The sequence below is a fragment of the Mytilus trossulus genome, chromosome 1 (genome assembly GCF_036588685.1).
Source record: "Mytilus trossulus isolate FHL-02 chromosome 1, PNRI_Mtr1.1.1.hap1, whole genome shotgun sequence".
Lineage (NCBI taxonomy): Eukaryota > Metazoa > Mollusca > Bivalvia > Mytilida > Mytilidae > Mytilus > Mytilus trossulus.
The window spans coordinates 3,192-147,370 of NC_086373.1; the positions used below are offsets into that span (position 1 = coordinate 3,192).

At 33.6% G+C, this 144,179-nt stretch overlaps 2 protein-coding genes and 1 long non-coding RNA gene across 3 annotated transcripts; 1 reads left to right on the forward strand and 2 right to left on the reverse strand.

Annotated features, from left to right (window-relative positions):
- Nucleotides 1-6,810: 6,810 nt before the first annotated feature.
- LOC134698647 (protein FAM135A-like) lies at nucleotides 6,811-61,812 on the reverse strand. Its single transcript, XM_063560507.1, has 20 exons — nucleotides 61,683-61,812; nucleotides 52,833-52,914; nucleotides 50,948-51,027; nucleotides 49,399-49,538; nucleotides 47,901-47,971; nucleotides 47,322-47,498; nucleotides 38,716-38,809; nucleotides 38,105-38,252; nucleotides 37,550-37,599; nucleotides 37,031-37,186; nucleotides 35,490-35,563; nucleotides 34,285-34,445; nucleotides 27,373-28,732; nucleotides 24,908-24,967; nucleotides 23,196-23,302; nucleotides 22,731-22,822; nucleotides 21,913-22,007; nucleotides 20,512-20,663; nucleotides 10,839-10,949; nucleotides 6,811-9,410 (listed from the first exon to the last, which is right to left on the reverse strand). The coding sequence occupies exons 2-20, from the start codon at nucleotides 52,907-52,909 to the stop codon at nucleotides 6,811-6,813; spliced, it is 5,805 nt and encodes a 1,934-aa protein (XP_063416577.1). The 5' UTR covers nucleotides 52,910-52,914; nucleotides 61,683-61,812.
- A 3,095-nt stretch (nucleotides 61,813-64,907) lies between these two features.
- LOC134706153 (uncharacterized) lies at nucleotides 64,908-80,153 on the reverse strand. Its single transcript, XM_063564865.1, has 12 exons — nucleotides 79,776-80,153; nucleotides 79,352-79,501; nucleotides 78,470-78,682; nucleotides 76,718-76,929; nucleotides 75,391-75,778; nucleotides 74,005-74,154; nucleotides 73,203-73,389; nucleotides 70,966-71,150; nucleotides 69,585-69,836; nucleotides 68,836-68,875; nucleotides 66,407-66,515; nucleotides 64,908-65,546 (listed from the first exon to the last, which is right to left on the reverse strand). The coding sequence occupies exons 1-12, from the start codon at nucleotides 79,875-79,877 to the stop codon at nucleotides 65,348-65,350; spliced, it is 2,187 nt and encodes a 728-aa protein (XP_063420935.1). The 5' UTR covers nucleotides 79,878-80,153; the 3' UTR covers nucleotides 64,908-65,347.
- A 47,846-nt stretch (nucleotides 80,154-127,999) lies between these two features.
- On the forward strand, nucleotides 128,000-133,896 carry LOC134711849 (uncharacterized). The gene is made up of 3 exons (XR_010106243.1): nucleotides 128,000-128,157; nucleotides 129,521-129,597; nucleotides 131,762-133,896. It is a non-coding gene; the product is annotated as an uncharacterized LOC134711849 (long non-coding RNA).
- Nucleotides 133,897-144,179: the final 10,283 nt, after the last annotated feature.

Here is a 144,179-nt window from a genome sequence, read left to right on the forward strand (position 1 = left end):
CCAGAACTCTCTCTTTGAGCAGCTTTACACATCTCTATCCTAGAGGAATGATAAGGAACATATCTATCTTGTGACGACTTACCCATTCCAGAACTCTCTCTTTGAGCAGCTTTACACATCTCAATCCTGGAGGAATGATAAGGAACATATATATCTTGTGATGACTTACCCATTCCAGAACTCTCTCTTTGAGCAGCTTTACACATCTCTATCCTAGAGGAATGATAAGGAACATATCTATCTTGTGACGACTTACCCATTCCAGAACTCTCTCTTTGAGCAGCTTTACACATCTCTATCCTGGAGGAATGATAAGGAACATATCTATCTTGTGACGACTTACCCATTCCAGAACTCTCTCTTTGAGCAGCTTTACACATCTCTATCCTAGAGGAATGATAAGGAACATATCTATCTTGTGACGACTTACCCATTCCAGAACTCTCTCTTTGAGCAGCTTTACACATCTCAATCCTAGAGGAATGATAAGGAACATATCTATCTTGTGACGACTTACCCATTCCAGAACTCTCTCTTTGAGCAGCTTTACACATCTCTATCCTAGAGGAATGATAAGGAACATATCTATCTTGTGATGACTTACCCATTCCAGAACTTTCTCTTTGAGCAGCTTTACACATCTCAATCCTAGAGGAATGATACGGAACATATCTATCTTGTGATGACTTACCCATTCCAGAACTCTCCCTTTGAGCAGCTTTACACATCTCTATCCTGAGGAATGATAAGGAACATATCTATCTTGTGATGACTTACCCATTCCAGAACTTTCTCTTTGAGCAGCTTTACACATCTCTATCCTAGAGGAATGATAAGGAACATATCTATCTTGTGATGACTTACCCATTCCAGAACTCTCCCTTTGAGCAGCTTTACACATCTCTATCCTGGAGGAATGATAAGGAACATATCTATCTTGTGATGACTTACCCATTCCAGAACTCTCTCTTTGAGCAGCTTTACACATCTCAATCCTGGAGGAATGATAAGGAACATATCTATCTTGTGATGACTTACCCATTCCAGAACTCTCTCTTTGAGCAGCTTTACACATCTCTATCCTAGAGGAATGATAAGGAACATATCTATCTTGTGATGACTTACCCATTCCAGAACTCTCTCTTTGAGCAGCTTTACACATCTCAATCCTGGAGGAATGATAAGGAACATATCTATCTTGTGATGACTTACCCATTCCAGAACTCTCTCTTTGAGCAGCTTTACACATCTCTATCCTGGAGGAATGATAAGGAACATATCTATCTTGTGACGACTTACCCATTCCAGAACTCTCTCTTTGAGCAGCTTTACACATCTCTATCCTAGAGGAATGATAAGGAACATATCTATCTTGTGATGACTTACCCATTCCAGAACTCTCTCTTTGAGCAGCTTTACACATCTCAATCCTAGAGGAATGATAAGGAACATATCTATCTTGTGATGACTTACCCATTCCAGAACTCTCTCTTTGAGCAGCTTTACACATCTCTATCCTAGAGGAATGATAAGGAACATATCTATCTTGTGATGACTTACCCATTCCAGAACTCTCTCTTTGAGCAGCTTTACACATCTCAATCCTAGAGGAATGATAAGGAACATATCTATCTTGTGATGACTTACCCATTCCAGAACTCTCTCTTTGAGCAGCTTTACACATCTCTATCCTAGAGGAATGATACGGAACATATCTATCTTGTGATGACTTACCCATTCCAGAACTCTCCCTTTGAGCAGCTTTACACATCTCTATCCTAGAGGAATGATACGGAACATATCTATCTTGTGATGACTTACCCATTCCAGAACTCTCTCTTTGAGCAGCTTTACACATCTCTATCCTAGAGAATGATACGGAACATATCTATCTTGTGATGACTTACCCATTCCAGAACTTCTCTTTGAGCAGCTTTACACATCTCTATCCTAGAGGAATGATAAGGAACATATCTATCTTGTGATGACTTACCCATTCCAGAACTCTCCTTTGAGCAGCTTTACACATCTCTATCCTAGAGGAATGATACGGAACATATCTATCTTGTGATGACTTACCCATTCCAGAACTTTCTCTTTGAGCAGCTTTACACATCTCTATCCTAGAGGAATGATACGGAACATATCTATCTTGTGATGACTTACCCATTCCAGAACTCTCCCTTTGAGCAGCTTTACACATCTCTATCCTAGAGGAATGATAAGGAACATATCTATCTTGTGATGACTTACCCATTCCAGAACTCTCTCTTTGAGCAGCTTTACACATCTCTATCCTAGAGGAATGATACGGAACATATCTATCTTGTGATGACTTACCCATTCCAGAACTCTCTCTTTGAGCAGCTTTACACATCTCTATCCTAGAGGAATGATAAGGAACATATCTATCTTGTGATGACTTACCCATTCCAGAACTCTCTCTTTGAGCAGCTTTACACATCTCTATCCTAGAGGAATGATACGGAACATATCTATCTTGTGATGACTTACCCATTCCAGAACTCTCTCTTTGAGCAGCTTTACACATCTCTATCCTAGAGGAATGATAAGGAACATATCTATCTTGTGATGACTTACCCATTCCAGAACTCTCTCTTTGAGCAGCTTTACACATCTCTATCCTAGAGGAATGATAAGGAACATATCTATCTTGTGATGACTTACCCATTCCAGAACTCTCTCTTTGAGCAGCTTTACACATCTCTATCCTAGAGGAATGATACGGAACATATCTATCTTGTGATGACTTACCCATTCCAGAACTCTCTCTTGAGCAGCTTTACACATCTCTATCCTAGAGGAATGATAAGGAACATATCTATCTTGTGATGACTTACCCATTCCAGAACTCTCTCTTTGAGCAGCTTTACACATCTCTATCCTAGAGGAATGATAAGGAACATATCTATCTTGTGATGACTTACCCATTCCAGAACTCTCTCTTGAGCAGCTTTACACATCTCTATCCTAGAGGAATGATAAGGAACATATCTATCTTGTGATGACTTACCCATTCCAGAACTCTCTCTTTGAGCAGCTTTACACATCTCTATCCTAGAGGAATGATAAGGAACATATCTATCTTGTGATGACTTACCCATTCCAGAACTCTCCCTTTGAGCAGCTTTACACATCTCTATCCTAGAGGAATGATAAGGAACATATCTATCTTGTGATGACTTACCCATTCCAGAACTCTCCCTTTGAGCAGCTTTACACATCTCTATCCTAGAGGAATGATAAGGAACATATCTATCTTGTGATGACTTACCCATTCCAGAACTCTCCCTTTGAGCAGCTTTACACATCTCTATCCTAGAGGAATGATAAGGAACATATCTATCTTGTGATGACTTACCCATTCCAGAACTCTCCCTTTGAGCAGCTTTACACATCTCTATCCTAGAGGAATGATAAGGAACATATCTATCTTGTGATGACTTACCCATTCCAGAACTCTCTCTTTGAGCAGCTTTACACATCTCTATCCTAGAGGAATGATAAGGAACATATCTATCTTGTGATGACTTACCCATTCCAGAACTCTCCCTTTGAGCAGCTTTACACATCTCTATCCTAGAAGGAATGATAAGGAACATATCTATCTTGTGATGACTTACCCATTCCAGAACTCTCCTTTGAGCAGCTTTACACATCTCTATCCTAGAGGAATGATAAGGAACATATCTATCTTGTGACGACTTACCCATTCCAGAACTCTCTCTTTGAGCAGCTTTACACATCTCAATCCTAGAGGAATGATACGGAACATATCTATCTTGTGATGACTTACCCATTCCAGAACTTCTCTTTGAGCAGCTTTACACATCTCTATCCTAGAGGAATGATAAGGTACATATCTATCTTGTGATGACTTACCCATTCCAGAACTCTCTCTTTGAGCAGCTTTACACATCTCTATCCTAGAGGAATGATAAGGAACATATCTATCTTGTGACGACTTACCCATTCCAGAACTCTCTCTTTGAGCAGCTTTACACATCTCTATCCTAGAGGAATGATAAGGAACATATCTATCTTGTGATGACTTACCCATTCCAGAACTTCTCTTTGAGCAGCTTTACACATCTCTATCCTAGAGGAATGATAAGGAACATATCTATCTTGTGACGACTTACCCATTCCAGAACTCTCTCTTTGAGCAGCTTTACACATCTCTATCCTAGAGGAATGATAAGGAACATATCTATCTTGTGATGACTTACCCATTCCAGAACTCTCTCTTTGAGCAGCTTTACACATCTCTATCCTAGAGGAATGATAAGGAACATATCTATCTTGTGATGACTTACCCATTCCAGAACTTTCTCTTTGAGCAGCTTTACACATCTCTATCCTGGAGGAATGATAAGGAACATATCTATCTTGTGATGACTTACCCATTCCAGAACTCTCTCTTTGAGCAGCTTTACACATCTCAATCCTAGAGGAATGATACAGGAACATATCTATCTTGTGATGACTTACCCATTCCAGAACTCTCCTTTGAGCAGCTTTACACATCTCTATCCTAGAGGAATGATAAGGAACATATCTATCTTGTGATGACTTACCCATTCAGAACTCTCTCTTTGAGCAGCTTTACACATCTCTATCCTAGAGGAATGATAAGGAACATATCTATCTTGTGATGACTTACCCATTCCAGAACTTTCTCTTTGAGCAGCTTTACACATCTCAATCCTAGAGGAATGATACGGAACATATCTATCTTGTGATGACTTACCCATTCCAGAACTCTCTCTTTGAGCAGCTTTACACATCTCAATCCTAGAGGAATGATAAGGAACATATCTATCTTGTGATGACTTACCCATTCCAGAACTCTCTCTTTGAGCAGCTTTACACATCTCTATCCTAGAGGAATGATAAGGAACATATCTATCTTGTGATGACTTACCCATTCCAGAACTTTCTCTTTGAGCAGCTTTACACATCTCTATCCTAGAGGAATGATAAGGAACATATCTATCTTGTGATGACTTACCCATTCCAGAACTCTCTCTTTGAGCAGCTTTACACATCTCTATCCTAGAGGAATGATAAGGAACATATCTATCTTGTGATGACTTACCCATTCCAGAACTCTCTCTTTGAGCAGCTTTACACATCTCAATCCTAGAGGAATGATAAGGAACATATCTATCTTGTGATGACTTACCCATTCCAGAACTCTCCCTTTGAGCAGCTTTACACATCTCTATCCTAGAGGAATGATAAGGAACATATCTATCTTGAGATGACTTACCCATTCCAGAACTCTCCCTTTGAGCAGCTTTACACATCTCTATCCTAGAGGAATGATAAGGAACATATCTATCTTGTGATGACTTACCCATTCCAGAACTTTCTCTTTGAGCAGCTTTACACATCTCAATCTAGAGGAATGATACGGAACATATCTATCTTGTGATGACTTACCCATTCCAGAACTCTCTCTTTGAGCAGCTTTACACATCTCAATCCTAGAGGAATGATAAGGAACATATCTATCTTGTGATGACTTACCCATTCCAGAACTTTCTCTTTGAGCAGCTTTACACATCTCAATCCTAGAGGAATGATACGGAACATATCTATCTTGTGATGACTTACCCATTCCAGAACTCTCTCTTTGAGCAGCTTTACACATCTCAATCCTAGAGGAATGATAAGGAACATATCTATCTTGTGATGACTTACCCATTCCAGAACTCTCTCTTTGAGCAGCTTTACACATCTCTATCCTAGAGGAATGATAAGGAACATATCTATCTTGTGATGACTTACCCATTCCAGAACTCTCCCTTTGAGCAGCTTTACACATCTCAATCCTAGAGGAATGATAAGGAACATATCTATCTTGTGATGACTTACCCATTCCAGAACTCTCTCTTTGAGCAGCTTTACACATCTCTATCCTAGAGGAATGATAAGGAACATATCTATCTTGTGATGACTTACCCATTCCAGAACTCTCCCTTTGAGCAGCTTTACACATCTCTATCCTAGAGGAATGATAAGGAACATATCTATCTTGTGATGACTTACCCATTCCAGAACTTTCTCTTTGAGCAGCTTTACACATCTCTATCCTAGAGGAATGATACGGAACATATCTATCTTGTGATGACTTACCCATTCCAGAACTCTCTCTTTGAGCAGCTTTACACATCTCTATCCTAGAGGAATGATACGGAACATATCTATCTTGTGATGACTTACCCATTCCAGAACTTTCTCTTTGAGCAGCTTTACACATCTCTATCCTAGAGGAATGATACGGAACATATCTATCTTGTGATGACTTACCCATTCCAGAACTCTCCCTTTGAGCAGCTTTACACATCTCAATCCTAGAGGAATGATACGGAACATATCTATCTTGTGATGACTTACCCATTCCAGAACTCTCTCTTTGAGCAGCTTTACACATCTCTATCCTAGAGGAATGATAAGGAACATATCTATCTTGTGATGACTTACCCATTCCAGAACTCTCTCTTTGAGCAGCTTTACACATCTCTATCCTAGAGGAATGATAAGGAACATATCTATCTTGTGATGACTTACCCATTCCAGAACTCTCTCTTTGAGCAGCTTTACACATCTCTATCCTAGAGGAATGATACGGAACATATCTATCTTGTGATGACTTACCCATTCCAGAACTCTCTCTTTGAGCAGCTTTACACATCTCTATCCTAGAGGAATGATACGGAACATATCTATCTTGTGATGACTTACCCATTCCAGAACTCTCTCTTTGAGCAGCTTTACACATCTCTATCCTAGAGGAATGATAAGGAACATATCTATCTTGTGACGACTTACCCATTCCAGAACTCTCTCTTGAGCAGCTTTACACATCTCTATCCTAGAGGAATGATAAGGAACATATCTATCTTGTGATGACTTACCCATTCCAGAACTCTCTCTTTGAGCAGCTTTACACATCTCTATCCTAGAGGAATGATACGGAACATATCTATCTTGTGATGACTTACCCATTCCAGAACTCTCTCTTTGAGCAGCTTTACACATCTCTATCCTGGAGGAATGATAAGGAACATATCTATCTTGTGATGACTTACCCATTCCAGAACTCTCCCTTTGAGCAGCTTTACACATCTCTATCCTAGAGGAATGATAAGGAACATATCTATCTTGTGATGACTTACCCATTCCAGAACTCTCTCTTTGAGCAGCTTTACACATCTCTATCCTAGAAGAATGATAAGGAACATATCTATCTTGTGATGACTTACCCATTCCAGAACTCTCTCTTTGAGCAGCTTTACACATCTCTATCCTAGAGGAATGATAAGGAACATATCTATCTTGTGACGACTTACCCATTCCAGAACTCTCTCTTTGAGCAGCTTTACACATCTCTATCCTAGAGGAATGATAAGGAACATATCTATCTTGTGACGACTTACCCATTCCAGAACTCTCTCTTTGAGCAGCTTTACACATCTCTATCCTAGAAGAATGATAAGGAACATATCTATCTTGTGATGACTTACCCATTCCAGAACTCTCTCTTTGAGCAGCTTTACACATCTCTATCCTAGAGGAATGATAAGGAACATATCTATCTTGTGACGACTTACCCATTCCAGAACTCTCTCTTTGAGCAGCTTTACACATCTCTATCCTAGAGGAATGATAAGGAACATATCTATCTTGTGACGACTTACCCATTCCAGAACTCTCTCTTTGAGCAGCTTTACACATCTCAATCCTAGAGGAATGATAAGGAACATATCTATCTTGTGATGACTTACCCATTCCAGAACTCTCTCTTTGAGCAGCTTTACACATCTCTATCCTAGAGGAATGATAAGGAACATATCTATCTTGTGATGACTTACCCATTCCAGAACTCTCTCTTTGAGCAGCTTTACACATCTCAATCCTGGAGGAATGATAAGGAACATATCTATCTTGTGATGACTTACCCATTCCAGAACTCTCTCTTTGAGCAGCTTTACACATCTCTATCCTAGAGGAATGATAAGGAACATATCTATCTTGTGACGACTTACCCATTCCAGAACTCTCTCTTTGAGCAGCTTTACACATCTCTATCCTAGAGGAATGATACGGAACATATCTATCTTGTGATGACTTACCCATTCCAGAACTCTCCCTTTGAGCAGCTTTACACATCTCAATCCTAGAGGAATGATAAGGAACATATCTATCTTGTGACGACTTACCCATTCCAGAACTCTCTCTTTGAGCAGCTTTACACATCTCTATCCTAGAGGAATGATAAGGAACATATCTATCTTGTGACGACTTACCCATTCCAGAACTCTCTCTTTGAGCAGCTTTACACATCTCTATCCTAGAGGAATGATAAGGAACATATATATCTTGTGATGACTTACCCATTCCAGAACTCTCTCTTTGAGCAGCTTTACACATCTCTATCCTGGAGGAATGATACGGAACATATCTATCTTGTGATGACTTACCCATTCCAGAACTTTCTCTTTGAGCAGCTTTACACATCTCTATCCTAGAGGAATGATAAGGAACATATCTATCTTGTGATGACTTACCCATTCCAGAACTCTCTCTTTGAGCAGCTTTACACATCTCTATCCTAGAGGAATGATAAGGAACATATCTATCTTGTGACGACTTACCCATTCCAGAACTCTCTCTTTGAGCAGCTTTACACATCTCTATCCTAGAGGAATGATAAGGAACATATCTATCTTGTGATGACTTACCCATTCCAGAACTCTCTCTTTGAGCAGCTTTACACATCTCAATCCTAGAGGAATGATAAGGAACATATCTATCTTGTGATGACTTACCCATTCCAGAACTCTCTCTTTGAGCAGCTTTACACATCTCTATCCTAGAGGAATGATAAGGAACATATCTATCTTGTGACGACTTACCCATTCCAGAACTCTCTCTTTGAGCAGCTTTACACATCTCTATCCTAGAGGAATGATAAGGAACATATCTATCTTGAGATGACTTACCCATTCCAGAACTCTCTCTTTGAGCAGCTTTACACATCTCTATCCTAGAGGAATGATACGGAACATATCTATCTTGTGATGACTTACCCATTCCAGAACTCTCCCTTTGAGCAGCTTTACACATCTCTATCCTAGAGGAATGATAAGGAACATATCTATCTTGAGATGACTTACCCATTCCAGAACTCTCTCTTTGAGCAGCTTTACACATCTCAATCCTAGAGGAATGATAAGGAACATATCTATCTTGTGATGACTTACCCATTCCAGAACTCTCTCTTTGAGCAGCTTTACACATCTCTATCCTAGAGGAATGATAAGGAACATATCTATCTTGTGATGATCCCACCAGTAACACATGTCTAAACAATTCCAAACCTGAAATCATAATGTCAAAATAAATCTCTGAATATTTGGAAATCCACTGCATTTCACCGTAGAGACCTTTTAACATACTTAAGGGAAGGTATATAATGAGAAAATTGCCTCAGTAATTTTATTTTATGCATAAAACATTGAGGAGAAACAGCACATTGATTTCCATGTACTTTTAGTGGGATTTTAATGCTATGTTTATGCTTTTTAAAAATCTTACTTGGAATGCAGATCTACACAACTACTTTGATGTTACACTATATTGTTTTACGTGAGGGTGCAGGTTAGTAAATATTAATACATTGCATTTATTTGCAACTGTCCAAGTCAGGAACTTGATGTGGTTTATAAGTATACTCGTTTTTATATAGATTTAGACCATTGAATGGTTTTACACTAGTCACTTTTGGAGGCCCTTTATAGCCAGCTGTTTGGTTGGGCCAAGGCTCCTTGTTGAAGACTGTACTTTAAATAAACTATAATGGCTTACTTTTACAAATTGTGACTTTGATGGAGAATTGTCACATTGGCACTCATTCCACATCCTCTTACGTCTATCTACAGTCCAAATTTATCCTTTAATTTCAGTATTTGATTTTACAGATTACCTGGGGGATTGTTAATGTATATCCTATATATTTCCCAGACATGATTTGATTTGCCAGCTATGAATTTTTCCACAGCTTTGGATTAAAATCTCAAAAGGGAGATAATTTTTTGTGTGCAAAATACGAATATGATCTGTGTTTTATATAAATAAGCTTTGGATATAAATTCATAATATTAGGTGGAGGCCAAAATAAGTTAGAGAATGCAACTTTAAAAGTTTCCATTTGCAAAGGGGCACAACTTTAAACAAGTAAAAAGTGACGCCATCCAAATTCCATCTTGATCTGTCTTTGTGGTAATTAGCATTGTGTCTCATAACATTTGGTTGAGCCAAACTTGTTTTCAGGAAGTACAGACAAGGGTTATTAAAATCCCTCACAGGGGAAATAAAAACACATTATTTAGCTTACATTTTATAAATATTAGAACTGGGATCAGATTTCTTAGTGTACCTGGTTTCTATCTATTTTTGATTGTCTCTGAACAATAGTGTGATTTAGCGCTAACTCTAACGGGGAATTACATTTCTACTCTTACCTGGTTTTTGACTTAATTTGTACATAAATGATTGTCTGGGATCTACATTGTCCTTCAGGGATAACTGTAACAGGGAACCAGATTTCTACTCTTACCTGGTTTTTGACTTAATTTGTACAGAAATGATTGTCTGGGATCTACATTGTCCTTCAGGGATAACTGTAACAGGGAACCAGATTTCTACTCTTACCTGGTTTTTGACTTAATTTGTACAGAAACGATTGTCTGGGATCTACATTGTCCTTCAGGGATAACTGTAACAGGGAACCAGATTTCTACTCTTACCTGGTTTTTGACTTAATTTGTACAGAAACGATTGTCTGGGATCTACATTGTCCTTCAGGGATAACTGTAACAGGGAACCAGATTTCTTCCACTTCTGCATAAACCACATCCCTGAAAACCAAACCAAACTGAATTATAAATATAACATCAAAATGTTGATATTTAAAAAAAAATCTGTTGTATGAAAGAAGTATAAAATATCTAGCAGTGATGTAATTGGGTAAGTTATATTTATTATGAAAAACAAGATTTAACACAATAAAAGGTATTCTCTGCAGTTTTATAAATATCTTACAGGCATTAAAATGTAAAAATTTGTAAGGGTTCCGCGGAACCCAGTGTCTTGCCTATTATTGCAGTAAATCGCAGGCTCAACAACAATGAGGAAAAAAATCAATAAAAATATTCCCCTTGTTACTATTTTATGATTGTAAGAAAATTTAAGTCCATTTAAAAGTAAATTACAGAAAAAACAGAGTAATCTTTTTACAAACTCTACTTCTGGATACAATCTTATGATCATAGATAATCTTCTGTCCAAGTTTGGTACAAACCCAGGATAGTTTAAGAAAGTTATTAAAATTCTAAAAAACTTTAACCACAGAGTGAATGTAATGGTTCCCCGCAGAAAAACTAAGTCCATTTTTTAAGTAAAATACGGAAAAAATGGAATTTCATTTTTACATATTTTACTTCTGGATATTATCTTATGATCATAAACAAGCTTCTGTGCAAGTTTGGTACAAACCCAGGATAGTTTGAGAAAGTTATTAAAATTCTAAAAACTTTAACCACAGAGTGAATGTAATGGTTCCCCGCAGAAAAAACTAAGTCCATTTATAGTAAAATATGGAAAAAATGGAATTTTATTTTTACAATATTTACTTCTGGATACTATCTTAAGATCATAAACAAGCTTCTGTCAAAGTTTGATAGAAATCCAGTATAGTTTAAGAAAGTTATTAAAATTTCAAAAACTTTAACTACAGAGTGAATATTTGTTGACGCCGCCGCCGACGACGGAATGTAGGATCGCTTAGTCTCGCTTTTTCGACTAAAGTCGAAGGCTCGACAAAAATGTAAAAATAAGATTACAGTCAACTGAAATTTTAATAGACAAAACCAGATGCTCCGCAGGGCGTAGCTTTATACGACCTCAGAGGTTGAACCCTGAACGGTTGGGGCAAGTATGGACACAACATTCAAGCTGGATTCAGCTCTAAATTTGGATTGTGATTAAATTGTTGACACAGCATAGGTTTCTGACACAGAATGAATGTGTTCTAATGAACTTAAAATTTTTGTTTCCTCTTAGAGCAATTCACTATGCTGTTGAATATTAATCCTCTCAAAAAAATGTTTGAAGAAATTTTCTTTTTATTTATGAAATTTCAAATGAGAAAAATTGAACCCAATTTTTTAATCACATCCCCCTTTCCCTTATTCCAAAACTAATCTCAATTAAAATATCCTAATGGAGTTTGCAACAATAACTACTCATTTAAATACATCATAAAATATTAAGATGTAAAAAAAAACTGCTTGTTATCACTGAATGGTAAAGATTATTTAAATTGATCAGTTGGTAGTAAAAAGTGAATATACATTGTATATAGTATATAACAAAGATTTAAGTTGATTCTGGACAAAGAAAGATAACTCCAATTAAAAAAAAACCTGGAAAAAAGATATTTCTTGCTTACTATTCTGGACAAAGAAAGATAACTCTAATTAAAAAAAAAATTTGCTATTTCACAATATTGTGAAATTAGATATTTCTTGCCATTGCACAATACTGTGCAATTGAAAAGACTTGCTATTGCACAATACTTAATATAATAATTTTAGATCCTGATTTGGACCAACTTGAAAACTGGGCCTATAATCAAAAATCTAAGTACATGTTTAGATTCAGCATATCAAAGAGGCCCAATAATTAAATTTTTGTTAAAATCAAACTTAGTTTCATTTTGGACCCTTTGGACCTTAATGTAGGCCAATTTGAAAACGGGACCAAAAATGAAGAATCTACATACACAGTTTGATTTGGCATATCAAAGAACCCCATTTATTCAATTTTTGATGAAATCAAATAAAGTTTAACTTTGGACCCAGATTTTGACCAACTTGAAAACTGGGCCAATAATCAAGAATCTAAGTACATTTTTAGATTCAACATATCAAAGAACCCAACCGATTCATTTTTTGTCAAAATCAAACTAAGTTTAATTTTGGACCCTTTGGACCTTAATGTAGACCAATTTGAAAACATGACCAAAAGTTAAGAATCTACATACACAGTTAGATTCGGCATATCAAAGAACCCCAATTATTCAATTTTGATGAAATCAAACAAAGTTTAATTTTGGACCCTTTGGGCCCCTTTTTCCTAAACTGTTGGGACCAAAACTCCCAAAAATCAATACCAACCTTCCTTTTATGGTCATAAACCTTGTGTTTAAATTTCATAGATTTCTATTTACTTATACTAACGTTATGGTGCGAAAACCAAGAAAAATGCTTATTTGGATCCCTTTTTGGCCCCTGATTCCTAAACTGTTGGGACCTAAACTCCCAAAATCAATACCAATCTTCCTTTTGTGGTCATAAACATTGTGTTTAAATTTCATTGATTTCTATTTACTTAAACTAAAGTTATTGTGCGAAAACCAAGAATAATGCTTATTTGGGCCCTTTTTTGGCCCCTTTTTCCTAAACTGTTGAAACCAAAACTCCCAAAATCAATCCCAACCTTTCTTTTGTGGTCATAAACCTTGTGTCAAAATTTCATAGATTTCTATTAACTTAAACTAAAGTTACAGTGCGCAAACCAAGAGAATGCTTATTTGGGCCCTTTTTGGCCTCTAATTCCTAAAATGTTGGGACCAAAACTCCATAAATCAATACCAACCTTCCTTTTATGGTCATAAACCTTGTGTTAAAATTTCATAGATTTCTATTCACTTTTACTTAAGTTAGAGTGCGAAAACTAAAAGTATTCGGACGACGACGACGACGACGACGACGACGACGACGACGACGACGCCAACGTGATAGCAATATACGACGAAAATTTTGAAAAAATTTGCAGTCGTATAAAAATCAATAAGACCTTCACAGATAACAATGGTTTACCACCAAAATGATCTTTTGATATAATGAAGTCCATGAAAAATTCTTTGTCCAAAAATGTATGCCAAAAATCAAGAAACTGTGATTTGTAGTTGCTGACAAAATAATCATAAGATGAAAATTTAATATACATTCAAGACATTTTATTGATGTGAAGACCACAAGTGTGGACTGGGTATAGATATATGGTCACCTAGACGTCTCCTATTCCTACAATGAATTCCATACTAAAGTGAGGCATCTGTTCAGCTGTGCAGGATTAAAAAATATATAGTAACATGGAGTTCAAAATTGGGAAACTCAACTGATGTCTCTTGTAAAGAGAGTGTTACGGCCAGAAATCGCCTTTAAATTGTAGCCAACAAAAGACACAAATCAATAGTAAAATTTAACAATATTTAATATACAAAAGTTTACAAAAGGTATTACACAAATATTACTGTTAACTTAACTGTCAAAATATGAGTCCAATCTGTTATCTTTATCTGTATCCGGAAATCTTTCGGAATCCAATTTGAATATTACGTTCACTACTAATGTCACAATCCAGTATGATGTTGTTTGTAGAATAAAAGTGTCAATCCAAATGCTGTGAATACTAATGTCTATCAATGTCTATGTCCAAGTTTAATTATGAGAGTTTAACTTTAGTGTCTGTATATATATAGTTGTGACGGATTATTCTAGAACACGCTAGAACGGAACATTGTGGAAAATCCTGGAAAGTTACAACGGAAGTTTCTGGAATAACGTAGAAGTTTAAATTATGCATCTTTTATAAGGATCATTCTAGAAAGTTCTAATCATTCTGTGATTGTTCCAGTGATTCCTAAACTGCACAGTTATATAATTATTTGGTAAACAACTATCAGGCCATACAACACAAATTAGGCCAACATAAATAAATACAATAATTACAATATCATAACACCTCCCCCCTTAAAAGAAGTTTTAGTGTAACAAAAACTTATCATGAATAATATGAACAAAAATACATAATATATACAAAGTGATTTAATAAGCTCTAGATAAAGCATCAGCTATTACATTATCTTTACCCTTAATATGTTTTACAATTACATCATATTCCTGTAACAATAAACTCCACCTAGTCAACCTCTGATTCTTGTTTCTCATTTTATGCATGAAGGTGAGAGGATTATGATCAGTATAAACAAGAATAGGATATACAGTGGGATTCAAATATACATCAAAATGTTGAAGTGCTGACAACATTGCAAAACACTCTTTTTCAATAGTTGAATAATTTTTCTGATGTTTATCTAATTTCTTAGAAAAATATGATATAGGTTTTTCAACATTATCATCTGTCTCTTGATATAAAACAGCTCCTATTCCTACATCGCTTGCATCAACGGCAAGTTTAAATTGTTTTTCAAAGTCTGGAGTAATCAGAACTGGACTATTAATTAAAAGTGATTTGCTATTTTCAAAAGCTTTTTGACAATTTTCGCTCCAGATAAATTTAGAATCTTTCTGTAAAAGATGAGTCAATGGTTGAACAACAGTAGCAAAATTTTAACAAAATTTTCTGTAAAATCCAATCATGCCTAAATATCTCATAAGTTGTTTTCTATTTGTAGGAGGTGGAAATTTGGAAATAGCTTCCACTTTAGCCATAATAGGTTTTACTTGACCTTGGCCAACTGTATGCCCTAAATAATCAACAGTGGCCTGACAAAATTCACTTTTACCAAGATTAACAGTCAAATTTGATTTTGACAATCTATCAAATGTATCATACAAATGTGTTAAATGCTGTTCCCAGCTATCACTACATACAATAAGATCATCAATATAAGCATAACAACAGTCTAAATCTTTTATAACATTATTGATCATTCTTTGAAATGTAGCTGGAGCACTTTTCATGCCAAACGGCATTACAGTATATTGAAATAAGCCATCTGGTGTAACAAAAGCTGATATTTCACGAGCTCTCTGTGTCAATGGAACTTGCCAATAACCTTTCAATAAATCAAATTTACTCACAAATTTTGCTTGACCAATATTGTCAATACAATCGTCTATCCTTGGAATCGGATATGAATCAGATTTTGAGACTGAATTTACTTTTCTGAAATCAGTCACGAAACGAAAGGTTTTATCTGGTTTTGGCACAAGGAGACAAGGAGAGCTCCATTCACTGTTACTCGGCTCAATAATATCATTGTCAAGCATATATTTAATTTCTTTTCTCATAACTTCAAGTTTGAGTGGATTGAGCCTGTAAGGATGTTGCTTAATTGGAGATGCATCTCCGACATCAACATCATGACAAACAGCAGTGGTTTTGTTTGGCACATCTGGAAAAAGATTTTTAAAAGAAAATACCAAAGTTTTTATTTCTTCTCTACGATCAAAAGACAGATGTGCAAGTTTTGAATCTAAATTTGACAAAATTTCTGAATTTTTCAATCTAACTGTCTCTTCCATAGTTTTACAACTAAAAGTTGGTTCAATTACATCTGGTTTGTCATGATTGTTCTCAAATTTAACCATGCCTAAAGTGGCAACTGGTTTACTATCACATAGTACATTAGTACGCTCAAAATATGGTTTTAACATATTAATATGACACACTCTATTTTGTTTGCGCCGACCTGGAGTTTTTACAATATAATTCAAATCATTAATTTTACTCTCTATTGTATAAGGACCACAGTATTTAGCCTGTAAAGGATGTCCAGGGACAGGCAGAAATACAAGTACCTTATCACCAGGCTCAAAAACTCTGTCCCTGGCATCTTTATCATACCATATTTTCATCTTGTTCTGTACATTTTTTAAGTTTTTCTGAGCAATTTGACAAGCAGTATACATTTTTTCTTTAAATCTAGATACATAGTCTAAAAGATTCAAGTCAGTATGTTCAGTAAGCCACTTTTCCTTAATCAATTTTAACGGTCCCCTTACAGTATGACCAAATACCAACTCAAAGGGACTAAATCCAAGGGATTCTTGAACAGCCTCTCGAACCGCAAAAAGTAGAAAGTGAACTCCATCATCCCAGTCTCTGTCAAATTGAAGACAAAAAGTTCTAATCATGTTCTTCAATGTTTGATGAAAACGTTCTAAGGCACCTTGAGATTCTGGATGATAAGCACTTGATCTGTACTGAGCAATCCCTAACTGGTATACGACTTGCTGAAATAAACCTGACATGAAATTGGATCCCTGGTCGGACTGTATAGATTTAGGAAGTCCTACTAATGTGAAAAATTTGATCAAAGCTTTGACGATAGTAGGTGTCTTGATATTTCTGAGCGGAATAGCTTCAGGAAAGCGGGTAGATGTACACATGATTGTCAATAAATATGCATTTCCAGTCTTGGTCTTTGGTAAAGGTCCAACACAGTCTATTAGAACTCTGCTGAAAGGTTCGTCAAAGGCTGGAATAGGCAGAAGTGGTGCTGGTGGTATTTTCTGGTTAGGTTTACCAACAACCTGGCATATATGACATGATTTGCAGTATTCTGCAACATTATTTCTAAGTTTAGGCCAGTAGAAATGCTGCAAGATCTTAAGGCTAGTCTTCCTGATACCTAAGTGTCCAGCCAAGGGGGTGTCATGGGCAAGACCAATAATTTCTTGCCTATAAACTTTAGGCACCACCACTTGGTACACCACTCTCCATTCCTCCTCTGGGGTAGCATCAGGAGGCCTCCACTTCCTCATTAAAATGCCGTCCTGATGGTAATAGCATTCGGCCACTTTGTCTGCTTCCTCCTGTGGTTGAGCTCTCTGACTGAGCTGAAGAACCTCAGGGTCTTTATGTTGTTCTTCAAATAAATTCTTTCGGTCTAATGAATGGCTGTTAACGTCTGGCCATGGCATAATAACATTCTTGTTAACACTAGGTGGTTTTGTAATGGCCTTTTCTGAGCTACCAGGACCTTCACTGTCAGCTATAAAAGTGTCAGAAAGGTCCATGTAATCAAACTTGTCTTCTTGCAAATTCTCATTTTGTTGTTTTCTAGCCATCGCCCTAGTAACAACACAAGCTGGATACAATTCAGCATCATCTTCAGGTGATTTAACATCCACCACCGGTTCACTGGTAACAATTGGTTCAGCAACCACTTTGTTCCTAGCTAGATCATTTCCTAGCAATAATGTAACACCCTCAACAGGGAGATTAGGACGAACACCCACAATAACTGGTCCAGTTATCAAATCTGACTTCAGATAAATACGATGGAGAGGAACATCTATACAACCTAACTCTACACCTTGTAACAAAACGGAGGCACCAACAGAAGTCTTCTCGGACAAAGGCAACACACCTTCTAACAATAAAGACTGAGAAGCTCCAGTGTCTCGTAAAATCTTAATAGGCTGAAGAGTGGTATCATCAACAATAGCAACAAACCCATCAGACATAAAGGGTTTATATTCCTCCATATAATCACAAAAACTGGACTTAAAAGCCTGACTCGCAGGACATTCCAACGCACTGGAAATGTAAGGTGTCGTACATGCACTGGTCTTCGGCTTATTATCTCGTTCATTCTTCTTTTGGAGTCTAAAACAATCAGCCATCAGGTGACCAGTCTTCTTACAATAAGCACAAATCAGTGACTTCTTCTCAAAAGTATCAAATTTTGGACTAGACATATTATAACTGGAATGACTCTTATTCTGTGCAACAGGCTTACTATCAGTATGCTCAGTGCTTTGATATTTGTAATTTCCACTGGAAGTATTAACATTTTGACCCTTGAAACTTCTTTTATGTGAAAGAGTATAATTATCTGAAATGACAGCCGCATCATGTATTGACTCAACAGTTTTGTCGTCTAAATGTGTTTTTAAGTCTAAATGAACACATTGTTTGAACTCTTCTAATAACATCAATTGTCTAAGGCTATCGAAATTGTTATCTGTTTGCTTTAACATAATTTTCTTTGACGTAAGCCATTTATCAAATAGATCTTCTTTTTCCCGAGCAAATTCCACATAGGTTTGTGAATCAAACTTTTTATATGATCTAAATTTCTGCCTATATGCTTCTGGTACTAGCTCATAAGCTTTCAAAACTTCCTGTTTTACCGTATCGTAATCAGAACTTTTTTCTGATGGAAGTGCGGAGTATATTTCAGCGGCCTTTCCCTCAAAAACGCTTTGCAGCATCGTAGTCCAATACGGCTTTGGCCATTTCAAATTGTTAGCAATTTTCTCAAACTGTGGAAAATATTTATCAACTGTTTTTTCACAAAATTTGGGAACCAAACGTATATTTTTTGCTGCATCAAAATAATCTGATTTTGACTGGACGTTAGTGTTGCTTTCTTCTTTGACCATTTCAATTTTCAGTTTTTCCATCTCTAGCCTTTCTCTCATTTCAAGTTCTTTTAATTTAAATTCATCTTCCTTTTCTTTTTTATCCATTTCCAATCTTTCCTTCATTTCAAGTTCTTTTATTTTCTCAGTCTCCTTCATTTCCAGTTCTTTTAATTTAAGTTTATGTTCTAATTCAAGCTGTTTTAATTTAAACGCGTCAACATTTTCGACCTTAAGATCAAGAGCCTCTTCACCTAAAATTTCTGATTCAACTAATTTGTCAATAACCAAATTTTTTATAATTTGTTTTCTCATAGATACTTTAAAAACTAATTTCAATTGTTTAGCAAGCAACACTAATTCCTCTTTCTTTAAATTATCAAAACTCTCCAGGTCTGGCGTTTTCAAAAATTTACCAGCATCAAATGCCATTTTGTAGAATTTTGTTGGCTAGTTATAATAAAAATATTAAACAAATTTTGAATAAAATATATTCAGTATCCCGGACGAGCCCCCAATTTCTGTTACGGCCAGAAATCGCCTTTAAATTGTAGCCAACAAAAGACACAAATCAATAGTAAAATTTAACAATATTTAATATACAAAAGTTTACAAAAGGTATTACACAAATATTACTGTTAACTTAACTGTCAAAATATGAGTCCAATCTGTTATCTTTATCTGTATCCGGAAATCTTTCGGAATCCAATTTGAATATTACGTTCACTACTAATGTCACAATCCAGTATGATGTTGTTTGTAGAATAAAAGTGTCAATCCAAATGCTGTGAATACTAATGTCTATCAATGTCTATGTCCAAGTTTAATTATGAGAGTTTAACTTTAGTGTCTGTATATATATAGTTGTGACGGATTATTCTAGAACACGCTAGAACGGAACATTGTGGAAAATCCTGGAAAGTTACAACGGAAGTTTCTGGAATAACGTAGAAGTTTAAATTATGCATCTTTTATAAGGATCATTCTAGAAAGTTCTAATCATTCTGTGATTGTTCCAGTGATTCCTAAACTGCACAGTTATATAATTATTTGGTAAACAACTATCAGGCCATACAACACAAATTAGGCCAACATAAATAAATACAATAATTACAATATCATAACAAGAGTGACACAGCAGAAGAGCAGAAGTAACAACTCTGATGGGTCCATAAAATAATGAGTCTGTAAATTTAAGGCTTATGACTTATCTATATACATGTCAAACCATACATACCCATATTAACTAGTCCACTACTGTTGTACAATGTTCCTAGATGAGGTCCAGATAGAGATAAGAATGTGTATAACTTTGGGACTAGATGTTTCAGTTTAGACCTGGACACTACAGATCTGATGATGAGATTACCCAGGGAATGACCAATAAAACTGTAAATACAAAATGTCATTGTAGAATCTTATATAAAATTAAGAGACATTCATATTGCAAAGAAAATAAAAACCTTTTCCTAGAAAGAATAAGTGTTTACCTGGCTAGTTGAATTCTAGTGTGCAGTTGAACTGTCCAAAACAGTAGATACAATAGTTATTGCTCTCTGTCAAGTTTACTTAATGGGAACTTTAAATTTCTCTTTGAAAAAAGCCCCCAATTATTCATATGGCCGTACTTAGTATAAATCCCAGCGAGAAGACAATATATGTAACAATAATGAATCTTCATAGTTTGTGTCTCATTTGCTTATTTTTCCCTAGTTCATAGGATGAAATATATAACATTCCTAGTTCATAGGATGAAATATATAACATCCCTAGTTCATAGGATGAAATATATAACATCCCTAGTTCATAGGATGAAATATATAACATTCCTAGTTCATAGGATGAAATATATAACATCCCTAGTTCATAGGATGAAATATATAACATCCCTAGTTCATAGGATGAAATATATAACATTCCTAGTTCATAGGATGAAATATATAACATCCCTAGTTCATAGGATGAAATATATAACGTCCCTAGTTCATAGGATGAAATATATAACGTCCCTAGTTCATAGGATGAAATATATAACATCCCTAGTTCATAGGATGAAATATATAACATTCCTAGTTCATAGGATGAAATATATAACATCCCTAGTTCATAGGATGAAATATATAACATCCCTAGTTCATAGGATGAAATATATAACGTCCCTAGTTCATAGGATGAAATATATAACATCCCTAGTTCATAGGATGAAATATATAACATCCCTAGTTCATAGGATGAAATATATAACATCCCTAGTTCATAGGATGAAATATATAACGTCCCTAGTTCATAGGATGAAATATATAACATCCCTAGTTCATAGGATGAAATATATAACATCCCTAGTTCATAGGATGAAATATATAACATCATCAAAATAGGTCAAACAGAACACTGAATGATATTAACTTGTAAACAATTATCAAATATTCATTATTTTTATCCAAAAGCAGAAATATGAAATCAGCTTTTTTTATTAGTAACATATTAATATAGTCATATATTTTCATAATTTTTAATCACTGAGAAAAATAAGTCATTGCCTGATTGTTCCATTATACTCAGTGAAACACTGAAAACTGTGTAAATTGTTGATGAGTTACATAAACCACCTATAAACACAATGTGTTGATGATATTACCTTAGTTTGGTAACATTTAATCCATACATATCAATGTAAGCTATAATTTCATTGGCTAATCTTTCTGTCATTACATCAAAGTCTGCAAATGTGTCCTGAAACAGAATAATATTTTTTTATTAACTTTGTAAAATTATAAATATCCTTCTCCAAACAAACCAGAATTAAATTGTTTTTCTTTTTTAAAATCTAAGGTAATCGTCTGAGGGTAAAATTGTCACAAACAAACAATTTCTATGAATTTCTGAAAACAATCTCAGGTAATCAAACAAATCTCTTTCGAAATTTTTTTTTAATAATATTCAGGCAAGCTTGTCTTATTTCCCAATGATCAGCAAAACAATGGTGCTTTCTTTGAACAGTTTTCCAGACAACATGGAGAAAATGTCTATCTTGGGATGTGACAATAGAGAGATCAGAAGGGAGAAAGAAATTTGACGTCTTAACTAAAACGTAATCAATAAAACTACAACTTGATTAAAACCAAATACACACCTGTTCAGCAGAATTATAAATTGACGGAGGATAAAAAGATTTGAATAACATTATTGTCCATGCACCATCATGAGGAAAGTCAAAATAATTTTTGAATACAAATTAGAACAAGTTATTTCCATCAGAATGTCTGTTAATTTTAGACATAATGCTGATATCCTAATTAACAAATTGTGTTTTCAGTAGTGTCCTTATCTTTAAAGAGGCATTAGCTGCCAAACTTGTGTCCTCTGAATTGACTCAAACACTCATATTCAAGGGACATTATATGGCAAACCAAGGACTCAACTAGTGTTGGTTTAAATTCTGTATCATATACTCACCTGGTTTCTTTCTGACATAAGAAATTCTAGTTTATACCCGGTCAGTCCCATTTCTATGTATGTTCTCACCAATCTTAAATCAGCACTATTTCCTGTCAATAGAAAATTAAGCATTTACATGGTTAAAAAGTGAAATCAAATAATACATATTTTATAATGTTGAAAGTAGAAAGAAATAATATATATTTCACTTTGTTGAAACTTTTTCTGTCTGTATAGCTGTGGACACAAACATCTTTTTTTCTTATTATGTAGTGCATATTTCCCTCCAGTTTATGACACAATAAATAACATGCATAAATAATTGTGTACACAAATTACCATGACAAATATGAATTGGGAAGAAAATACTGATGGAGGGGACATAACTCTAATCTCTATCAAATGTCAAGCATTCTTTAAAACTAACAGAAATTCTCATGATTTAAGATTCAATAACATTTTGTGTTCTTATAAAAAACATACCATCTAATCCATGAACACATACAATCAAATGATGGCCTTCACTGTCATCAACGCCATCTGGTGGCATCATAAAATATGGTATAGTTGATGCTAAGGTCTGGAACTCACTGAAAAATCAGATTAACTTTAGTTTGTGGTGGCATCTAAAGAATATGGACTCTGAGACTGAAACCATTTAAACTATGAACCTAGGAATACCAAATCAAAATGTTTGCAAAATCTGAAAATTGCAAATTTATTTTACAAGTATGATATGCAGGACTTAAATAAGATTTAACCTTAGATAGTATTGATAAAATGTAGACTTCAGTTTGCTCATATTAATTTATGCTTTCAACATGTCATTATTTCTTAGGCCAGGATTTTTTATTTTGTTGGTTTACGGATCCGCCGACCCAATTTTGCCGATTCCTAGAATAAAAATAAAATTGACTTTTCATGCTTTTTTATATTCCTGCTGACCCAAACAAATGCATTATCCCTGAAAAATAATTAAATTCTTCTTTTTTTATGAAATGAAATGCATGAATCACTAACAAAATTGATAACACTCTCTGTTGTGAAAAAATAAAACTTCCAGTTTACGTTTCTAAAAATAGACAAATCAATTATAACTGACCTAGAAATGTCGTTTACGCAAATAATTTTGCGGAACGAAATATATGTTTAAAACCCTTTACACAATAAGTTCGTTTCCCCTATTTGTCATCAGTCTGTAAGATGCATAATCTCATAGAAATAGACTTGTCCAAATGTGGACAGGTGAAAAGCACCTTGGAAGTAAAAGTTCCGAATATCAACAAGTAATTTAGAATTTTCTTGTTTCATGGATAATAAAAAAAAATATATCGTCCATTGGATTAAAAACGGGAATGCATGACACTAGATTAACCCGATATTCTCGATTTTTCCGTGGACGAGTCTATTACGTTTTTGACACGTGTGTTGAAACTTATTTTCATACGACGTTTTTTACATTTTTTTTCATAATCAGTTTTCGTTTTTGAAGAATTTACTCACCAAGTTTTCTGTTCTATGCGAATTTGTTTTTCTTGTTTGTGAAAAGACCATTTAATTTCGTCTTTGTCTGTGAACACCCCCCTTTTTTACGGCAAATCATTAGACAATGTCATGCGATATTAATGACAGCTGAGAAAGAATATTTCATCGAACTAAAATTTGAAATGATGACAAAATAGCATAAAAAATCATTTTGTTAGAAAGGTGAAATGTATTTATTTTGCATTTTTTTTTCTGTCTTGAAAGATATTTTTTTTTCTTTTTTTTCCTGACCGACCGACCCGACTTTTTCATGGGGAAAATCCGTAAACCAACAATTTAAAAAACTGTGGCCTTAGAAATCAGTATATTGAAAAGTATTAAAGAGGTAAAAAATTAAAAATACAAAATAATCTGGAAATACATTCTAATATCTGATTCTACATTATAACATACACTTCTAGTATAGTGACATTATAGATATAAAAAGAAAGTGAAAGTGAAAGTAAAATAAGAATCTAGTATATTTAAAAGTAAAAGTTAGTCAATAAAGTGATTAACGATGTGGTTATCTGCTATTCTTGCACGTCTGTGTAGTGGTCCTCATAGAGTTTTCTAGTGGTATTGTGATTTGATTAAACAGTACAGTTACTGACAAGTATTTTTTTACCACTAAGCCTACAAAGAACAAATATTATATGTTATTAACTTACCTATAAAGCTGCCCATCAAATTTCATTTGTTTTTTCAGATTTTCCCTTGCCTCTACAAAGCTGAAATTTAAAAAAAAGACTTGTTGAAAAAATTTGGAATATAGACAATTCTCAGATTTTAGTTTCCATGAATTGAATTCATTGTGTTTTTGAGTTTTCCAAAATGCTGAATCAATATATATCTTAAATCAGAAGATCAGACAAACAAAACAGTATAAAGAAATAAACTATTCTCCTGTGTAGAGTCCCAGAAAAATAATTGTTCTGGTTAACATGGTTAAATGTAATTTACTTAAATAAGCTAGTTGTTTCTTAAGATTGTTTCCCTTTTTTTGTGGTTGAAACTTTAATAGTTTAGGTAACAGTACAGTTTACATTGGAGGATGTTCATGTATGACATGGTAGTTGCTGAAATCTCTATTATTTTTTCTATGATAAATAGTTTTCTTATTGGCAATCCAACCAATTCTTGTTTTCATAAATTTTCAATTTGTATGCTACTGTTCACACCAAAGCTACTGTTATATATATTCAATGTGACAATTCATTTTCTTAATATGACATTTTTAGTTACTAGAACTATGGAAAACAAAAGCACAATTTATTTATCTATCTCCTAGAAACTGGTAAATTATGTGTTGTAAGGTTACTTTAGGTAGCAGAAGTAAATGTGAGTTCGTGTTATTTGTGTTCGTATATGGGTTCATGTTGTTTATTCTTTAGTTTTCTTTGTTGTGTCATGTGTACTATTGTTTGTCTGTTTGTCTTTTTCATTTTTAGCCATGGCGTTGTCAGTTAGTTTTAGATTTATGAGTTTGACTGTCCCTCTGGTATCTTTCGTCCCTCTTTTATACCTATCTAATTTACAATTTTCTTTTTACTGTCACAACAGATTAGCTCAAAATACAAGATACATTATCAGTTTTGTTTTTAAAAGCAACTAACTTGTACAAAAGGAAAATTTATAAAATGGGAATGAACCACAATAATCTGTGAACATGGTGAACGTGTAGAAATCAACAACACATACTATGCATCAAGCTTTACAATAACAAAAACTATGTGATGTGTACTTCATGATGTCAAAATAAATAATCAAGGGGATCACTCTGTATAAACTTCATCTTTGGGTAATTATTGTCATGCTAAAAATAAATAAATTTTGAAATGGTGATGAAGTGAACTGGGTTAAGTGTAGTGGGGATACTAACAGTGTTCAAATTGTTTAAGGAACTGAGGAACTTCTTTTGCTCACAGTCCAAAACATTATATTGACTATTGTAACCCTTCAAGAAAACTGCAGACCTTATTCATATTTCATGGCATGATTAGGGTAGCCTCAATTTTAAACACTTGATATGACATCACACAGAAGTTATTAGTTTTCATCTTTTATAGCAACAAAACAATATACATGAGGTAAGTTGGTCTTAAATTAAACAGCAGTATTTCCAATCGTAACTATTAAGACTATTAATCATGATTAACATGATTAATATAATCCACAGGTTTTGTAAATTCAAATGAATGCTTAGCCAAGAGTACTACCATGACTTCATTAAATGTACCATTCACATAGTTAATGGTTCCATAACACAATGTAAACTTTGACTCAATATTGCCTTTGTTTAATAAAACAAGCAGAGAAATATACATGTATGTAGGTGTGTGAGGAAGTTTCATGTAGAGATGATGAACTTTCAATTAAAAGGGTAAATAAAACTAAAATAGGCATGTATTTAAAAATCCCAGTCAACTGTGATAACATGTACATACCCACCAAGTCCAACACCAAACCTGATACATATATATCTTGTGATTATTAAACTATTATATCATACTTCTATATCATCAATTTACAAACATGATAACGAGCTTATTTTCATTTCTGTTTGGGATTAGAAACATACACCAAATATGTATTGACAGACTTGACAAAAAAGAACTTTCAACATGTTTCACCATTTTTAATCAAATACCCTACATAGATATGACTTTAATATTTATTTCTTATTTTAATAAACATTTTGGCCAGAGTGCAACGTTAACTGTCAAAGCTGAATAAAAAGCATGAACAAATATCTTTCTTCTTTTTCCCTTTCATGACTTTGCAAACATTTCTTAATTCATGATTCAACTTGATTATGTTTTATCTTGAAATCGTGAACTTAATGATATTGGCCAAAATTTAGCTGTTGTGCCAAAACATTTGTCAAAAGTAAAATCCTTTTTAATATTGGGTAAGTATTATTTTTAGACATGGGTCCTAATAAATTTATAATTGATTATTTGGTGAATGCACAATTAATCAAAGAAAGAAATATAATCTCGGAGGGATTTGGAACGGTCCCTATATGTTCCAACATTAATTTTCAATGAACAGTTCCTCACTCTAACATGAAGAAAAATAACGAAAAAATTATTTATTTACATATCAATCAGTCTATTTGCTGAAGAAAACTCACCTTAAAGTTGCATGGCCTATCTGTGAAACAAGTTTAGGACTATCATTTTGTAAATGTGATAAAAGTTCTGGGTAAGACTTCGATGGATGAAAACCTTTGGACTCGGATGAAGAATTCTGAATGGATGTTGTTGAACTTTCTAAACTTTTAACAATATTAGAATCACTTGCTGCCCTGTGATGGGCTACACTAGCTGTTTCCTCTGTGGAGTTATCAGGCTTTGTTGTGTCTGTATTGTCTGTTGACACCGGTTTAGATTCCGATGAATTTCTTAATCTGAGGTATTCGTCACGTAAAAATTCAGCAACAGTCATTTTTTCTTCCTGTTCATGCTCAGATTCATCAGAATCTTGAGTAATAATGCCACTGTCTTTGGAAAGACTAGGTGTAGACCCATTAGTTTGGTCTGATCCTTTGCTTAGTTTATGAACAGTACTATTTACAGGCTTTGTAGCCTCTGTTTGCTCATCTTTATCATAGTTTTCTAATATATCATCGTATCCATTAGCAACACAAGTTCCATCATCACTTTGGTCATCATTTTCATCGACCTCTGACCTTACGTACCAATCTTCTTTCTTTTTCAAGGCCTGTGTAAGATCGTTAGCTAATTTACTACATGAGGATTGTTCATCAATTTTGGACAAAGAATTATTTTCAATACCGATTTCTCCTGCAGCACTATTTATATCACAGTTAATATCACGTTCACTGACCTTGTCATCACCTTGTGTTAATTCACTCGTACCACCTAAAGATTCACTCTCCTCGACTGAATCTTCTTTAGACAAAGCTGATTCGTCTGCAAAAACTTTTTTCCTAACACACACTTCTGAATCTGAATGAATGTGTTTGTTTTTCATTAACGCTGACTTGACTGACCTACGATGGGTGTGGGGTGACCCAGAACTACCTGTATATTCAGGTAAGGATGTTATACTGGTCCTACTCCAGCTTGACCGATTGAAAAGGGACGGCATTGACGCTGCATTTGATAATGGCGGATGTTCAATTGGATCTGCAGCTTCTCCCCTGTTTGGGGCAGGACTAAATGTTCCAAGGACTATTGACTGTCTGTTTGAGGATCGAGTGTCAGTGGCTGTCACTGTTGTTGTTTGGTCAAGTTTTCTATATCCAACAAGCATACAATCCTTTACCGGATCCTTGGCAGCAATTGCTTCAGCTTCAGAGCAGGAGTAAGAAGATGGACGTTTAAAAGTGTCTGGTCTGATATTCTTAATGAATTTCTTTTTCTGTTTACTTGTATTAGAACTGATTGAGGCATTTGAATTGGATCTAATTGCTTTCAGCTTTTCTGTTTTTTCTTTCTGTGATCCCTGAGTTTTGATTCGAAATTTTTCTGAAAAATAAAAATAAAATGTCTTAGAAACCTTTCAATTATTCCAGTTTATAAGTTCTGTACTATACAACTATAAGGACATGCGGTAATATAGTCAATGAGACAACTAACAACCAAAGACCAAAGGACAAGGATTTTCACTGGTTTTCATGCAAGTTATATCTCATTCAATTTCTATTTCAATCTATATATATACATGCAAGGAAATACTGAAATTTACAACATTAATAAAGGTTATTTCCAAAATCCATCAATTAAATTGTTTTATCTGATATTGTGTGTCAAGCCTTGAATATCACCTGTATATACACAATGTATAACTTTAACACAAATATTTAAATGTTTTTGAATTTTTTTTTTAAAAGTGACAGTTTCTAACCGTAAGAATGGAAAACATTTATTATAAACGAACTTTTTTTTTACACTGGTTATAGTATTAGTCACAGACAACAAAACTATATTAAACAAACCACAGTCAACATAAACATAAACATATCCTTGGAAATATGTTGCATCTGTTGTGTCACTTAAGTCTACGACCCTCAGTGGAATTTGGACAAAAATGTTTAAATGATCAATAGCTGACAGACTGATTCCATACATCATTTACATAATGGATAGTACACCAAACAAATCACCTTTCTGTGATAAAGACCCCCCCCCCAAAAAAAAACAAAAAAAAAAAACCACAAAAAGACAGCACTGAAATTACCAAATACTAAATATATTTGGTATTGGTCCTTTTTAAACTTTTTCAAGGATCAAATATTTTTATGCATGTTTTAAGCAAGAACTAATTAACAATATTTCCAATAGCAAGATTCTTAAAGGCGATTGAATCAGATGAAGTGCATTGATTTTGATTGCCACCAGAAACTTGATCAGGCAGAAATTATGCCTTGCAACAGGCCTACAGAAAATATGCCTTGCAACAGGCCTACAGAAAATATGGTTGTAAGGATTCTTTTGCTTGCAGACAACATTGCTTTCATCCTTACATAAATCAGCTGATTTTACATCCCCATTTGGGCCAAACTATGCAGCATATTTATACATCCTGCACAGACTCACAAATGCCCCAGATTACTTTTAATGATGGTAGATGGGACATTCAGTCAGTAAAGGGTCTTCAACATAAAACAACCTCCATTTTGCATCAGAAAGTCTGTATTAAAATATGACTTGTTATGAACTGGTTTGTATATTTGGACAGTAAAAGGTATAATTGGCATAAAACTTGTCTGAAACAAGGGGCATCAAACATATATACTTCAGAATAATGACAATTTGAAGCCATTATGTCCGCTTCATTTTTGGTCATAACATACACAATAACAAGTATAAAGTACTGTTAAACACATTAAATATAAGCATTAACTGTACCATGACATTCATGAGAATAAACAAAACAATTGCAAACACTACAAAATAATCAAACACATGACATGCATTGTGTGTATACCACAAATAAAGCTCTGTGCTCTCTCTACTATTTTTCTACTCGGCTGTGGTGTCGATTCAACTGAAAACAGCCCAATCATCATGTTATAAATCATAAATAAATTCTGGGTCGGAGATTAGTTACATAAATTACATTTAAATTGATGTTGTAATTTCTTTAAGGAAATTAATTAAAAGTTGCATTAAAAATAAAAATTCATAGCTAGAGAAAGATATCACACAAAAAAAAGATTGGAAAAATAAATGGAAATATTTGCCTTGACAGTTTGGATAGAAACTTATTATCAACTTTATATCTTATCTATAAGTGTTAATACACTGTTCTCAAATGTTAACTTGAACATTGTCATCACTTGGAAATACATGCGATTAGAACATTTATTATTTAAGCAAAATGAAATTTTATTATTTTTTATTTGTTATTTTAAATTTTTCTGTTTTTCACAATTCAGAGTGTGAACTCAAGAACAGATGCATGCTTCATGTAATTCAGATAGATTTTATGAAGCAATACATTAATGTATTCATTATATTTTCCTTTGAACATTGAACCAGGACTAAAGATGCAGTGCAAAATACAATTATTTATAATAAGTGGTTTCCTTTAAACTGACCCAAACAAAAAGGTTTAATATTTAAACTATGAAAAGTTTCAAAGTCAAAAAACAATAATGAAGGTGCAGGGGTCATATTATATCCATGGAAATGATAATACAATTGCATGTCAACTAGCACAAACAAACCACTTGTGGTCCCCCAAACTGACTTAATCACAAATTTTAACATATAAACTAAGTAAAAGTTATAAAGTCAATATATGACTCAGTTGGCTAGGCCCAGTAAACTCAATGGAAATGAGATGTTCCAATGCTAATACATGTGCATACCAAATATAATTGACCTTTCACAAATGGTTCCCTATAAACTACATCTACTCATCATAAACTAATACATTGTTGATTCTTCCACACACACTGGAAACAGCACACCTAGGTCTTGCTTTTTAAACTTCTAGTCATCAAGGCAAAACAAAATCACATTCAAGGCCTGTTCAAGTTAAAGCATGACTTGACAAAGTGGCACATGCATCACAAAGTGTATACCTATGTCATGTATTATAATTTCTTCTAAATAGTCAGCTCTATCTAAACAAAGATGGATCCAGGCTAGGGTAGAGGGACATAACTCTCCTTATTGCTGTGTAATTGTGTTTTTTTAAGCACATTTCTATTTTTAGTTTGTCAGTGCTGGATCCACCTTTGAGAAATTTTAAGAGGCTGTTTGCCAAACTAATAGTTGTTAAAATGAAAATTGCTTTGGTAAGATATATATATATATATTAATAATAAAGATGCAAGTCTAGCTGTTTCACTAAAACAATAATATACCAACTATTATTTTTTTAAATAGCTTCTGTAAAAATCTAAATAAAACTGACAACTTGCAAGAAAATATATAACACATGAGTTTCTGTCATCAATCTTTATGCTGTGTAAAAAAAGAATCTGCTAAAAAAAAAACTGGTGCAGAATAAATAATTATGTGACCAACTCCATGGTAAATGATTTAGCTTAACTTTTGAGAAATTAAGGTTATCATAACTTGTCTTTCTAGATGTAGTATCCATTTCATTCACTTAAGAATTACTTTTACTTACTGCCCATTACGCCCATCACCTAAGAATGCTTTTCCATAAATATCTTGCACAAAAGTTAGAGACCAATATTTTGGAAACTATTTTAGTATTTTAAGGAATAAAAGAGGACAAATTTAGGAAAACATATGAATATTTAAATTTAAGTGTCTATCTACCTTACAATAAATTTAGCCTATAGATATCTAGATGTTCTGAGTAAAATACTCATATAAGTTTAAGAATAAAAGAATTGGTAAGTATTACTAATTATAAATGCATTTTTTATGTTTTTGATTGTTTCTTGCTTAATGTCATATTACATTCTAGAAAAAGTTCCATGTTCTTGAAAACATATAGTACAGAAAACAGTTGTGCTATTTTAACTCACAAAATTATCTGACTATCCCTTTATCCTAGAATATTTAGATGACAACCTTAATTTCTTTATATCTTCTTATTTCATGCAATAACATGACTGACTAGCTTTCTATTGATGATTGATGGTCACACATCATTATTTGACCAGTGGTCATCTACTCACCAATTACATTTACATCACTAACATCGATTGCATTATGCAGATTATGTGTAGATACCGTCAATATTTGAAATAATTCAAACAGAGGTGAAACTGGTAGGTCATCTGTGTTATCATAATTATATAGAAATTTGTCAAATCATTTAATCAGAGGTAAATAGATTGCATAATTTATATATATATACGTAAGACTCAGATCGACGTCCGGTCTCTAATCAACGTCCAAATGTGACGTCACAATGGAATAACATTCCAAATCAACGGCTAATTTTATGCCTGTCTAATCGACGTCCATTTTTTTTTGGTGTTGGCAGTCACATTGGACTTTGATTAGAGTATCAAAATATTGGACGTCGATTTGAGAATGTGACGTCAAATTTGGACGTCGATATGTTAAACGGATGTCGATTAGTGGCCGGACGTTGATCTGAGTCTAACATATATATTATTTCTTCCCATATGTTAGTAGAGTTCATGATTTTTGTTATTTAAAAATCTTCTAACTTAATCAACTACAATCCTCATGACTTTAGAAATGCAAATGATAACCCCACACTATTGTAAATCAATGTTCACTAAAACATTTATATTTTTTTTTTACAAACCACAACTTACTTTTGTTCAAGTTGACACAAGCTTTAAAAATTTCATTTAAGGTATATGCTTGAACACATAATAATGGTGACATCATGGGCAGTAAGATTTCAGACAATAAAATAAAGATGTGAATTAACTATTGATCCTCCTTTTGGTGAATTGATATCGATTTAAACAAGAGGCTCTCAAGAGCCTGAATCGCTCACCTGATTTGTTTTGGTTTTATCTCTCATCAATGATTATTTTGGCTTTTCTATTTATTTAAATGTTCTTTGAATCATCCTATTTTCTTCAAAAGCAAAAAAAAATCATTTTCTCCTATGTTCTATTTTAGCCATAGGAGCTATGTTTCTTGACATACAAGGAAATGAAATATAAAATTTATACTAGATACTCTGAAACTCTGAAACTAATTTAGCCTAAGTTTGGCTGAAATTGATACAGCAGTTTCAAAGGAGAAGATTTTTTAAAGTAAGTCAACATGATGAACAAATTGTAAAAAAAGTCTTTAAAGGGCAATAACTCCTTAAGAGGTCAATTGACAATTTTGGTCAAATTGACTAACTTGTAGATCTTACTTTGCTGATCATTTTTGCTGTTTACAGTTTATCTGTATCTATAATAATATTCAAGATAATGACCAAAAACTGCAAAATTTCCTTAAAAATACCAATTAAGTGGCAGCAACCCAACAATGATTGTTTGATTCATCTGAAAATTTCAGGGCTGATAGATCTTGACCTAATGAACATTTTTACCCCATGTCAGATTTGCTCTAAATGCTTTCGTTTTTGAGATATAAGCCAAAAACTGCATATGACCCCTATGTTCTATTTTAAGTAACGGCAGCCATGTTTTTTAACGGATCAAAAATCGAAGCACACACTTTGTGCAGGGTACTCTAAGGAACAATCATGCTAAGTTTCATTCAAATCCATTCAGTAGTTTCAGAGGAGAAGATGTTTGAAAAATTGTTAACGACGACAGACGACGACGACGCCGACGACGGACGCCAAGTGATGAGAAAAGCTCACATGGCCTTTTAGGCCAGGTGAGCTAAAAAGCAGTTGCACTACATGTCTTTCTTTGTTAACAAAAGTCTAATTTAAAAATCAATAAATAGACAAGCTTTGAGGCAAAAACTTTTTCTCAACTTAAAAATCAGACTAAATCACCTTTAAAAACCTTTAACCCTACCACAATATCCACTTAACTTTCTAAACTCTACTTCAATCATTTCTTGGAATAGACACATTATTTTTCCAATTTCCCACATAACGTGACATTACTCCTTATCAGCTTATTTAAGTATGAACCTACCATTAGACATAGGAATGTGATCACAATACACATCTTCAAAGATGATAGGTAATGTGGTATAATCTCCATCAATATCACTGATCTCTAATTGTAAAGACGGCAGGTTCTGGAAATACTCGGAACTCCGTACAATGTTACACAACTCAGCATGTCCATGGAAACTGACAAATAAGAAAAATCTCATAATGAAATAAATAGCTTTCAATCTATTGTCAAATTTAATGACTCAACTTCCACCTTTGACAGAAACCTCTCTGATAAAAGACAGCAACAGGTTCATGGCATGCAAGCCTTAAAGATACAAAATCTCTTTATTTTTAATAACATGATTATGAGGCAGTTTGAATTTTAAAAGGTTTAAAGAAAAGAAATGCCTTTTATAACTGACTATATATGCATTATGGGCTTTGCTCATTGTTGAAGGCTGTAAAGTGACCTATAGTTGTTAATTCTTGTGTCATTTTGGTCTCTTGTGGAGAGTTGTCTCATTGGCTATCATACCACATCTTTTTTATATATATATATATATTCCTTGACTTATTATTTGTTACTTGACCTTTTCTAATGCAAACAGTTTTATTTCCTTATCTATTAACTGAAAGCCTAATTCCCTGAAAATATCAAATAACCTTTACCCTGTTATTCATCAATAAAAAACCATCTGCACTTAAAAATACATATGGTTTTTAAAAATCTAATGATTTTTCACATTTTTAAAATATATGTGTCAAAAACTTCAACTGATAAGTTGAGAATACTTTTTTTTTTTACTGTGGATTCTTTTATTTTCTTGGATTGAGGCAAATATTGATTTTTTATGAACGTTTGATTTCATGGTTTTACAAGTGTCTGCATATCTGACAGCCAATAGACGATTTATACCTCGTTGACCATTTAAATTGGTCTTGTTTACTCACGAAAATTGGTACCCAATAATAAAGAATCTCCAAAACAACACAAATAGAACTAAAGTATCACTCATTTTTAAACATAAGTTCTAAACATTATAGAAATGGCTCAGTCATCAAATGACCAAGAATTATGTCAGGTTGTCTCACCTCATCAATTTTTACTTCAGAATGCAATCCATATTTTAAAATTAAAACTATTCATAAAGGTATTAAACAAATATTTGTTAAGTTCCTGAATATAAATTCTGATTTTTCATGTCTTTCATACAAAGCCCATAATATACAAACACAAACCTTGGTTCATAACAGGAAAGACATTCTGGTTTTGGGTAATCATGTGTGAAAAACCCTTCTGCAAATCTTTTAGCCTACAATAAATGTAACAGTTTTAATAAAGGTTACAATCAGAAAAAAGAAATATGCATGGTAAAATAACATTATGATAGGGCAATGTTTGAAACATATGCTGTTTAATCCATAAAATAGTCTGGTCTTTTTTAGCTTGTTTTACATCAAACTTCCATTTTTATGGGAATAATATTCTTCTATAATATTTCTGTATATATTTATAAATTTTAAATCTTGAATGATCACAAAATTTTAGTATTAATTTCTTTTGTAATAAAAAATCAGGATTAAAAAAAATCATGAAGGAAATCTGTTTAAAAAAATGATTCCAGTCTTATCATAGAACAGTACCATCACCAAACAGTCTTCACACTTTTTTCCTTTCCATTGAAGCAGATTGTATTTTAATCATAAAATGCAGGGAGACATACAGACACTGGTTACATGTTAATAATCACAACGCTTTTCTCACCAATACTTTCTTACAACAAAATGATTTTCACTGTGGAGAACATATAAAAAATTTCTAAAAATCAACATATTCTACATACACTTAGATAGACCACTGACATTTTCATTTCAACTTGAATAACCCAAACTTGTTTTTGTTACCAGTGTACATGGATGCCAGTGGGCAACCAAATTTAGTTTTTAAAAAAAAAACTTCTGCATGACTATAATTTAATGTATTTCAATGTCTCTGGCTTTAAAATGTTTATTTTGAGTGTACCTGATGAATACAAATTCAAAAAAGTATTACAAAAAAGATATTTATAAGTGTTTGTTTCATGCATTAGACCGTTGGTTTTCACGTTTGAATGATTTTACACTAGTAATTTTGGGGCTCTTTATAGCTTGTTGTTCAGTGTGAGCCAAGGTTTCGTGTTGAAGGCTGTACATTGACCTATAATTTGTTTACTTAAAAATTGTTATTTGGAAGGAGAGTTGTCTCTTTGACACTCACACCACATCTTCTTATGATCTATCAGTTAAAAATTCAAAGTTTTTGTGTGCAGTGGTTCTGAGTATTGTGCATGAAGTTAATATCTAGATGAGACGAACTTAAGTTAATTTACAGAAACAAAAAAAAATAGAAATTTTCCAAGTCATAAATGAGCAAAACTCATGAGGTGAGGCAAACTTAACTTAGAGTGGGGAAACAGAAATGGGACTGAAGGACAAACAGAAAAACAGAGAGTCTAGGTAAAACTAAATGGCTTGGTTGCCTACGGAGGGGCCATTGAAAAGGGTAACAAGTGTTGTAAATTCTTTTTTTATTGTTACAGTTTTGGTGGCTTGAGGAATAACTGTATTTTTGTTGATAATTTTTTTTTGGTTCTGACAAATTCCACCTACAAGCCTTTCAGATATCTTTATTTAACAATACCCATGAAATACACATAAGTAACCCTTAAATAAAAATGAATTCCGGTTAACTTTTTTGTGCCTGTGCATTTGAAATGATTATAATTGTATTAGTGTTGTACCCTAGACGTATGATGTTCCTGTGTGAGTAGATGCAGAACACTTCTGTCTAAAGCTACTACTTCTACAAACTGGAACCATAAGTTCACATTTTCTGCACAAAGCTGTGTTACATCTGTTGTGGCTTTGTTAATCAGATCTTCTTCGTTGTCAAAACACTGAAATTAATCACAAAATATTTCTTAAGAAAAGGGGCCTTCAAGAACAAATTGCTTAGTTTCATTGATGGTGTAAACTATTTGCACTCAACTTTTATCTGTTCTGTCTATATTGTTACTATGGAAAATAAATACTTTTTAGTTTTTTTGCTTTCCTTTACTTTTTTAATGAAATATCATAGAGATGTAAATTTATGTCTATTTAGTTTTTTGTGAACAAACTTAATGGTTTTACAAAAACTGATTCTTTGTGGATACATTATTTCATTATTCTGCTACCTTCTTATCATATTGTAACCAATAATTTAAATTTTATTGTTTTTCAATACTAAATCCATTAATTAAAATTGAGAATGGAATTACCTGTATACTATCCATGATAATCTCTAGACGTCGATGACAATTCATGTGTTCTAAAATAGAGTTTATATAAAAAAAAAAGTCAGTTTTAATTAACTAAAGATGGATTAAAATGTATCTTTTTGGTATCTTTCAAAAAAAAATTGATTTAACATAAATCAATGTGTATGAAGGGATAAAATGTTCTGCATTAAATCTTAACAGCAGCATTGGAAATATATATTTTTAGATCTCTTTCACAACTAATGTAGTGGAGAGATCTAGAAGGCATTAATTCGCATATCATTGAAGCAATTTGTTCCTTATTCTTTAGATCAATGTCCCGAAATTTTGGATGAGCAACTTTTGTAATACATCTTGAATTTATTTCTTGCATGTTTTTCTGATCATGATTGAGTTTTATGTTGAAAGTCTCAAGTATCAAGGGTTGAAAGTTGTCATCTTTGTAAGTTTGTCAAACTAGAAGATAATCAGTGTTGCTACATTTGGTAAATTTGAGTTCACAAGAGGCTGAGTAATACTGCACATATTGCAAAATGAATTCTAAAATATTGTTACCAAGTTTAAAGATAGAATTTCTCATAGTCTTGAGGTACAATTCAAACGTTGCCTGTAAACTTTCATAAGCTGATAACAAAACAGTACAGAGTTTTCTGTGAACATTGAAAGCTGTATGTAATCTAACTGTATCATTTCTGGAATAATCCTACAAAATAGTTAAACATGTTTAATACCATGACATTCTTTGTGTGCCTGTCCCAGGTGAGGAGCCTGTTATTTAGTGATTGTTGATTGCTGCTGACTGTTATATTTTGTTTTTGTTTTATTGTTTTGGCATGGTTATAGCATTTTGACATTCTCTTTCAAACTGTTTGCCATATTGTATGTTTAAGCATTAAATTACTATTCAGTAACAGTTTTGCTCATTGTTGAAGCCCATACAGTGATCTTGATCTATAATTGCTTAAATCACATAATAGTTGATAGTTGTCTTATCAATGCTCATTGGAAACATCACTCTATTTTTACACATATTTGAAAACTGCAAAGATGAAATCTGATAAATGTCATACTCCTTAAATTAATATATCATGTACATTACATGTACATAAATTTCCTGTATTTAATGGTTTACTAATAAAGTTTACTTAAAGCTCACAATGCCTTACCCCATACTGTGCTGCTGACCCAAAGTAGACCATTTCTATACTATTCTCTCCAGGTCCATTCTTAGTCCAGGCTGATTTTGGGGGTCTTGGTAGTCTGCAAATATATTTTATATCAAACTATCCTTCAAACAAAGAGTTTCCCCACATTTCAAATTTTATTAATATGTTCTGATTATATTTCACAATTGGCACTAAAAAAAAATTCAAATTGTATTTTTTTTTCACCCATATAACCATTAGGGATTTGACTTGAATTAAGTTTTTGATCTTTGTAGTCAGCAGGAAGACATGTTGTTTAAACAGACACTCCATACCAAAACACTTTGCTCTTACTTCTCAATACTTGGTGTTTAGCAGCTAAGCAGACAGTACCAATTATCCAGACTTTACATAAGACCTGGCCAGGGCTTGAATTGAAGACTGCCAGAAGTGAGTTCAGCATGCAACCACTAGACAATAGATGTGGTTTCATTGCTTCTAAGGTTGTTTACTGCTTAAATTAGATTGATGTAGACCTACATGTATTACAAATGTTTTAGATATCAATGTACCATTACTATGCAGAACTCTAACTTACGTAATTGCAGGTTGGTGAAGACCTATAAGTGTGCCGTGTACAGTTGTATCTAAGGCACATACTCTAACTTACGTAATAGCAGGTTGGTGAAGACCTATAAGTGTGCCGTGTACAGTTGTATCTAAGGCACATACTCTAACTTACGTAATAGCAGGTTGGTGTAGACCTATAAGTGTGCCATGAACAGTTGTATCTAAGGCACATACTCTAACTTACGTAATAGCAGGTTGGTGTAGACCTATAAGTGTGCCGTGTACAGTTGTATCTAAGGCACATACTCTAACTTACGTAATAGCAGGTTGGTGTAGACCTATAAGTGTGCCGTGTACAGTTGTATCTAAGGCACATACTCTAACTTACGTAATAGCAGGTTGGTGTAGACCTATAAGTGTGCCATGAACAGTTGTATCTAAGGCACATACTCTAACTTACGTAATAGCAGGTTGGTGTAGACCTATAAGTGTGCCGTGTACAGTTGTATCTAAGGCACATACTCTAACTTACGTAATTGCAGGTTCGTGTAGCCCTATAAGTGTGCCATGTACAGTTGTATCTAAGGCACATACTCTAACTTACGTAATTGCAGGTTGGTGAAGCCCTATAAGTGTGCCGTGTACAGTTGTATCTAAGGCACATACTCTAACTTACGTAATAGCAGGTTGGTGTAGACCTATAAGTGTGCCATGTACAGTTGTATCTAAGGCACATACTCTAACTTACGTAATTGCCGGTTGGTGTAGACCTATAAGTGTGCCGTGTACAGTTGTATCTAAGGCACATACTCTAACTTACGTAATTGCCGGTTGGTGTAGACCTATAAGTGTGCCGTGTACAGTTGTATCTAAGGCACATACTCTAACTTACGTAATTGCAGGTTGGTGAAGACCTATAAGTGTGCCATGTACAGTTGTATCTAAGGCACATACTCTAACTTACGTAATTGCAGGTTGGTGAAGACCTATAAGTGTGCCATGTACAGTTGTATCTAAGGCACATACTCTAACTTAGGTAATAGCAGGTTGGTGGAGACCTATAAGTGTGCCATGTACAGTTGTATCTAAGGCACATACTCTAACTTACGTAATAGCAGGTTGGTGTAGACCTATAAGTGTGCCGTGTACAGTTGTATCTAAGGCACATACTCTAACTTACGTAATTGCAGGTTGGTGTAGACCTATAAGTGTGCCATGTACAGTTGTATCTAAGGCACATACTCTAACTTACGTAATAGCAGGTTGGTGAAGACCTATAAGTGTGCTGTGTACAGTTGTATCTAAGGCACATACTCTAACTTACGTAATAGCAGGTTGGTGTAATCCTATAAGTGTGCAGTGTACAGTTGTATCTAAGGCACATACTCTAACTTACGTAATAGCAGGTTGGTGTAGACCTATAAGTGTGCCATGTACAGTTGTATCTAAGGCACATAACTTACGTAATAGCAGGTTGGTGTAGACCTATAAGTGTGCCGTGTACAGTTGTATCTAAGGCACATACTCTAACTTACGTAATAGCAGGTTGGTGTAGACCTATAAGTGTGCCGTGTACAGTTGTATCTAAGGCACATACTCTAACTTACGTAATAGCAGGTTGGTGTAGACCTATAAGTGTGCCGTGTACAGTTGTATCTAAGGCACATACTCTAACTTACGTAATAGCAGGTTGGTGTAGACCTATAAGTGTGCCGTGTACAGTTGTATCTAAGGCACATACTCTAACTTACGTAATAGCAGGTTGGTGTAGACCTATAAGTGTGCCGTGTACAGTTGTATCTAAGGCACATACTCTAACTTACGTAATAGCAGGTTGGTGTAGACCTATAAGTGTGCCGTGTACAGTTGTATCTAAGGCACATACTCTAACTTACGTAATAGCAGGTTGGTGTAGACCTATAAGTGTGCCGTGTACAGTTGTATCTAAGGCACATAACTTACGTAATAGCAGGTTGGTGTAATCCTATAAGTGTGCCGTGTACAGTTGTATCTAAGGCACATACTCTAACTTACGTAATAGCAGGTTGGTGTAGACCTATAAGTGTGCCGTGTACAGTTGTATCTAAGGCACATACTCTAACTTACGTAATAGCAGGTTGGTGTAGACCTATAAGTGTGCCGTGTACAGTTGTATCTAAGGCACATACTCTAACTTACGTAATAGCAGGTTGGTGAAGACCTATAAGTGTGCCATGTACAGTTGTATCTAAGGCACATACTCTAACTTACGTAATTGCAGGTTGGTGAAGACCTATAAGTGTGCAGTGTACAGTTGTATCTAAGGCACATACTCTAACTTACGTAATAGCAGGTTGGTGAAGACCTATAAGTGTGCCATGTACAGTTGTATCTAAGGCACATACTCTAACTTACGTAATAGCAGGTTGGTGGAGACCTATAAGTGTGCCATGTACAGTTGTATCTAAGGCACATACTCTAACTTACGTAATAGCTGGTTGGTGGAGACCTATAAGTGTGCCATGTACAGTTGTATCTAAGGCACATACTCTAACTTACGTAATAGCTGGTTGGTGGAGACCTATAAGTGTGCCATGTACAGTTGTATCTAAGGCACATACTCTAACTTACGTAATAGCTGGTTGGTGGAGACCTATAAGTGTGCCATGTACAGTTGTATCTAAGGCACATACTCTAACTTACGTAATAGCAGGTTGGTGGAGACCTATAAGTGTGCCATGTACAGTTGTATCTAAGGCACATACTCTAACTTACGTAATAGCAGAGTGGTGGAGACCTATAAGTGTGCCATGTACAGTTGTATCTAAGGCACATACTCTAACTTACGTAATAGCTGGTTGGTGTAGACCTATAAGTGTGCCGTGTACAGTTGTATCTAAGGCACATACTCTAACTTACGTAATTGCCGGTTGGTGTAGACCTATAAGTGTGCCGTGTACAGTTGTATCTAAGGCACATACTCTAACTTACGTAATTGCAGGTTGGTGAAGACCTATAAGTGTGCCGTGTACAGTTGTATCTAAGGCACATACTCTAACTTACGTAATAGCTGGTTGGTGTAGACCTATAAGTGTGCCGTGTACAGTTGTATCTAAGGCACATACTCTAACTTACGTAATAGCTGGTTGGTGTAGACCTATAAGTGTGCCGTGTACAGTTGTATCTAAGGCACATACTCTAACTTACGTAATAGCAGGTTGGTGTAGACCTATTAGTGTGCCATGTACAGTTGTATCTAAGGCACATACTCTAACTTACGTAATAGCAGGTTGGTGTAGACCTATAAGTGTGCAGTGTACAGTTGTATCTAAGGCACATACTCTAACTTACGTAATAGCAGGTTGGTGTAGACCTATAAGTGTGCCGTGTACAGTTGTATCTAAGGCACATACTCTAACTTACGTAATAGCAGGTTGGTGTAGACCTATAAGTGTGCCGTGTACAGTTGTATCTAAGGCACATACTCTAACTTACGTAATAGCAGGTTGGTGTAGACCTATAAGTGTGCTGTGTACAGTTGTATCTAAGGCACATACTCTAACTTACGTAATAGCAGGTTGGTGAAGACCTATAAGTGTGCCGTGTACAGTTGTATCTAAGGCACATACTCTAACTTACGTAATAGCAGGTTGGTGTAATCCTATAAGTGTGCAGTGTACAGTTGTATCTAAGGCACATACTCTAACTTACGTAATTGCAGGTTGGTGTAGACCTATAAGTGTGCAGTGTACAGTTGTATCTAAGGCACATACTCTAACTTACGTAATAGCAGGTTGGTGAAGACCTATAAGTGTGCCGTGTACAGTTGTATCTAAGGCACATACTCTAACTTACGTAATAGCAGGTTGGTGTAGACCTATAAGTGTGCCGTGTACAGTTGTATCTAAGGCACATACTCTAACTTACGTAATAGCAGGTTGGTGAAGACCTATAAGTGTGCCATGTACAGTTGTATCTAAGGCACATACTCTAACTTACGTAATTGCAGGTTGGTGAAGACCTATAAGTGTGCCGTGTACAGTTGTATCTAAGGCACATACTCTAACTTACGTAATAGCTGGTTGGTGTAGACCTATAAGTGTGCCGTGTACAGTTGTATCTAAGGCACATACTCTAACTTACGTAATAGCTGGTTGGTGTAGACCTATAAGTGTGCCGTGTACAGTTGTATCTAAGGCACATACTCTAACTTACGTAATAGCAGGTTGGTGTAGACCTATTAGTGTGCCATGTACAGTTGTATCTAAGGCACATACTCTAACTTACGTAATAGCAGGTTGGTGTAGACCTATAAGTGTGCAGTGTACAGTTGTATCTAAGGCACATACTCTAACTTACGTAATAGCAGGTTGGTGTAGACCTATAAGTGTGCCGTGTACAGTTGTATCTAAGGCACATACTCTAACTTACGTAATAGCAGGTTGGTGTAGACCTATAAGTGTGCCGTGTACAGTTGTATCTAAGGCACATACTCTAACTTACGTAATAGCAGGTTGGTGTAGACCTATAAGTGTGCTGTGTACAGTTGTATCTAAGGCACATACTCTAACTTACGTAATAGCAGGTTGGTGAAGACCTATAAGTGTGCCGTGTACAGTTGTATCTAAGGCACATACTCTAACTTACGTAATAGCAGGTTGGTGTAATCCTATAAGTGTGCAGTGTACAGTTGTATCTAAGGCACATACTCTAACTTACGTAATTGCAGGTTGGTGTAGACCTATAAGTGTGCAGTGTACAGTTGTATCTAAGGCACATACTCTAACTTACGTAATAGCAGGTTGGTGAAGACCTATAAGTGTGCCGTGTACAGTTGTATCTAAGGCACATACTCTAACTTACGTAATAGCAGGTTGGTGTAGACCTATAAGTGTGCCGTGTACAGTTGTATCTAAGGCACATACTCTAACTTACGTAATAGCAGGTTGGTGAAGACCTATAAGTGTGCCATGTACAGTTGTATCTAAGGCACATACTCTAACTTACGTAATTGCAGGTTGGTGTAGACCTATAAGTGTGCCGTGTACAGTTGTATCTAAGGCACATACTCTAACTTACGTAATAGCAGGTTGGTGAAGACCTATAAGTGTGCCATGTACAGTTGTATCTAAGGCACATACTCTAACTTACGTAATAGCTGGTTGGTGGAGACCTATAAGTGTGCCGTGTACAGTTGTATCTAAGGCACATACTCTTACTTACGTAATTGCAGGTTGGTGAAGACCTATAAGTGTGCCATGTACAGTTGTATCTAAGGCACATACTCTAACTTACGTAATTGCAGGTTGGTGTAGACCTATAAGTGTGCCGTGTACAGTTGTATCTAAGGCACATACTCTAACTTAAGTAATTGCAGGTTGGTGTAGACCTATAAGTGTGCCATGTACAGTTGTATCTAAGGCACATACTCTAACTTACGTAATAGCAGGTTGGTGTAGACCTATAAGTGTGCCGTGTACAGTTGTATCTAAGGCACATACTCTAACTTACGTAATTGCAGGTTGGTGTAGACCTATAAGTGTGCCGTGTACAGTTGTATCTAAGGCACATACTCTAACTTACGTAATTGCAGGTTGGTGGAGACCTATAAGTGTGCCATGTACAGTTGTATCTAAGGCACATACTCTAACTTACGTAATAGCAGGTTGGTGTAGACCTATAAGTGTGCCGTGTACAGTTGTATCTAAGGCACATAACTTACGTAATAGCAGGTTGGTGAAGACCTATAAGTGTGCCGTGTACAGTTGTATCTAAGGCACATACTCTAACTTACGTAATAGCAGGTTGGTGTAGACCTATAAGTGTGCCGTGTACAGTTGTATCTAAGGCACATACTCTAACTTACGTAATAGCAGGTTGGTGTAGACCTATAAGTGTGCCGTGTACAGTTGTATCTAAGGCACATAACTTACGTAATAGCAGGTTGGTGAAGACCTATAAGTGTGCCATGTACAGTTGTATCTAAGGCACATACTCTAACTTACGTAATAGCAGGTTGGTGTAGACCTATAAGTGTGCCATGTACAGTTGTATCTAAGGCACATACTCTAACTTACGTAATAGCAGGTTGGTGTAGACCTATAAGTGTGCCGTGTACAGTTGTATCTAAGGCACATACTCTAACTTACGTAATAGCAGGTTGGTGTAGACCTATAAGTGTGCCATGTACAGTTGTATCTAAGGCACATACTCTAACTTACGTAATAGCAGGTTGGTGTAATCCTATAAGTGTGCCATGTACAGTTGTATCTAAGGCACATACTCTAACTTACGTAATAGCAGGTTGGTGTAGACCTATAAGTGTGCCGTGTACAGTTGTATCTAAGGCACATAACTTACGTAATAGCAGGTTGGTGTAATCCTATAAGTGTGCCATGTACAGTTGTATCTAAGGCACATAACTTACGTAATAGCAGGTTGGTGAAGACCTATAAGTGTGCCGTGTACAGTTGTATCTAAGGCACATAACTTACGTAATTGCAGGTTGGTGAAGACCTATAAGTGTGCCATGTACAGTTGTATCTAAGGCACATACTCTAACTTACGTAATTGCAGGTTGGTGTAGACCTATAAGTGTGCCGTGTACAGTTGTATCTAAGGCACATACTCTAACTGACGTAATAGCAGGTTGGTGAAGACCTATAAGTGTGCCATGTACAGTTGTATCTAAGGCACATACTCTAACTTACGTAATAGCAGGTTGGTGGAGACCTATAAGTGTGCCGTGTACAGTTGTATCTAAGGCACATACTCTAACTTACGTAATTGCAGGTTGGTGTAGACCTATAAGTGTGCCATGTACAGTTGTATCTAAGGCACATACTCTAACTTACGTAATAGCAGGTTGGTGGAGACCTATAAGTGTGCCGTGTACAGTTGTATCTAAGGCACATACTCTAACTTACGTAATTGCCGGTTGGTGTAGACCTATAAGTGTGCCATGTACAGTTGTATCTAAGGCACATACTCTAACTTACGTAATTGCAGGTTGGTGGAGACCTATAAGTGTGCCATGTACAGTTGTATCTAAGGCACATACTCTAACTTACGTAATAGCAGGTTGGTGAAGACCTATAAGTGTGCCATGTACAGTTGTATCTAAGGCACATACTCTAACTTACGTAATAGCAGGTTGGTGTAGACCTATAAGTGTGCAGTGTACAGTTGTATCTAAGGCACATACTCTAACTTACGTAATAGCAGGTTGGTGTAATCCTATAAGTGTGCAGTGTACAGTTGTATCTAAGGCACATACTCTAACTTACGTAATTGCAGGTTGGTGTAGACCTATAAGTGTGCCATGTACAGTTGTATCTAAGGCACATACTCTAACTTACGTAATAGCAGGTTGGTGGAGACCTATAAGTGTGCCGTGTACAGTTGTATCTAAGGCACATACTCTAACTTACGTAATTGCCGGTTGGTGTAGACCTATAAGTGTGCCATGTACAGTTGTATCTAAGGCACATACTCTAACTTACGTAATTGCAGGTTGGTGAAGACCTATAAGTGTGCCATGTACAGTTGTATCTAAGGCACATACTCTAACTTACGTAATAGCAGGTTGGTGAAGACCTATAAGTGTGCCGTGTACAGTTGTATCTAAGGCACATACTCTAACTTACGTAATAGCAGGTTGGTGAAGACCTATAAGTGTGCCGTGTACAGTTGTATCTAAGGCACATACTCTAACTTACGTAATTGCCGGTTGGTGTAGACCTATAAGTGTGCCATGTACAGTTGTATCTAAGGCACATACTCTAACTTACGTAATTGCAGGTTGGTGAAGACCTATAAGTGTGCCATGTACAGTTGTATCTAAGGCACATACTCTAACTTACGTAATTGCAGGTTGGTGAAGACCTATAAGTGTGCCATGTACAGTTGTATCTAAGGCACATACTCTAACTTACGTAATTGCAGGTTGGTGAAGACCTATAAGTGTGCCATGTACAGTTGTATCTAAGGCACATACTCTAACTTACGTAATAGCAGGTTGGTGAAGACCTATAAGTGTGCCGTGTACAGTTGTATCTAAGGCACATACTCTAACTTACGTAATAGCAGGTTGGTGAAGACCTATAAGTGTGCCATGTACAGTTGTATCTAAGGCACATAAATGAAAATAATCAAAGAGAACAGGAACATGATGATGTATGCCTTTAGTTGGACTAAAGTGGAGAGATAAAGTCCTGGAGGTCACAGACTCCATTTTGTCCTGTAAGGAACCAGGCCTGCAATAAACAAATACATATTATGTTAATTTCATTAAATCTACATTAAACTTTTAAATCAGTGTTGATATATGTATAAATAAAAACATAACAAGGATATGTTTCAATGTAAATAAAACTTGTAAGATCCAAGATAATTTTTTTTTCCTGCAGGAATGATTATGCTTCTTATAGCATATTACTTATAGAAGTACAAAGAACAGTGATTAACAACTGGTTGATTTAGTAACAGTTCACTAACTTCCATGAGTCAATCAAATCATGGTATTTTGTAATTTTATCAAATTGTTTTCATTTCAAAATAAAATATCAATTGATTACTAAATTAAGCAAACAAACAAACTTAAGTTTTATGTACAAAGCACATATCCAATTTAGTTGTAATATTGAAATTATAATTACCCTGCATCTTCTTCTGAAAACCATAATTCTAAAACCAGCTGTAGTTCTAATTTCTCTAGACATTCCTCAATCTGTAATAAAAAAAAAACACATATAAAGATGAATTTATTTTGTTTAATTATTTATTAAGACGGTTTTCTATCCTAAAAATTATTTTGTATAATTTCAGCACTTTTTAAAACAACTTTTAACTTGCCAACTGTAGAATTTAATACAAATTATTATAACTTATTCTTCCTTCCACTATACTGTCTGTCAAATTTGTTTAACTTGTTTATGTAAATGTAGAATGTTCTATTATTTGGAATAATATAAAATGTGTAGAAATAAACCACTCACATAAAGTGTGAAGAAAGAAACAATGTAACGTTGTTGATACACGTATTCAAAACCAGTGCAAATAACTTACATGTATGTATTGAAGTCCTAGAAATAACCACAAATGTAAATATCCATTTACAGTTATAATCATTATAAAATAAACTCATAAAAATCATGAACTGTTAAAAGTTTTCAGAATATTTAAAAAATCAAAGAGCTTAAGAGCTCTGAGGGAAAACACAGCCATTACTTCTTCAATTTTTTGGGGTATATTTTGATAATCTTCACACAGAAGGCAACTGTGTAAAAAAGTCAATCTGTTTATTTGAGTGTTTTCTTCTCATCAATGCAGTATGAAATTTTGATGTGTTTTCCCCATCTATAAAAACAAAATGAGTGATGTGAGAGACTTGGAAGTCTGGCCAACCAAATAGGGAATTGACGGCAAGCCGTCTTTTCTAAAAGACTATTTTTAATATGGTTTTATTAATATTATTTTCAAATTGATTTCAAATGTGCATTTAAAGAAAATGTAATAACAAGAATATGTCCATAGTACACAGATGCCCCACTACCACTACCAAATTCTATGTCCAGTGGACTGTGAAATTGGTATTAAAACTCTAATTTGGCATTGAAAGATAATATCATAGGAAACATTTATACTAAGTTTCAAGTTGATTGGACTTAATCTTTAACTGAAGTGGGACAAATGGACAAAAGGATGAATGGACTAAGGAATGGACGCACAGACCATAAAAACATAATGCCCTCTATTATACAGGTGGGGCATAAAAAATAACTGAAGAATGTGTACATGGGACACTGATGCCTGTGCATGTCAATATACAGCAAATTCTGCAATTCTTCACATAACAATGTGATATTACTAAAGAACTGTGAAACGTCTGCCCCTTTGATCTGTGTTTGGTGGTAATAATCATTGTGTGTAAGTTTCATAGTATTTGGTTAAGGCAAACTATAACTATAATGTGGAAAAAGCAAATTTAGCCATTTGTTCATTTAGGAAGGAACGTTAAATGAAAAACATGAAAGTGAAGCCATCCAAATTCAAACTGGATTTAAAATGATACTTTTTAGGAGTGCCTGCTAATTACAGGTTTGAATGTAAAATAAAACAAGAATTTCCACCGCAGAAATATTCAAATTTACCAACCTTAGAACTGTCTATAATGGTGTGAAGTCTAAAAGATATCAAATCATTTATTGTGACATCTTCATTACGATACAAGATCTGAAAAGTTTTACTGATTGCTGATCCACCATTGACACAAGAAGGCAGCACTAATGTTTCACCTATAAAAAATAATTATATTTCTTCAAGTATAAATCACATTCATATCATCTGGTCATGATCAGCAAGCTATACCGATAGCAAAGAAAAAGTAGTTTTCATTCTGTGAAAGATTAACCAAATTCTGTCTAGCTGTCAAGAGTAGTAGTTGATCTAGGACATTAAAATGAACAGCTGATGCAGAAAGTGGGTCAGAAAGATGACCAGAACATTTCATTCCATGCTGCAGTAACAGGTTACATTTCATATAATCATGCATATCACTGATAACTTATATAGTATATATAGGTATTAAACATTCACTTTCTTATGACCTTTTTTAATAAATAGGTGAAAGTGATGGCTTTTTGTAAAAGTTACTTTTTATACTAATTGGACTGTTTGTCTAACAGAAAAAATCTTCTCAACTATTTTTGTAAATCTGCAATAAAAACTGATGCTGTATATTTTGTTTAATAAAGGCTGAAGAATAACCAGACAGATAATTAGCAGGTCAAAAGTTAGTTGTCAAGAATGGCAATAATACAGACTATAATTACCCTAATCGTCTAAAATGAGAAAACACCTATATCATATATATAGTTAGAGATATTATGTTTTGCGAGTGAAATCAATCTATACTTTATATCTTAATTACACATATTATGACTGCATCATTATTGAATAGACTTGCTGTACAAACTGTGCAGGATCAATAAAGGTTAATAACTTTGTCAAAGTAATTTTCTATAGTGATTATGATCACTAGCCAGTCAAATATGAGGTGGTGAGTTTTAAATTCGCTCGCAGCAAATGTGTTCCACTTATATCTTCATTGACAAAGATTTCCAGTTTTCCTGACAAAGGACAGTGGTTCTTACCTGGTAATTTGGGCTTCCACCAACAATTAAATGTGATATAGCCACAAGTGCTGTTAAGCCTTAGAAATCAACCAATCAATCAAAGTTAATTAAATTATTTCAATTCCTGAGATGAAAATTAAGGAATTTCCTTTTCACTGGAAAGTGATATTTTAAGAAGCTTTAAAGCCTCATAATGCAAGATGTGGTAAATATTATGTTGCTATACAAGTTGGTCAGTTGTTAATAGTTTGTTGATGTGGTTCATAAGTGTCTCTAAATTTTTATATAGATTATAAATTAGACGGTTTGTTTTCCCTTTTGAATAGTTATTTTTGGGCCCTTCATAAATTGCAGTTCTATGTGAGCTATGGCTCTGTGTTGAAGGCTGTACTTTGACCTCTAATTGTATTCTGTTCACTTAGATGGAGACTTGTCTCATTGGCACTCATATCACATCTTCTTATTTCTAAAGATATAGTATAAACAACAGTAAGACAACTCAGCTGTTTAATCAGTAAAATACTGCATTAAATATATTTACTCAGCATCCTATACGGCTATATACAAACCTGTAGCTTTAGGCAGAGTAACTTCTATCTTAGCTGGAACTCTTGCTGAGGTTTTTAAAGTTGTTCTTATTTGGTAATATCTAAACATAAAGTCAATAAATAAATAGATAGAAGCACTTTAACTCAGCAATATGATAATAGAGCCAATAAGAATGAACATGTTTCAGAGTTACCTAAAAAAAATCTTTACAATATTCATAAGTCAAAGGCAGTTCTTCAGCCGAAAATCTGTCATACAGAAGGTTTTGCATATGAGTCTTTGCCTCATCAACAAACCCTTGCAATCATAATTGGTCTTACAGAATCATGACAAAGGCAGATCTGTATTCCTTATATACCTGCTATATACATATTTTCATTCTTGCTTACTGTCTTTACAAAACCTTCACAAAGTTTTGTTTTTTTATTGTTTAAAAGATAAGATGACACAGCTTTTCTTTGTTATTGGCTTATTGACCAAATCATAAAACAAAGCAAAACCTGACAGATTTGAACCAGATTGTGACAAGGTTCAGCAATCTTTTCTGTCTATTTTTAACAAATAATGACAAAAGTTTGGCAAAACCTAAGACCTTTCTGATTCTCAATGATGTTCAATTCATAAACTTTTCAGCCTAATGAAACTTTTGAAGACCACACCTGCACCTGTTTTTCAAAATTGTAAACCTTTTTTATTCAATAAGTAATCATGTTGATGTAAATACTTCTTTTGAATTTTATTATGAATTTCAACTCATCATGATCAATGCATATGATATGATGATAAAGTTTTGAAATTTTGCATGCAGTAATGAAGTTTAATGCCATGTAAAAATATGCCATGTGCTTCCAGTCAGTTGATCTGTTTTAAAAGATTTTGATACCTTTGACATATTTGAACAAATACATGTATCTATGGAATGTGATTGAAATATAAACTCAATATATATAAAGTAATCATTTGGCACCATCTTACTGTGTTTATATATATCACACCTCGTAATTATTTGGCACCATGTTATTGTTTATATATACCACAACTTGTTCACTGCATGTGCCCTTATCTGTTATAACATTTTAGATTTCACTGAACATAACTTAACAAACCAAAATCTAGTTTTAGAAGGTCAGGAATTAACCAGAATAATTTTTTTTCATGATTAGCAATACAACAAAAGTTGAGCATGGGGGGTAAAAAAGAGGCAATGTCTGAATTTCTCAAGATACAGGAAACATGTTTTTCTTTTATTTAGGCCTAACATGTAAACATCATTTCATTCACGTAATCTATTAAGATGAAACTTTTAATGTAATTTTTAATTCATAATAGCTTTGTACCCAGTATAAAATTGTACCAACATACATGATGTATCACAATATTTTTCATTATAAATTGCCAATAACTGTTATCTCAACACATGTTGAAATTCCAGATAATCAGAACTTATCTACAATCCCTTTCTCTTTATAACAATTTCTTCATACATGAAGCTTGTTATAACAGGTTCAAATTTACTTAAGACATCTTAGAGGTCACTGATGAATGTTTTAATAGCATAATGCATTACTAATTAATTTTAACCAAAAAAAACCATGAATTGTAAAAGCCACACTCTGACTAATAATACATGTACAGTTAGATTGAAAAGGACATAGTGAAGGCAAAATGATCTATATGGCTCCTTGTACCAATCTTTTAGAGTGAAAATTGCATTTCTTTTCTTTCATGTACAACTAATGCACTTTTTAGACCAATCCCTTTGTTAAATGTATGAATAAAATAAACTTGGTTAGTCAGCTATGTATATATTTAATTTTGATTATGTTGTCCTAAAAAATATAACTGTTATACATGTTATACACAATTCCTTTTTATTATGACAAGAAAGTAAGTTAGATGACTTACCCTCTTTGAAACAGATCCACATTGTAGAATTTATGGAATTCAACCAGAAACTCTAAGATAGCCTGTAGTTCAGACATATCATCTGAAAAAAAAAATATAAAGTTGTTTGATTTCTCTAAAACAAAGCGTTCTCTGAGTAGATACAAAATTCAAAATAAATCAACATTGCTATGTCCACTTCCTGATTCATACCTATATTTATCATGATTAGTATGTGTGCTAAATAATGTAGATCATTTGAGAATTTGAATTGGAGGTGTAAAAAATACCTCTATGTAATCCTATCCTGCTTCTCAGGTCTCATGTTGATAAAAAAAATGTCCAACTCTGATCTGTTTTACAAAAACATATATACTGTGTTAATTCATGTAATTCTACATGATTATTTCCCGTCATTGATGAGTTTGATCAGACCATGTAAACCATTATCATCATAATAACAGTTTGTAGCAAGGTAAGCCTTGTCAGCAATATAACAAAGAAATTAACATGTAATTTACTGAAAGTTGCAGATATTCAATATCATCATTTACCTAGGATTATGGATTTTTTATTGTCAAGACTCAGGTCTAAAAGGTTAGGAACACTTAAAGAAGGATGTAGTTTTATAACTTTCCAATATATTAAGAACAACAAATCATAAGAAGTCATTCTGAAATCTAGTAAATATGATTTATTAATTCTAATGAAGATATTTCATCTGTTGGAAGACAATATTGAATACTTATTGTCTACTAAAATATCTTTACCGGAGTTATAATCCATTAAAAGGCTTTTTCCATTTATTTTTAAATATATTAAGACTGGTAATTTGTAAAACTAGAGGCTCTAAAGAGCCTGTGTCGCTCACCTTGGTCTATGTGCATATTAAACAAAGGACACAAATGGATTCATGACAAAATTGTATTTTGGTGATGGTGATGTGTTTGAAGTTCTTACTTTACTGAACGATTTTGCTTCTTACAATTATATCTATCATGAACTTTGCCCATTAGTAACAGAGAACTATATTTGGTAAAAATTTACATAAATTTACCAAAATAATGAAAATTGTTAAAAATTGACTATAAAGGGCAATAACTCCTTAAGGGGTCAATTGACCATTTAGGTCATGTTGACTTATTTGTAGATCTTACTTTGCTGAACATTATTGCTGTTTACAGTTTATCGCTATCTATAAAAGTATTCAAGATAACCAAAAACGGCAAAATTTCTTTAAAAATTACCAATATGAGGGCAGCAACCCAACAACCAGTTGTCCAATTCATCTGAAAAATTCAGGGCAGATAGATATTGACTTGATTAACAATTTAACTTCTTGTCAGATTTGCTCTAGATGCTTTGGTTTCATAGTTATAAGCAAAAAACTGCATTTTACCCCTATGTTCTATTTTTAGCCGTGGCGGCCATCTTGGTTGAATGGCCAGGTCATCGGACACATTTTTCAAACTAGATACCCCAAAGATGATTGTGGCCTAGTAGCTATATATAGTTTCAGTGGAGATTTTGTAAAAGATTACTTAGATTTATGAAAAATGGTTAAAGATTGACTATAAAGGGCAATAACTCCTAAAGGGGTCAACTGACCATTTTTGGTCATGTTGCCTTATTTGTAGATCTTACTTTACTGAACATTATTGCTGTTTACAGTTTATCTCTATCTATATTAATATTCAAGATAATAACCAAAAACATCAAAATTTCCTCAAAATTACCAATTCAGGGGCAGCAACCCAACAACCGATTGACCGATTCATCTGAAAATAGATCTTGACCTGATAAACATTTTTATCCCATGTCAGATTTCCTCAAAATGCTTTGGTTTTTGAGTTATAAGCCAAAAACTGCATTTTACCCCTTTGTTCTATTTTTGCCGTGGCGGCCATCTTGGTTGGTTTGCCAGGTCACAAAACACAAATTTTATACTAGATAGCCTAAAAATGATTCTGGCTATGTTTGGTAAAATTTGGCCCAGTAGTTTCAGAGGAGAAGATTTTTGTAAAAGTTAACTAAGATTTACGAAAAATGGTTAAAAATTGACTATAAAGGGCAATAACTCCTAAAGGGGTCAACTGACCATTTTGGTCATGTTGACTTATTTGTTAATCTTACTTTGCTGAACATTATTGCTGTATACAGTTTATCTCCATCTATAATAATATTCAAGATAATAACCAAAAACAGTAAAATTTCCTTCAAATTACCAACTTAAGGGCAGCAACCCAACAATGGGTTGTCTGATTCATCTGAAAATTTCAGGGCAGATAGATGTTGAACTGATAAACAATTTTACTCCTTGTCAGATTTGCTCTAAATGCTTTGGTTTTTGAGATATAAGCCAAAAAATGCATTTTACCCCTATATTCTATTTTTAGCTGTAGCGGCCATCTTGGTTGGTTTGCCCAGTCACAAAACACAATTTTTAAACTAGATAGCCTAATAATGATTCTGGCTATATTTGGTTAAATTTGGCCTAGTAGTTTCAGAGGAGAAGATTTTTGTAAAAGTTAACTAAGATTTACGAAAAATGGTTAAAAATTGACTATAAAGGGCAATTACTCCTAAAGGGATCAACTGACCATTTTGGTCATGTTGACTTATTTGTAAATCTTACTTTGCTGAACATTATTGCTGTTTACAGTTTATCTCCATCTATAATAATATTCAAAATAACAACCAAAAACAGTAAAATTTCCTTAAAATTACTAATTTAGGGGCAGCAACCCAACAATGGGTTGTCTGATTCATCTGAAAATTTCAGGGCAGATAGATTTTGACCTGATAAACAATTTTACCCCCATGTCAGATTTGCTCTAAATGCTTTGGTTTTTGAGTTATAAGCCAAAAAATGCATTTTACCCCTATATTCTATTTTTAGCCATGGGGGCCATCTTGGTTGGTTGGCCGGGTCAAAAAACACAAATTTTAAACTAGATACATCAATGATGATTGTGGCTAAGTTTGGTTTAATTTGGCCAAGTAGTTTCAGAGGAGAAGATTTTTGTAAAAGTTAACGACGGACGACGGATGACGGACGACAGACAACGGACGCCAAGTGATGAAAAAGTTGGTTTATTAAAATTAAAAGGAGCCCAAGATCCAACCATCCACATCATGAGTTCCCTTGCATATTGGGGTCTGATATCAGTTGATATATCACTTAGAAAAAAACCAGTTGATAAATTCAATATAAAACCAGAAATCCTGTCTAAATTAAATACCATAAATTTTGAATTAATCAGCATCAGAAATAGTTATCATTATTTTATGAAAAGAAATGCTTTTGAATAATATTTTTTAAAACTATTTTAATTCATTCTGAAATATATTTTACAACATACAAATTACAAGAAACCATTACTTTTTCATTGCTTTCCCAATTGGTAGTTCTATAATGTCATTTCCAATGTCTTGACAATCACCTCTTGTTGTGAAATGATATAGGTCAAACAAATTGTGTCAATTTTTATATATAACTGAGGAAATTTAACCAAATCAATAATATTATGAAATATTCAGTGCAAAATATTTACACTTATCAGGTGTGATTAATAATGACTGTCATAATCCACAACTCTTAACATGCCAAAGGCAATATATCAAATACAGTATCATCATGATCATATAAATATAGAAAATAAATTCCAGCTACATTGTATAATATTTTGCATTTCATTTGCTCTGATAATGTATCTAATCATAAATACTGTACACCAATTACACCTTTGAACAATTATATGCTTATGTTATCACTGAACTAGTATATATATTTTTCCAGGGCCAGCTGAGGAACGCCTCCGGGTGTAAGAATTTCTTACAGCATTGAAGACCTGTTGGTGACCTTCTGTTGTTGGTCAGATTGTTGTCTCTTTGACACATTTCCCATGTCTATTCTCAATTTCATTCTTTAAAATCAACCATGTTATCTATTTAAAAGTGATGTGAAGATTGCATGGTATACCTACATGTATCATCATGGTCATTAACACAAAAAATAAACAGCTGCGCCATGAGCGCATGATACGCCTGACGTCTTGTGTGGAAGTTTTTTGCAATAATCATAAATAGTTTTTGAGAAAATTTTAAGCAACAACCATTTGTTTTTGAGACACATCAGGACATGTGACCCCCCCCCACCCCCCCACCCCCACCCCCCTTGTTTTAAAAAAAAACAAACTAAATATCACTATAACAAAATTTTGAATCAAACCAAAAAGTATACAGATCTTTAGATTAATATAACAAAGAAGTGTGTACAGTTTCAAAATTCAACCAAAAGTATGAACATCTAAAAACAGATTGCATATATATATACATACAGGATGAAAAAATATACATGTACATATCATCATCATGTATATTCATCTACAAAATTGCAAGTTTCCAGTTTGTAAATGATGTTTACACAAACCAGCCGTTTTTGAATACTATTTCTAGTCTCATCTGAGATTATTGATAGCTCTTTCTATGAATTATAATTTCAGGCTTTCAGGTTATGTATTTATTACATAGGAATGAGAGAATCAATAAGTTATACATGTTATACATGTTATATATCCAATCTAAGCAAACAGGCTATTAACATTTGACATTTAAACATAAAATTATAATTGTTGTTGTGTAATTTCCACCATTTCTATAATCATCAGAAACTTTATATTTTCAAAGCTAATATCTTGTGACAAAATTTAAACTTTTGGAAATACTTTTTTTTTTAAAAAGACTTCTCTTTGAACTATGTGAAAATATTGAGACCTAAATTCTCTATAGTCATTATCTTTCTAATATGTTTTGTTTAATTAAGGATTTCTTGTAGAAAGTTATTGATGAAAATATCCAAACAAACATAAAATTGAAAGCAAAGAAGACTAATCAATATACTATTGATATCATATTATAGGTCTAACTAATTCATTGTATCAATTGATCAAACCAAATCTAAATTGTGCAATATTGTTATGCTATGATCCCTGATACTAATTAACAATTTATAACTTATTTCTTTATTAAAACTATCAATTATCTTGATCATGAGTATCAAACAAGGGTTGCAAGGTCCTCAATATGATGAGGCATGCATTCAGTCCTTGACCAATAATTCTATAAATAGACAAGACACCACTATGACGTTACCATATAACTATCCATGCATCGTAATCGTACACAAAAATACCAAACATTTTTACGCTATATAGAACCTTCACTAAACAATGCTAAAAAAAAATTTAAGTCTAAATTATGTTTCTGGTTAGAGTGCGTTGTTGGCCTTGTAAACTTGCATGTGTTCACATGTAAAAGAGGGACAAAAATACCAGAGGGACAGTCAAACTCATAGATGGAAAATAAACTGACAATGCCATGGCCAAAAATGAAAATACATTGACAACACCATGGACAATCAAAGTGATGGATATCACTCATGGAAAGATTAGAACAGTAGTTTGAATTATTTCATATTAAGGTATGGTGGGGAAAATGAACATTTATAAAGCACTATTGCTGAAAATTGTATTTAAAGCAGGTCTTTGGAAGGAAACTTGCTTTTCCAGTATGAGGATAAATGAGCTCAAATTAAATAATATGGGTTTCTAAATTTGCACAATTTTATTTAAACTGCAGTTTATATCTAATCGAAATTATGTTGCCGGTTCTGTACATGTTTCAAGAAAACAAAAAAATGCAAAAATTCTTCTTGTAAATGTTACCAAATATCCTTGTAAGACATAAATTTAGACCAACAGCTAAAAGCTTTAAAGTGCCAACAAACATTATTCCAAAATTTGTTAGATGAAACAGAGGTTATATGGCATTGAAAATCAAAAGTTTTAGAGTGCCTTTTGATCAAATTTTAATGTACTTTTCAACACAGGGCATTTTCAATTTTATTTTTCAACGTAAACTAATTAAAAAACTAATTTTATTGAAATGTGAATTCTTGCTTGATTGCAAAAATATATATTTACTTCTAATAAAATTTCAAATGACTAAAATTGACATTATGATTGATGAGAAATAAACTAATAAACAATGGTTTGTTATAAGTAAAAGTTTATAAATTTTAAAACTGTTTCAAGCCAATTCCTGATAAAAAGTGAACTCATCTAAATTGTTGAATAATTACAGATGATTATTGGAAATTTATCAAGTAAATTATAGGCAATACTTGAATACCTTTTATAGATTCATATTTATATTCATATTTCATTTTTTTAAGATCTTGTTAATCCATGAATCATTTATCTTTCAGATATAATTTACAGAATCACTTTCTGTAATGTAGATCAAAAGTAACTGGCAATTAATAAATCTATCATCCTTATAAGTATCAAACAAGTAATACACACATTTGTGTAATCAATTATGAGGTCAAATACTTGTGTATTAAGAATTAGATGCATATTGTAGTGGTCTTTATAATTATGTAAGACTGAGGTTGATAGGTAATGTGGTCAATTTGATTGGCAGTTAAGGAGGTGGGGCATTGTAATTAAAGGTCCACCATGTCTCTGATTGTTTAGTGATAATGACAGTTGTCAATCATATTATTTGAATCAATACCCACTTACCTAATCAATATGTTTTTAAAGAAGCCTGCACATCAACACACCTTAATGACATACATTCTTTAATGAACTGCTCCAATAATATACCCAGTTTTTTTAGTTTATTTGTGTATTATGTGCACATACATGAGAACTATAGGGAACTATATTTTAGTGTGTATACATTTAGTAACAGTAGCTAACCTGTCCTGTTGTTAGGGAGAGTGGTGCCTAAGTAAAGATTAAGAACAAGTTTTAATCTTTCCAAAAATAAAAATAAAAGTAACAGTGTGTGGGTCAAGTCATATACATGTACAGAGTCCATATTCATAACAAATATGCAAGTTATTTGGCTTTTAAACCAACCCATAAAAAAAAACACCATTTGACATATATACATTTTTGTAAATAATACTATAAATTCAGAAATTATTGGGATGTTATTATTATTGCGAAAAATGCAACAGGGTTATAATTGCAATAATAAGACAGGATTATACGACCACAGAGATTGAACCCTGAAGACTGAACAGTTGGGAAAGTATAGACACAACATTCAAGCTTGATAAAGCTCTGAAATTGGATTGTGATTAAATAGTTGACACAGAATAGGTTTCTTGCACCAAATGAATGTGGTCTTAAGAACTTGAAAAATTTAAATTGGACATTTACCTATTATGGTTCAATATCCAAAATCTAAATACATTGTACATGGTTACAATGTAGATTCAGCTTATCAAACAACCAGAAGAATTCATTTTTTTACATTGATTTGGACTAAATTGAAAACTGGGCCCATAATCAAAAATCTAAGTACATGTTTAGATTCAGCATCAAAGTCAAAAGAACCCCAAGAATTCAATTTTTGTTTAATTTTGGACCCTTTGGACCTTTATGTAGGCCAATTGAAAAACAGGACCAAAAATTAAGAATCTAAATACACTGTTGATGTACATGCAGATTCAGCATATCAAATAACCCTAATAATACAATTTTTGATGAAACAAACAAAGTTTAATTTTGGCCCCTAAATTAGACCAATTTGAAAACAGGGCCATAAATTAAGAATCTTAATACACAGTTAGACTCAGCATATCAAATAAACCTAATTATTCCATTTTTGATTAACATGATGTAATCAAACAAAGTTTAATTATTTTGAACCTTTTGGCCACTAATATCCCTAAACTGTTGGAACCATTACTCCCAAAATCAATCCCAACCTTCCTTTTGTGGTCATAAACCTTTGTGTTAGAATTTCATAGATTTCTATATATTTAATTATAAATACTTAAGTCATTGTGCATAAACCAAGAAAAATGCTTATTTGAGCCCCTTTTTTTGCCCTTAATTTCTAAATTGTTTGGACCAAAAACCCCAAAATCAATTCCAACCTTCCTTTAGTAGTTGTAAAACTTGCATTAAAATGTTATTGATTAAGGTCTAAAATGTACATAATATTCTGACAATTTCCTTGTGTCTAAACAAATTTATGCAAATACTTAACTGGTCTGAATAAAATTTTACTTCATGTATCCAACTAGAGGCTAATGTTACAGACTGCCTTTGTGAACAAAAGACGTCATACAAGATACAATTACAACATTTAAGAAATCAGCTAGAAATATTCTATGTTGACTGAAAATTCTGAAGGAATTAGTGATTTGCACCAAACATTCCTTATTTTTTGCCACCCAAAATAAGAAAATATAATACACCTTATTGCTATTTGTCCGCCATAACTGGATATCACACAGGTTCCTCTAAAATTTTGACGTCATAGACTCATAAAACAAAATATCTGACGCCTCATTGGAAAAGTAATTGTTGTATGACGCTATATTCTTAAGTTTAAGCGGCCGGGCCAGCCGGGAAAAGCAATAAGGAGTATTGATATAAAATATACAAATTGACCCAAATACTCTTGATCTACACTGTAAATCACAAAACACAGGCACTTGTTTCTATCCATTGGAAGACCCATTATCAACGTATATATGCTTGTGTCACAAAAGCTGATGTTGTTCTGGACAGATCTTTCTTATCCGACAAATAAGCATACTAAGTATTTTAATTCCACATATGTGACAAAATTAAAGACATCTTTTATCCTGCATAGCCAAATGAGCAGTTACAAATTAGCATTTACCTATGAAAGGGTGTACAACATTAAATCATTGAACAACAAGAACATGTGTAAAATGTATTGACATTATTGTATACAAATTCTTTATCAGTGACACACAGAATTACATGACAGTATCGACAAAGCTATCTTAAATGACTATTCTATACGCTTTTATTTCACCTGAGTTATTGTCTTTGGAAATATAAATTTATCAGAAGTGCTTCTACATGATAATAATTCTTGGTCTTCTGATCATAACAACCAACAAGAGTTGAAAACCAATCCATTCACTCACTTCCGGTTTTCATGCGTAATGTTTGAACTGGTCCTAAATCAATTATTAAGAAAACCAGACTTTATCAAGTTTATCTCCCTTAGACCATATTTTGTCAAGCAAACACTTAGTAAAGTATAAGCTTTTTAAAAGATTTGTTTGAAACATAGTCATACTTTGAGATTTTAAAACTGCATTTGATAAGAACAATTACTTTAAATAATTTTGATTCCATATTAGCCAACCGAACATGACTAAGCGGAATGGGTTTTACTAATTGTTGAAGGCCATACCGGTGACATCAGATAGCTGTTTTAAAATTTCCTGGTCATTTGGTCTCTTGTGAAGAGTTGTCTCATTGCAATCATACCACACTTTTTTCTAGATACATTATTTTTATGTTTTGGCATTTTAAACTAACGCTTAAGCTATAAAAAAAATTACTGCTAATCAAAACCATCAAATACATATTCAATATAATTATCTTTTAAAGTCCCTATATTGATGCTAAAATGTAAACTCACAACTGGTCGTATATACAGTGGATACTATTACTCAATGTTCATTAATATTTTACAAAGCATTTCATGTGTGTTTTAAAATATGTACATATACTTTAAATAGAATCGGTATCATCCGAGTGCTCCTAAACAGCAGGGAACCCGTGACGAACGAAAAATGAGATGGAAGGGTTTAACGACCTTGACTGGATATGAAAGAATAAGAAGAAGGTATTGCCATTTTGGATTGTAAAAAATAGCAATTTCTTTGCCCAAATCAAGGATTTGTATAGTTAGAAGTTATAACTATACAAATCCTTGCCCAAATCTGCAAATTTCGAGACAGATTAGCAATTGAAATAATGTAAGACTGGGTTTATATTCAAATGAGAAAAACATTTATCGCATTTTCTCTAACTGTTTAACTTAAAATTCAATATCCATGTTTGTTCGAATACATTTTGCATCTAAGTAATTAACAAGACAACTCTTATGATAAAAAAATTATAGTAATTAAGGTCAGAGTTGCAATCTCAGTTTTCAGTGTACAATCACATGATTTATTGAACTCGAGCTACATTACAACGTTAGCCTTAGACGATTTATGAATGGCTATTCTTTAATGTTAATCAGTCTTTCATTTTCTGTATAGTGGTTTGTGTTATATTTTTTTCTCTCTTATAATATTATTTGGCTATGCTGTTATCTGCTCTTTGACTTGTAGTTTTGGTCGCTAGTTTTGTATCTTTCAACAGCAGTGTTTGGTAATTGTCATTTATTTTGATTTTACGAAGAATGCATCGATATTCTAAATTGCCAATGACACAAAACAGTTTATTAATTACAGAGTTGAGTTTGACAAACTTTTAAGATGAGTTTGTTTTTAGGATTGATTATATAAACACGAAGATTTGGTATGATTGCCAATAAGAAACAACTCTTCACAAGATACTAAATGACATAGAAATTGACGGCTACAGGCCATCGTACGCGTAGGCCTTCAACAACTTGATGAGAAAAAAACAATTCCGCATAGTATGCTATAAATTCCCCGAAATGACAAATGTAAAAAAATCAAATGAGAAAACTAACGACCTAATGCATGTACAGAAAATGAACATAAACAAATATGTTATACAGCAACAAACGACAATTATCGACTTACAGGCTCCTGACTTGGGACAGGCACATACATACAGAATATGGCGGGATTGAGCATGTTTGCGGGATCCCAACCATCCCCTAATCTGGGACAGTGGTGAAACGTTACAATTAACACAAGAAGGAACTATAACAAATCAGTTGATAAAGGCTTTCACTCATCAGATTAATATACAAATAGAACATTTTGATGTGAACATCAGTGAATGCATTTTTGGCTCTCCATTGACACCATTTGCGAGTATGGTCTTGAGGAAACGACGATATTTCATCAATGGGACGATAAATGGATGACCCGTGTTAAGAGAGAGAGAGTCATATCACTTGCACGTAAAAGACACTACAAGGCATTAGACCGTTGGTTTTCCCGTTTGAATGGTTTTACACTAGTAATTTTGGGGCCCTTTATAGCTTGTTGTTCGGTGTGAGCCAAGGCTCCGTGTTGAAGGCCGTACTTTAACCTATAATGGTTTAATTTTTAAATTGTTATTTAGATGGAGAGTTGTCTCATTGGCACTCACACCACATCTTCCTATATCTAAGTACTCGCACCCACAAAGTGGAAAGTGATTAATATAAGTTGCAATAACTTGTTTCCCAAATCAAGTTGTAAATAAATAAGTTTGAACTAAAAGTTTACAGTTTCGTTAACCAGTTTGCCATAATAAGAAATAGTGCGAGGAATGCATGAACCAATAACCAAAACATAATATCAAGCTTGTGTTAATCATAAAAGCAGATTTTACGAAGTGATTGCCATAAGTATAAATAAATCACAAACATCGAAATAAAGATTATTTTATTTGATAAATGAAAAAAATATAAGTAGTAAAAAAAATCAATATGCAACAAATAAGTATTCAATACAGTTTTCTAAATTATACAATATCAATAAGTAAAATATCTGATAAGAAACATTTTTGATTAAATTATGGACGGATACACAGAAAACAATTAAATAATACTGATTATTGAAAGAGACACACACACACACACATTTTAAATGGAATTTCCAGTATCACTGCACCTTGAAGAAGATGGTATATGGAGTATAAATTTGCATAGAATATAGTAATAGAGTCAACTTATATCTCAAACCAATGCTCATACAAAATATTAAAACTTTTGAGAGTGGATGATCAGGGATTCGTTTTGCTTCTTGAAATCGAAGATCAAAACATTATTACCATTAAATTTAGAATGGAAATGGGGCATTTGTCAAAGAGACAAAAAAAAAAAAAAAAACACACCAAAGAGCAGAAAACCGTTCAAGGCTACCAATAGGTCTCCAACACAGAGAGAAATCCTCCAGATGGCCACCAAACTCTGGTTAGTAACATATCAGTAATTATAGGTTTATATTAAGTCTTGAATTTTTTTCATACTTCTGCTAGCATTTAAGTTAAAACTGAAAGACTCCAACATAGCATACAATATATATAAATGAACTATATGAGCATTGTTATCAGACCAGTTTTAAAATATCTTTATGAATATATATGTATTGTGCATTAAATTGGTTTTATTTAAGTATGGACAGACAAAAAAACAAAACAAAGACAAGTAAACAGTGAACGAGGAATGCAGAATGTATTTATAGAAACAACCAACAGACACCCCAACCATTTTTTTTTAAATGAATCGCCAAAAATAAAGTAATAGTAAATTTGAGGCAACACTAGTTTTCTAAAGCTCAAATTCCGTTAAGTTCTTAAGCACTAGAACAATGGTATTTTGTAGTGCATTTCGTTTTGATAAAACATGCGAATATAAGTAAACAAAAACTTTACTTTCTTAAATGATATATTTTTCAGTGTGATTTACAAATGTTTACACTTTTTGTAGACAAATTATTACAAAATTAATGAAATCTTCACTGCAATAAATATTCCGTCCTAATATGCCCTATTCTATATGTTGTGTTTGTAGTGACTCAGTGGCGGCAACTGTTTTTCAAACATCTCAAAAGGTGTTTCCCCTCTACTGTCATCGATTTCAAGTTCCAGATCGCTGATAGATTTATCGGTTGACATCCAAATATGGCTGCCAGTGCTCTGTTCAAGATGAAAGCTCGGTTTTCGTTCTTGTTGATCTGGAATGATTTTTGATCTACAAGCAAAAATACATATTTATACACGATTGTATACATTTACATAAAAAAATGTTTCTTCAGCATGTCGTTCTTCATTTGTTCCAAGAGATGTGTTTTTCAATACTTGCACCGATTAAAGGCAAATGTAAACTGTAGATTCATTAGGCAGCAACCATTTGATTTTCTGGTTGGGAGGTGGGGAAGGGGGGGGGGGGGGGGGGGTGGGCTTTGGATTTTTTTTGAAAAAAAGTTTGTTTCCAATTTTGGGAGAAAAAAAAAATTTGATTCTAAAACTGAGAAAAACTGAGAATAAACCCTTAACTGCCACTATATGTAATAGTAAAATTGAAAGAAAAAAAATTGTTTTCGACGTATCGCCAAAAAAAAATGATTGTATTTCGCCGAAGCTGAAAAAAAAAGTTTGTCCAGAAAAAAAATCCATAGCCCCCAAAAAAATCAAATGGGTGCTTCCTTAGCTTTAATGGGTTCAAAATTTCGTGGATTGATTATAGATAAAATTTTCATGGATACGTGATTTCGTGGTTTTGCACACCCGTATGCCTATTGGAAATGATTGCTTTTTAAACACATAATTTCAACGTTAATCTATCTCCTAGAGTTCAACAAGAATTGATACTCCACATTTGATAATGAGTAAAAAAAAAATAGCAATTAGCTTTTTATAAACCTTTTTGTTAAGGAACATAAGAAGCCAGCTGGAGCCCGTCTCCGGTTGCGTAATTTTCTCGCTGTGTCGAAGAACCATTGGTAGCTTTAGGTTTTTTTTTCTCTTTGGTCAGATTGTTATTTTCTTTGACACATTCTCAATGTCCATTCTCAATTTTATTATTCAATATCGGTTTTCGGTGTTTCTAACCTTGTATTGTTTGATTTGACTTTGTAATATATAAATCCAATGACCAGAATAATGACGACTAGTAAACCTCCTAAAGCACCAGCTATCACCACAAATGATGTCTTGTCATCTGAAATATACAAGATAAATAAAACCAAAACATAAAATTATATGATCCCCAATGTATTGCATGCATATATTAGTAAACTAGAGAAAGACTTGTTTTCTAAAATAGTGATTCAAAATGAACAAATGCATTTTCGACGCGTTGGTGATATTTTTGAGATTGGAAAATCGGTTAACGATTAACTGACTTTGTCATGCAAAAAAAAAAAACCCAACCCGAAGCAAAAACAGACCGATCAAAAGACAACCAACAGTAAACAAAACTAGGTAAGTATGATCATTTGGGTTATTATGGCAGTATATTTATAGTATTGTTGATATTTGACGTCTTTTTTTGTGTTTGGCCATACTGTGATCAATAACAATACAGAAGGAAGTCTGGGAACTGATTCAGTCTCTAAATGAATACATTAATAAACCTCTAATCCATAAACCTTATTGCCGAAACGTTCATAGATGAGGAGAACATTTAAAGCTGTTATCATCTAACACACTTTCAGTAAGTTTCTTATGACAAAAATCTGTGTTTATGTTGCAGCCGAATATACATTTTCTCGAATTTTTCAATAAGATAGGATTATGTGACAGTTTAAAGAAGATAGCCAAAAGGTCAAGAAGAAAGTAGCAAAAATACCGAACTCGGAGGAAAACTAACAACTAAAAGTCCTTTAACAAAATATATGGCGAAATCAAATGAATTGGACAATAACTGTCATATTCCTGACGTGGCACATACTAGCATTCTGTAGAAAATTATGGATTAAGCCTGGTTTTAAAGAAACGTAAACCTCTCACTTGTATCATGACAGTCGTATACAATTATATAATACTAACAACAATTTGTTGGCAAAACATTAATAGGTTACTGTCAAAACAGACAACACAATAAATGACCGTGATTTACTATTCTCTTAATCATGCACAGATATTTGTACACTTCAAAATATTGTCATATCCTTTGTTACAATGTTAATGATAAGTTTGATGGCATGACACGGGTTATGTTCTTCTCACATATGTTATGATGGTATGATACTAAACCCCTAACGGGAAGGATTGTGTCTGATGTTCATATGATGAAATCATAATCTTTCAGTCAGTTTAATTGAAGTCTGGAGCTGGCATGCCAGTTAACTGCTAGTAGTCTGTTGTTATTTATGTATTATTGTCATTTTGATTATTTTCTTTGGTTACATCTTCTGACATCAGACTCGGACTTCTCTTGAACTGAATTTTAATGTGCGTATGGTTATGCGTTTACTTTTCTACATTGGTTAGAGGTATAGGGGGAGGGTTGAGATATCACAAACATGTTTAACCCCGTCGCATTTTTGCGCCTGTCCCAAACCAGGAGCCTCTGGCCTTTGTGAGTCTTGTATTATTTTAATTCTAGTTTCTTGTGTACAATTTGGAAATTAGTATGGCGTTCATTATCACTGAACTAGTATATATTTGTTTAGGGGCCAGCTAAAGGACGCCGCCGGGTGCGGGAATTTCTCGCTACATTGAAGACCTGTTGGTGACCTTCTGCTGTTGTTTTTTTTTATTTGGTCGGGTTGTTGTCTCTTTGACACATTCCCCATTTCCATTCTCAATTTTATTTGATGGCAATTAACGAAAGGAGTTTACAGCACTGAAGAATAAGTTGTAAACACATGCTAGATGCCTGAATGAAAAGATATATGTATAATTCATAAGAAGGTAGAGGAAAGCATAGTAGCAATTTTAAGACTGTCCGTGTTATATTTAGTTATAATACCAATATAAACTCAATAATAATAAAGATTGTATAAAATGGTAAATAAAAAAGTTTGAAAGTCACTCGCATTGCATATATTTTTCTTCCCAAGAGCATTAACAAAAAAACAACATTTTATTTCTCGGTTCTATAACACTCTAAAGACTTTATGATTACATAAAGAAGTAGGGTTGAGAGCGCTAACCAAAACTTTACATATTCCAAGGGCATTACTCTTCAAGTCCATAAAATGTTCTTTGTAAATACAATGAACATGGTTAAACTTGTCTAACCTTCAACTAAATAGCCGAAATCATTTTTGAATTTGCTGCGTTCATCAGATCATATTAAAATACATCGTACAAATGAGGGGTATATTTAGCTTACTTATAATTTGGCACAAACCTTTGAAACTTTGGGTTTAATTAAGTGCTCTACAACTTCATAATTAATGTTGCTTTCTTATAGTTTTGATTCAAGTAACACAGATTAATTTTATGCAGACGAAACCCATCTATTTCATACCAAAATATAGTCCACTTTAATAAGTTTTTATCAATATTGAATCTTTTAGTATAAGTCTTACCATTCTGGGTTATAGGAACAACAGTTGGATTGCACGTATCCTGTAAGAGTAAAGTTATCTGATTGAATGATAAAGGAATAATCAACATAAGCTTTCTGTGAGAATGATTTGGGAAACACTTTGTTTTTTTTACAAGGATATACAACCAAATCATAAGGTATGTACGAATAACTGTTATGTTTATTGAATTAACTTTGGCAATGGCTCGAAAAATAGATACAGTTTCTCCTTTAGAAAATACAAATTTAACTTATAAGCTCAGCGCAGTAACATAAAGAATACCAATAAGAAAAATGCTATAGTATTGGGAATTTTATTAGTCACATAGTGTTAGTGACCTAATACGATATATACGGTATCAGTAAATTCCACATGGAGTGAAAGCGAAGCTTTAACCCATGGAATTTACTGACCCCGTATATATCGTATTAGGTAGCACACTATGTATCAAATATATTTTACCGACTATCTTTACTTGTTGAATTAAAACTAGAGTTGCAATGATACCACATTCTTCTTATTTTTAGTAGTAAAGTTGCCAAGTGTCCAATTTCAAGAACCTTCTTCCATTTGTCTGCTAAAAAAACTAATGTTAACGAAGGTATTAATTTAAAAAAACCAACAAAAAAGGCTTAAATTACGAAAAGGACAACGAACATTGGAGGAAACTGTCAGATATCAAAGAACCAAAATTAAAGGATTACTAGAACGAGCGTTTTGGTTAGCTTTAAATACAAATTTAAACATACCAGTTCAACACATTCAACTATTATTGAATTACACGAATAGCAAGTTTCATCATATATAATTATTCTGGTAGAGTCTCCGAAATTTGCGCCATCATATGAAAGACTGATTTCATACCCTTCTGCCATAAATGTTTTGGCTGATGCTCTCTTTCTCCTGGAGGACCCAAAATCTACAGATACCATGAACATATTTCTAAACTTTGCCTCGAAGACAGCGTCTTCTGAAATATATTCAATGGAATCTGCGACAATCTGCAATAAGTTAAAAGTTTGTTTGATTAATATTTTGTATACCGAGTAAATATTTATGAGTATGAAAATAAAGATGCATAGCCTGATTGTTTAATATCAGTGAGTTAAAACGTTTGCATAGGATGATTCTGATTACATATATTCTAAATGAACTTAAAAAGGGAAATAGGGGAATGTGTCAAAGAGACAACAATCCGAAAAAAAAGAGAAGAAAACCGCCGAAGGCAACTTACAGGTCTTCAATACAGCGTGAAAATTCCGCACCTGGAGGCGAGCTTTAGCTGGCCCTTAAATTTATTTACTAGTGATAATGAACGTCATACTAAACTCCGAAATACATAAATGAACTTGAATTAAAATTCATACAAGAACAACAAAGGCCAAAGGCTCATGACTTGGGACAGGCGCAAAAATGCTGCGGAGTTAAACATGTTTTTTTGTATTTCTCAACCTCCTCCTATTCCTCTGGCCAATGTAGAAAAAGAAAACAAACACAAGGCAATGCGCACAGTAAAACTCAGTATAAAAGAAGTCAGAGTCTGATCTCAGAATAGACAACAAAAGAAAATAAACAAAATGGCAATGATTCATAAATTAACAAGGAACTACTAGCAGGTACTGTTATGCCAGACTTTAAATAAAGTACGCCAGTAAAGATACAAATTGTGCCATATCACACTGTAGAATGTCTGTGATGTATGAGTTTACATATCAAATTTATATCATTCACCTCTCTTTAACTACGTTCGGAACTCTTTTACGAGACTTACGTTTGCATAATTGTGAATGCAACAGATATAAGCTGTTGATTTATCATTATGTATCAGAACATGGCAGTCGGTGTTTTCTTGACGCAAAATATATGTTCAAGAATAACAGTCCTGTCATTAAACCAATAGATTGTAAAACATTGGTACATACTAGCATTCTGTAGAAAATTATGGAATACTTATATTCGTTTGAATTTTGTACATTTTATCTACTATCTACAATGTACAAAATTCAAACGAATATAAGTATTCAAATCTATGAGAAAATACATGTCCTTATATTTGAAATACAAAGGAAAATAAAACAAATCATGTATGAGCAAAATAACCGCATTTTAATATTCTGAATTAAAATTTACCTGAAAATATTTTAGTTTGTACAAGACAATCTTGGAGAGAAAATTGCCATACAGATTTGTGCTTCTGCAGTCACGTGTTCCAAGTGTACAAAGCCCGTCAAAAGGAAGACTGGTATTTGATGGCGGGATTGAATTTGATTGAGAGCAGTCATCACCAATGTATTTTCCATTACACATACAAACACCTATATTAAAAACATATGAAGCTTACTATAACTTTTATACTTCAAGTCATTTATTGTTAACGATAAGAGGCATTCCACTTTTGAGATGTAGTATAATAATTGTCCACCAAAACCTTCCCTCTTTTGCTTCATCGGACGTCATGATAACTTGATTATTATAGTGGTGTAAATAATTATCGAGTTATATGATATAAATTCGTTTATTAACAATTTTCAACTCGACTTGGGTGTTTTCTTTACGAATTTGTAGGTCTGTTAATTCACTACAACTACTGATACTCGATTTGCAAAATATCTTGTTTTTGACCTTGCGGTTTGCTACCTTCTTCAAAGAACGACAAGATAGCCAAGAGCGATAAAACATGATATCTGTTTCAACAAGTTAAGAAATTCGTTTTTGATGCGTTTTGTTATTTGATTTTGCCATGTGATTATGGACTTTCCAAATTGATTTTCCTCTGAGTTCAGTATTTTTGTGATTTTACTTTTTTTGAGCTAGCATTCATCAAAAGCTGACAATCAATGACATTGCACTACAAATATTGTTTTACATTTACCCATTGGTTTGTCGTAATGTGATGAACATGGTTCACCTGTTTTATTTTACTAGGATTCATCTTCTTATTTCTTTTATCAAGCTGAAACATTGTTGTACGAATTCGTTAAATTTGAAAATTTTACGGTTGTCTACTTTCGATTTTTTTTTGTTTACATTGCTATGGAAGTTTATGATATTTAGAATCAGGAACGGACAGGTTGTGATTTGCAAACGCGGAAATATTCCGATCGGTAGTTGTAAACATAAGGGCCGTCATTCAAACGTTTAGCAATAGAGGTTCAGGTATAAACAAACACTCACAGGAATAAGACATTTGGTATCGTCCAAAGTAAATGGTATGTCCAATACCTTAGTATATAAGCTGATGCGCTGATACCGACCGTGCAAGGGCTGTATAGCCAGTCAAGGTCGTTAAAAACTTCCATTTGTTGTAACAAGGGTCGAAAGCCGACCGTACAAGGGCTGTATAGCCAGTCAAGGTCGTTAAAAGCGTCCATATGTTTGTAACAAGAGTCGCTTAATGAACAGTCAAGACGTCTAGAAGAAGCAAAAAGGTAATTATTTACACTTTACAAAAGAAAGAATAAGAATCTCTCTGCATACATGAATAAGGTTGCAGCAGTATTACAGTTGTATTTACGCACCGGGTTATAGGTGCATAGGCGATTGTGCGGAAATACGTGCGCTGGTTAGGCAGTGCATAGGCTAAATAAGCCAGAAATTGCATGTGCAGTTTCTGGCTTATTCAGCCGTGCACAGGATAGTAGCGCATAGGTAGACATTACCAAAGTTTGGAATAGTGCACAGTTTAGCACCGGTTGTTGCTTAACACAGGGTCTGTTTAGAGACAGCAATACGTGCCACAAATTATTATTGTGTGTCAGAGGACAAGTTAAGAAGTTCAAGATAAATATATAAGAAAAGGTGCATCTTTTAATATCCAGGGCTAAACTTTGGTACGATACCCATAAGTAACTACACCGAGTACGTGCCAGTACGTTAATTGTCTCCCCGAACTTTGATTTTCTTTTTGTTTCCAATGATCAGTATTGAGTACTATAGTTAGAGATTGAATATTCTATTCGAAAATATGGAAACTCGTGTTTGCCTTCTTTTTAATCTTAGTCGTTTGTGTTTATTATATATTCCTTGTTTTGTAGGGTTGCTGTAAACTAGTATAACAAAAACTCAGTACTCAAAGGTAAATATTTAAAGGGTTAGTTCATAAAAACATACAGAATCAAACGTTTTCAATCAACGGAACTGGGGGTGAAAAACAACTCTTATATTCCTAGTGCAGATATTTTTCAGAGAAAATGTACCAGGCTTATAATTTAACACATCAGACGCACGTTTCGTCTACACAAGACTCATCAGTGACGCGAAGATCAAAATAGTTAAAGGCACACACAGCATGTGCTGCCTATTTAGTTCCACGTCAGTTGTTTCTAACCATATTGAATCAAAACAGTGAAAGGGAGGAACAATCTTACCCATTGTACAGATTCCATTATCACTACAGTTGTTAGGACACATCAAGCTTGTGAAATATTCCACTAAAGTCTGTGATCCTTCTGTTGTATTAAGTATGTACAAAGATTCATTCCTCAGTACCTCTGTCATAATGTAGGTCAGCATTGTACCAATAGTATCAGGAAGGAACGTGGTATCTCCGACGAGCTTAAGAAAAATAAAATTAAATTCGTTTATTTCCAACTATTTATTAGTTTGATTGAGTATATTTCATGTTATATTAAATGCCTCAGTTATGTATTTACAAGAAGTCAAATGTTGTATTAAACAACAATCAAAAGTCCTGAACACATTCTGTTGTGAATGATGCTCCAAGAATGTTATATTTTGGTCCATATTTATAAATGATTAATAAATAGATCGTTCAGCTATCAAATTGGAAGTTTGATTGTTAAAAACAATTTTATATTTTTTTGCGTCCAATTTTACAGTTAACTTGTGGTAGAGATTTTATCTATAAATAATGGTTCATGTCGCCGAAACTTGTAAACACTGAAAATATTCATGTTGTGGTGTTAATAATAAGCCTTCTTAAAGGAAAATTTCAAAACCATATAATAACATTAAAGACCGACACCAAGAAATATTACAAATAAAGTGATTTCTTCACAGGATTATACTTTTAAAAAGCTACATATCAAAGGAAATGGTAGAGTTGACGTGTAAAGAGAAGAAATACAAGAACATTGTTGAAATGTCTGTGAAGTATTTTGTCTCATATAACCACTTGATCATAACTCCATTTTTATGAATCTTGGTTACCTTTATGTCCAATACACATGATTCAACAAATTCCGTTACCGATACATCTACTAAATTAGTCAGCTCTGATGAAAGAGCACTGTTTATTTTTTCCATGCACGTCTGCAATGCTGTTTCTTCCGTCCAACCATTTTTAAAAGTATCAGGGATCTGTAAATTAAACGACGAAGATAATTATTTGACATGCAGATATTATTTTACTGTCTATAAATACCAATTATTAAACTCTGGTCTTTTAACAGTTAGCTAACAATTAAGTTATTTAAAAGGAAAACATTATACATATAACGATTTTTTCATCGCAACATTGGACATTTTAGTAGCGACTTAATATTGAGTATATACGGATAATTATGATATTCCTGTGTTAGCGTTTTCATATCATAATTTGCGTAATACAGGGATTCTGCTTACAATATAAAAAAGAAAATGTGGTTTGATTGCCAATGAGACAACTCTCCACAGGAGACTAAATGACAATGAAATCAACAGCTAACCTATGGGTCACCGAACGGCCTTCAACATTGATAAAAGTCCATACCGATTAGGCAAGCCTCGAAATCACAAATGTAAAACAATACTAACGAGAAAACTAACAGAATAATACATGCAAAAAACAATGAATGAAAAACAAATATGTAACACAGCAACAAACGACAACAACTACATTTCAGACTCCTGACATGGGACATACATACAGAATGTGGCGGGGTTAAACATGTTACCGGAATCACAACCCTTCCCTAACCTATCGCAAATTAAATAACCAGAAGCTATCAGGTGTTGGATGACCGTTATTTTCGTCACAGATGATCAAATATATGTTCCAATTGTCGTAGCTACAATGTCTTGCTCTTGTTTTCGATTTTAACGTCACCAAATGAGACTTATAACCGCGTGTTAACTTGCATAAGCAACACGACGGCTTCCAAATATAGAGCAAGACAAATATACTCTTTAGGAGCACCTGAGTTCAATCACTAGTTTTTGGTGGGACAACTGTTACCCAAAATTTCTTGAGGATATTTATTTTTTTTGTCTTTTTCGTATTTTGTCATAAAGTTTTCGTTTGTGTTCGAATTATGAGCTTTGAATGATTTAATGTCAAAAGATTTCTTACATAGATTTCTTGTAGTCAAATTTGTCTACAGTAATCTCTGTGCGAATGGAACCTTAGTTAGATTTTAGAAAACAATTAGTTATAAATAATATAATTACAGGAACACTGACTGCCAATCAGATGCTATCATTACGAATTTAAAGCCAACAAGCAGTGATATCTACATAGTGCTAGTAAATTAAAAACAAACTTAATTAATGTGCGTCCGATATAAACGATAAACAAGTTTCGATGTACAGTTTCTTGTGTGATAAACGATATCATACCGTTACTTCTGTACTAAATACACTCTCGTCGTATGATAATGGAGGAGCATCAATCTCGTCATCATCACTTGTGCTGCGGCTTACAGTGTTGTTTGACGTGCTTACAGATCGCCTCTTTCTTTTCGATATTGAACATGAAGTATAAAAGGAAGAAATAGTTTCTTCTTCAGTTTTGAAGGATTCTGAACAAAATTCTGTACTTTCGGTTAAATTGCATTGGACAGTATTAAAATCCTCTAGTTTGTCTGCGGGGCCAGCTTGTTGCTCACAAGTACAGTAGTGGGGAGAATTTTCCTCTGTAACACTGTTGTCATTCTCTTCATCTGAGTAGCTAAGAAAAGCTGGTTCATTGCTGAACAATTGTTCTTCAAGCATTGATTGAGTTATTCTACAAGAAAAGTGAAACAAGTTGTACATTGAACTGTAAGCAATCATGCCTTCAACACAATAAATAACAAGAATGTGTCCAAAGAACACTCGCACTATAATTTACCATGATCAATGGACCGTAAAATTGGGTTAATCAAAGCTAAAATTTTGGCATTAAAATTAGAAAGATCATACCATAGGGAACATGTGTACAAAGTTTCAAGTTGATTGGACTTGAACTTCATCAAAAACTACCTTGACCAAAAACTTTAACCTGAAACTCCTGCTTTTATTTTCTATGTTCAGTGGACCGTGAAATTGGGATTAGCAGTCTAATTGGCATTAAAATTAGAAAGATCATACCATAGGGAACATGTGTACTAAGTTTCAAGTTGATTGGACTTCAGCGTCATTAAAAACTACCTTGACCAAAAACTTTAACCTGAAGCGGGACAGACGGACAAACGGACGCAAGGAAGAACGCACGGACGCACGGAAGGATGCACGGACGCACGAACAGACGCACGAACTGACGAACTAACGGTACAACGCACATACAGACGAATGAACGGTCGAACGTACAGACCAGATCACACAATGCCCTCTTCCATCGTAGGTGGGGCATAATACGTTAATTGTCTTGTGTTCAAAATGAAATTGGATTATGAATTTATAGATCGCTACTACATTTGGAAGACTTATCTGCCAGAGTGATGAAATATCACTTCAAATGTCACTTTCAACATTTGTTTTCAATATATTAGCTTCCGAGCAATTTTGTCGAAAATATGTCAAACTTGAATATTTGAATCTCTGAATATAAGTATCTAATAAAGTCGATAATCAATTTATCCTAAAAAAGTTGCAATATTTGTTGTGGAAATATCAAAGAATTTAGTAGGAAGGCAAATTGTATAATGTTTCTTTTTTTCTCTATGTGTGCATAGCTGCATTTTACCTCCAGGAATCTGCAAATGCCTGGTCATCGTTGATCGGTCCGTTTTGGCGATGAGTAAAATCGTCTGACTGGTCCTTTGTTGTACTTGGAACACCACATAAGCCTCTTGCTTCGTTGATATCAAATATAGATGGCTTTATTGCAATCATTGATATAAACTTTGACCATCTTGATATCGTAAATTTGATTTCTGTTCCGGTAGGCAAAGTAATCTACAAAGAAGGGATAATCACAGGTATTGTTTTGTCTTACTGAAACAAAATTGCCGTTTGATGCTTAATGGCTAATTAATAACAGATCAAAACAATTAAATTCATGAACAAATATTTCAAAGAAAGAGTCTTCTTGATGTTAAGTGTAATGCAATAGTTTGAAAAACATTTTCGACTTCGCATTTTTTCTCTATGTTAAAGAAATATATTGTACTAGTAAATCGCAGGTGCAAAACAAAACATTCCTCAACTTATTTGTGACTAATTTGTTAATCATAAGGATTTATGTTCAGTATAAATGCAAGGTTTCTGTAATATTAAAGCATCGTAGTTTTAATTCAAGAAAAATAAATCTAATAGAAATCCGCCCTAAGGTTGTCTATCTCGAATGTAGAAAAAATGTTACAGAATTATTTACTTTATATCCAACATAAAGTAATAAGATTTCATCCATCATGAAGTTTCTTTGATATTATTATTGACATAAACACTCAGGTTTAAACAAGATTGCAGATAAATACTGACAAACAAACCGGTAATTTGAAAAAAGAAAGAAGCATAAGTTGTCGATGCCATTATTTCATACAGTTTCCTTTTTTTATTATTTTATGTCTGTTCTTATTAAGTTTAAATGAATAGATATATAAGAGATCTTTTGCTCTCCTTTAAAATGAGATTGCAGAACTCGCCGGTGATTGTACGATCGGAAATGTGTAAAGAAACTAGTGATTGTACGACTAGGCAAATGAAAATAGATACAATAAACCGACACATGGTTACATCTTCTGACATCAGACTCGGACTTCTCTTGAACTGAATTTTAATGTGCGTATTGTTATGCGTTTACTTTTCTACATTGGTTAGAGGTATAGGGGGAGGGTTAAAATCTCACAAACATGTTTAATCCCGCCGAATTTTTGCGCCTGTCCCAAGTCAAGATCCTCTGGCCTTTGTTAGTCTTGTATTATTTTGATTTTAGTTTCTTGTGTACAATTTGGAAATTAGTATGGTGTTCATTATCACTGAACTAGTATATATTTGTTTAGGGGCCAGCTGAAGGACGCCTCCGGGTGCGGGAATTTCTCGCTACATTGAAGACCTGTTGGTGACCTTCTGCTGTTGTTTTTTTATTTGGTCGGGTGGTTGTCTCTTTGACACATTCCCCATTTCCATTCTCAATTTTACAATTTCAATTTTTCAGTAAACTATGTAGATAACAGGGTATTACCTACTTATGCTTTTCATTTCCATGCTTTAACAATGTAAAAAATTAAATCCGGAACAATGATGTGTAATGGTGTTTTTCATGCTTATATTCTATATAATTTTAAATCACTCACGATTATAATTGCTATTTGTACATCTGTATTTTAGTAAAAAGTGAGTATCTTCGTGTGGTTTAAGCAATTTGGTATTATCATATTTATGAATTTTTGATATTTTGTCTCATATATATGTACACATACAGTTCTTCCGAAATGTCAACGCTTATTATACACAGGCAGTCCAATTAATATGCCATTTTTGTGTTTTAACTAACCTTATAATTATTTGTATCATGTTCGATAACTAAATCCTTTTCATCACAACTTCTAAGTTCAGTAATAGGCTCTTGTAGTAAATGCTTCTCTGTTCTTGATATCGTCTGGCATGTCCGTAAAACGAACAATGAACTGCGACTTCTAACAGCTATACCACAATGACAAGATGATCCTGCCCAACCAAATCCACAGTTTGTGAATAAAGAGTGCACCTAGTAAATATAATAACCTATAAACTTTAACCACAAACAAAAAAAACTTTCATACTGAATGTACTAGTATCCGAATGTCTTTCTACAATGTTTAGATAAAACATTTATATATGTGCGTATTGCTATGCGTTTACTTTTCTATATTGGCTAGAGGTATAAGGGTGGGTTGAGATCTCATAAACATGTTTAACCCTGTCGCATTTTTGCGCTTGTCCTAAGTCAGGAGCCTCTGGCCTTTGTTAGTCTTCTATTATCTTAATTTTAGTTTCTTGAGTTCTATTTGGAAATTAGTATGGCGTCTCCGGGTGAGGCAATTTCACGCTACATTGAAGACCTGTTGGTGACCTTCTGCTGATTTTTTTTCTGTGGTCGAGTTGTCTTTTTGACACATTTCCCCATTTCCATTCTCACATTTATATATTTTAAAAATTAAAAGCACCAACTATAGCGTAACTAAAAATGAATTACCATGAAACATTTATCCGTCTAGTGCTATGAACCTTAGTACCTTGTGTGTTTGTTATAATAATCGGCAATTTGTTGTATGAAATTATAAACTGCGTAAATGAGATCTTAAGAAAATCGAACCGAATCAAACAAATTTTGAATAAAAAAAATCCTTCCCCCTTCTTTATATTAAGGCTGCGTCATATATGTTTCTAAACGTACCGCATAAGGACCCTTGTCATTTTTGTACATCACAAATTCACCAACATCCATATAATGATACATTCTTCCGTCAAAGGTGGTAATATGTGGGTCGTTGTAGGATAGACATTGCCTGTTTATAAGTACAGAATCCTTGTCTATAACTGTGACCTGAAATAATAAATCATAAGTTTAAGCACGATACGTACACATAAAATTGTGTTGTGAGAAATTTTCGACCTACTCTTTTTATTATAGTTATTATCTCAATAGTCTTTGAAAAATAATACAGAAATTTTAGATCTACTCTTTTTATTATAGTTATTATCTCAAAAGTATTTGAAAAATAATACAGCAATATGAATAACAACAGTTGTGCTAGTTTATCAGGCAAAAATGGATAATGGTTGAAAAATAATTTAGAAAAAAAGTTTGTAATTTGAACCTTTATATCTGGAACTTGTATACCCTTCCAAATATCATTTAGTTCCGATACTGCTGACGTAGATATCTTGAGAATTGTTGACCTGTCTTGAAAGTTGTACATTGAGTCGCTAAAACCATACACGCGCAGTTTTTTCGCAAGGTTCCAATGAAGACTTTCTATGCTGATACCACAAAATTGAGCTTGAAAAACTACATCTTTTTTAGCAATGTTGTTCCTGCACGAAACCGAAGTCTGGTCATTCTTCGGTTGGAAAATAAAGAAGTTCTGATCACAGTGTGCTCTGACGTCATCATGTGATGATTCACATCCAACCGGTACAGTCGAAGTAAATGTTATATCGATTGATTCACCTTCAATCACAGTATATTCATATTTTTCTGGCTGTAAAGAAAACACATAAAATAATTTAATGTTATTTCAAATGCAGATATAGTTTAAAAACAACATAAACTCATTGATATTATCTTAAAGCTACAATCTTTGAATTTTTATTTAAACAAAAATTGAGTTCTTATACTAGTACTACGTTATATGCATGACAAAGCTTATGTATAAATAAAATCGCCATAGATACCCGGCTAAATAAAATGTCAGACTCGCGTTTTGTCTACCAAAGACTCACTAGTGACTCAAATGAAAAAAAGTTAGAATGGCAAATACTGTAAGTTGTAAGGCATTTAGGTAGGACAAAACATGTTGTAAGGTTTTGTCAAAGCATCTAAAGTTATGTTTCATTATCGGTATAAAATGAAATATAACTAAAAAAAACCGAACTTATTCACTTAAACAGAGGCTAGAAAAATCTTTGTATTTGGAAATATATCTTATAAACAATTAGTTTCATTCGACAATGAATGACAGATTAAAAGAATATATACACACACAAAAAAGACACAGATGCAAATAACTGGGTTTGAGAAGGGATAAATCCTATTCTGTAAAAGATCTTTTTTAAAACGAAAAAAAAAAATCCCAACCAAAATTAACCCTCCGAAATCGACACCATCTTGATTCTGAATTTTATTTATTGACAATTGAGAATGGAAATGGGGAATGTGTCAAAGAGACAACAACCAGACCAAATAAAAAACAACAGCAGAAGGTCACCAACAGGTCTTCAATGTAGTGAGAAATTCCCGCACCCGGAGGCGTTCTTCAGCTGGTTCCTAAACAAATATATACTAGTCCAGTGATAATGAACGCCATACTAATTTCCGAATTGTACACAAAAAACTAAAATTAAAATAATACAAGACTAACAAAGGCTAGAGGCTCCTGACTTGGGACAGGCGCAAAAATGCGGCGGGGTTAAACATGTTTGTGAGATCTCAACCCTCCCCCTATACCTCTAACCAATGTAGAATAGTAAACGCATAACAATACGCGCATTAAAATTCAGTTCAAGAGAAGTCCGAGTCTGATGTCAGAAGATGTAACCAAAGAAAATAAACAAAATGACAATAATACATAAATAATAACAGACTACAAGCAGTTAACTGACATGCCAGAGCCAGACTTCAATTAAACTGACTGAAAGATTATGATTTCATCATATGAACATCGGGCACAATCCTTCCCGTTAGGGGTTTAGTATCATACCATCATAACATATATGAGAAGAACATAACCCGTGTCATGCCAACAACTGTTTTTAGAATAAATGTGTTTAGTTCCGGTGCAAAGACCTTATAAGTGACTCAGTATTAACGCCAAAATATGCAATCTTTAATGACTTGACAACAGCATATTTAGGCGATGAGTTTTTGATAATTAGCATTTCAAATATACAAATCAGCATACATTTATCAATGATATTATTAGAATTTCTAAAAGTTGAAATTTAAAAGAAGTAGCCATTACTTACATAAACTCCTGCCTGAAAAGGTTGACTGTAAAGATGCAATCCTGGTACTGTATCTATTGAATATCTCATACGAACAGCACATTTCACCTGAGTAAAACAATATTGAACCTTGTATTGAATCATTGAATATCTCATACGAACAGCACATTTCACCTGAGTAAAACAATATTGAACCTTGTAGTGAATCATTGAATATCTTATACGAACAGCACATTTCACCTGAGTAAAACAATATTGAACCTTGTAGTGAATCATTGAATATCTTATACGAACAGCACATTTCACCTGAGTAAAACAATATTGAACCTTGTAGTGAATCATTGAATATCTTATACGAACAGCACATTTCACCTGAGTAAAACAATATTGAACCTTGTAGTGACTCTGTTGAATATCTCATACGAACAGCACATTTCACCTGAGTAAAACAATATTGAACCTTGTATTGAATCATTGAATATCTTATACGAACAGCACATTTCACCTCAGTAAAACAATATTGAACCTTGTAGTGAATCATTGAATATCTTATACGAACAGCACATTTCACCTGAGTAAAACAATATTGAACCTTATAGTGAATCATTGAATACCTTATACGAACAGCACATTTCACCTGAGTAAAACAATATTGAACCTTGTATTGAATCATTGAATATCTTATACGAACAGCACATTTCACCTGAGTAAAACAATATTGAACCTTGTATTGAATCATTGAATATCTTATACGAACAGCACATTTCACCTGAGTAAAACAATATTGAACCTTGTATTGAATCATTGAATATCTTATACGAACAGCACATTTCACCTGAGTAAAACAATATTGAACCTTGTAGTGAATCATTGAATATCTTATACGAACAGCACATTTCCCCTGAGTAAAACAATATTGAACCTTGTATTGAATCATTGAATATCTTATACGAACAGCACATTTCACCTGAGTAAAACAATATTGAACCTTGTATTGAATCATTGAATATCTTATACGAACAGCACATTTCACCTGAGTAAAACAATATTGAACCTTGTAGTGACTCTGTTGAATATCTCATACGAACAGCACATTTCACCTGAGTAAAACAATATTGAATATCTCATACGAACAGCACATTTCACCTGAGTAAAACAATATTGAATATCTCATACGAACAGCACATTTCACCTGAGTAAAAGAATATTGAACCTTGTAGTGAATCATTGAATATCTTATACGAACAGCACATTTCACCTGAGTAAAACAATATTGAACCTTGTAGTGAATCATTGACTATCTTATACGAACAGCACATTTCACCTGAGTAAAACAATATTGAACCTTGTAGTGAATCATTGAATATCTTATACGAACAGCACATTTCACCTGAGTAAAACAATATTGAACCTTGTAGTGACTCTGTTGAATATCTCATACGAACAGCACATTTCACCTGAGTAAAACAATATTGAATATCTCATACGAACAGCACATTTCACCTGAGTAAAACAATATTGAACCTTGTAGTGAATCATTGAATATCTTATACGAACAGCACATTTCACCTGAGTAAAACAATATTGAACCTTGTAGTGAATCATTGAATATCTCATACGAACAGCACATTTCACCTGAGTAAAACAATATTGAACCTTGTAGTGAATCATTGAATATCTTATACGAACAGCACATTTCACCTGAGTAAAACAATATTGAACCTTGTAGTGAATCATTGAATATCTCATACGAACAGCACATTTCACCTGAGTAAAACAATATTGAACCTTGTAGTGAATCATTGAATATCTTATACGATCAGCACAGTTCACCTGAGTAAAACAATATTGAACCTTGTAGTGAATCATTGAATATCTCATACGAACAGCACATTTCACCTGAGTAAAACAATATTGAACCTTGTAGTGAATCATTGAATATCTTATACGAACAGCACATTTCACCTGAGTAAAACAATATTGAACCTTGTAGTGAATCATTGAATATCTTATACGAACAGCACATTTCACCTGAGTAAAACAATATTGAACCTTGTAGTGAATCATTGAATATCTTATACGAACAGCACATTTCACCTGAGTAAAACAATATTGAACCTTGTAGTGAATCATTGAATATCTCATACGAACAGCACATTTCACCTGAGTAAAACAATATTGAACCTTGTATTGAATCATTGAATATCTCATACGAACAGCACATTTCACCTGAGTAAAACAATATTGAACCTTGTAGTGAATCATTGAATATCTCATACGAACAGCACATTTCACCTGAGTAAAACAATATTGAACCTTGTAGTGAATCATTGAATATCTCATACGAACAGCACATTTCACCTGAGTAAAACAATATTGAACCTTGTAGTGAATCATTGAATATCTTATACGAACAGCACATTTCACCTGAGTAAAACAATATTGAATATCTCATACGAACAGCACATTTCACCTGAGTAAAACAATATTGAACCTTGTAGTGAATCATTGAATATCTTATACGAACAGCACATTTCACCTGAGTAAAACAATATTGAACCTTGTAGTGAATCATTGAATATCTCATACGAACAGCACATTTCACCTGAGTAAAACAATATTGAACCTTGTAGTGAATCATTGAATATCTTATACGATCAGCACAGTTCACCTGAGTAAAACAATATTGAACCTTGTAGTGAATCATTGAATATCTCATACGAACAGCACATTTCACCTGAGTAAAACAATATTGAACCTTGTAGTGAATCATTGAATATCTTATACGAACAGCACATTTCACCTGAGTAAAACAATATTGAACCTTGTAGTGAATCATTGAATATCTTATACGAACAGCACATTTCACCTGAGTAAAACAATATTGAACCTTGTAGTGAATCATTGAATATCTCATACGAACAGCACATTTCACCTGAGTAAAACAATATTGAACCTTGTAGTGAATCATTGAATATCTCATACGAACAGCACATTTCACCTGAGTAAAACAATATTGAACCTTGTAGTGAATCATTGAATATCTCATACGAACAGCACATTTCACCTGAGTAAAACAATATTGAACCTTGTAGTGAATCATTGAATATCTCATACGAACAGCACATTTCACCTGAGTAAAACAATATTGAACCTTGTAGTGAATCATTGAATATCTTATACGAACAGCACATTTCACCTGAGTAAAACAATATTGAACCTTGTAGTGAATCATTGAATATCTCATACGAACAGCACATTTCACCTGAGTAAAACAATATTGAACCTTGTAGTGAATCATTGAATATCTCATACGAACAGCACATTTCACCTGAGTAAAACAATATTGAACCTTGTAGTGAATCATTGAATATCTCATACGAACAGCACATTTCACCTGAGGAAAACAATATTGAACCTTGTAGTGAATCATTGAATATCTCATACGAACAGCACATTTCACCTGAGTAAAACAATATTGAACCTTGAAGTGAATCATTGAATATCTTATACGAACAGCACATTTCACCTGAGTACAACAATATCGAACCTTGTAGTGAATCATTGTCGGTTAGATCTTTCGTTTTTGCTAATGTGCTTTATCTATATGCCTTTTTGTTTGACTTTGTTGACATCTTTGCTTGTTTTTGCAGAGATTCAGAATATAACACAATTTTAACATGTATACCTATTATGTCAGTTTTTCTTTGAAACATCGATTTCAATATAATGACATTTTATGCGACTGTCATACAAGTCAGAGTTTAGCTGGCTAGAAAACCATGTTTAAATGTTTAAATCACCATGTTCTACATTAGACAAAATTTATGTGCTAAGTCAGGAATATGACAATTATGAAGTGTATGAGCTTTTGATTTTGCCATTTGCTTACCCGTTTTGAAATTTCCTCAAAGTTCGGTATTTTTGTTATTTTTCTTTTCCCAAAAGTATTATCATTATAGAACAAATACATAAATTTTTATGTTCTATTTGAAACCAATTACCTCCATGTTCATCTTAAAGTCATTTATCCAATCTGTATCTCTCAGGACCGTAGAGTTGATATTTGAAAACGGTATATTCAAATGGCTGATAACATGAACTCCATTGATGTACCAGAGAACATCATACACATAACTTCCTACATAAGCTTCAGTAAAATTACATCGGAATACAGGTAATAAACTAGGATAGAACTTGTTTCCATGTATCGGTATGGGATGGTTTTGTCCTTCTATTAGCTCAGCGACAACATGAACTGATACAATTTCGTTAGGGTAGGTTGCTATTGAAGAAGATAGTTTTTAATTCAAATTATAATGAAACATACAACAATTCTTTCATTAGGTATCACATTTTAGATTAAATTCATTAGGTATAACCAGAAACAACCGTAGGATAAATCTAAGACAATGTTATTATAATTTACTAAAGGCAACCTTCGTATACACCATATAGAAATATGACGTTGGAAAGAATGTCAGACAAATACTGTCAAATGACAAATGTATAGAACATAGCATACATTAATTATGAATACAATTGAATTTGAAATACTCGGGAAAATCAACATAAAGACATTTGTATTTATTTTCAAAACATTTGAGTGTTCTGCTTATGTAGCTGTGATAATGATAAACATATAACTACATTAGATAAAATGTATGTACTTAAAAACTGTTCATACTTTTTTCAAATTATTCAAAGTTGACAACAGATGATTTGTGGAGCAGAATCTGCTTACCCTTCCGGAGCACCAGAGATCACCCCTAGTTTTTGATGGGTTCGTGTTGCTTATTCTTTAGTTTTCTATGTTGTGTCATGTGTTCTTTTGTTTGTCTGTTTGTCTTTTTCATATTTAGCCATGGCGTTGCCAGTTTATTTTTGATTTATGAGTTTGACTATCCCTCTGTTATCTTTCTTTCCTCTTTTTGAATAATCTTTCTAGATCTTTCTTTCCTCTTTTTGAATAATCTTTCTAGATCACTTTACATTCTTTATGTAATTTAGCTTCTGATGTTTGTATGTGATTATTATCCGTGGCTTTCAAACTTGCACGTTTAGCACACTTAATGAACTTAATGAATGTAAATCGAGGAAAGGGCTTTAAATGCACGAAATTATCAGTTGTTATTTTCATTTATATGTTCCTGAAATCAGAAAAGAATAAGTAACAAAATACTTACATGTGCATCCTGGAAAATACCCAGTAACAGACGACATTCCACCAGGACACATAACTGGCCCGTTACCTGATATATTGAATTTTATAAAAGAAATATGATATGATGATTCAAAGATTGTATTTCAGGGCAAAATTATATTGATACAGGTTTGTTTCTAACTATTCAACAAAAGGTAAAATAAAAACATTCTGAAAATTCAAAACGGAAAGTCCCTAATCAAATGGCAAAATCAAAAGCTCAAACACATCAAAGGAATGGATAACAACCGTCATATTCCTGACCTGGTACAGACAATTTCTTATGTACACAAGAGTGCACACACTTAAATGTCTCGCCTTCTTTACTAATCTTTGATACTATCTTGATAGACCTAAATATAAAGCTTTATTACAACTGTCACATAAACTCAACATTAACCAAGAAAATGAAACATTGATCAATGAACCATGAAAATGAGGTCAAGGTCTGATGAACCATGCCAGGCAGACATGTACAGCTAACAATTCTTCAATATTACAAATATAGTTGACTTATTGCTTATAAATAATGAAAAACAGACCAAAACACAAACACTTAAAACTTAGCAATGGACCGTGAAAATGAGGCCAAGGTTAAATGAAACCTGCGTAACCGACATATAGATCATAAAATATTTCCATATACCAAATATAGTTGACCTAATGCATAAAGTATTAGAAAAATAGACCAAAACTAAAAAACTTAACTTTGACCACTGAACCATGAAAATGAGGTCAAGGTCAGATGACACCTGTCAGCTAGACATGTACACCTAACAATCATTCCATACACCAAATATAGTAGGCCTATTGCATATAGTATAAGAAAAACAGACCAAAACACAAAAACTTAACTATAACCACTGAACCATGAAAATGAGGTCAAGGTCAGGTGACACCTGCCAGTTGGACATGTACACCTTATAGTCCTTCCATACACCTAATATACTAGACCTATTGCTTATAGTATCTGAGATATGGGGCAATATGCGCAATTGTTATTCCATAGGCCGTAATTGTAACGTTTTCTTCTGTTGCTCAGCCCATATCGTAAACTTGTATATGTATGATGGCTTGTTTCGAAGCTGAGACATTTTTACATATGTGGTTAAATTTTCGGGGTACGAAGTGTGATTCATTTTTCCGTAATTTAGCAAACCCCGAGTATCCTTTTGCGATGTCGCTCCTCATGTTAAAAAAATCCCAATTTTAACACAATAAGTTCTTTGAAATTTTAATACTTTGAACACATTTCATAGCTCCATGGTTTTTACACATTTATTCTGTGTTCCCTTATTTTCTAAATTAACACTAATGGTTCAGCTCAGTCATTTGTTTATCATAGAAATGTGTCAAATATCACTACACAGAGATTTTTTGTTTACACGTGACTTTTGTGTTCCTCATTTCAAGGCGCATTAGGGGTATTGTCTCATATGGACTTGACCACTAAAACTTAACCTTGTTCACTGATCCATGAAATGAGGTCGAGGTCAAGTGAAAACTGTCTGACAGGCATAAGGACCTTGCAAGGTTCGCACATACCAAGTATAGTTATCTATTTACTTATAATAAGAGAGAATTTAACATTACAAAAAATCTTTTTTTTCAAGTAGTCACTGAACCATGAAAATGAGGTCAAGGACATTGGACATATGACTGACGGAAAGTTCGTAACATGAGGCATCTATATACAAAGTATGAAGCATCCAGTTCTTCTACCTTCTAAAATACTAGAACACACCCGCGAAATCGCGGGCATTCAGAGCGTATTTGAAAGTATGTAAAGTGTTTCAGGAAGAATTTTGTAAAAGATTAAATGACTTGAACCATGTATTATGAACATTTATGTCAGGAGCCAGTAATTCAGTGGTTCAGTGGTATTTGTTTTTCGTTCATTTTTTGTACATAAATAAGGCTGTTAGTTTTCTCATTTGAATTGTTTTACATTGTCATTTCGGGGCCTTTTATATCAGACTATGCAGTAGCGGCTTTTGCTTATTGTTGAAGGCCGTAAGGTGAACTTTAAATGTTAATTTATGTGTCATGTTGGTCTCTTGTGGAGAGCTGTCTCATTGGCATTCACACCACATCTTCTTTTTTTTGTAAAACAGTTCGTGACTTGAGAATTTCAGAAAAGGTATCAAAAGTCATAGGTCATTTGGGACAGGATAATTGTTTTTCTAGCCTGGCTCCTCCTTTTTCCACCAAAAAATCTTTTTTTTTTGTTCTCTATTAATTTTAATAACACATGAAAATTTTTAGCGCTTATCTGTATATTATGAACATTCATAAAAGGGGGATCGGGGCAGAGGTGGATTTAGGGGACCCGCCCCCTTTTCTGGAAAATAATTGGTTGCTTATATAGGGAAGCACTGAGGCATGACCGGAGCGGGCCCAATGCGTATGAAAATTTCTGGATCCGCCACTGCGGAGGGGCCCTGATCCCAATATCCCGGGCTTTAAAACATGAAATCCCGAGGTTCTGACTTTATTATACAAATTAAGTATCTCGACATCCCGAAATTCGAAAAAAGAAATCCCGGATCCCGAAATGGTCAATCCTGAAATTTTGATCTTAAAAATTCCCGTTCTAGACGTCCCGAAAGTGTATTTTCTTTTTACAGTCAATTCTCAGTTTAATTATTGGTCCACAGCGGTCATTGATATATATATCTCTATTAAATAAACCCTGTGACTGCCGTGGATAGTAAACTTGAAAATGATATCAGACAGAAAATACACTTTTATATTTGTAGTATATATGTATTTGTTTCAAAGTAAAAAAGAAAAACGCAAACCGAAGGTTCTAATCTGACTTAAGGGCATACGATACAGTTTTGATCCTGTATTTACAAGTTCGTGAAAATTTGCATATAGGCTATTTTTAACCTCATTAATTCAAATATGTAATAAAAAATATACCTTCATGTGCTACTTTTTGAGTAAAATGAGGTCGAAATTTTGTATATTTGCTCAAAATTCAGATTTTTGACAGATTTTTTCGAAAGAAAGACATAACTTTTTTGTTATAAAAGATAAACACAAATTGTTTTTTGTTAAATAATCGGTAATTTCTGTCTTTTCTAAGTATCATAAGGAAATTACTTCATTTTTTGCTGTATGTTTATCAAAATAAAAAAAAATCCTCTATTTACAGTTTTATAAAACTTGGGTCACGTAATCTGCTTGCAAAATGAAACAAATTGCTGTTTTGAAAAATAGGGGTCCATGAACTCGCTTTCAAATGTTTGAATGGTAAAAATCAGTCGAAAAATGCATCTTTTCCCGATATGTCACAGTTTGACGTCGCGAAAATAACATTTTACGTTAGCAACGTCATTCCCTCCCCTGTAACTGTATCGTATGCCCTTAAATTCTCAGTTTAACAATTGATCCACAGCGGTCATTGATATATTATTCAGAACCTCTCCATTTAATAAACCCTGTGACTGCCGTGGATAGTACGACGTAGTATATTATTTGATGTATGTTCAAAGTATACAGTAAAACTCAAACCGGAAGTCTAATCTGACTTAAAATTTCGCCCAATGACGGAAAAATATCCGGACGTCTTTTTTCTCGTTTTTCACCCAAAATAACTCAATCTGAATAATCATATGAATGGATGACAAATGCGATTATGCACTGTACCCATAGGACACAGCGGCATGATGATTAATTTATTGTGGAAAGAAGAGAAGCGACACCAAAAATGAGGTCTTCTCGTTTAATAGTATAGATAAAGCTTTTAAGAAGTGAGCTAACACCGCCGCCGCCGCCGTAGCCGCCGCCGCTGCCGCCGGATCACTATCCCTATGTCGAGCTTTCTGCAACAAAAGTTGCAGGCTCGACAAAAATGGTGGATTGAACCTGGTTTTATAGCTAGCTATACCTCTCATTGGATGACAGTTGCATCATAGGATTTTATGAACAAAAATGTAAATGACAAAGTTCAAGCAACCTCTTCGCAATCCCTTGCGATGATTACCATATAATACCATTGGCGAAAGCGAGTTACCACTTAAATTACACGTGTACCAATTGACATGTGCCATAAGTCCAACGAGAAAAGCTTGCCCTTCTTGATTCTTTATCAATGCCTTAATGCTGCTTTTATTGTAGTTGTGTTATCGTCAATATCTGTATTGTTTCAACTAGGCAGTGTCTTGTGTATCCTTTATACTGATTTTCCATTCTTAACTTTTAGATTTTTATCATTTGTAACTTTTGTAAATCGCGCGCATCGATTGTTTGTTATCTTGATTTAATCTTAAAGTGACAAAAATCATAAACCAATTCGTGATATATGGCTTATCAACTATGAGAGATAGCAATGGTCGTCACGGTATGATAAGGGAACTGTTAGTTTATCTTAAGCATCAACACATTTGGGTTCCTATGCTCCATTGTTTATTTTCTGGCGTCTTATGTGTTACCTTTTCTTTTTTTCTCTTTGGCCATAGTGTTATCTTTTCTATATTGACATATGTTTTTGGCTACTTTATGATATTACGTGATCTAAAACTGCATATTTAGACTCGTCTCTTATCATCCTTTTTTTTCATACAGCTACATTGATTTAAAAAGCGTTATGGCAAATTTTATTCACCGCTATATAAGTTGCACATACCAAAACAATATGATGAGTTTTCCGTTGAACGTTGAAGGTAATAAACATAAAATCCACCACAATTTTTAATCTGTATATCAATCTTTTGTTCACATATATCATTTTCCGTCTGAATACAAGCCTCCATTGTCACATTATTATCATCATAAGCTGGCAACACTCCTAAAACGATTCAAACATTTCAATAAAGGAATTGATTGTACCAAACGATGTAAGAATTTTAATAAGAAATACATCTTTGTCTATTATTCAAGACTCTCTCTCTCTCTTTCTCTCTGAATCGCCCCTTCCCCAATGGTTTTTAAGTTGAATTTTTCATAAATTTTGTCCTGTAAGTTGACAGAATGATAGTAAGGAGCCTACTCTAATGTCACATTTTTATTTCACGGTTTTTGTCCAGTGAGTTGACTGAATGATAGTAAGGAGCCTACTCTTACGCCACATTGTATTTCACTGTTTTTGTCCAGTGAGTTGACAGAGTGATAGTAAGGAGTCTACTCCAACACCACATTGTATTTCACTGTTTTTGTCCAGTGAGTTGTCAGAGTGATAGTAAGGAGTCTACTCCAACGCCACATTGTATTTCACTGTTTTTGTCCAGTGAGTTGACAGAGTGATAGTAAGGAGTCTACTCCAACGCCACATTGTATTTCACTGTTTTTGTCCAGTGAGTTGACAGAGTGATAGTAAGGAGTCTACTCCAACGCCACATTGTATTTCACTGTTTTTGTCCTGTAAGTTGACAGAGTGATAGTAAGGAGTCTACTCCAACGCCACATTGTATTTCACTGTATTTGTCCAGTGAGTTGACAGAGTGATAGTAAGGAGTCTACTCCAACGCCACATTGTATTTCACTGTTTTTGTCCTGTAAGTTGACAGAGTGATAGTAAGGAGTCTACTCCAACGCCACATTGTATTTCACTGTATTTGTCCAGTGAGTTTACAGAGTGATAGTAAGGAGTCTACTCCAACGCCACATTGTATTTCACTGTTTTTGTCCAGTGAGTTGACAGAGTGATAGTAAGGAGTCTACTCCAACGCCACATTGTATTTCACTGTTTTTGTCCAGTGAGTTGACAGAGTTATAGTAAAGAGTCTACTCCAACGCCACATTGTATTTCACTGTTTTTGTCCAGTGAGTTGACAGAGTGATAGTAAGGAGTCTACTCCAACGCCACATTGTATTTCACTGTATTTGTCCAGTGAGTTGACAGAGTGATAGTAAGGAGTCTACTCCAACGCCACATTGTATTTCACTGTTTTTGTCCTGTAAGTTGACAGAGTGATAGTAAGGAGTCTACTCCAACGCCACATTGTATTTCACTGTATTTGTCCAGTGAGTTGACAGAGTGATAGTAAGGAGTCTACTCCAACGCCACATTGTATTTCACTGTTTTTGTCCTGTAAGTTGACAGAGTGATAGTAAGGAGTCTACTCCAACGCCACATTGTATTTCACTGTATTTGTCCAGTGAGTTGACAGAGTGATAGTAAGGAGTCTACTCCAACGCCACATTGTATTTCACTGTTTTTGTCCAGTGAGTTGACAGAGTGATAGTAAGGAGTCTACTCCAACGCCACATTGTATTTCACTGTATTTGTCCAGTGAGTTGACAGAGTGATAGTAAGGAGTCTACTCCAACGCCACATTGTATTTCACTGTTTTTGTCCTGTAAGTTGACAGAATGATAGTAAGGAGTCTACTCCAACGTCACATTTTTATTTCACGGTTTTTGTCCAGTGAGTTGTCAATATGATAGAAAGGCGCCTTCTCTAACGCCACATTTTATTTCACTGTTTTAGTCCAGTTTATTACAGTTGCAGTTTTTACAAGTGAGAATAGATTAACACCGTATCTGTGTTACAGTTAGAGGTTAATCTGTTGCTCATCTGCTAATTATTGGTGCTGATGGAAGTGTTTTCGGTGTTGGCAACTAATAATAGAAATAGTTCCTTCTTTTATAAGCATATATTAAGCTTGTGTGTGTATGGATATGTGGATTTGTGTGCAAATGATTAGAATATGAAATATCTTTTTTTCTTACCATTAAGCCAGATTGGATTAACTGTTCCGCAATGCATCAATCCTGGAGCATAGGTAGGCATCATGTCTCCATTGTCACTTATAATTCGATACCAGTTCATTTCTAAATTATGATCACTATGCACATCGTCTTCGGATAAATCAAGAATATAATCAGACGATCGTTTGCCAGTACTCGGCAGTTTTTTGTATGAACTGCATTGACCTTTAAAGAAAATATTTTGTTTTAAGACAAAATGAAAATATACCTTACATTTTAGTCAAATACAGCTTAGTCATTAATTTTTGTTTTTCTTTGTTGACATATTTTTTGTTTTCATAGCAATTTAGATTGTGACACAATGTTGGCTGCTCTACCCCTATTTTAACAAAAATGTCTGCTTGTTTTGTTGTCAATATAATGGAAATTTATGCGACTGTCAAACAAGAAAGAGGTCTGGCCTGCTATTCAATCATGCTGGATCCGCTATTTTCTACACACGAAATGTCTTACTCAAGCCAGGAATATGACAGATATTATTTATTCGTTAGATTTGTTTGTGAATGCATATCTGAAATTCTATATTAAGTTTTGTCTGATAAATCATCATGAATACCAGGATTGAAATTTCGTATTTACGACAGACGAGCGTTTCATCTTCCAAGACTTATCAGTCACGATCGAATAAAAATTTGTGAAAAAGAGCAAATAATGTACGAAGTTGAAAACCAATGGGGACCAAAAATTTCTACAAGTTTGCAAAATACAGCTGAGGTAGTATATTCCTGAGGTAAAAAAGCTCTATTTGTTCATTCACAAAATTTCAGTTTTTAACGCATTCATATACGTTTGTAACAGATTCCGATTGATCATGAGTGACTCGGAGAGGTCGGCCAAGCTCCCTTAAAATTAGGTGCGATCAGTAACATTCGGAGAAACGCATCTAATTTAGGACAGTCCGATTACAGTCGTGTCTTTGTCGTGACATATTTTATTGTATCGAATTAAAATTGGAACAAACTTTTGTGTTTTCTGGATGATGTCCTTTCACGGATGATATAGAGAAAAGTTGGCATGTCTGTTTTTCTTTCGATTGAGTCCAGATTGCATTCAGATCTTGTCGACTGCAAACTGCCTTTGTGGAAACTGTTCCAGAACAGTCCTGTTATAAATTCGGCAATGATACTCACGTCCGAGTTCCAACAATTACAGAACACTTTACATATATAAAGCCGTTTTCAATTTTTGACTTGCAAGTACAGCATTAAAAATGCAAAAAAGAACCTCCTACCTTCAAGTTTGATTATCTTGACAGCTGCGACTGGATTACTTGAAAAAAGGAGAACATTAGATGTCGAGTTTGATTTTTCAACTTTACTTATACCATTGGACCATTCAGTATAATACAAGTGAGTACTGCTGACATCGATACCATATCCACTGTTTAAGTTCGCACCAACCTCCTGAAGAGTTGTTCCATTAAGGAAGCATGATTGTATTGGTATATAGGCGTCATCAACAGTCCAAAAAATCCTGTTTTCCTCCAAATCTAAAACATATGAATTTTCTTGACAGTGTAGTACTAGATTTGCGTAGAGAATATCTCATTTATGTGATATACTAGTCAAATGAAGCAATATGCTTTTGGCATATGTATCGTGTACGAAGTCTTGTAAAATGCCATAAAAGACAGTGAAATAACACAATATATTCCTCAATTTTATTTTAACTTCTTTTTCAAGATTTAAATAAATATAAGTATTATCGTACAGAAATGTGCTTTCTTTCACAAGACAATACTGTATTTTCCCCATCCTCCAAGGTTTTCAAATTTATAAAGACAACGATGTTAGTCAGACAGTCAATAAGTAAGATTGACCGGACATTTGATTGAAGAGATAAACTAATCTATTTTGAATATATCAATAACATGTACCAGTGTTGACGATATTTTTTTTTACAGTGTAGGAATGATTTATCAAAAGAATTACCGGACGACAACGACGATAGCAATTTGATGAATATCACCTGGGCTTTAAGACAATTTGTGCTATAAAAATGATCATTCAATTCAAGTTAGATACCAGGATTAATAAATGACTTAACAGGTCATAAGAGTATGTCATTTTGGAGACTTCTATGCTAACATTCTTATAAATTATTACTCTGTTTTTGTTTTAAGTACGAATAAAATCTCGACTTCTTATATCAACTCATCATAGATACCAGCCTGTTTGTTTATCTTTACCTATTGCTATATTTTCTACACCATTTATAACTATACTGTTATCAAAGAGAACACGACATTCACTTCCGTCTAATCTGCATGTCCATATCTCTTCGAAGTTACTAACGTAGTACAACAGCCTGCAATTAATTATAATCAAAATTACAAACTTGCAAATTAAGCTGGTTCGAAATTTTAAAAATCAACAATCTACTGTGTCGATCTATTGCAATGGACTCGCTGACTACCTTGTGTCTGACCAACGCTCATCAAACATTTTACTAGTATTGATTTCTCGATTAATAGTTTGAAAATCTGACAAACATATTCATTTTTGCTAGATTGAAATTTTGTGCACTTTTCCTACATTGTATATTTAGTTATCTTATAAATATTGCAGTTTCTTTCCTATTTGTACCTTCTATATGAATTCACTCTGCAGTTCAGCTACAAATATAAGAATTATACGAGTTTCTTGTAATAGAATTAGGAATTAATGAGCACTAAGGTAATTTTCACATACAAAGACATATCATTTGATAAGGATGAGAATTTGGCGAATCATAAGTCATTCATGAACATTGAACTGAACAAAAAACGGCGGACTTTCTTGTTTGCATTGGATACCTTAGCTTCACAAGGTTCCATACACACTACGGCCTATAGACGGCTCATCTGAATGTTCAACTAAGAATTGTCCATTAGATTGACAAAAAGTATGTTCACAAGGAAAGAGGGTCTTCAGTTGTCTAAAAGGATAAGACGCATAACGACTTATAAAGATTCTTGAATTCTTTGTCCGACCTATCTTAATTATATATTTTTTCAAGTCATGACTTTTGGCCAACCATTCACCGAGTTTTTTTCACAGGTACTGCGGTAACCATATATCAATACACACGTTTAGCTTTATTTATATCCAAAATGTAGAGCACCAATTGAGTTAAATTAACTACGATTTTGATTACTTACCCATTTGAAATATCTAATTCTAAATCTAAAGGACTATTAACATTTGCAATGACTGATGTATTGGTACCATCAAGGGTCGATCTATATATTTTATTGAAACCTTGGTCGCACCAATACAGATGATTGTTTATCGTATCCACAGCAATACCCGTAGGATAATTTGCGGTTATTATAGTTTCTGGTTCTGTTATAACTTCTGAAGGATATTTCAACCTATAAAAATAAACAAAACATTATTTCAACCATTTTATAGATATAGGAAGATGTGGTGTGAGTGCCAATGAGACAACTCCCCATTCAAATAACAATTTAAAAAATATAAACCATTATAGGTCAATGTGCGGACTTCAACACGGAGCCTTAGCTCACACCGAACAACAAAATTACTAGTGTAAAACCATTTAAACGGGAAAACCAACGGTCTAATCTATATAAAAAAACGAGAAACGACAAACACGTATAAATAACATAAACAAACGACATCTACTGTACATCAGAATTCTGACTTAGGACAGGTGCAAACATTTGCAGCGAGATTAAACGTTTTAATGGATTATAACCTTCTCCCTTTTTCTGAAACAATAGGATAACATCACAAAATAGAAAAAACACACGATAAAATATCAATTGGCAGGCCTAACTCAATAAAAAAACGTAAATTAATACACTGTGAACGAATAAATTTGATCGGCGATATATGAATTCAAATGCACAGTTAATAAAATATTAGAGACAAGCATTCAAGATCAAAAAGCAAACCAACACAGTCCAAACAAAGCCATGGCAAGACACCACTGCGAAATATTTAACCCTTCGAAAATATTCACTTTAGAAAAAAAAGTTTTAATAAAAGGAGGTAAAAATTGAAGTCTATACAAATTGAGTAAAAAGACGTGAAAATTTGAAGATATTCCAAATAATCAAAGCTGGTATATAAACAAGATCCATATAAATATAAAATAAGAAAAAAGCATTACAAACAGTATCAACAGTTCGAATCAACAAGAAAATGCGAGTTGAGAGTACTCGCAGTTACTGACAGCTATTAAAAAAAAATTAACGTGTCTGTGTCTCTATACATCCCGCCTTAAAAGAAGATACAATTTAGTTATGTTTATTAATGATTTCCTCGCTTTAAGTACAATATTACCATAGGATGTGAAATACCATTTTTAACAAGTTTTCTACAGGTATTTTCCCACTCCAAAAAAAGAGCTCTCGATGGGCATGTGCTACCTTTCCACGTCAGTTTTAATCTAGCGGCGTACTACAGTACATGATATATAAGGCATGAAGATGTTATTGTTACAGATCAGCTAAATTATCTATAGTAAAGGATCCTACAAATTAATGTAAGATACAGTCACAGAAAATAATTATATTCATAAGTACGTCTGAGTCAGTGAGTCAACTCTACAACAGATGTATTCATCAGATCGCCATCAATGATCCGTCCCGCTAGACCACACGACCACCTGGACTCTCTATATATATACCAATTGATACAGTATTCGTCTGTATACTTCTTGATTTCCTTGATAGAGAATTGCTGCTCACAAGAAAGCTATTATACTTAGAGTTCCAGACACCAACACGAGTTGGTTGTGTACATAATGTAATTACAACTCGTCTAAACATCAACCCAACAATGTTAGATCTGTAAATTTGCTTTCGCAATTTTTTGGTTCTTCCCTTACCGGGATTCGAACTCATGCTACTGTGATACCGTGACACCAAATCGTCTGCGCTGCAGCCGTCCAGCTAGACCACACGACCACCTGGGCTCTCATAAAAAGAGCTTTCGGTGGGCATGTGTTACCTTTCCACGTCAGTTTTAATCTAGCGGCGTACTACAGTACATGATATATAAGGCATGAAGATGTTATTGTTACAGATCAGCTAAATTATCTATAGTAAAGGATCCTACAAATTAATGTAAGATACAGTCACAGAAAATAATTATATTCATAAGTACGTCTGAGTCAGTGAGTCAACTCTACAACAGATGTATTCATCAGATCGCCATCAATGATCCGTCCCGCTAGACCACACGACCACCTGGACTCTCTATATATATACCAATTGATACAGTATTCGTCTGTATACTTCTTGATTTCCTTGATAGAGAATTGCTGCTCACAAGAAAGCTATTATACTTAGAGTTCCAGACACCAACACGAGTTGGTTGTGTACATAATGTAATTACAACTCGTCTAAACATCAACCCAACAATGTTAGATCTGTAAATTTGCTTTCGCAATTTTTTGGTTCTTCCCTTACCGGGATTCGAACTCATGCTACTGTGATACCGTGACACCAAATCGTCTGCGCTGCAGCCGTCCAGCTAGACCACACGACCACCTGGGCTCTCATAAAAAGAGCTTTCGGTGGGCATGTGTTACCTTTCCACGTCAGTTTTAATCTAGCGGCGTACTACAGTACATGATATATAAGGCATGAAGATGTTATTGTTTGTACGTCTGAGTCAGTGACAACCCTACAACAGATGTACCCATCGGATCGCTATCAATGATCCGTCCCGCTAGACCACACGACCACCTGGGCTCTCTATATGTATACCAATTGATACAGTATTCGTCTGTATACTTCTTGATTTCCTTGATAGAGAATTGCTGCTCACAAGAAAGCTATTATACTTAGAGTTCCAGACACCAACACGAGTTGGTTGATCGCTATGAATTATCCATTTCACAGATGATATCGGAAATGATCCTTCTACCGTTATTTCAATTCCATTCCCTTTTCATGAATTTGACCTTCCTAAGGTGACTATTTACCGGATTTGAAATAAAATGAATGAGAAACACGACGCGTGCCACATGTAGAACAGGATCTGCTTACCTACCTGAACACCTTAGATCACTCCGATGTTTTAGTGGGGTTTGCGTTGCTTATTCTTTGTCTTTTTATGTTGTGCCTTGTGTACAATTATTTGTCGGTTTGTCGTTTGTTTTAGCCATGACGTTGTCAGTTTATTATCGATCTATGAGTTTGAATTTCCCTCTGGTATCTTTTGCATCTCTTTTTAAAGACATTTTACTTTCACTGTTGAATCTCCAATTTGTAATCAGGATCCTTTATGATTCTTAGAAACTTCATACAGTTTACCTTGAAATAGTTCCTCCAGTATAATCAGACCAAAAGATATAAGATTCAGATACATGGTAGTCCAGAAACAGAATGAAGTTGTATCCATCTGCTAGGATACTTATATTTCCTGTCCTTGTATCTAATACACCAAGTGATGTTACACCTGAAAACAGCAGCTGAGGAAACGTCTCTAAAAAGATTGTACATATACAAAACAAGTTGCATGTTGGTAACGAAGTTGTATTTTCTAAAAGAAAATAAACATTAAAGTCGACGAGACACGTGTTCTAAAAGGAAATGTAAAAATGACAGTAAGTTTTTGAAATATTTGTGTGGAGATAAGAACAACTATGTACAGTATCAACTGGTTCATTATTATTCATCCATGAAAGTAACTGGTCTACAATTGACGAATGACACAGATAACGAATTATAATCAAGGATTCAATGGAAAACGATTGTTTTTTATTTATATGTACAGCTAATATATGTGTTGCATCATATAAACATCTACAAAAACTTAAAAACATCTTTGATAGTTAAAGCAGAAAGCTATAAAGATATGAGTAACATGGCAATTATATAGATTCATGATGGTTTATTACATTTTCAAAAAAATATCATGACCAGGAAGTTCGTTGTCTATTTGATATTAATTTGGCACTATTGCAATCATTTAGAAAAGATGGTACGAAATGATATTCAAATACATTGTGTTAAATTAAATACAATAGAACACTGTATATGTTTTACGAAGATTTTACATGATCTATTGTTATTACATTTACCTAGTCATGGGAAGAATTTCGGATATTTCCTTCATTACATAATGAATATATTTGAAAAGTAATTACATTTTATTTGCATTTTAAAAATATTTACACATTAAACCGAAAGCTAAATTAATGTACTATATCAACTTGCAAATAGTCTCTTCAGTGATAATGTGATTCAATTAAATGTGAATGAACGTGCAGTTGCAATAGTTCTATAATTGATCGTAACTCAACAAAACTGGTCCATAAAAATGAAAGGAGTAGGTTCAGTGAGACCACTTTTTGGTCCCAAATTATAGCAGTTTTGCAAAAATCGTTTAGATGTAAACTTTGAGTTATTCATTGCACAGTAGAATGGGTCTACTACATAAATATCGGCTGCTTCTGACAATACAATGTACATATATCGGGTACTAGCACCATAGCATCATGCTACACAGCTACTTTTGCATTGGTACTATTTTTGTACTTAAAATCTGTAGTACTGGAAATTTACTTTTAATATTCAGTACTATTCTGTTAAAATACAAGTACCTAAAAATTACAATAATTTTAAAGTAAAGAAATAGTACTAAATATCAAAAGCAAATTTCTAGAACTACACATTTTTAGTACAGAAATAGTACCTATGCAAAAGTAGCTGTGTAAATTACTGAAAGCTTCTCAATTTGATAATTTTTGCAATATGCATTTTGTTTTAATGAATTATCAGTATTTAGGTCTAATATAATCTTAAAGCAATCCTAATTCTATCTCAATTTTAAATTATAGTTTTTCATCTGTGACGTCATGCTGTTTCTAAATTTCATAAATTCAAATGTGACATAACGTTTGCCTTTTCGCCATCGTATGTGACGTCATTTTTTTAATTGCGTTGACGCCTGGACTGATTCTAGTGTGTCTATGCTGTATTGAACTTGGCATCATGTATTCGGTTTTAGTTTTCTGTAATAAGTTAATACTTCAGTTTCATTATGAATATATCTTCCACATTCATTTGTTAATATTTACTGTTTGCAAAAGCATGTATCGTTCTATATCATAGTGTTCTTATCCCGGGCATAATAACAATGCCGTAATTGGCAAAACCTATTTTTAACTGTTGCTTGGTCCGTTTCTGTGTGTGTTGCGTTTCGGTGTTGTGTCGTTGTTCTCCTCTTATATTCAGTGCGCTTCCCTCGGTTTTAGTTTGTTACCCCGATTATGTTTTTTGTCCATGGATTTATGATTTGTGAACAGCGGTATACTACTGTTGCCTTTATTTAGACGGGTTTCGTGTTAACCAAAAGTGGTCGCATTCGTGATCATCCTTAATATTGAAACGTAAGTTGTATTTTATGATAATACATAACATATATAAAGGTTTAGGTTGAACACGGATGCAGCCAATTTCATTTGTGACAAAAACAATCTGAAAAGTGACATTTTTCGGCATATTTGGTAATTCTTCATATTTGAGCTTGAATCGGATCGTTTTTTAAAGATTTAATCAGTTGAAATCGTTCACATAAACTAATTGATTCAAATGAAATAGACTATTTAGTGTTTGAAAAGTGGTCAAAATCTTTCGTCAGATGAACCTAAAATTAGAGGCAAAAAATTGGTCCTTACCGGACCTACTCCTTTTCAACTTTCATAAAACTCAATTATTTGGTCCCAAATTATAAATATTAAATAACTGGTACGGAAGATATGGCATGAAACTGAAATAAACCGATATTGGTAAAAAAAAAAAAAAAAATTTCAAAACTTAGAATAAACGAAATTAAAATAATGAATATTTTACACTTATTGTTATCTTGAAGATATCTTTTCGTTAAATAATCAACAGTTATCTCAATTTCTGCCAAAATGTACACACAGGAACTTACTTTTTGTAAATCAAATTTAAACAGTAATAACTGTCCTTACCTAGATTTAGATATTTCGTTTTTTACACGGGAAACGCCACACTAAATTTACGACAAAAGGCACGATTTTCGTTCCCTAATGTTAATCACCTCTTGGATGGTGATGTTCCTTTGGTACCATCTTACGATGTTTATACTTCACAACTCGTTCCCTATGCCAGTGTCTTTCGTGACGTGTTTGATTTTAACTAATGTTATCTATGTAGTACTGGTGAGTTATTAAGCCAAGAAATTCGTAACCACAAACTACTTAAAACCTTTACGAAATTCTTCTATATATATGAAAAAATGTTTTTGAAGTTTGCTTGTACCTGTAGAAAAGATATTTATAACACATCCTATTTTTTTAATGTTGTTAACCGTGCCTGGAAATTTAGAAACGATCCTGTTAACTTATCCAACCTTTAAATGAAACCATTCGAAGAGGTTACCAATTCGAAAATGTAATTATATCATTAAATATTGTTTTTATTGGTATAAATATTAATTTTGTTATCAGTAAATTAATAGCAAACTATATATTATTGTTATATATAAAGTACCTACAAAATCAACCTAACTATGTTAGAGTAGATTTGATTCGTAACTTCCTCCCCGGCGGCGGGGCTGGAACCTGTACTTTTTATTTCTAACTTCAACGATAACACCGCCTAGCATTGCGCAGAGACCTTATTCCCTCCTCTAACTCTAGCTTATAAAAATAAACCCTCGTTTCGGGAGGTGTTACCTTGTCGTAGGAATTAAACAAGGATCTCTGGTACAATACACGAAGTATTCTTTTTAGTGTACAGTAATGATCATCTACTCATCTCTTCAGTATAATTACAGGATGCTAGTATATTTTTTGAAGCATACAATCACTGTAAGTTAATATATGTAAATCTCTGCCTATGTGAAGTGACAACTGCAAATTATACCTTGTCCATAGGAGTTCTTATGATTAAGAAATACCAGGCGTTAGATTTGATTCGTAACTTTCTCCCCAGAGCCGAGGCTGGAACCTGTACTTTTTATTTCTAACTTCTATGACAAATAAAGGCAACAGTAGTATACCGCTGTTCAAAACTCATAAATCCATGGACAAAAAACAAAATCGGGGCAACAAACCAAAACCGAGGGAAACGCATTAAATATAAGAGGAGAACAACGACACAACACCGAAACGCAACAGCACACAGAAACGGACCAAGCAACAGACAATACACCACGAGAATAACAAATATAACATCAAAACCAAATACATAAATATGGGATAGACAAGTACCGTGCCACGTCTTATCTCAAAAACAAGAGAAAACAGAAACTACCCAACGTTAAAATGCAACACACACACAGAAACGAACAATATTATAACAATGACCATCTTCCTGACTTGGTACAGGACACTTTTAAAGGGGAATGAAAGTGTTGGGTTGAACCTGGTTTTAAGGCATGCCAAACCTCGCACTTTAATGGCACAGTTAAATATAACATTGAAATGAAAACAAAATATTACAGGACTACAATACAAATAAAAAGCAGAACATATTAGACAAAGAAAAGCATGATTAATAGATAACAAAAAGCATCAGGTTTAAAATTCAATACGCCAAAAACGCGTCTAGTCCACACGAGACTCACCAGTGACGAAAAAAATACAAAATTGTACAGCACTGAAGATCAAAAGTTGAAAAGGTTTTGCCAAATACGGCATTGTTTGTATGCCCAGGATAAGAACATTCATATTATATAAAACAATTCACACTATTGCAAACAGTAAATTTTAACAAATGAATATGAAAGAGATATACATAATGAAACTGAAGTAAAAACTAATTACAGAAAACTAAACCCGAATACATAACGCCCAGATATACAAGACCGAAAGTGAAAAAAGTACAAAGTTGTACAGCACTGAAGATCAAAAGTTGAAAAGGTTTTGCTAAATACGGCATTGTAATATGCCCGGGATAAGAACACTATTATATAGAACGATTCATGCTATTGCAAACAGTAAATTTTAACAAATGAATGGGAAAGATATATTCATAATGAAACTAAAGTATTAACTTATTACAGAAAACTAAACCCGAATACATGAATACAACACTTCTGTTGTTATATATATGTTACAGTAAATAGGTGAAATTAGGAATTACACGTAATTACTAAACATTTCAGTAAATACCTGTAATTACTAGCCAATTTAGTAATTACATGTATTTACTAGTTGTTTCAGTGATTACTGGTAATTACTGATTTTTTTGGTCATTTTTACAGCTATTTACTAACTTGATTTTTTGTTTTAAAATTAAAAACATAACTCAAGATACCAAATAAGAAAGTAAAGGGGTAGGGATTTTAAGGGAGCTTACTTGAGGATGTAGGAATATAAGGCACATCAAAAGTGCATACTCTTTAGTATTTGTGAATTGAAACTGGAAAATGTTTGTTTTATAGGTCTTGAAACTCCGTAAATATATGCATACAAGACAATGATATCAATCCAAAATTGATTTTCATAATTTTGTTAAACTAAAATCTCAATCATGCACTGTGGTTTAAAACTTTAAAATAACTATCTCCAAATATCTTGGATTTCTTTCAAACTTGGACAGAAGCTAAATGTTTATGATCATAAGATAATATCCAAAAGTAAAGATTGTAAAAAAATCCTTTTTTTTCTATATTACTTATTAACCTGATAAATGGACTAGTTTTTTTCCCCAGTTAACATTGCATACACTCTGAAGTTAAAGTTTTTAAAACATTAAATTTTATAAACCATCCTGGATTTTTACCCAATTTGACAGAAGCTTCTTATAGTACTAGTCAAAAGATAGTATCAAGAGGAAAATTATATTTTTTCCTCATTTTTGTTGAGCCTGCGATTAACAGCAAAAGTAGCCGAGACTATTTGTTCTGCAAAACCCTTAAAATTTTAATAGCTTAATACATCGATAACCCATCTTCAGCTAGGGGGTGAATTGAAGGTCACATGAATACATATTCAATGAGGTCCAAATATTCACTCGCAAGTGCACATTTCATCAACCTTATTTCTCAGCTAATTTAACAAAATATAACTAGATTGGCTACTAACAGTGAATTGTAATTTCACTATATCATTTTTATTAATGATTTAACAACAACAAAATTTTTTTTTTATATCTCGAAGCTAATGCACATAACAGTTCATTCCAGTTGTTAACCTTCACAACGTTATATGATCTTTATAAGGTAATAAGTCTAAATATTCTTCAAACTCAAAGTTATTTTGAAAAAAGGTAAAACATAATGCTTTGGGAGAATTTTCCATGTCTGCTGAAATTGGTTAAAAATTATCTGTATAATGCTTAACTTTAACCATTTTGGATTAAAACTAAAGTTACTCTGATTTAACCAAATATTTGAAAGTCCATATTTATTCAAGATATTTTGAATACAAATCAAACATTCAATATTTTAAGAGTGCTAACTGATCTTCTAGTTAGTATTTCCATAACTTTTGATCGTCTGACCATAATACAACATTGTTTTAGCAGTCAGTAAATAGGTGTAAAAACTCATTTTAAAATTAGTAATTACTTGTAATAACTGGGTCGTTTCAGGAATTACTTGTATTAACAAAGTGCACCGGGAATTACCTGTAATTCCTAAATTTTAGTAATTACATGTAATTCCTAATTTCACCTATTTACTGTAACATATATACATATTTATGGATCTACAATTTGTCGACCAAATGTTTAGTTATTAGCTTACTTTTAGGGATTACATGTCGAAAGAAGACAATGGGTGTGTTTGTTCTTATCAATCTTATTTATTGTTCGTATTATACCTTGTCTTTCACAACCATTTAACATAGAAATATTAATTCAGATAAAATATTTAGAAAAGAAAATTCATCCTTATATTTCATCTTAGTAATATTATAACTTTAACAAATGATAGCATTTATTGGAACTTACCTTCGTTGTTTGTAGTTGCTATAATTATCTTAGTTAAAAGTAATATCTGTAATTTTATACCGGCCATACTCTCTGTGTCAATTTTTTTGTAGATGCATAAGACCAGGAAGTTTTGCGAATATTTTATAAAATTCCTGATGTTATTTTGAATTTCGAATTTGAAAATTTTCAATCGTTTGTATACATGATACAGCTGATTCAAATCAGGATATAGACATTTAAATCAATTGTGTGGATTGCGTTACAATATATTCATTACTGATATAATGTGAATAATATCATCAGGTTACACCTTAAGACAAACATGGATATAATCTGTTTTTTTCTTCTGAGGTATTGAAGAAAAAAAAAGTTTTCTCGTCTTGTTATTGTGTGCATCAAATGTTGATTAATGCGTAATATAGGATATTACAGTTAGTTGTTACAGTAATGATATTGTATCATCTCCAGACTTATATAGCTATTTGATATATTTTGTGTTTTCTCGTTGTGGTCGAACGCACTGCGACTATCAGTTGTATATATGCGTGACCTTTATGCATTGGTAGGTATCATAATTGGCAATCTGCACATTTTTGTTTGTGTTAAGATAGTAATTAAAACAAATATTCATTATATTGGATTTACAATTTTACTGATTTAGAATGTTATGTTATGTCCCGGTTTTTAGTGGAGTGCGTGTTGTTTCTTCTTTATTATTTATAACTGTTGATGTAAATGTCATTGTTTTTTTTGAGTCGTTATTTACTCCTTGGTTTTGATTGTTATTGTCGTTTCAGTGGTATACGACAACTATTAAAAAAACTTTTTTTAAAGATCTAATTATAGAAAGGGCAACCGTTCAAAATATGTTTATTCAGAAGACCAAAAAGTTTATTTGGATCGTATCTAAGTTTCAGGGTTCGGTAAACAACACCATGGTATAATTATGTCACCCTCAGCGCTCTTATGTTTATATTGTTATTCAACGTTTCATTCTTTTTCTTATTTTTTTTCCACACTTGTCCACTCTGGATCTCGAAACTGAATGGACACACGTTGATGGAACTATACAATAATGCACAAAGTAAAATTATCGTTGCCATGGATACAAAAAGAATTCCAAACTTAATGTAACCTAATATTAAATGGTGACTGGCATGTTGATAGATGAAGTTTAGAATATAACAACAGTGTTGAATGACATATGTAAAACGCTGTTCGACTTTATATTTTTCAAAAAAGCTGCCTTTACACTGGCATGTGTATCGATGGAAAAAATGCAATGAACGCATACAGGGTTAAAAAATCAAAAGTATGTAAGAATAAATTACAGAAATAGACCGAGATTCAAACTAGTCCAAAAGTTATACATAGAATTTATCAGAATCTAAAACTTTTAAAAGGAACAATTTAACAGGACACAAAAAACATCTATCTACGAACACATGTATTGATTTGAATGTCTGACGTCAGAAAAATTATATACGTCACATAAATTTGTTGTTCAATGTGCATACAAACAATTTTAAAATTTACATAGGCAATGTACGCATACAGGGTTTCTTGTTTCTGTATAGAAGAGTGACGAAAGATACAAAAGTGACAGTCAAACACATAAATCTAAAACAAACTGACAACGCCATGGCTAAAAATGAAAAAGACAAACAGACAAACAGTAGTACGCATGACACAACATAGAAAACTAAAGAATAAACAACACGGTCCCAACCAAAAACTAGGGGTGATCTCAGGTGCTCCGGAAGGGTAAGCAAATCCTGCTCCACATGTGGCACCCGTCGTGTTGTTTATGTGATAACAAATCCGGAAATAGTGTAATTCGGTAGGTCACATTCATTAACGGGAAGGATTTGTAGTTACGACGTAATGAACATATTCGATATCATTTGTGAAACAGTTATTCCATAACGGTTAACTAACTCGTGATGGCGAATGTAAAATTTACGAAGGGATGACTACAACTGAAATCATCTCTTTTGTCGTAAAGTTTTGTTTTCAACCGACCCTCATTGTTAATTTCTAAGATTAAGTCAAGATATGAAGCCGACTGAATAGTATCTGTAGAAACTTTTATCTCTAGTTCGAAGGGATAGATGCATAGTCACCAAATTTTGGACTATGTAGTGAAAGAACATCATCTATATAGCGGAAAGTAAAGTTAAAGGATATTGCTAACTTATTATCTTTCTTCCTAAGAAGTTCCTGCATGAAGTCAGCCTCATATTAATAAAGAAATAAGTCGGCAAGTAGTGGAGCACAGTTTGTTCCCATTGGAATGCCGACAGCTGTCTGTTGAAAACACGTCCTCCGAACGTAACAAATATGTTGGCAATTGAGAAATCAAGCATCTTGATAATATCAGTTTCAGAGAACTTTTTGTTTGAATCAGAGTGGTCCTTTACAAAGTAGGACTCATTCCTTCCTAAGACAAAATACTTGTATCTACGTTGGCCATTCTTTTTATGAAGCAAAGCAATACCAACTGTTTCAATTTGTCTTTTAGTTTGGAATGTGGAATACTTGTGTAAAGAGTAGAAAAGTCAAATGTTTTAATACTGTTACCAGATGAAAGAGAGTTAGATTATATGTACTCTAAAAGATATTTGGAATTTTTAAGTATCCACATCTGATTCACGCCACCTCTAAAATAGGCAGTTTCACAATAACTTTGAAGGCCGTCTTTGATTGCTGATAAAATAGTTGTTAATAATTTAGAAAGCGGTTTCGTGGAGTACTTGAACGACCAAGCAAAATACCGTTGTTTGTAAGGACACTTATGTTGTTTAGGTATCCAATACAGTGATGGCAGATCCAGTTCTTCATCTTTGGTTGAAATTCCAAAGGAACATAGAACAGACCTTTGGTTATCAAGAATTTCCTCTTTGGTAAGTGTCGTGATGGTATATGTCGAGTTTCCGAGTGAATTGTCAATACCTAATTCATTTATCAAGCAGTTAATGTAATGACTTATGAAGTTACTTGGGGTTTTGTCTGCGGGGACAACAACATATTTGTCATGGAGGTCGGATATAAGTTTTGCAACATTTGGGTCTTTAAAGATTGACGTAGCATGGGCATTGATAGACCCATTCAGTATCTTAATTCTGATTTGTATCAACGACCGCACTGCCTTATTCAATTCGGAAAGAGTATCTACGTCTTCATTCTCGCGCTAAGCCCCTTTGCCTGGCATAATCCTCAACTGAATCCATCAAAATTTTAAAGTTGTATTTCCAATTGATAGATTTAGGCTCGCGATATTTCGGACCTTTGGATAACACATTTCGTAGAGAAGTGTTATTAACAATGTTGAGGTCATCGGTAATAACGTGGACAGCAGGATTATATGTGAATTTGGAACTAGCACAAATGCAATCAGGAGGTTTAGACTTGAAAACGTGTTTGTAATTGAAAATTTTAGTTGCAATATGTTTGCGCGTCTGGCGTACTAAATTATAATCCTGGTACCTTTGATAACTATTTACACCACTGGGTCGATGCCACTGCTGGTGGACGTTTCGTCCCCGAGGGTATCACCAGCCCAGTAGTCAACACTTCGGTGTTGACATGAATATCAATATTGTGGTCATTTTTATAAATTTCCTGTTTACAAAACTTTGAATTTTTCAAAAACTAAGGATTTTCTTATCCCAGGCATAGATTACCTTAGCCGTATTTGGCACAAATTTTTGGAATTTTGGATCCTCAATGCTCTTCAACTTTGTACTTGTTTGGCTTTATAAATATTTTGATATGAGTGTCACTGATGAGTCTTATGTAGACGAAACGCGCGTCTGGCGTACTAAATTATAATCCTGGTACCTTTGATAACTATTTACACCACTGGGTCGATGCCACTGCTGGTGGACGTTTCGTCCCCGAGGGTATCACCAGCCCAGTAGTCAACACTTCGGTGTTGACATGAATATCAATATTGTGGTCATTTTTATAAATTTCCTGTTTACAAAACTTTGAATTTTTCAAAAACTAAGGATTTTCTTATCCCAGGCATAGATTACCTTAGCCGTATTTGGCACAAATTTTTGGAATTTTGGATCCTCAATGCTCTTCAACTTTGTACTTGTTTGGCTTTATAAATATTTTGATATGAGCGTCACTGATGAGTCTTATGTAGACGAAACGCGCGTCTGGCGTACTAAATTATAATCCTGGTACCTTTGATAACTATTTACACCACTGGGTCGATGCCACTGCTGGTGGACGTTTCGTCCCCGAGGGTATCACCAGCCCAGTAGTCAACACTTCGGTGTTGACATGAATATCAATATTGTGGTCATTTTTATAAATTTCCTGTTTACAAAACTTTGAATTTTTCAAAAACTAAGGATTTTCTTATCCCAGGCATAGATTACCTTAGCCGTATTTGGCACAAATTTTTGGAATTTTGGATCCTCAATGCTCTTCAACTTTGTACTTGTTTGGCTTTATAAATATTTTGATATGAGCGTCACTGATGAGTCTTATGTAGACGAAACGCGCGTCTGGCGTACTAAATTATAATCCTGGTACCTTTGATAACTATTTACACCACTGGGTCGATGCCACTGCTGGTGGACGTTTCGTCCCCGAGGGTATCACCAGCCCAGTAGTCAACACTTCGGTGTTGACATGAATATCAATATTGTGGTCATTTTTATAAATTTCCTGTTTACAAAACTTTGAATTTTTCAAAAACTAAGGATTTTCTTATCCCAGGCATAGATTACCTTAGCCGTATTTGGCACAAATTTTTGGAATTTTGGATCCTCAATGCTCTTCAACTTTGTACTTGTTTGGCTTTATAAATATTTTGATATGAGCGTCACTGATGAGTCTTATGTAGACGAAACGCGCGTCTGGCGTACTAAATTATAATCCTGGTACCTTTGATAACTATTTACACCACTGGGTCGATGCCACTGCTGGTGGACGTTTCGTCCCCGAGGGTATCACCAGCCCAGTAGTCAACACTTCGGTGTTGACATGAATATCAATATTGTGGTCATTTTTATAAATTTCCTGTTTACAAAACTTTGAATTTTTCAAAAACTAAGGATTTTCTTATCCCAGGCATAGATTACCTTAGCCGTATTTGGCACAAATTTTTGGAATTTTGGATCCTCAATGCTCTTCAACTTTGTACTTGTTTGGCTTTATAAATATTTTGATATGAGCGTCACTGATGAGTCTTATGTAGACGAAACGCGCGTCTGGCGTACTAAATTATAATCCTGGTACCTTTGATAACTATTTACACCACTGGGTCGATGCCACTGCTGGTGGACGTTTCGTCCCCGAGGGTATCACCAGCCCAGTAGTCAACACTTCGGTGTTGACATGAATATCAATATTGTGGTCATTTTTATAAATTTCCTGTTTACAAAACTTTGAATTTTTCAAAAACTAAGGATTTTCTTATCCCAGGCATAGATTACCTTAGCCGTATTTGGCACAAATTTTTGGAATTTTGGATCCTCAATGCTCTTCAACTTTGTACTTGTTTGGCTTTATAAATATTTTGATATGAGCGTCACTGATGAGTCTTATGTAGACGAAACGCGCGTCTGGCGTACTAAATTATAATCCTGGTACCTTTGATAACTATTTACACCACTGGGTCGATGCCACTGCTGGTGGACGTTTCGTCCCCGAGGGTATCACCAGCCCAGTAGTCAACACTTCGGTGTTGACATGAATATCAATATTGTGGTCATTTTTATAAATTTCCTGTTTACAAAACTTTGAATTTTTCAAAAACTAAGGATTTTCTTATCCCAGGCATAGATTACCTTAGCCGTATTTGGCACAAATTTTTGGAATTTTGGATCCTCAATGCTCTTCAACTTTGTACTTGTTTGGCTTTATAAATATTTTGATATGAGCGTCACTGATGAGTCTTATGTAGACGAAACGCGCGTCTGGCGTACTAAATTATAATCCTGGTACCTTTGATAACTATTTACACCACTGGGTCGATGCCACTGCTGGTGGACGTTTCGTCCCCGAGGGTATCACCAGCCCAGTAGTCAACACTTCGGTGTTGACATGAATATCAATATTGTGGTCATTTTTATAAATTTCCTGTTTACAAAACTTTGAATTTTTCAAAAACTAAGGATTTTCTTATCCCAGGCATAGATTACCTTAGCCGTATTTGGCACAAATTTTTGGAATTTTGGATCCTCAATGCTCTTCAACTTTGTACTTGTTTGGCTTTATAAATATTTTGATATGAGCGTCACTGATGAGTCTTATGTAGACGAAACGCGCGTCTGGCGTACTAAATTATAATCCTGGTACCTTTGATAACTATTTACACCACTGGGTCGATGCCACTGCTGGTGGACGTTTCGTCCCCGAGGGTATCACCAGCCCAGTAGTCAACACTTCGGTGTTGACATGAATATCAATATTGTGGTCATTTTTATAAATTTCCTGTTTACAAAACTTTGAATTTTTCAAAAACTAAGGATTTTCTTATCCCAGGCATAGATTACCTTAGCCGTATTTGGCACAAATTTTTGGAATTTTGGATCCTCAATGCTCTTCAACTTTGTACTTGTTTGGCTTTATAAATATTTTGATATGAGCGTCACTGATGAGTCTTATGTAGACGAAACGCGCGTCTGGCGTACTAAATTATAATCCTGGTACCTTTGATAACTATTTACACCACTGGGTCGATGCCACTGCTGGTGGACGTTTCGTCCCCGAGGGTATCACCAGCCCAGTAGTCAACACTTCGGTGTTGACATGAATATCAATATTGTGGTCATTTTTATAAATTTCCTGTTTACAAAACTTTGAATTTTTCAAAAACTAAGGATTTTCTTATCCCAGGCATAGATTACATTAGCCGTATTTGGCACAAATTTTTGGAATTTGGATCCTCAATGCTCTTCAACTTTGTACTTGTTTGGCTTTATAAATATTTTGATATGAGCGTCACTGATGAGTCTTATGTAGACGAAACGCGCGTCTGGCGTACTAAATTATAATCCTGGTACCTTTGATAACTATTTACACCACTGGGTCGATGCCACTGCTGGTGGACGTTTCGTCCCCGAGGGTATCACCAGCCCAGTAGTCAACACTTCGGTGTTGACATGAATATCAATATTGTGGTCATTTTTATAAATTTCCTGTTTACAAAACTTTGAATTTTTCAAAAACTAAGGATTTTCTTATCCCAGGCATAGATTACCTTAGCCGTATTTGGCACAAATTTTTGGAATTTTGGATCCTCAATGCTCTTCAACTTTGTACTTGTTTGGCTTTATAAATATTTTGATATGAGCGTCACTGATGAGTCTTATGTAGACGAAACGCGCGTCTGGCGTACTAAATTATAATCCTGGTACCTTTGATAACTATTTACACCACTGGGTCGATGCCACTGCTGGTGGACGTTTCGTCCCCGAGGGTATCACCAGCCCAGTAGTCAACACTTCGGTGTTGACATGAATATCAATATTGTGGTCATTTTTATAAATTTCCTGTTTACAAAACTTTGAATTTTTCAAAAACTAAGGATTTTCTTATCCCAGGCATAGATTACCTTAGCCGTATTTGGCACAAATTTTTGGAATTTTGGATCCTCAATGCTCTTCAACTTTGTACTTGTTTGGCTTTATAAATATTTTGATATGAGCGTCACTGATGAGTCTTATGTAGACGAAACGCGCGTCTGGCGTACTAAATTATAATCCTGGTACCTTTGATAACTATTTACACCACTGGGTCGATGCCACTGCTGGTGGACGTTTCGTCCCCGAGGGTATCACCAGCCCAGTAGTCAACACTTCGGTGTTGACATGAATATCAATATTGTGGTCATTTTTATAAATTTCCTGTTTACAAAACTTTGAATTTTTCAAAAACTAAGGATTTTCTTATCCCAGGCATAGATTACCTTAGCCGTATTTGGCACAAATTTTTGGAATTTTGGATCCTCAATGCTCTTCAACTTTGTACTTGTTTGGCTTTATAAATATTTTGATATGAGCGTCACTGATGAGTCTTATGTAGACGAAACGCGCGTCTGGCGTACTAAATTATAATCCTGGTACCTTTGATAACTATTTACACCACTGGGTCGATGCCACTGCTGGTGGACGTTTCGTCCCCGAGGGTATCACCAGCCCAGTAGTCAACACTTCGGTGTTGACATGAATATCAATATTGTGGTCATTTTTATAAATTTCCTGTTTACAAAACTTTGAATTTTTCAAAAACTAAGGATTTTCTTATCCCAGGCATAGATTACCTTAGCCGTATTTGGCACAAATTTTTGGAATTTTGGATCCTCAATGCTCTTCAACTTTGTACTTGTTTGGCTTTATAAATATTTTGATATGAGCGTCACTGATGAGTCTTATGTAGACGAAACGCGCGTCTGGCGTACTAAATTATAATCCTGGTACCTTTGATAACTATTTACACCACTGGGTCGATGCCACTGCTGGTGGACGTTTCGTCCCCGAGGGTATCACCAGCCCAGTAGTCAACACTTCGGTGTTGACATGAATATCAATATTGTGGTCATTTTTATAAATTTCCTGTTTACAAAACTTTGAATTTTTCAAAAACTAAGGATTTTCTTATCCCAGGCATAGATTACCTTAGCCGTATTTGGCACAAATTTTTGGAATTTTGGATCCTCAATGCTCTTCAACTTTGTACTTGTTTGGCTTTATAAATATTTTGATATGAGCGTCACTGATGAGTCTTATGTAGACGAAACGCGCGTCTGGCGTACTAAATTATAATCCTGGTACCTTTGATAACTATTTGGTATAGATATAAGAAATGATGGGTACAGACTGGTCTTTGAAATAAGGAGGTATTTTTGATTGAACTAAATAATGATGAAGGATATTGCCTCATTTGACGTCATCGAGATCTTTGTTGGCAAAGGAAAGATTAAGGAAAGATCTTTTCTCTTTTTCTGTAGCTGTAGTACGGGAATCATCAAGAGTTAATATATTTTAAAAACTTACGAAACATTTTAAAAATAAACAGTGGACTGCTTTTATATGTTCTTTGACATAATATAACAATAATCGAATACCCTAAGCACACCTAGCTGTTATGAACAAACGGATATGTCTAGTTTAAACATACGACACAAATAAAATCGTAAAATAAAATAAATTGTCAACATCGCGTCTTCAACCACAAACAAATGTATTGACAATATGTTCTGCATTAAAGTTATCCTAATCTACACGAACACCTACTTAATTTGGCAGAGACTTTCTCGTTTATGCCATCAACACGTCATTTTCGAATAGAAAAAAACCAAACATTTAACATACCTACCAACTGTCACTATTTGTAGGGGATTTCCCCCATGGAGTCTTCCAATTTAAAATTTTGAAAGATCAATTTTATTCATAATTTTAAACTAAACAGAGAATTTTCAATAACTTTTGGCTTATAAAAGTATGAAGAAGCCAAAAACCAACATTAAATGTATTTGAAGGCCCCCTTGATGTTTTTCAAGGACTATGACAGCCATCTTGCACTCAAAACCCCCATGGGCATTATGAAAAGTTGGCAGGTATGATTTAAGTATAACAGAAGACAGCCAATGACCATGTTCCTGAAACAGGATAGTACACAAATGCTTTTTGCTCCATGCATAACATTTTTCTCGTTTGATAGACATATCAAAGGAATGGTTGATAATCAAAGTACTGAAATAATGTTTATTTTGCATTTTCAAAGTTGCGTTTTGAATACTATTGTTTTTCTTTTGGTCTTTTTCTTGTTTAGCCATAGTTTTGTCTGTTTTCCCATTTTCAACAAATGAGTTTGAGTGTCCTTGTGGTATTTTTACCATCTTTTAACAATGTTTTTACTATGTAAATAAAGGAATTCGCTATATTTTTCTATAAATGAACTTTATCATATGCCTAATAGATAATAAAATAAAAAAAATATACAATACTGCAAGTACTAACGAGTGTGATTTTTGTCATGGGTCTCTTTAACATTCGTAAACGCATATATATTTGTTTCATTGAAAGGTTTCCTTCAGAACAATGCGATTGTCAACAGGGTGTTTACAATATGTTTCCATTAAGTATTGCACTGTAACTCGTTTCCTAAAATTTTGTTTTCAATGTCCAAAAAAGGAGATGTGGTCACCAATGAGACAACTACCCACCCATTTCAAAAGAGGTTTTGATTGTTTTGAAACAACAGAACATATTCCATTTCGAAAATAGTATTACCTGAAGCTAAATTTTCTAATTGACTATTTATATTTTTGCATTTTGTTTTGCCCAAACTGCGTTTCAATACGTTTCGTCCACTATTGACGCCATAAACCATTTTAAAAGTATTTTGTTTCAAAATTAATCATAATTGTAGACTTTAAATAAAGTTGAACAAAGTGTTATATCCAAACTGCACAGCGGATTATCTGTTTAGCAAGTATAAGCTTTTAACAATCCACATCGAAACGCAGTACAATTCGTGCATTGGTTCTAACATTTTCCTACTTTTGCGCGCATATTTTAATATCATTTGTGCGCATTCAATTTATAAGTAACAGGTGAAATTATCTATTGTATTTTTTTAAAAATTATATAATGGGCAAAATGCAGGCCTTTTATTAACTGAAGGTGCTGGCCAACTGAAAAATCAGTTTCATTCAGTCATGGCAGGACCAGAACTATTTTAAGTTCACAGAGCCATCCTACCCTTCCCCGAAAATCGAGTGGTCCTTGCCTGAGACATGAATGTTATTTTAGAATTAAAAAAAAATTATAACTGTCCGACTCAAATCTGAAATGCTGAAACCGTCGAAGGGAGACAACCACAATTTATATTATGTCTAATAAGTTTACGTACATAAGTTTCGTTTGATACTTAAAATTCTGTATAACACATTCGAAAAAGTATAACAAAAGTACCCATCTCAAAGATGCATTAAAAAAAGAAGCCAGGTAACTCAATTGCACATTCAGATAAAGCAATGTTATTTCCATTTACAATCCAACCTTTTCTTAATGGGTTTTATTTCATATATTCCCCAGAATTTGACATTAAAAAAATTGCCGACACGGCTTCATCCATCTCTTTGTACAATATATCGCGATGTTTACATATACAGTTATCTCAGTACTAAACAATATGACAAAAAGACAATTTGAGTTAAGAAATTGTCAATTTCTTCTACCTTAGTAGCAATAAACCAATAATAAACCTAAAAATGAGATATAATATTTTCAACTTATTCGGTTATCAAGAGTTTGCAGCTCATACTCATACATTGTAGAATGTCACAAGTTCTAAGTCGAAAGTTGATGAACCAGAAGTATGAAGAACCAGTTGATGAATATCAATAATGTGGTAATTTTTATAAATTTCCTGTTTACAAAACTTTGAATTTTCGAAAAACTATGGATTTTCTTATCCCAGATGTAAATTACCTTAGCCGTATTTGACACAACTTTTTGGAATTTTGGATCCTCAATGCTCTTCAACTTTGTACTTGTTAAGCTTTATAACCATTTTGATTTGAACGCACTGATGAGTCATATGTAGACGAAACGCGTGTCTGGCGTACTAAATTATAATCCTGGTACCTTTGATAACTATTTTGTCCTTTTTCTATAAAATGATCATGGAAAGGTACCAAGACCTTATGGATACATATGCCGTATCAACTTCATGACTAATACACGATTGTCTTGAAGTATGTTTCTGGGTATTTTGTCTGTATACCACTTTGCTTCTTTGTTACATACTTGTTTGTTTTCGTACTGATTAATATTATAATACAATGTTGATTTATGTACCTACCCCTTTGATTTACTTTTAACCTATGTTTGCTTTGTTTACACATCGTTGTCAATATAATGGATTTGATATCATACAAGTGAGAGGTTGAGCTAGCTTTCAATCAGGTTTTATCCATCATTTTCTACATAAGAAAAGAACTGTAGCAAGTCAGAAACACGACAGTTTTCCATTCGTTTGATGTATTTGTTTTGTTTTTCATTTTGCCATTTGATTATGGACTTTTTTTGATTTTCCTCGGATTTCCCTATTTTGTTTTATTTAACTTTTAACGAAATAGTTCAGAATTTGGTGATTATGTCGAACGAGTCTTTCCCATCAAACATGAGATAAAGGATGCAACAGATACAATTAAGTCTACCTGATATCTTGACTTAAATCTAAATATTGTCAGTTGAAAAGAAAACTTAAAAAAAAAAGATGATGTCAAATTCTTAATTGTCAACTTTCAACTTCTTTGTATCAACATTCCAGGAGCGCCTGAATACGGAGTATATATCCCCAAGTCAATACGGTATTCTTGGGCTTGTATGTCCTATTATGATTTCTTTGATAGACGGTATTGTTGCTTACTATGAAGTTATAAAACCAAGGGTTCCAAGTAGTGAACTTGAAATCATCCATCCGTACGTTTTACGGACGCCGTCACAAGTTTATTGACCTTATAAAATATCCGTTTTACTTCCTGATCCCGGAATCACACCTAGGTTTTTGTGGGGTATGTGCTACTTAGTCTTTATTTTTCTATGTTGTGATTTTTTTTGCAATATTGTTTGAATATTTGTCTTATTTTAGCCATGGCGTTGAAGGCTTTTTGGCTCAAGAGGTCGATGCCACTACTGGTGGAGTTTTATTTTCCCGATTGTATACCAGCCCAGTAATCAGCACTTCTGTGTTGACATAATTTGGTAGATAAAATAAGTATGTGAGGTCCCACCTTGGTAGATAAAATAAGTATGTGAGGTCCCACCTTGGTAGATAAAATAAGTATGTGAGGTGCCACCTTGGTAGATAAAATAAGTATGTGAGGTCCCACCTTGGTAGATAAAATCGGTTTACAAAACTTTTGCAATTTTGAAAAACTAAGGCTTTTCTACCTCAAGAAATTGGAATTTGGTCCTCAATGCTCTTAAAATTCGCACTTTATTTGACCGTTGTAACTTGTTTGGATGCGAGCGTCACTGGTGAGTCCTTCGTAGACGAAACGTGCGGTGATTACATACAAAAGTTAATCTATGGTGAGTTTATTTTGAATGTCCCTCTGACATCTTTCTTCTCTCGTAAAATTATCAAATGTTTTTTAACAGTTATATCAATACTATAAAGCTGCATGATGATAAGTGATGTTTAAGAATCGATTTTGACACATGAAAGTTGTGAGGTTGTTAGTGTTATATAACAATCAAGCCCGCATAGAGAAATTCTGATATCTTGAACATGACTTTAGTCATATGTTCAGCGTAATTAACTTTCGATAAGCTCAATGTAATATTCGTGAAGATCCTTTCATAAAAAGCACGTATCTCTATTCTATAAAAGTACACAGAAAAACACATCAACCCTACTGCAAAGTACATTTGAGTCTATAATCTATCTATTTGTAAAATGCTGTGATATTACAAGTCTTTAAAATATCGAAGGCTACTATCGCCTTCATGATCATGATTACGTTCAAAGCATGAAAGTATCATCTATACGTTTGTTTTGTTAGTTCATGTAAACTAGACAACGTAAAAACCTTTCGTGTTGTTCTAGGACATAATGTTGTTACGAATCTTCTCCCTGAAAATGAAAATATATTAAATCTGAATCATATTATTCATGTTATTTTTTGTTTCAAAGATTAAGCTTTGATCGCTGACTTTTTTTTTTTTGGAAATGTGAAAATAGAAATAAATAACAATTGTAAAGTTTATTTTATGCCTAGCCCATTTCAATTCTTGCGTATTGAATCGAAAGTTCTTGTAGATATTTGGTTACCCTATATCAATAGGAATTGATATGTTTTTTCTTATAATGTGGATAATGATTCCTTCGAAACCATACTACCATTGACCCATTGGTCCAAGGACACAGTTATCGTCCTTTGGTTTCTGTTGTCTACGAATATAGTCCCTAGGGTAAACAGTGTATATCTTGCATGTTTTATTTGATACACTTTCCCAAGTTATTTCTTGATATTAAATGCATGAAATATTAAGTAGGGGGGTGTAATTACATGTTTAAAAAATTTGGGTGCTGAATCTTTATGTTAAGTAGTGATTTGGTCCAGTTCCAAAAGGTCAAATTTTATCTCGTCTGAAGCTGTCAAACTGAATTTTACACCCCCTTAACACAGAATTGTCAATATTTTGAGTTAGAGCTGGTAGAAGTTTCTATAATTTTAATATTATTTGTCTCACTGGTAGTACACTACACTGTAAAAATCTTTTTGAGAAAGAGCAGGTGCGATTTTTTTAATTTGAATTTATTGTCTAAAAGAAATGCACTACGAAATAACTGTGTTCTCGGGCCCATTGATGTATTAAGGCGTCATATCTTTCAATAGTTCTTTAAATGTTGTAACAATTAAATTTATTTTACGATTCAATCTTAATATTGAAATGTAAGTTGTATTTCACAAAAATAATACATAATATTTATAAAGATTGAGGATGAACACGGATGCGGCCACTTTCATTTCTCACAAAAACCATCTAAAAAGTGACATTTGTTGGCATATTTCATAGATTTTTCATATTTAACCGTGAATCGGAGCGTTTTAATGACTAAATCAGTTTAAATATTTAACATACACTAATTGATTCAACTGAAATAGACACTTAAGTGTTTAAAGAGTGTTCAAAATCTTTCGTCAGATGAACATGAAATTTGAGGCCAAAATCGGCTCTTACCGGACCTACTATTTGGACCTACTACGTTGAATGAATTTTGAAAATGAAACAGTTAAAATAAGCTTAGCTTTGGTATTATTGTCATTTTGTTTATTTTCTTTGGTTACATCTTCTGACATCAGACTCGGACTTCTCTTGAACTGAATTTTAATGTGCGTATTGTTATGCTTTTACTTTTCTACACTGGTTAGAGGTATAGGGGGAGGGTTGAGATCTCACAAACATGTTTAACCCCGCCGCATTTTTGCGCCTGTCCCAAGTCAGGAGCCTCTGGCCTTTGTTAGTCTTGTATTATTTAAATTTTAGTTTCTTGTGTACAATTTGGAAATTAGTATGGCGTTCATTATCACTGAACTAGTATATATTTGTTTAGGGGCCAGCTGAAGGACGCCTCCGGGTGCGGGAATTTCTCGCTACATTGAAGACCTGTTGGTGACCTTCTGCTGTTGTGTTTTTTTTTTTATTTTGGTCGGGTTGTTGTCTCTTTGACACATTCCCCATTTCCATTCTCAATTTTATCTCAAAACGTTTCGAATATTCATTTTATTTTATCTATATATTTACCTGTTCCTTTTGATTTGTATGTGTAGCACAGTAATCCTGTTATCAATATAACAATGATAGTTATAACTCCAAGTGCAACGAATAACGCAATAAATTTTTTAACGCCATTTTCTGAACTTTCTGTAAAAAATTTATACAGCAGAATAAAATATTTGTTTCTGGTTGCAAAACATTCTAGCGTTTCAATCTGCAGGACAAGATGATCACGCACGAACAAATGAACAAAGATTGTGAACAAAAAAATCAAGATTTAGACGCAGTATGATTACCAATGATATACAACAACATTGTTCCAAAAGGTATCAACACGAAGGGGATGTTAGAAACTACGGGTCACCGTATGGCTCTCAACAATTGCTCATTCACAAAATATAGAGGATATATGATAAAGCCAGCTATAAGAGGCTTAAAGAAAAAAAAATGTGAAACATTTAAAATGAAAAAAGAAAAAAACCACCAAGCAACGGTCTTGATTAAAGTTTAACCAAACACAATTTTTAAACAAAACATGTATTTTGTCTGTACATGAATTTTCTCAAACAATATGTAGCAACGATTAACATTTGTTTACAAATGGCCATGACAATATTTCAAAAGCATTTTATCCGAGAAATGATGAATAAAATTGAGAATGAAAATGGGGAATGAGTCAAAAAGACAACAACCCGACCAAATCGCAGAGGACAACCAAAGGCCACACACAGTTCTCAACACAGCCAGAAAACTCCGCAGAATTTCCTTGTATATCTCCAATATCATAGATTAACACATATATATATTGTTTAAACATATTTCATCACATTATTTTTGCTTCAAGAGTTACTTTTTATATCAACATTTTAGGATCATACAATCTACATGAACACGGGTGCACGTGTTACACTTTTTGATTGTGAGGTAAAATCGTGGTAGACCGAATTTCATTTTGTGTAAAGGGCGGAAGCGTTTCATTCTTAAAATGTGCGCATTGGTAAATGTTTTTACAACCATATATACAGCATCCTTTACCAGGGTACCCACAGTTTTGGAGGGGTAGATGTTGCTCAGTTGCTAGTTAGTTTTTTAATTTTGTATTTGCAGACTGGTGAGTTTTTGTCGGTCTTCTTTTTTTTTATGACATTGTCAGTTTAATAACCAATTATAAGTTTAATATACCTTTGGTATCTTAACCCTCTCTTTCAACTTAATTGTTTACTTTTTTAGTCTTCAATTTCTTTCCTATAAAAAATCATACCAGTCGATAGCTAATAAATAATTATAACCGTGAATTTTTATTAGGCACTGTTTGTAGTACAACATAGTACTCTATTTGTGAATCATTAAATAAAGCTCCATGGAAATCAGACTTACTAATAACCGTTAATTTTACAATCTCGCTCACCTTGTGTTAAGCACGAGTGTTCAGATGTATTAATCGCTGTTGTGTCTGAAAAAGAAGACATGATTTCTGACAAAGAGACCAACTGATAACGTTTAAAGAAATTCATTCAAAATATAACTCTATTTAGTCGATGCATCGAAAGCAAGCTGTTAAGTTAAACTCGCAATTACACACATGCATTGCACTATAACTCATTGGAGCAGTTCAGTGTTTTTACAACAGCGAATTCGGAAGCAGACATATATTAATGAGCAAGTATATTGTAAGTCATTCAATTTTTCCGTCTTTTTGTTTGTTCGTCCATCCGTCCGAAATACTGAAATACTTTGCGTAAAAAACTTGCGTCAAAGTTAATTGGCTTGCTTGCAATGTCATGTGCGCGATTATGCAGCTATTATAAATACACTTCCTTTTTGCCGAGAGTTTGAAATTTGCACCACCCATTGTACAAAGAAAATTTTCGTGAAAGATTTCTTGGTTTTTAGTAAGACGAAGTGATCACGTTTGTTTAAGTATACATGATAAAATACATATTGTAACGTGATTCATATTTTGTTGTTTTATCCTTTTATATACAGAATTGTAAATTCTATAAATCTGTAAAATAAGTAAACTTCAGTTAGACTATAACATACCATACACTTTTAATGCCAATAAATTATAAGGACGTGTATAATACCAGCTGTTGTAACTTCCACCAGTTGTGTCAACCTTTTTAACGATGCCATTTCTTGTCTGTGACCAATATATTACGTTATTGTAGATTTGTATACCATAAGGATAATGGCTATATGATACAACCGTTTTAATGTCTTTTCCTCCGGACGTCATAGATTGAATATTTTGTGAACCTTCATTCGTCCAATATAGTCTTTGTTTAGTAATGTCTATAAATATTTGACAACAGTTTGAACATAACATCATTTATAATACTAAGGAAAGGAATAGCTTAATTTTCACATTACTAAAATTGAGAATGGAAATGGGGAATGTGTCAAAGAGACAACAACCCTACCAAAGAAAAAAAACAACAGCAGAAGGTCACCAACAGGTCTTCAATGTAGCGAGACATTCCCGCACCCGGCGGAGTCCTTCAGCTGGCCCCTAAACAAATATATACTAGTTCAGTGATAATGATTGCCATACTAATTTCCAAATTGTACACAAGAAACTAAAATTAAATAAAATCGTCTTATTGATGTATTTTGGTGAAAAATTTAACTGTATTATGTCTTCTATGGACATGACTAAAATGATTAAGTCCTGCGCCCCCTTAATTGCACCTATTGTAAGCTTGAATTAACATCGTTTAGTTCTTGTTATGTGACCGACTACTTATACTTATACCTAAATGACAACAAAAGAATTGATAACCAATCGAAATATTATATACTCCGGAGTAAACATTCGTTAACATGAAAACGCTGTATTACATTTACATCTGAAAAACTAGCATTTCAGTTTTTTTTTATTTCTGTAATTATAGTATACCTAAATCAATCAAATTAGGAGAATTTGCATTTGAATAAAGTGTCTGTCTGTTACTCCCATCTAAGTTTATTTTTTCTATTTTTCCAGCGCTTTTGTCAGTAAAATATATTGCACTGAAAAAAGATATTATGATAATTTCTGAAATGGAAATATACGTTTTGTATAATAAAACTATGTTGCTAATCGATGATATTCATTGCATTATATAACGGAACTTGATGAGACTGTCATCAAAGTGAGAGGGTAAGCGCTTTAAAACCAGGTTGAATCCTCTATTTTTTACATTTGAAAATGCCTGTACCAAGTCAGGAATATGACCGTTCTCGTCCATTCGTCTTTGATGCGTTTTGTTATTTGATTTTGCCATGTGATTTATATGGACTTACCGACTTGATTTTCCTCTAAGTTCAGTATTCTTGTGATTTTACTTTTTATTTCAAACACAACAATAAAGAAATAACACAATTTCATGCATACACTATTTAAAACATAATTTTAACAACTTAAATATATTTTTAATACTATAATTTCTAGATGAGCATATGCAAACAAATCTTACGAAATACCAAATCGAAAATCAAAGCCATATGTCCAAATCTTACAACAGTTCTTATCCAACTATTACACTTGTCTCGATACTCATATTCAATTTTGAATTCTGATACATACAATATTTATTCAGAGGTAAAATCTTTTGCGACAGGTATACTCTTATAATATATAAATGCAACCCTCTAGAAAAAATTTAAAAACTTGAAATTTAGCTTCCCAATTTACATGTATATATTCAAAAATGATTTCCGATATTGTTATACGATATGTTTACTTTAAAGCCAGTTGCAATTTCTTAAAGTTTAACCAAATATTATTTTTGATAATCTGCATTGGCCATCTGATGTAAAGTCTACAAAATCAAGGGTGCCAAATTGCATATGTGTCAGAATTACTAAGGCTAAAAGAGGGGCAACAGATAGCAAAACGACATTCATCAGGAGCCTGTAATTCAGTTGTTGTTTGTTTATGTGTTACATATTTGTTTTTCGTTATTTTTTTATATAAATATGGCCGTTAGTTTTCTTTTTAAATTGTTATACATTGTCATTTAGGGCCTTTTATAGCTGACTATGCGACATTTGCTTTGCCCATTTTTGAAAACCGTACGGTCACCAATAGTTGTTAACCTCTGTGTCATTGTGGTCTCATGTGAACAGTCGTGTTGCTCATAGTATTACAAACCCGGTAAATAGTCTGATTCGATAGGTCACATTCAAGAAATGGGAACGTGATTGTAGTAACAACATATTCGATATCATCTGTGAAACGTTTATTTCATAACGGTCAACCTTCTTGTGATGGCGTCCGTAACTTCCCAATTTAAATGCAATGTTGCTGCATAGAAATTGAAAGTCCACATTGGGGGAGCTGAAATCATCTCTTTTGTCGTGAACTTTTATTTTCAACAGTCCCTTATTGTCAATTTCTATATGTAAGTCTAGATATGAAGCAGACTTAACTGTACCGGTTATATTCTTTATCTCTAGTTTGATGGCATATATGTACTCAACATAATCACCAGACTTTGAAATTTTTAGTCAGAGAACATCATCTGTAGTGGAAAGTAAAGTTAAAGAATACTGCTAACTTCTATTCCTTTTTCCTAAGTAAGTTCTAAATAAAGTCAGCCTCATAAAAATAATGGAACACTTTGGCAAGAAAAGGGACACAAATGGTTCAAAAAAGAAGGTCGATCGTATGTTGAAAAACACGTCCTCAAAACGTTACTAATATCTTGTCAAGCAAGAAATCAGGCATCTTGATATTGTATAAGGCTAAATAAATTTACTAATCAAATAGAAAAAAAGGATCAAAGTTTCTTTTATTGAGTTTCTTAATAACTTAGGAGAATCCTCACAAAGAGCAACAAACACACCGACTCTGAGAGCTTCTAAATGAAAACTTAAATCCAATTGATTTATTCATTTAGTTATGTTACTTTAGATGTGATTTTGGTAACTTCATATTTGTACGATGCCGTCTAATTGGTCACATCTCCTTTACTTCATTTTAAATGGATGTCTACGAGAAAACCATGCAAAATCAAAAAAAAATTATGAAAGGGGTTGTGGAGTTTTCAGCTGATTTTGGGTTCCTAGTTAAGTATTAAGTACATCTAATTGTTCTATGTATAAAAATTGACAATTTATTTCAAAATATGTGAATACAGGGCAATTCTATTAAAGTACCAAATTTGCTGAAAAATGTTGTTGAAAATGGAAATTATTGTTTTTTTTTTTATTGGATAGTTCAAAGTATTATATGACAAAAAAAACAGTTTTACCTTAAAATTCAGACTTTCTACTAAAATAAACTGTAATTTTGATCTTATTTCAACCTTTATTTTTGTTTTTATTTTTATTGACATAAATGTGTTTTTTCTAGAATTTGAATCCAGCCTGTACTGAAAATGTCCATAAAACCTCAAAAGTCACTCAAATTGAAACAATATTTTGTTAAACGTTATGGTTCACTACAAACTACTATTCCTTAACGGGATTTTCGTTGCAAATTGATATAAGCTTATTTAAATAAATGATGAAAAACTAAAAAATATACCTAAAATTATCTCCCTTTGTAAAACTCTTTACAATAAAAGGTAGATTTATTGTCAATAACAGAAGGAGGGAAATCAACAAAAGTGTGAGTTCGTGGTCTAGTGGTTAAGACCGATGGCTACAGTGCTGAAGGTCCCGAGTTCGATTCTCACTCGGGGTGCTAAAAATATCAGTACATTAGAAGGGTAATTTTCACCCTCTCACACACATCTCTGGTACCCAGACCGGAGTTTAAACTAGAATGGGTACGTTGGGGGCCTCGGTTGGTCAAAGTGTCCCTACTTTGACCTGGAGATCAATCTTCTGATATCTCTCTGGTTTGTCTGTTTCCACCGAGTAGCCCGGTGGTTCTCTACGAGTACTTCGGCTTCCTCCACCACAATAACAGACTTCCCGGTGTCCTAGCACTCCCTTTGTGTTGAATTGGGTGGGGATTGATTGTCCTTGTAAAAATAATTGTCGTATAAATATACGTTAGTGACACATCTCCATTAATCCCGTTAGGGAGTGTACATGGATGCCACTGTACCCTCGCAGCTTTCGAGGGGTTCTTCGGATATCGGAGGCATTTACCAGTACATACATACATACATACAAATGTGCAAAAGGATAGAAAATAATGGTATTTTTTTATGAATATAGTGTAGCCAAAAACTTATTTTCATTGAAAGAGTGTAACAAAAACATAGTAAACCATGTGGCCAAGACATTCCAACTGCCATTTGGGATAAGTCTGATCCTGATCAGATAGTCTAGACATGACATGAGGCTAGACTCACTATCATATATATAGGAAGATGTGGTGTGTAGGTTTCAGACTCACATAACATAATTTTAAATGCATATGCTGCAAACATGGACAGGAGTTGGATTGCAGTGGACAAGAAGACAAAATGAGTTGCTGCCATCCTTTCATGACCCTTGCAAATCTAGCAACGGAAATTCGTAGGCAAAACTTTCAGTTTCATTTGGTTCTGGTAAGTTTGTTATTTATTTCTTTTGGTTAGAAAAATCAATTTGACACCATAAAAAGACCTACTTTAGAAACATCACATCAACTCATAAATATAGGAAGAAGAGCATTGACCATTTGTCTTTGGGAGAAAAGGGGGGGGGGGATGTATTAACATAATTTTCTGGAAGCAAACACTGATTTAATTTTCATTGACATACATTTATAATGATTTAGAATTCTTCTGAAATTTATAATAATCATGATAAAAGATATATTTGATTACAAAGTTCGCCCTGAGTTTGTTTTCAAAATTGTCAATAAGAGTCTGTTGACTCAGGTTTTTTTCTCCTAATTCAAAATTAATGGTTGCTTCAAATCCCTGTTTTTAAATATAACCCATTGAAATAGTAAACATTCAGTAGATAGATATAGGAAGATGTGGTATGAGTGCCTACATGTATTCATCCAAATAACAAAAAGTAAACCATTATAGGTCAATGTACGGCCTTCAATACAGAGCCTTGCCTCACACGGAACAACAAGCTATAAAAATGATAAAGGACTCCAAAATTACTAGTGTAAAACCCTTTGAACAGGAAAACCAATGGTCTAAAAAGGAATAACAAGAAACACGTACAAATTAATGTACATAAACATAACGAAACTACTGTACATTTAGGCCAACTAAAAAGTATGTGTGTTAACCGCACTACCCTTACCTACCATTATTTTTATCCCTTACCTAAAGATTTTTGTAAGGTTTTGTTAAAACACTGTTCAAGTCACAATATAGCTCCCGAAGAGTTGTGAATTTCCTGTCTTTATTCATTCCTTTACCGATACTACATTGTACAATGCAACTAGATTGATTCAATATATGGTTCTCAAACTCAAAAACATGTTTTACAGACTATGAGCTTGTTTTTTTTTCTCTCTAAATATTTGTTACTGTGAATGTTTTTCTTTATATTTCCGAAGTGAAGGTCATGTATCACAGTTATAAACATGGGAAAAGAACTTGTACATGTAATTACTTCTATCAGTTAATAAAATAGAATCAGAATAGAATATGCTTACAAACTAATCCAAATTAAAGGGTACAGAACGGGCAACGTGAGATAATAACATTACAGATTACTTAGATAAAACAAATTCTAAATGACAATACTGAAGAAATGAATTACTTGATGGTGTGATTGATATCGTAGCATTTATGACATTTACACAGATTAATTATCATATTTACCAAACTTTTTTTTTCAATGATCCAATGCATTATTTTATAAAGCCAACTCAATTTACAATGTACATATACATGTAGATGTAACTCACTGTACTGATCATGCAAATGCACAAATATACAATATTTTATTTCTTATCAACAGGTTAATGTTGAAGATGGAAAAGCACAAAAAAAATATAAAAATGAAAGCAGATACATGTATGATAGGAGATCATATAGGTAAATATATGATATAATTGATAAAAAAATGAATCAAACAAGTCATAACAAGAGACTACTAAATAGACAGCAAATATGACCTGTGTTGTGGCATTATTTGTGAAATATAATCATATATAGAAATTGGAAATTGACCAGTTACATTTATTATTGTAAAAACATGATAAATGTTCAGAAATTAGATTAACCCTTCAATTTTAAAAGTTGAATCTGGTAAACAAAGAGTAAAAATAACACACAGAACACTCAAATTCTTATTTTATGATCAATTAAGGCATGTAAGGGCCATATCAGTACAATTTACACAACAAAATTTTCATTACTCATCATATTGAAATTGTTTTCTTTATTAGAATTAAACCTAGAAAAAAATATATATGTTCTTGTCAGCTTGACAGATCCTCATTGATAGTATACATGCATACATTTGTATATTGTAAACCTGAAGACTACATTTGCATTTTTCATTTTTGAAAAAGCACTTTAAGCATTATTATAGCTGTTTTCCTACTGCATGTAGAGTAAAACTTTGGAAGGTTTGCTTGCTCCGTTGTATATATATTAATTCAAGCTTTGTAATTAATGTTGATATATCTTCTTGTAGAGTACTTTTAAATTTGATTAGACGTTATGCCAATTGTAATTGTACAATATACAAACAAACCATGCAAGCTAACCAAAGTCTCAGATTTACATGCCTTTGGAATTTAGCTGTAAAATTAATTATATATTTGTTTTCAATGCTTATTGTTTTACAAATTTCAAATGTTTTGGCTTGTTTTTAAATGATCCATATCAGCTATAGGGTCAAAAGCGTCCAAAGTTAAACTTTAAGTATGTTTTACTTGTGTCTAATGCTTTTTTGCTTTGAGCAAATAAAATATGTTTAAATCTAAATAAAGTTAAACTTGATTTGATAAAACAATGGAATAATTGGTGTGTGTTCTTTGATATTATGCAAAATTAAACAGTGCATTGTAGTCATATTTTTCTAATTTCGGGCATGTCTTAAAAGCTTTAAATTGAACCACATCAAGGTATAAGGGATTCAGAACTAAACTTAGTTGATTTTTTTGTCGACCCTGCACCTTTTGTTGCAGAAAGCATGACATAGGGAAAGTGATCCGGCGTCAGCATTAGCTAACTTCTTAAAAGCTTTATATTTTAGAAGGTAGAAGACCTGGATGCTTCATACTTTGTATATAAATGCCTCATGTTACGAACTTTCCATCGGTCACATGTCCAATGTCCTTGACCTCATTTTCATGGTTCAGAGACCACTTGAAAAAAAAGTTAAGAATTTTTGTAATGTTTAATTCTCTCTTATCATAAGTAATTGGATAACTATATTTGGTATGTGCGTACCTTGCAAGGTACTAATGCCCATCATACAGTTTTCACTTGACCTCAACCTCATTTCATGGTCAGTGAACAAGGTTAAGTTTTGGTGGTCAAGTCCATATCTGAGATACTATAAGTAATAGGGCTAGTATATTCGGTGTATGGAAGGACTGTAAGGTGTATATGTCCAACTGGCAGGTGTCATCTGACCTTGACCTCATTTTCATGGTTCAGTGGTTATAGTTAAGTTTTTGTGTTTTGGTCTGTTTTTCTTATACTATATGCAATAGGTCTACTATATTTGTTGTATGGAATGATTGTAAGGTGTACATGTCTAGCTGACAGGTGTCATCTGACCTTGACCTCATTTTTATGATTCAGTGGTCAAAGTTAAGTTTTTGAGTTATGGTCTATTTTGGCTAATACTTTATGCATTAGTCAACTATATTTGGTATACAAACACCACCAACCTCATTAAGGTGCAATCTCTGCGTTGTAATAGAATGTACTTGAGCTGTTTAAATCTCATTGTTGAAGGTTGTACAGGGGACTTACATTCATTTCATTTGATCTTTTGTGGATATTTGTCTCATTTGTAATCAATACTCATCTCCCTATTTTTGTGTTGTCATAATGTCATTAATTAAATACAAGATGAAATCTGCAAATTTAACTTCATTAAAATTAAGTTTGCTGCAGCTTTTTAGCTAGTTTACTTTATTTCTTATTCTATGTACTGGAATGTCAGAGTTGTGATAATAGAAACACATTTACACTAAGACCAAGTTAATAATTAATTTCTTTTTCTTATTTTTTTTTACAGACATTTGGTGATCCAAAAATAACTGGAGTTCATGAAACAAGACTGATTGCTGGGACACATTTTTGTTGATAAACATGTTTATGATGAAAAAAAACTTGGATAGTATTACAGATACTTGAATAAGGCTCTGATCTGTCTTTGATTTTTCCTGTTGGTGTTAAAAAATTGCAAGCTCAAATAAAAATAAATTGAAATGGAACTCATGGATATGCTTTGAAAAAAGAAATAAACAGCAATGTGAATCTCGCCGAAGTCTTACCAACAACCAAGTCAACACATAGTTGCAACACAAATGAGAAGAGAGAGACATTTGCAAGGACTTAGAGTGTTCTCACTGTCTCACCATTAGAATGGCTTTCTCATCAGCAAAGAAGAAGTCTAAAAATTACTTCTGCATTAAAAGGTCATCAATATTGAAGACAATCAAGAAGATTACGGTTGTACTTGGCCATTTGATAAACATTATAATATTTTCATTTGTCAGAAATTGTTACTTAGATTGACTAATTAGTTTTATTGATTGAATTGTTAGTAAATTACCTTTCGTAGTTCATGTAGTTACATGTATGTAAATCTTTATCAGATAGTATGGAAATAATTTAATACGTCCCTAAATTCCATACCTAATGCAACAATTGTCTTGTGCTGCTAAGTCAATTTGAATTAACTTTTATGTATGTTTATAGTAATCTTATTCTTGCATTTAAGCATCATTTTGTGTTATTGTATCATCTACATTGATTGTTAAATATAATACAAATGGTATAAATAAAATAACATTTCTGATCATTTAAACAGATTGAAATATTTATAAATATATCAATGCTAAAAGGAATTTAGACATTTTTCGAGGAGAATTTAAGACAGTACTACAACAAAAGCAAACGAATAGTATATGCTCAACTGCAATATTAACTTTCTCACCAGATAACCTAATAGAGATATATTTGTATTTTATTAAATTGATGAAGCGTATGTTAGTTTAAATAAATATGTACATGCAATTTTAAGGTTTTTAAAAAACGACATTTTTATTGGATTATCTCCCTTTGTACAATAGAAATTCAGATTTTATCATCACTGTCTCAGGTACTCATGATCAAAATGACTTATATTGTTACCAGCATGCAAGTAAAAGGTTGCAACTGTCTTATCTTTGTTTACCTGTAGAACAAATATTCTGAATGGCAATACTTAAGATTTTTCAATATGATGAACTTGACATTAAATTTCATATCATTTTTGAGTAACCAGAATAAAACTTTAGTAATTAGCAAGCTGCAATAACCAAAATAGGATTACTAGGAAGAAATGAAAGGATTTTACTCTTTAAAGTAATAAGGACAAGTGTACTGAAGGAATTTGCAATAAAAAAAATACCCAAAAAAATTTGTCTTTGGCAGCTCCCCCTGTTTTTAAGCCTGATGCTTACTATTGTTTGTGACACAAAAATCCATTTCACTTTGAATTTTCTATTTGAATTACCTATTTTGCATAATACAATCTGTATAATTCAAGTATTTATTTTTGAATGCTTGGTTTAATTGAAATATGAGACTTTCCTCAATTTATTGCGAAAACACCCCCCAAAAAGGGGGGAGGCTATCTAAATGATCAATAAAATCTATAAAATTAATTTGCAACCGAAATCCCTTCAAAATATTTTGAACCAAAGAAAATGCAATGTATGTCTGAAATTTAGGGTAAATTAAAGCGACTTTTGGGCTGTAGTGTCTATTTTAGTGTGATTTGATGAAAAGGCCATATTTTTTATCACTTTATGTGTTTTGCCACTCCCTTATTTTCTATATATATCATTATGTTTAATAAAATTATGTGATTTATACTTCATACACATCCTATCTGTGCTATTAAAGTATTTAAACACTCAGAAGTATTATAGTATTTATTTCTATTTGAGAAATCTATGAAATCTATGCATTTCAGTAAATGAATCTATAAATAAACTGGGAAATACCCTAAATCCCTATCGTTGCCATGGTTACCAGCAGTGTAAGGGCTTCAAACTTGCATGACTTTCATATAAGGTCAATCTGAACATGTTAGCAAAGTTTTATCAAAATCAAACAACTTTGCATGGAGCACCATCTGCATGGTTTTCTCATAGATGTCCATTTAAGACTCAATGGTTTAGTACAAACTCTGTTGAAATCAAATTGTAATTAGTAATGATAAAAAATGATTTACCAGTTATCCAAAGTTATCCCTCTTATTTCTTGGATATTGCTGTCTTTTAGAATAACTGTTTGATCTAACCCAAAAAGATCGGCTCTTGTTATCGAATCAGCAAAGTCATCTGCCCAATATATATAGTTATTAATCGAATCAACAGCAATATCAATTGGTCTGTGATTTTCTTTTGCTGGGACTACTATTTCAGATGTACCCGGGTTACCATTGAACGGATATCTTATCCTGAAATTTAGTTTTTTTAGTTATATAATTATTATGATTTGAAGGAATCGTAGTTATGGTGATTTACATAACTTTGACACAAAATAAGTTTTTGTCATGAAGATTTGAACCCAATTGCAGGTAAAGAGATATGTTTGAACATTTCAAGTAGATATTTACTTTATGACGTCAAATTTGCATAACACTTGTTTATCTACGAGTTAAATTTGCATCGGATAAAAAACTGAAAACGTATAACGCATTTATCGACAAAAATACATTTAAACAGTGTGCTCGCAACAACAAATAAACAAGTTTGTCAAATTTCACGAAAATCTAATTTTTTTGGGCATATATTTTGTGAAAATATAACGCTTTATATAAAAAGGCTCGACAAAAACTAATAATAGTTATCAAAGGTACCAGGATTATAATTTCGTACGCCAGACGCGCGTTTCGTCTTCATAAGACTCATCAGTGACGTTCATTTCAAAATATTTATAAAGCCAAACAAGTACAAATTTGAAGAGCATTGAGGATCCAATATTCCAAAAAGTTATGCCAAATACGGCTAAGGTAATCTATGCCTGGGAAAAGGACATCCTTAGTTTTTTTTAAAATTCAAAATTTTGTAAACAGTTAATTTATAAAAATGACCACATTATTGATATTCATGTCAACACCGAAGTGTTGACTACTGGGCTGGTGATACCCTCGGGGACGAAACGTCCACCAGCAGTGGCATCGACCCAGTGGTGTAAATAGTTATCAAAGGTACCAGGATTATAATTTCGTACGCCAGACGCGCGATTCGTCTTCATAAGACTCAACAGTGACGCTCATTTCAAAATATTTATAAAGCCAAACAAGTTCAAATTTGAAGAGCATTGAGGATCCAAAATTCCAAAAAGTTATGCCAAATACGGCTAAGGTAATCTATGCCTGGGAAAAGGACATCCTTAGTTTTTTTTTAAAAAATCAAAATTTTGTAAACAGTTAATTTATAAAAATGACCACATTATTGATATTCATGTCAACACCGAAGTGTTGACTACTGGACTGGTGATACCCTCGGGGACGAAACGTCCACCAGCAGTGGCATCGACCCAGTGGTGTAAATAGTTATCAAAGGTACCAGGATTATAATTTCGTACGCCAGACGCGCGTTTCGTCTTCATAAGACTCATCAGTGAAGCTCATTTCAAAATATTTATAAAGCCAAACAAGTACAAATTTGAAGAGCATTGAGGATCCAAAATTCCAAAAAGTTATGCCAAATACGGCTAAGGTAATCTATGCCTGGGAAAAGGACATCCTTATTTTTTTTAAAATTCAAAATTTTGTAAACAGTTAATTTATAAAAATGACCACATTATTGATATTCATGTCAACACCGAAGTGTTGACTACTGGGCTGGTGATACCCTCGGGGACGAAACGTCCACCAGCAGTGGCATCGACCCAGTGGTGTAAATAGTTATCAAAGGTACCAGGATTATAATTTCGTACGCCAGACGCGCGTTTCGTCTTCATAAGACTCATCAGTGACGCTCATTTCAAAATATTTATAAAGCCAAACAAGTACAAATTTGAAGAGCATTGAGGATCCAAAATTCCAAAAAGTTATGCCAAATACGGCTAAGGTAATCTATGCCTGGGAAAAGGACATCCTTATTTTTTTTTTAAATTCAAAATTTTGTAAACAGTTAATTTATAAAAATGACCACATTATTGATATTCATGTCAACACCGAAGTGTTGACTACTGGGCTGGTGATACCCTCGGGGACGAAACGTCCACCAGCAGTGGCATCGACCCAGTGGTGTAAATAGTTATCAAAGGTACCAGGATTATAATTTCGTACGCCAGACGCGCGTTTCGTCTTCATAAGACTCATCAGTGACGCTCATTTCAAAATATTTATAAAGCCAAACAAGTACAAATTTGAAGAGCATTGAGGATCCACAATTCCAAAAAGTTATGCCAAATACGGCTAAGGTAATCTATGCCTGGGAAAAGGACATCCTTAGTTTTTTTTAAAATTCAAAATTTTGTAAACAGTTAATTTATAAAAATGACCACATTATTGATATTCATGTCAACACCGAAGTGTTGACTACTGGGCTGGTGATACCCTCGGGGACGAAACGTCCACCAGCAGTGGCATCGACCCAGTGGTGTAAATAGTTATCAAAGGTACCAGGATTATAATTTCGTACGCCAGACGCGCGTTTCGTCTTCATAAGACTCATCAGTGACGCTCATTTCAAAATATTTATAAAGCCAAACAAGTACAAATTTGAAGAGCATTGAGGATCCAAAATTCCAAAAAGTTATGCCAAATACGGCTAAGGTAATCTATGCCTGGGAAAAGGACATCCTTATTTTTTTTAAAATTCAAAATTTTGTAAACAGTTAATTTATAAAAATGACCACATTATTGATATTCATGTCAACACCGAAGTGTTGACTACTGGGCTGGTGATACCCTCGGGGACGAAACGTCCACCAGCAGTGGCATCGACCCAGTGGTGTAAATAGTTATCAAAGGTACCAGGATTATAATTTCGTACGCCAGACGCGCGTTTCGTCTTCATAAGACTCATCAGTGACGCTCATTTCAAAATATTTATAAAGCCAAACAAGTACAAATTTGAAGAGCATTGAGGATCCAAAATTCCAAAAAGTTATGCCAAATACGGCTAAGGTAATCTATGCCTGGGAAAAGGACATCCTTATTTTTTTTTTAAATTCAAAATTTTGTAAACAGTTAATTTATAAAAATGACCACATTATTGATATTCATGTCAACACCGAAGTGTTGACTACTGGGCTGGTGATACCCTCGGGGACGAAACGTCCACCAGCAGTGGCATCGACCCAGTGGTGTAAATAGTTATCAAAGGTACCAGGATTATAATTTCGTACGCCAGACGCGCGTTTCGTCTTCATAAGACTCATCAGTGACGCTCATTTCAAAATATTTATAAAGCCAAACAAGTACAAATTTGAAGAGCATTGAGGATCCACAATTCCAAAAAGTTATGCCAAATACGGCTAAGGTAATCTATGCCTGGGAAAAGGACATCCTTAGTTTTTTTTAAAATTCAAAATTTTGTAAACAGTTAATTTATAAAAATGACCACATTATTGATATTCATGTCAACACCGAAGTGTTGACTACTGGGCTGGTGATACCCTCGGGGACGAAACGTCCACCAGCAGTGGCATCGACCCAGTGGTGTAAATAGTTATCAAAGGTACCAGGATTATAATTTCGTACGCCAGACGCGCGTTTCGTCTTCATAAGACTCATCAGTGACGCTCATTTCAAAATATTTATAAAGCCAAACAAGTACAAATTTGAAGAGCATTGAGGATCCAAAATTCCAAAAAGTTATGCCAAATACGGCTAAGGTAATCTATGCCTGGGAAAAGGACATCCTTAGTTTTTTTTAAAATTCAAAATTTTGTAAACAGTTAATTTATAAAAATGACCACATTATTGATATTCATGTCAACACCGAAGTGTTGACTACTGGGCTGGTGATACCCTCGGGGACGAAACGTCCACCAGCAGTGGCATCGACCCAGTGGTGTAAATAGTTATCAAAGGTACCAGGATTATAATTTCGTACGCCAGACGCGCGTTTCGTCTTCATAAGACTCATCAGTGACGCTCATTTCAAAATATTTATAAAGCCAAACAAGTACAAATTTGAAGAGCATTGAGGATCCAAAATTCCAAAAAGTTATGCCAAATACGGCTAAGGTAATCTATGCCTGGGAAAAGGACATCCTTAGTTTTTTTTTAAAAAAATCAAAATTTTGTAAACAGTTAATTTATAAAAATGACCACATTATTGATATTCATGTCAACACCGAAGTGTTGACTACTGGGCTGGTGATACCCTCGGGGACGAAACGTCCACCAGCAGTGGCATCGACCCAGTGGTGTAAATAGTTATCAAAGGTACCAGGATTATAATTTCGTACGCCAGACGCGCGTTTCGTCTTCATAAGACTCATCAGTGACGCTCATTTCAAAATATTTATAAAGCCAAACAAGTACAAATTTGAAGAGCATTGAGGATCCAAAATTCCAAAAAGTTATGCCAAATACGGCTAAGGTAATCTATGCCTGGGAAAAGGACATCCTTAGTTTTTTTTAAAATTCAAAATTTTGTAAACAGTTAATTTATAAAAATGACCACATTATTGATATTCATGTCAACACCGAAGTGTTGACTACTGGGCTGGTGATACCCTCGGGGACGAAACGTCCACCAGCAGTGGCATCGACCCAGTGGTGTAAATAGTTATCAAAGGTACCAGGATTATAATTTCTTACGCCAGACGCGCGTTTCGTCTTCATAAGACTCATCAGTGACGCTCATTTCAAAATATTTATAAAGCCAAACAAGTACAAATTTGAAGAGCATTGAGGATCCAAAATTCCAAAAAGTTATGCCAAATACGGCTAAGGTAATCTATGCCTGGGAAAAGGACATCCTTAGTTTTTTTTAAAATTCAAAATTTTGTAAACAGTTAATTTATAAAAATGACCACATTATTGATATTCATGTCAACACCGAAGTGTTGACTACTGGGCTGGTGATACCCTCGGGGACGAAACGTCCACCAGCAGTGGCATCGACGCAGTGGTGTAAATATTTATCAAAGGTACCTGGATTATAATTTCGTACGCCAGACGCGCGTTTCGTCTTCATAAGACTCATCAGTGACGATCATTTCAAAATATTTATAAAGCCAAACAAGTACAAATTTGAAGAGCATTGAGGATCCAAAATTCCAAAAAGTTATGCCAAATACGGCTAAGGTAATCTATGCCTGGGAAAAGGACATCCTTAGTTTTTTTTAAAATTCAAAATTTTGTAAACAGTTAATTTATAAAAATGACCACATTATTAATATTCATGTCAACACCGAAGTGTTGACTACTGGGCTGGTGATACCCTCGGGGACGAAACGTCCACCAGCAGTGGCATCGACCCAGTGGTGTAAATAGTTATCAAAGGTACCAGGATTATAATTTCGTACGCCAGACGCGCGTTTCGTCTTCATAAGACTCATCAGTGACGCTAATTTCAAAATATTTATAAAGCCAAACAAGTACAAATTTGAAGAGCATTGAGGATCCAAAATTCCAAAAAGTTATGCCAAATACGGCTAAGGTAATCTATGCCTGGGAAAAGGACATCCTTAGTTTTTTTTAAAATTCAAAATTTTGTAAACAGTTAATTTATAAAAATGACCACATTATTGATATTCATGTCAACACCGGAGTGTTGACTACTGGGCTGGTGATACCCTCGGGGACGAAACGTCCACCAGCAGTGGCATCGACCCAGTGGTGTAAATAGTTATCAAAGGTACCAGGATTATAATTTCGTACGCCAGACGCGCGTTTCGTCTTCATAAGACTCATCAGTGACGCTCATTTCAAAATATTTATAAAGCCAAACAAGTACAAATTTGAAGAGCATTGAGGATCCAAAATTCCAAAAAGTTATGCCAAATACGGCTAAGGTAATCTATGCCTGGGAAAAGGACATCCTTAGTTTTTTTTTAAAATTCAAAATTTTGTAAACAGTTAATTTATAAAAATGACCACATTATTGATATTCATGTCAACACCGAAGTGTTGACTACTGGGCTGGTGATACCCTCGGGGACGAAACGTCCACCAGCAGTGGCATCGACCCAGTGGTGTAAATAGTTATCAAAGGTACCAGGATTATAATTTCGTACGCCAGACGCGCGTTTCGTCTTCATAAGACCTATCAGTGACGCTCATTTCAAAATATTTATAAAGCCAAACAAGTACAAATTTGAAGAGCATTGAGGATCCAAAATTCCAAAAAGTTATGCCAAATACGGCTAAGGTAATCTATGCCTGGGAAAAGGACATCCTTAGTTTTTTTTAAAATTCAAAATTTTGTAAACAGTTAATTTATAAAAATGACCACATTATTGATATTCAAGTCAACACCGACTGGGCTGGTGATACCCTCGGGGACGAAACATCCACCAGCAGTGGCATCGACCCAGTGGTGTAAATAGTTATCAAAGGTACCAGGAGTTGTCCCATTCATCTGAAAATTTCAGGGCAGATAGATCTTGACCAGATAAACAATTTTACCCCTTGTCAGATTTGCTCTAAATGCTTTTCGCTTTTCAATGTCGTTATGTCAATTTGAAACACAATTATTGATAAACTGTGGCGTATTTGCTTTCCTTAGTACATAAAGCAGATCTTTATCAAACTGTTAGTGGTGGAGCTTGGGAAACACGTCCTTGTAACACAGAGGTCCCGGGATCAAGTACCGGAGGAGACGATGTGATATTCTAATAAGAATCATGCTCTCCGGATACAGATGCGAAGAATTTATTACCAACGGTAGTTAGAGTGGATTTCTAGCCATGGTATGTATTTTTAGAGTCATGCTCTTCGGTTACAATACAATGGACTTAATATTTTGGGCCTGAATGATGATTATCGAAGTAAGTGTAAACTGGTATTTTTAGCAATATATATTATATATAACACATAGCTTAGAGGGAGATAGAGCAGATTGTTACCCCGAGAAAACATTGTCAACCGCGGCAAAACCAAGGTTGACAATGCTTTTTCGAGGGGTACAGTCTGCTCTATCTCCCTCTCAGCTATGTGTTGTTTAATTTATTATACTGAATGTCCTATCATTATAGTCCTTTACAGATTAATTTTATTTTATGACGTCACGTACATAACAACGTTATGTCATGTTAGAAAAACAACAAAAGTTAAACAAGATGTTTTATTTGTTTTATTTTGACAGTCAAATAATAAAATCTGGACCAAAACGTAGAATTCAAGCATTGTATTTATTTACTTGATGTATCTTTTCAGACGAAGACATGCTCTTTATTATTGTTTGGGCAAACGCCATTTTCTTAAATGTAATGTGTTTCCATGGTTGTTTTATCTATGACTGTAAATTTTGTTAATCTGAAACCCCACTGTTTTTATAAAAGTATATCGATTTAACAGTTCATTTTAAATAGAGATAAAATTCAAAAAAAAAAAAAATTGGTCTTAAATTTTGAGCCTCATTTGGCATTTTAGTTGTTTTTATCGAGCGTCGTTTAAGAATCATTTCGTTAGTACAAAGGTATACAAATAAAAGACACGCGTCAGGAGTAACAAGATATCGTCCTGGTATCTTTGATGATATATTTAGTTTGAATTTCCGCTTGGAAGTTTTTGATTAGTCGTATCAGGTGATCAAATGCTTCATGCTTGAGCAATATGGTGATTGATTCTGGTAATTCATGAAACAGAATTATTTTTTTGTGACTTAAATATTTGTTAAAAAAAGAAACGGAAATACCGTCGCGTTTCCGATTTTGGTTCTGTTGTTAGGGATTTTAGTTGTGACGTTTTTTAAGTTATGACGTCATATGCAATGTCAACAAAGAAACGCTATCATCAGGTAACGTTTTTTCATATCAAGGAATTATTTTAAAAAATGAAATTGGTATTGCGTTCCTTCCTATTTATACTAGACTGATAAATTTATATTTTAATCAAAGATTCATACCGGAAAAAGGAAGTACATTATAGATATTTACGCAGGTCCGGGATTTCAAAACATGACATAAGAAAAATTGAACGATTTTGAGTTCATTAGTACAATGAAAAATTCGGGAAATTTTCCCGCAATTTTTTTTATTGAATTTTCTACTGTTATTGGGGACTTCGTCCCCATATAAAGACGTCAAATTTGAATACCCCCTTTAAATCAAAGCAAAGCAGGAAAAAGTGATATTATATGTTCCAGAAGTGATATTGTATGTTCCCTTCAATATTTTGTTGGTGAGACTTGTCATGTCATCAGAAATATAACGGAACTGAAGGATATATCCGAAGTATCCAGATTACAAACATAGATATTCGTAATTCTTTGAGGTTCAACATATCATAATATCCATGCATATATATATAATTTTCATATCTACACAATGTATTTTAAATTGATGATTGGATTTTGAATACGTTACGAATTAGACATCAGGCCATATATTATAGGAATTTACCATCTTTTTAGTGAAAGTCTTATCTTCTTTCTCCTTGAAAAAAGGGTCGATAAAAACATCTGTGTTGGACCAAAACTAAGAAAAAACAATTTGAAAGGCTTATCCTCAATGCTCTTCAACTTTGTACTTGTTTGGCATTATAAATATTTTGGTATGAGTGTCACTGATGAGTCTTGTGTAGACGAAACGCGCGTCTTGCGTACTAAATTATAATCCTGGTACCTTTGATAACTATTATTAAATCATTGTTGAATCTGTTTATGACAATTGCAATTTACAAACCTTGATATTGTCCGTGCTTTCCTATCTGTATAATATAACAGACCTTGTTTTGAATGATAATCTATGGCAGGATTATAAGAATCTGTGACAATAGTTTCAATATCCCCATTGTTCAAATCCAGTAATATTATTCCATAGGTATGTTCTAAAGCTAGAAAAACAGCTGGATGCCCTAAAGTAAAAAAAAAAGTTCATTGTTTTCTATATCAAATTACACCTGTGTAGAAAGAAAACGGGAATATGTACACGTATATTAATTCGTATGATTCTATTTGACTTAACACTTTAAACACTTTTAATTAATGCTATATTTTGAAGTTACCTCATCATATCTATCTTTTAATATTACATTTTTATTTATTGTTTACATGTCCCACTGCATCTGAAAAGAAAGATGAAATATAGCAGGACATGCTTATAGAACAATAAATATATTGTATAAGAAGATACTTTTATTTAATACAGTAAGAATCGTAACATTAACAAATAAGATTTTCAAAACTTCAAATTTTGATAAATAATTTTAATTTTAATATAGTTTGTTACTTCAAAAAACTTTCACTTACCTTCAACAAACACAGTATAGATAGATATAATACTGATAAAAGTTAAAATCGTCATTGTACTTGATGAAATACCATTAAGTCATATTATCATTCACATCTATTTCAAACAAAATTCACAGTTTGCATAACATACTATATTTGTTTTTAGTTTGAATTGAAAAGCATTGAACTGATAACCACTTTTACACCTAATTTACTACACTAATATATGATTATTAAATTTCAGTAGTCTTTTGTTTTATATTTGTGGTTCAGCAAGTTATTGATATTTTACGCTTACGTTTTATATTCGATACCACTTTGATTACAAGTTTTTTTATAAGTACATTTACAATCAAAATGCTACTATTAGCAATGTGATCCTTCCTTAAACTTTGGGACAGATGCAAAATGTTATAGGCAATTGTTTATTCACTGGTTAATTGCAATGATTTCTTAAATATTTCAAATCTCCAATATAAATAACTACAATATAGGAAAGAATTCAAAACAAAAATATAGAACTTCAAGAAAAATCCAAAACGTTAAGTAACTGATCAAATTGGAAAATCAAAATCTTCATCACATTTTATGCCGGGTTTTCTTTCTTTGTTGACATATTGTTTGTTTTAAATCGATCAAGATTAGAACACTTAGTACACAATGTTGTCTGATGTACCCTTATTTACGACTTTTATAACTTTTATATCTGTTCGGTTTCTTTTCAAACATCGTTGTCAATATAATGAAATTGTATGCAACTGTGACACATGTGAGAGGCGTAGCTAGTTTTTAAACCAGGTTAAATTCACCATTGTCATTTAATTAAGGACTTTCCGTTTTGAATTTTACTCGGACTTTTTAAAACTAATTACTGACATGCGTTATTAATGGAATGCACCAAGAAGAGCTCAAATTTGTAGGGTAAAACACACTAAAACCCTCCGTCGAAATAAAATCCCAACCAAATAATGAAAACAAAAACCCCACAAAATATCCATTATACTTTGGCATCATATTACCGCCAGTTGCGTAAACTTCAAACTGTTTGTTTTCAGGTTTTCAATGTTTTTTGTA

Excerpts from the sequence above, each read along its gene's own strand:
- LOC134706153 (XM_063564865.1), bottom strand. The coding sequence starts at position 79,877 with ATGTACAACTTTCAAGACAGGTCAACAATTCTCAAGATATCTACGTCA. Across the intron at positions 75,779-76,717 it reads GCATTTGCAGATTCCTGGAG|AATAACTCAATCAATGCTTG; the intron begins GTAAAATGCAGC and ends CTTTTCTTGTAG. Across the intron at positions 71,151-73,202 it reads TAATGGAATCTGTACAATGG|GTGTTTGTATGTGTAATGGA; the intron begins GTAAGATTGTTC and ends TTTTTAATATAG.
- LOC134698647 (XM_063560507.1), bottom strand. The coding sequence starts at position 52,909 with ATGTCTGAACTACAGGCTATCTTAGAGTTTCTGGTTGAATTCCATAAA. Across the intron at positions 37,187-37,549 it reads TTATCATGGATAGTATACAG|TGTTTTGACAACGAAGAAGA; the intron begins GTAATTCCATTC and ends GATTAATTTCAG. Across the intron at positions 10,950-20,511 it reads TAGTGGACTAGTTAATATGG|GGATGTGGTTTATGCAGAAG; the intron begins GTATGTATGGTT and ends TTTGGTTTTCAG.